Raw genomic sequence first — 121,896 nt, 5'->3', positions numbered from 1 at the left:
GCTGCAGGGTGGAGAGATTGCCCCTTAGGTCACTTTTATATCTTTCCCCACTCACTCTAAACCTATGCCTTCTAGTTCTGAACGCCCCCACCTCAGGGAAAAGACCTTGTCTATTTATCCTATCCATGCCCCTCATGATTTTATAAATCTCTATGAGGTCACCCCTCAGCCTCTGACACTCCAGGGATAACAGCCCCAGCCTATTCAGCCTCTCCCTATGGCTCAAACCCTTCAACCCTGGCAACATCCTTGTGAATCTTTTCTGAACCCTTTCAAGTTTCACAACATCCTTCCGATAGGAAGGAGACCAGAATTGCACACAATAATCCAAAAGTGTACAGCCGCAACATGTCCTCCCAATTCCTTTGTTGTGTTTTTAGGATTTTGTTGTGTTTTAACGTTGTGTTTTTAGGATTTTAACTTGTGTTTAGTAAATAATAATAACTTCTTCTTTCAAGAAATCCTATGTCTCATTTTCAAGTGCACTAGATTTTAGTGTAACAGATACAATTATTTGTTGTCATGAATTGAGAGAGGGAAGCCAACGCCACAGCCTCACCTGTCCAAATAATTCTCAAAGTTCTTATGCTCGAGTTGTAGAGTTCCTGGACATTTTCTAATCAATGTGTTCAGAGATATCATTATACACCTTTGGAGCAGAGTCCAGGTCTCCTGATCCAGAGGTAGGGATATTATCACCACATCACAAGGGCCTTTGCCTTTGTCACAGCACACCTTTAGTTTTGAGATACGTAGTTTAATCTCTGTGGTTTATGGCTCCTGTTTTTTCAGCCATGGTATTGAATCTGATACTAGCACATGCACCCTGGGATCAAGCTTAAAATTAATTAGTTCCTCATTGACAGTAACAGATTTTGCCAAACTTAAATCGTTTGGATTATCAATTTCCTCAAATAACTCATTGGTTATCTTTGATCATGTTGAGGGCTCTATCAGATTCATATTTATGTAGAGTGAGCATTTGATTTTTTGCTGCTTTAAAACTGTGCCCCCTTTCTGCATGTCCTCTGGAAGTGACCTATCATTTTAAGGATATAACATGGGGTGGCATGATGACTCAGCAGTTAAAACTGCTGCTTCACTGTGCAAACTCCACACTGACGATCACCCAAGGGTGGAATCTAACCTGCGTCCCTGGTACTTTCTCTCCTTGTCTGCGTGGGTTTCCTCTGGGTGCTCCAGTTTCTTCCCATAGCCCAAAGTCCACAGTCCAAAGGATTGGCCATGCTAAATTGCTCAGTGTCCAGCGATGTGTAGGTTCGATGGGTTAGCCGTGGATGGGTTTGAGTGGGATGCTGTTCAGATGATTGGTCTGGATGCAATGGGCGAATGGTCTGCTTCCACACTGTAGGGATTCTATGATTCTTTTGTCATATCTGGACACAGCTTGTGCTTTTGAGACATTTTGTTTCCGCAGTGCTGACACCAAGTGTTAGTATCTTCGATTTGACCTGCTCTTTGTCTTGGTTTTTCACAAGTGGCTTGTGTTAACACCTTATTAAAGTGAATGGATTCCATTACTCTCTTGAGTTAATGTTGTCTTTCAACCCTCAATATTTGTCGATGATTCTTCGGGTTTCGGCTTCCAGCACAATCGGAACATGTTTCTGTTGTTGAACTGAAATAAGTCCAATCTTAAACATAAGTAACTCCAACAATAATTCCATATCTAATGAGTTCTGATTTTAGAATTCCACCATCACAGTTTCCCATTAATCTGTAAAAGATCATGAATAGAATTATTGATAATTACTCTAAATGCAAAGGTCTTCTGTTAAAGTATGGGCACCAGAATAAAGTAATTTTCAAAGACTTTGTAGAACTTCAAAATTATCTGTGCTTTCTTTTATGCTTTGACAGTTAATAATGTCCTCAGCTATAGGCTCTATTGAATACAATAGTATATTAATTTGTTGTGCTTGTAATTTAATATTTAAGTCTGAACTGATTCTGTAACTTAAGGGCTGTTTCTCCAAGATGTCCAAAACCCGTGTTTTATTTACCCCATCTCTGAAATTAAATCTTTGAGCAATATTCTTTCTCCTGTAATTTCTCCCTAATGGGAATATTTATTTGTCTGACTTGAACACTTTGAAATTCTGCAGTATTTCAATCCTGCTGTAATTTCTTTCTCTTTAAGAATTTCACTTCTGTAAATTTTAATTCTGTAATTATAATTCTGCAAATTTTCCATGTTGTTTAAAAAAAAATCACACTAGAGATGGTAATGTCTCTGGCTAGGACACCACTTATTCCCTTTCCCTAATTGCCCTTCAGTAGGTGGTGGCGAGTTGACTGCCAGAAGGTGAGGGGGAGGAGAGGTTAGTGGATGTGGTGTATTTGAATTTCAGAAGGCTCCTTATAAACGTCCAATATTAGTGATTAATAGGCAAGGTTAAAGCCTAGGGATTTGGGGTAATATACTGGCATGGATTGAGATTTGGTTGACAGACAGGAAACAAAGAGTGAGAATAAGTGGGTCTTTTTCCAGGAGGTAAGCAGTGACTAGTGGGGTACCGCAAGGAGCTGTGCTTGGGCCCCAGCTATTCACAATAGATGCACATATAACATGGATAGGGAAACTAAATGCAATATTTCCAAGTTTGCTGACAACACCAAACTGGGTGAGATTGAGAGTTGTGAAGAGGATGCAATGAGGCTTCAAGGTGATTTAGAAAAGTTGAATGAGTGGACAAATATATGGCAGATGCAATACAAAGTGGCCAAATGTGAAAAAACTGAAAAGAAGGGTATTATTTAGAAAAGTATTATATAGTGGAAAATGTGGATATACAAAGTAATCTGGATGTCATTATATACCAGTTAATAAAACATGGAATGTTCCAGCGCAGTACAGGCCCTTCAGCCCTCAATGTTACGCCGACCTGTGAAACCAATCTGAAGCCCATCTAACCTCCCATTATCATCCAAATGTCTAGCCAATGACCATTTCAGTGGCCTTAAATTTGGTGAGTCTACTACTGTTGCAGGCTGGGCATTCCATGCCCTTAATACTCTGAGTAAAGAAACTACAGAGTTCAATAGATTCGGGGTCGGTTCCTGAGGATTGGAGGGTGGCAAATGTTATACCACTTTTTAAGAAAGGTGGGCGAGAGAAAGCAGGTAATTATAGACCAGTTAGTCTGACCTCAGTGGTGGGAAAGATGCTGGAGTCTATTATAAAGGATGAAATTACTGCACATCTGGATAGTAGTAACAGGATAGGACAGAGTCAGCATGGATTTATGAAGGGGAAGTCATGCTTGACTAATCTTCTTGAATTTTTTGAGGATGTAACTATGAAGTTGGACGAGGGAAATCCAGTAGATGTAGTGTACCTGGACTTTCAGAAAGCTTTTGATAAAGTCCCACACAGGAGGTTAGTGAGTAAAATTAGGGTGCATGGTATTGGGGGCAAAGTACTAGATTGGATTGAAAATTGGTTGGCTAATAGGAAACAAAGGGTAGTGATAAACGGCTCCATTTCGGAATGGCAGGCAGTGACCAGTGGGGTACCGCAGGGATCCGTGCTGGGACCACAGCTTTTTACAATATATGTAAATGATATAGAAGATGGTATCAGTAATAACATTAGCAAATTTGCTGATGATACAAAGCTGGGTGGCAGGGTGAAAAGTGATGAGGATGTTAAGAGATTACAGGGTGACCTGGACAAGTTAGGTGAGTGGGCAGATGCATGGCAGATGCAGTTTAATGTGGATAAATGTATGGTTATCCACTTTGGTAGCAAGAACAGGAAGGCAGACTACTACCTCAATGGAATCAATTTATGTAAAGGGGCAGTACAGAGAGATCTGGGTGTTCTTGTACACCAGTCAATGAAGGCAAGCATGTAGGTACAGCAGGTAGTGAAGAAGGCTAACAGTATGCTGGCCTTCATAACAAGAGGAATTGAGTATAGAGGGAGTGCAGCGTAGGTTCACGAGGTCAATTCCTGGAATGGCAGGATTACCTTACACTGAAAGACTGAAGCGACTGGGCTTGTATACCCTTGAGTTTCGAAGATTGAGAGGGGATCTGATTGAGACGTAAAAGATTATGAAAGGATTTGACACTCTGGCAGTAGGAAACATATTTCCACTGATGGGTGAGTGCCAAACCAGAGGACACAGCTTAAAAATACGGGGTAGACCATTTAGGACAGAGCTCAGGAGAAACTTCTTCACCCAGAGAGTGGTGGCTGTGTGGAATGCTCTGCCACAGGGGGCAGTGGAGGCCCACTCTCTGGATTCATTTAAGAAGGAGTTGGATAGAGCTCTCAAAGATAGTGGAATTAAGGGTTATGGAGATAAGGCAGGAACAGGATACTGATTAGGAATGATCAGCCATGATTATATTGAATGGCGGTGCAGGCTCGAAGGGCTGAATGGCCTACTCCTGCACCTATTGTCTATTGTCTATTGTCTACCTCTGACATCTGTCCTAAATCTATTACCCCTCAATTTAAAGTTATGTCCCCTTGTGCTAGCCATCACTATCTGAGGAAATAGGGTGAATAGTGAGAGCCTATCTAACCCTCTGATTATCTTATATGTCTCAATTAAGTCACCTCTCAACCTTCTTCTCTCTATTGAAAACAGCTGCAAGTCCCCAATCTTTCTTCATAAGATCTTCCCTCCATAACCAGGTAACATCCTAGTAAATCTCTTCTGAACCCTTTCCAAAGCTTCCACATCCTTCCCTTAATGTGGTGACAGACAGGCAGCTGCAGCAAATAATCAGTATTTTGGCCTCCATTGCCAGAAGATGTGACATCAGAAATAAGGATGCAGGTATACAGTGCCTTGGTGAGGTCATAGCTGGAGCATTGCATGCAGGTTTGGTCTCCCTAACTAAGAAATAGGGATAGCAAGCCAAACCAAATCAGACTCACTGGATATCACATCACAGTAAAATTAAAATATTCAATCATGCTCAAGATTGCCCAGTTGTTCCTAACCAGACTTCATGAATAACAAATACCAGGCAAGTTATAGCTTAAGCAGAAATGAATCATTTATTATTAATACTGTAACTTTAGCAAAGTTAAACAAGGAAGTGATCTAATTAATGATTTAAACCCAACCTTAATTGAAACCCCTGCTCATGCACATGGACAGGCAGGACAGACAGAGTTTAAGGTTAAATTAAAAAGAAAATAAAAGAGTCATAAATGGCCAGTTCACTTTAGCAGTTCTGAACAATGTTTACTAACCCTTCATGCCATCCTTGGATAAAGTGTTGTTCACTGATACATAGGGCTGTATATCATGCTTGAATTCCAAAGTCACTGGTCAATGCACAAAGCTTCTGTAAATCACTGAAGTTTTCTACTTATCCCTACTAAATTGGATTACTTTCTCAGAACTATCAACACTTCAATAACTGGTGGATAACAACAGACCAATCGAACCTCCATTGAGCAACTTTCACGTCTACACTGCCTTCTGCCCAAAACCCAGTTCAACCTTCTTTTTCTGTTTCTTCAAAAATCTCTTTTTGACTGGCCAGCATTGGTGTTGCTTTGATGGACCCTTTTAACATTCAAGCAGCTCCTAGTCCTTCAGCATATTACATCATAGATGCTGAAACATCTGTAGTGCTCTTAGAATAATTAACCTGCAATTAACTTTCCAGGCCAGTTCCCATAAATGTTTGTTCTTTCCATTTTTTCAAAAAAAAAAGCTGCTGATCAAAGTCCAAAGTTATCTCTAAACTTCAGCTCACAGTTCCAAACCAAAAAAGTGAATAAAAAAACAGCGATGGTCCCAAAAAAAAAAAAAACAGGGTCTGCTGAGGTGATTCACTAGGCATATAGGACTGTCCTGTGAGGTGGAATGGTTCAACTGGACATGTATTCACTAGAGTTTAGAAGCATGAGAGATGATTTCCTTGAAATATATAAAATTTCAACAGGGCAAGACAGGCTGGATACTGAGAAGATGCTTTCCCTTTGAGAGTCGAGAGCCAGGGACACAATCTCAGAACATGGGCAGGTCACTTAAGACTAAGACAAGGAAAGATTTCTTCATTTAAACGATAGTTAACCCATAGTATTCCCTACCATTGAAGGCTGTGGAGGCCACATCTGAATATATTCAATGAGTTATTTTTACATATTAAAGGCATCAAAGGGTCTGGGGCAGAAAATGGAATTTGGCATTGATATCAATTGATATCATAAATTGATATTTCTGATCATATTGAAGGTTTGTAGGGCTGCATGGTTTACTCCTGCTCCTAATTTTTATGTTTCCATGTTTACGTACATCTATAATGCTGTTAGGCAGATCTAGGATTTTAACCCAGTGACAGTGAATGATCAGTAATATGGCTGAGTATTACTAAAAAAAGACATATTTGGTTAAAGATTTCATCTTGCTCTCATCAGGACAATTTACTGATTACAAGTTCAAGGAGAAAACAAATATTTATACTGTATGACAAGAGAGTGTTATTTGGTTGGCAATGTGCAATGAGGAATGATCAGATCCGGGTAGCCACTGTCCTGCTGATGGCTTTGGTACATTCCATTTCAGCATCAAGCTTGTATGGTGCACAAATGGCTCACACTCCATTTATGAAAAAGGCCAATCTTAGAGCAAGTGAAATGAAAACTTAGGAAGAGCCCATAGGTGGTCCCTCACAGGCTTGAAACATGCCCAGTCTACCTCAGATTACCCTGCATGTGTAAGAGCTCTCATGCATTTGAGCAAGATAATGGATTCACACAGCTACAATACCAGAGTGACATGACTGGTGTTCACCACTAATTGGATGCTACCATTAGGCCAAATAGACATTCTGAGCATTGCATAAATGAGAAATGTGGTATATAAATCTCAGTGCTGCTTAGGTTAGGCACATAAGCATGTGACCCCCAAGCCTGGCAGATCATACTAAATTGCATATCCTTCAACAAAGAGAACACTGGAGAAACTCAGCCAGTCTGGTGGCATCTATGAACAGAGAAACAGTGTTAATGTTCCAAGTCCAGTATATTTCTTTTCTTGTTCTGGTTCTAGTTCAAGTTCCCATTCTGAAGAAAAGTCATACTAGACGATAAGGTTAACACTGATTCTCCAGCACTTTGGGTTTCTTTCAGATTTCCATCATTTGTTGAATTTTGCCTTGATTCAAGCATATCCCTTCAGCTGTTTGTACTCAGTTGATCATTCAAATGTTTCTTCTCTTGGTTCCAATGGACTTTTTTGACCAATGTGCCTTGAGTTTTGAATAACATTAATTTTTGATGAGGATAGAATGAGGAAGATCAGGAATGCATTGGAAAAGTCAAGTCCAGAAGTAATAAAATTATGAATTAGAGTTTCAGCAGCAGATGATTGAAGTTGGAAATAAGTGATTTTAGTGGTGGCACGAATATGTGATCATAAATACTTCTCATTATCAAATGTAACATCAAGGTCATGGATAAACTGACCTAACTCAGACTTTTGCCTGGGAGGGGGATAGAGACAGTGTCTAAAGAATGGAGTGGGGACTAAAGGTATTTTTCACAATACTTAGAGGACAAAGTTAAAAATTACACAAACCAGGTTATAGTCCAAATTATTTATTTGGAAGCACTGGCTTTCAGAGCGCTTCTCCTTCATCACGTAGCTTTGGAGAGGAAGGAGCAGTGCTCTGAAAGCTAGAGCTTCCAAATAAATCTGTTGGACTATAACCTGGTGTTGTGTGATTTTTAACTTTGTCCACCCCAGTCCTACACCGGCTCCTCCACATCATCATTGGAGGAAGCATTCTGATACATTAGTAATAGTGGAGAAGTTGCGAGGTGGTGGTGAGGTTGAGTTGAATGTAATATATGAAAGCTGTTGCTGTGCTTTTGATGTCGCTGAGTGGGAGATGAGATATTTGGGAGGTATCAGTGATTGTGGTTCAGGAGTGAAAAGAGAAGGCATTGTAAGTAATTCGGTACCTTTGAGTAGATAGGTAAGTAAACGAGATGAATGCAATCTTACCCAGCTTGTCAGCAGTGGAGAGATGATACAGGTTGTTCTGGTTTCGACAATACAAATTGGCGATAACACGATTGATGAATTGTGGACGCCGTTTGGATAACACAACCTTTCTGCTGAATGAGCATAGCAATTTTCAATAGCGATCTTCAATAGCAGTTTTCCATAGCACCATTTTCAATGGTGAGAGGTTGCAGAGGAACGCAATTGTTACATTATACCAGAATGCACTGTGTAGTAAACCATTTCAAAGGCAGCAGAAAGGTTAAGGAGGGCAAGGAGAGGAATTTAAAATTGTTACAGTTACATTAACTGTCATCAGTTACTTTAAGAAAAAGTCAGAAGTCACACAGCACCATGTTATAGTCCAACAGATATACTTAAAATCACAAGCCGTCAGGGTGCTGCTCCTTTGTTATGACACTCTGCTAATTTAAACCCAATACAGAGAAGCTCACCTCACATTGTAATCTGTCAAATTTCAAGAGGAAAAAATTTATCCCAGATTTCACTATTTAAAGTAAGAATTAACAATTTTATTCTTTAAGTCCAACAGAGAACATCCAAACAATGGCTATTTACAACTCCTTTGTCTTAAACCTAACTTTTACCTCTCACTCTACAATATTGGTTCTATAAAAGAAACCTGAATTAAGATTTACAAAAAAAAAAATCATGTTTCAAAACCAGTCAGCTTTGTTGAGTTTCCTCTGTAAGTTTTCCTGGGTTGTCTCTTCTTCAGTCTTCTGCTGCATAACTTTTTTTATGGAAAGGTATCTTTCAGAGAGCTATTTGACTAGCAGTCTATACCTATTACTGCTTAGCAGTTCTCCCCATAACTGTTCAAAATGTCCAGTTTTATACCCCAAATCATCAGGTCATTTAATTGGTTTGATGTCATCAAAACACTAAATTCAAGTTCAATTGGATTTTGGTATCTGGTGCATAATTTAAACTGATTGGCCAAGTTTGAATTTGTTTTTGCTCCATGACAACTCAGCCATTGGTTTCACAGTTAAATGTTACATTTTAAATTCTTCAGCACTCTCTGTGCCTGCAGTCAGCCCTTACCAGCTTTTCAACTCTCTTAAAGGTACAGTACACACTTATACTTCATAACACCTTCATCAGGTGATGGGAGCATGAAGGAGCAGTGCTCTGAAAGTTTGTGATTTCAAATAAACCTGTTGGACTATAACCTGGTGTAATTGAACGTCCACCCCAGTCCAACCCGGCACCTCCAATAATGACTACTTTTAAAAACAGGCTGTTTTAGCACTGTGGTTGAGGGATTCAAATAGTTCTGAAAAAAGATACAAATAGATTTGGTAGATGGCATTATATCATTTGGAGAGGAAAGAGAGATTGAGATAAGGGACAGTAGTTTGCAAGGACAGTGGGGGTTAAGGGAAAATTAAGTTCAGGGAAAAAAAAAGTCAGCTTCTGGGCCAAATATGCCTCCAAAGCCAAACAGAAATTGTTGACTATTTCACAAGGTACCAATTTTATGACAACAAAAGAAAAAGAAATTACAGTTGTTCAAGAACACGTCTCACCTTCTCAGGTTAACTAAATACTGATCTTCACATAAAACAAAGAAAACTTAAGTGTTAGGAGCCAATAATGTCAATATAAAATCTAAAAGCAGTGATCCAAAACAAGATACTTGGTACCTGTCCTTCTGAGTTAATAGTGCTGACAACACTGGCTGTCATATAATTGACCTGTTTTCTTTAAATAGCAAGAGAAAGAACTGAGCTTGCTTCTTGTTTTGCTTGAATGTACCCTGCAAGTACACACGTGTGTAATTGTTGATGACATGATTGAAATGACATCTCTGCTGTCATGATTATTGCAAGGCCAGCATGTGAATGATGGCTTCTTCCCGACATCGTCAACGTTAGTAGAGGGCAGGGTGGGATGAAAAGAGCATGCATGAGTTAAAACAAAAAGAAATTATGAAGCTAACTATGGTGCTTTAATATACTAGTCTATGCTGATGCGGACTTGTAGCGTGTATCTGTACACTCTTGTAATAACTGGCACCATTTTAAGTATTTATTTGTATCTCATGGTTTATCATCTAATTTACTTCACTGTAGTTTTACTTAACACAGCATTGTAAAACAAAAATGTTTTACTCTGTTTAAACAAGCACAAGCAATCAACTATCAACCTTCGAATAACGAGAAAATTGTTTTGATAAATAATTGACGAGTCAAATAATCGTTACAGTTCCATAAAATGCAAGGAACATTTTAATAAGTCAATAAAAAATGTAAATACTCTCTTAAACCTCATTAAGAAACAAGACATCCTTCATGAGCAATTCATTTTCCTCTGGGGAGATGAGTTACATTGGCTTGAATACATACTGTTTATGCAATTATGTCTCCAAAATGCTTCAGGCTGTAACATTGTGATTTACTTGAGTGTATACTTATTATTCGATGCTTGTCTACACAGAGAAGCTGCAGTGGGCTGAATTGTCCAGAATGACTTCTGAATATATAATACATTTCTGTTATGAAGCTTCATTATTAATACTTTTTTTAAGAATTTCTGTTCAAGTGCTTGCCAATAATGGGCTCAATTGAAAAGACTGAATACAAAATCCAGGACTATATTTTCTAACAAAATATGGCTACTAAAGTGACATTTATTTTATTGAAATCACATGGCTTAAGCTAATTGCTTGGAAATATTTATTGGAAATCACATGCCTGGGATTATGGTTTTGGTTTGGATATTGTTTGGCATTTACCTGCACCCTGAGGAAGAGAAACTGTCTAGCTTATCCTCTTTCATTCCAAGAACTGAATAGAATAGATTGCAAAATATTTGATTTCAAGCAATATTCTTTTAGATTAAAATGCATCATAGGTAAAATTCATAAGGGCATACCTAGTATACTGCTTACTCACAATGCACCTCCCCATTTCTTTCTTTCCAGTCAGTTCAATGGAATTAGATAGGCTGTGTAACAGGTAGTTGATCTGCTTCTGCTTTTTTTTAAAAACGCCACAAAGGTTAAGCTTTGCTGTCATATTCTGGTTGCAAACAGAGGACTTGATTTTCATTCTTGATTCAGGAGTCTGACATTAGAATAAATTTTGGGTCCTGCTTTTAACCACCATGCACTGATTTTTCAATGAAAGACTAATCAACAGGCAGAGGATATGCTCGCATTCTCACAAGGATGATGAGTGAGCTTCAAAAAAAAGAGAGGCGAATTAGCGCTGAAGGAGCTGCAGTGAGCTCTGACAAACTCTTTTAAAAAAAGGCAACAGTCATAGTTGTTAGACCACCATTGAGAGCGGGGAATTCCTTCATAGAGCAGCTATGGCTGAAACTGTGGCTATGTAGGTCTGGCAGCTGCAGGCTGAAGAGGTCCTCAAGTTAATTCTGGACTGTTGGAAGGTTACTGGAGGCAGGCCCCCTCAGAGTAACTATTAACATTTATGTTAATAGTTTCCACCGACCAATCATTTGTTTCCATAAAACAGGCCCAAGATAGGAAGATGCTAGCAATAGGGCAAGCTGGTGGACACTGCTTAACTCTGAGGGGGCCTGCCTCCAGTAACCTTCCAAAATCCAACCCATGGAATCACAACAAATATGTCAACAAGGAAGGTCATTAGATCAACTTAGCTCATTTACCTGCAAATAATTTAAGTTCCCCTTAGCACAGCATCCAAGTCATTGAGTCATGGAAACAGACCCTTTGGTCTAACCAGTCCATGCCAACTATAATTCTGGATCAGTGGTGCTGGAAGAGCACAGCAATTCAGGCAGCATCCGAGGACAGGCAAAATCGACGTTTCGGGCAAAAGCCCTTCATCAGGAATGAAGGGCTTTTGCCCGAAACGTCGATTTTGCCTGTCCTCGGATGCTGCCTGAATTGCTGTGCTCTTCCAGCACCACTGATCCAGAATCTGGTTTCCAGCATCTGCAGTCATTGTTTTTACCATGCCAACTATAATCCCAAACTAAACTAGTCTTACCTGCCTGCACTTGGCCCACATCCCTCAAACATTTCTTATTCATGTATTTATCCGAATGTCCTTTAAACATGGTAACTGTACCAGCAATCACCACTTCCTCTGCAAATTCATTCCACACATGAACCACATTCTATATAAAAAAAAGCCCCCATGTCTTTCTTAAATCTTTCTCCTCTCTTTTAAAAATATCCCCCCCCACCCCCGAGTCTTGAAATTCACCACTATAAAGAAAAGACACCTACCATTCACCTTTTCTATACCCCTCGTGATTTTACAAACCTCTATAAGCTCACCTCTCAATTTCTTCAAACTCCAGCGAAAAACTCCCAACCCCTCCAGCCTCTCCTTATAATTCAAGCTCTTCATTCCTGGCAACATCCTTGTAAATCTTTTCTGAACCCTCTTCAGCTTGATAATATCCTTCCTATAATAGAGTGACCAGAACTGGACACAATACTCCAGATGCTGTAAGTGAGGAAGGATTTTCTCATATCTATCGTATAATCACCTTCAGTTAAGAGTCTCAGGAGGTATTGTGGAGTAATGTTCTGGATCTACCTGTTCTGTCCTGTTAACTATCCAGCAAACCTCCATTAGGTCATCCGTCCTGTACCTTCTTTGAAATTCTATGAAATTGTCTCTAACTCAAATGTTAAGCACTGAATTTTCAACTTGTGTCTTCTTTGCACTTGCATTTTATTAAAAAGAAAAAGGACATACAGTAGTATAATAGTGAAAGTGTGCTGTGCCCAGAGCAGTATGTGGCAAGAATGTGATGAATTTTAAATTTACGTTCCATTCTGATTCTTTTGATTGTTGCACCCTATTCAACATTGAACATTAAAACCACTAAAATTTCATTAAACTTTATTCTAAGTGAATTTGATATTATTTGTGAGATGTTTGTCACTCACTCTTTCTTCTTTTCATGCTTTGTATCAAATTTAACTTGGCACTTTTCATACATTGCAGATACCAGGCTGTCTCCTCCAAGATAACTGCTGAATGCAGTTCACCATCAAATACTGTCTGCCAGAGCATTCCAATCAACTGTAAACCTCCTTTATTAAGCTTTGCTTATCTCTAATTACTGGGCTTGCTGGACCTTTTCAGAGGGCATTTAAAAGTCAACCACATGGCTTTGTACCTAAGACACAGCTTCAACCCCAATGTTCATTAACCACCTTTAGTTGGCTTTTTCTTAAAGCATTGTAATAAAGATGGTAAAGTGCTCGCATGGTGTTGTTAGATGGGAGTTTCTATATGTTCAAGTCTAGGTAACAATATTGTTCCCTTGTGCTCAGTGCTGGAAATTGTGGGTTTGGAAGTTATTGCCAAAGGACCCTTAGCAATCCTTGGCATGTGTCCTGCACATTGTTTACACATAGCAGCCATGGTGCTGTGATGACAGAAGGAGTGGATGTTTAAGGTGATGGATGGACTGTCCATCAACTGGGCTGCTTTGGTCATAGCCAAGTTTTTTTTTGAGTATGACTTCTACATTGTAATTGGTGAGAAAACTTTGAGAAACGGGAGGAGAGCCATTCGCCACACAATAGCCAGCATTTGACCCATTCTATAAACCACAATATTTGAGGATTAGCTCAGTTGAGTTTTGATCAATGGTGATCCTCAGGATGAGAATATTAATGCTAATGTCAAAATAAAGTGGTTAAACCCTCTTGATTAAGATGACCTAACAATTACATGGCATGAACTATACTTGTTACTTGCTATAGTGTGGCTGTATGGCTATTATGTTTTTGAGAAATTGTAAATGCAGCTGAACACTGCAATCCTTAGCAAAAAACGACATTTAAACTTAGCTTAAGCGAAAATCTTTAATCAAATCTATTTCACAAGGGATAGAAGTCATTGCAACTGACCTCAACTGGGATTGTATTTTAAGTTTTTATGCAAGAGGACAAGAAATTTGATTGTGTTGAACCCATTTTACAGAAAAAGCAGTATTTTAAGATCATAAAATGGATGCTGCATGTTCATATCATAGCAGAAAAGTCAATGCCCACCATATTGGATTTGGCTGTTCAAGAAATGACCAGAACATACAACTGATAAGATCAATGGTCTTGTGAGATAGGTCATGAGTCTGGTTGGAGAGGGTGTAAACTAAGTAGCCAAGTGAGGAAGCAGAGTATTATATATGGAAGTAGAAAAGAAGAACTTTATTGCATTATGTATTGGAGTATTGAGAGAATGAAGAATTCAGAGAAAAACAAGGAATAATATCAAGTGAACTTTGAAATAGAAAGAGGGATAACTTCAGTGGGGTGAAAAGGATTAAAAAAGCCAGGATTAATAAAAACAAAGGTTGTTGGAAAAGGGTGATCTTGAAGTCAGAGCTATAACTGGTACATGTCAAATAAATTCCAAAGAGATGAAGAGACAGCATGGTGGCACAGTGGTTAGCACTGCTGCCTCACAGCGCCAGAGACCCAGGTTCAATTTCCGTCTCAGGCAACTGTCTGTGTGGTGTTTGCACATTCCCCCAATGTCTGCGTGGGTTTCCTCTGGATGCTCCGGCTTCCTCCCACAGTTCAATGTGCAGGTTAGGTGGATTGGGCATGCTAAATTGCCTGTAGTTTTAGGTGAAGGGGGTAAATGTAGGGGAATGGGTCAGGGGAATGGGTCTGGGTGGGTTGCACTTCGGTGGGTTGGTGTGGACTAGTTGGGCCAAAGGGTCTGTTTCCACACTGTAAGTAATCTAATATAGTAATCTAAAATCATACGGTTGAGGAACATGGGATGATAGAGCATATGATGAATAAAAAAAATGTGTTTGAAGCACTAAAATTAATAGCAAAATATTGTGGATGCTGGTAATCTGAAATAAGAAGAGAAAGTGCAAGGAATATTTCCAAATTTCCAACAACAACATTATCATATTTCAATGTTAGCACTTAATTCATTGCTACCTTTCTCCTACAGGTGCTTACCCTGATGGTATCCTGTCTTCCATCCAACGAGATTTCTGCTTTTCTCTTTTCCTTGTTCACTTACAATGCTTTCTTGTTTCCTTCTGATATTTAATATGGCGGCTTACAAAATTCAATTCCAGAGCCATACGTCCTTCCTTAGCAACTACCTCCAGTTCCCAAGCTGAAGTTCTATCCTTCACACTTCAAATCCACCAGGATTACAGTTCTCTTGTAGGTTTTTATTCTTGCTTTTCCTGGTCCCATCAGGTTTGCTCTGGATATTGATAAGCCAAGATAGTTCCACCAATGGGATATGCCCAATTTTTCTTTATTGAAGTAAAGTGCACCGCAAAAATACCACAATAATAGTAATCCATCAAAAGCTCACCCGTACAATGCTTCCAATTGCAAGTGACCTGGTTCATGTGGCCTTGTCCAAAGGTTAGATCAATAAAGGTGATCAGCCTGCTTGGTCCCAAACTGCAGTCATTGATCAGATGACTCCCAATCCAGAGTTAATTAGCGATTGTTCTGATGCACATTCTGTTCTATGTCTTTCTATTCAAGTAACTTGTGTTCAAACCTTGACACTGTCCAGTCTTCTTGATTGGTTTGACCACTGGAAAACATCACCAGTATGTCACATCTTCCCACAGCCAGTTAATCTTTTTCTCATTAAGACAATTGCTTGTTTTCTCTAGAAAGAGGCTTATCTTTTGGTTTAATGAGCCCTGACCTCAGGCCAGCCTGCTCCGGTTGCTCAGATAAGCTAATTCCTTGCAGCTTTTGTGTCATCTGATCACTGGTATGATATTTATGCAGCATAACTCGGTGATTCACTGCATTTAATTCTGCTGACAAATGGTGTATCACATCTAGTGCCCTCCCTTTGTTTTAAATCAGAAGTTCAGCCAGATACAGTGTCACCAGTTCAATTCATCACTTGCTGAGCTATAAACACATATATCCCTTTGGAAAACACACATAAGGCACTGCCCCACTGATTAACCTTTCCATAGGCCAAGCTTCATATGTTCATAGGCTAGCAAATTTAGGGTTAATACCTACACACGGAAACATACATATTCCATGGACTACTGTTTTCCCTACTTTTCAAAGCTGTGATCATTGGCACGTGATGCTCACTCATACAAGCTCTCTTTCCACTAGTTCTGACTCACACTATCTCAATGTTGTCCTGGTCTCCAGTATGATTCCATTCTTTGTTTCATCTGATGCTCTGACAGATACTTTCTCTCTTCAGAAGTTAAAGTTGTTGACAATCACTTGATAATGAATGTGATTGTCCACCTAGAAAGATATGTAGACTAATGCATCTCTAGAATATTCTTCCCCTTCACTTCCCTCTGATCCCATCCTTTCTCTAATACCACTTCTTGCTCTGTTTTCAATCTCTGATGCTGAAAAGCTTTACTTAGCAAAGGACCCAATTTTATCCTTTTACAAACCCATTTAAACAAATTCCCAGTTCACACGACAATGAGTTCTTGTTCCACTTCCTTTACCTTGTTGGATAATTCTTTGATCAGGAGTTCTACCTCTAACCAGCCAACCAATGACCTCACTCCAATATTTTCACTCCACCTGGGACTCCTTCCTCTGGCCTCTTGATCGTCTCAGTAAGAACCATCAGCATTCATCAACAGTCTTCATTTTTTTCTCCTTACTCAGTCTAACCTGCCTTGCTCTGAACATGCAGCATATTTGAAGAAGAGTTATATTTGACTCAAACCTTTATAGCTTTGCTTTTCTCTCCTCTGGTGCTGCCAGAATTGCTGAGTGTTTCCAAAATTTATCCTTTTACAAACCCATTTAAACAAATTCCCAGTTCACACGACAATGAGTTCTTGTTCCACTTCCTTTACCTTGTTGGATAATTCTTTGATCAGGAGTTCTACCTCTAACCAGCCAACCAATGACCTCACTCCAATATTTTCACTCCACCTGGGACTCCTTCCTCTGGCCTCTTGATCGTCTCAGTAAGAACCATCAGCATTCATCAACAGTCTTCATTTTTTTCTCCTTACTCAGTCTAACCTGCCTTGCTCTGAACATGCAGCATATTTGAAGAAGAGTTATATTTGACTCAAACCTTTCTCGCTTTGCTTTTCTCTCCTCTGGTGCTGCCAGAATTGCTGAGTGTTTCCAAAATTTTGCAATTTCTATTATTCAAGTCAAGTAAATTCTACAAGTAAAATCCGAAACAGTCACAATAAGTTGAGTGGAGAGGTGAAGAAGAGAATAAGATTTCAAAAGAGAGAAGATGAGAACGACAATTAGCTTAAAAGATAAAAAGCTACTGGTGTGCAAATAGTAGGCAGCTTGTAAAATGCAGAGTCCTGATTAGAGTGGTGCTGGAAAAGCACAGCAGGTCAGGTAAAATCCAAGGAGCAGAAAAATCGACGTTTTGGGCAAAAGCCCTTCAACAGGAATAGAGCTCTCCAGCACCACTCTAATCTAGACTCTGGTTTCCAGCAAAGGCAGTCCTTGTTTTTAACCGAGCTAGTAAAATGCAGCTGGGTCCTATTAGAAATAGTGAAGTGGCAATGATATGATGACCTCATTGGCTTTTTTTTAAAGAAAGTGTTTCCTTTGTTTCTGGATCTGTTGCCTTCATTTATTCTCCTTCTATGGACATCTGCATATTACGGCAAAGTTTTAAACAATAGGTATTTCCAGACTATCTGGAGGACTTCAAGCAGTCCAAATGTTTTCATTCAGTCTTCTCACTCTGATGTCTTTTGTAGATAATGAGAACAAACTTGTATGGCTTCAACGAGTTCAGAGCTCACATCACTGTGACAGAACCTGTCAGCATTTTCTGCTTCACTTTCCATATGTTAAGAATCGAGTATTGTCGATGGTGTCTCACCCTCTGTTCCATCTCACTTCTGTAGGAATGCCAGAGTTAATTGAGTCACAGAACTGTTGCTTTTTATCTTAGAAGACAAGATAGCGGTTGTTGATATGAGAGTGGCATTTCTGTTTTGAATGGAACAAACATCAAACATTACATTCTAACCCTGATACAGTATACACCAACAAGTGATCTGCATCACAGCCAGAACTATGTTAGCTGTGTTGAAGATGCCGTTCAGAGAGTTATGTTTGGTGATAATCACATCCAGCTGGTTCCAAATCCCTGATCTTGGATAGTGCTCGGTCCCCTTGAGGCAAGGCTTGTTTTGAAAGAAGATGGTACTAGTTCATAAAGTTTGTGGTAGCAGAAAATCTCTTCTATCTATCACATTTATCTTTATAAGATCATGATGTCTAGGATAGGAGGCCCACGTTGCATTATCAGTACCTGTTCTTGCATTGAAATTCCCCAGCGGGTAAAGATGTTTTGGCATAGAATCTGTTGGCAATATTATCAAACTCCACAACTCATAGAACCCTACAATGTGGAAGCATTTGGCACATTGAGTCCATACCAACCCTCTGAAGAGCATCTCATCCAGCTCCCTCCCCACTCTATTCCTGTAACCCTGTATTCAACACATCATAAACCTAAATTACACTGCTATTTCAGGAATATCTAATTACAAATTGAAAAAAAAATGCTGAACAAGTTTAAAAGTTGAAAAAGAATGGTGTAATTTATTCTGATTTGTTGCTGAGTCAACCTATCTCTTGCTGGAGTTCTGAGCAGATATTGGGAGACTGTGGCTCTATTGATAGTGTCCTTGTCTCTAAGTCGGAAGATTGATAGGTTCAGGTTTAAATCTTTGAATATGAACAGACAAATCTGGCTGTTGTTCAGTGCTGTGCTGAGGGAATAGTACTGATATTCAGATGTGTTGCCATCTGAAATCCAATCTGCTCCCTCAGATTGATGTAAAAGTTCCCAGGGCAATATTTCAGAGAAGAACAGAGCAGTTATCCCTGGTACCCTGGCCAGTATTTATCCATCGATCAACATTACTTTATTAAATTATCTGGTCAATTTCTGTAATGCGTTTTGGAACATTTTGAGGTTATGAAAAGTATAACATAAATGCTAGTCTTGTCTTCCCTCCCTTATGGAAGTTCAGAGCCATCCCAGAATAACAGGATTAAAGCAAGATTTAAATTCACTCTCCAAGTGAAGCAATCTCTATCAATACCCTAGTGTATCAGTACACTAATATTTAGTGAACTCTGAAGAGAAATTCAGGTGTTTTGCTAACATCAAGTACTGGGCTGAGCCAGTATTTCTAATAACATTACTTTTTCTGTTTGTCCTTCGTAAACAGAATCACTTCTGTCTTTTACATTCCAATGTTCACCCATTGGAAATACATCTTGATGGTATTGGTTTGTCATGTGGTTCATTCAGTGTATAGCATTTTCGGGAGAAATGACAGACACTCATACGATGGCACCAGTTTAACCATGAGATCTGTTTTTATATGGCTCTTTCTATAGAAAACAAACGGTCTCCTTCAATGATACTTACCCTCCACTGTCTCTTTTTCTACTGTGAAGAACATCTACTCTTTCACTTCTGTTGTCCCGATAAGTGAGTTAGCATCATTATCATTCCTTTTACCTCTCCAACTTCTGTGTGTGTGCAAACAAAGGTCTCTTACCACCTTGGTGTCCATGGGTTAATTTGTAAGTAGTGGCTTCTCTTACTTTAGAAACAATGCAATCTTCTTGGTTAGACCTTCTTCCTTAAGAAACACTGCTTTTAAGTCCTTCCATTAAGATTAACTTCCTAATATTATCAAAACTTTGCTCAATTTTCAAGGCCTAACACCATCCGTCATTTCTTTATCTTTAATAAATACTCCTCTAGATATCTGCTTCTTGGAGGCTACTTACTTGCCTGAACGTTTTTGATTTTTATTTCCATTTCTTTTATGCTCAGCAGGTCTAACTATATTATAATCTCCAAACTATTCATTTGGATAGAGTTAACTAAACCATTAATTATTTTCTTACCAAAACATTTTGTTGTTAAAATTTACTAAATTTTGTAGGCCATTGTTACATTGTAAACATTTTCTCCAAAGATACAAAATCTTTATGTGGAGAATGGGGAAATTGCACATTCTCCCTGTGTCTGCGTGGGTTTCCTCTGGGTGTTTCGGTTTCCTCCCATAGTCCAACGATGTGCAGGCTAGGTGGATTGGCCATGCTAAATTGCCCTTAGTGTCCAGGGGTGGGTTAGCCATGGTAATATGTGGGGTTATGGGGATAGAGTAGGATGCTCTTCAGAGGGTTGGTGTGGACTCAATGGGCTGAATGGCCTCAAACCACACTCTCGGATTCTATGATTCTATGAAAATACATTTCAATTCAAGCTGTATTTTATCTAGATTACTTTTCTCTTCCTCAAGATTCAGATGCTGAACCAATACATCAACAATATCTGCCTTTTTGGCACTTACTATTAAATCTATTCCGATTTCTCTGCTACTGTCTTCAAATTAACCTTTGTTAATAGCTGGAAGGCATTCTTCAGACAGGATCTATCACTTGACGAATGCTACCACAATAGACATAGCCGTATTCACTTTCCTATAACATAACAAATGTCACTGTGAAATATTATCTGCTTAACCCCTGGCTATTCCCACTGTTCTTTTCACAGTTTCTTGATTTGAATCCCATAAAGTATCTTCAATTTTTTTCGATCCCCATAGAGACGGGTAACTTTAAAAATGACATTTGAATTTCCAATGACTAAGACCACATGTTATTTTCAAGTTTTGAGACTTTGACTGTAACAAGCAAACTAAAAATCATTTTAAACGAGCAGACGTTATCTTACACAACCTGTACTCTGAACTGCAGAAAGGTTTCCCCCCATTTAACTTTTAAAATGACCAAAAATTTCCCAGTACTGGTATTCTTTCTATTTACTTTAAGTAAATCTCTCATTCTCCAGGATCCAGCTAAAAACTACTCTCAGGCTGAATCTGACAATGTTTTGGCCCAGGGTAATTTTTGTCAACTTTCAGGATGGGTGTGGCTCCATGACGCTGAGTGAATTGTCTCGTGCTATCGTCTGAAATTTACCTCATGAACTACCTATCATGGCCTTGTGCCACCTCTCTTATCTGATGCTAGTCAGATTCTTCCACTCACCATAGCCAGCACTATTTGTCCCTACTAGAGTACCCCGGACTACCCTGGGATCTCTGGAACCTGTGCCTCCTTTAAAAGCTTTCTAAGCCCTGACAGTGCAGAGTGACTGTGCACAGTTATTGACGTTTGTCCCAGACATAGCAGGCAAGGGGAAATTTGTGTCTTGCTTTATAGATAAGAGCTTAGAGCAGGGGTGGGGAACCTGCGGCCTTAAGGCAGCATGCGGCCTACTAGGCCATTGTGTGTAGCCTTTTGAATGAATCCAAATTTGGCAGAACAAATCTTTTACTTTTTATTAATTTTTTTTTTCATCCTTTATTATCTTTATTTTAATCTTAAAATGAATGTATTTAAAATACCAGAGAGTAAAAGAAAATTCAACGAAATTATCCTCACAGACTGACTGCCACAATTAAAAAAATGTGAATTTTGAAGAATATATAATTGAAGTTTCTTGGATGCGGCCTTATTAGATTACAAGTAACATAATGCGGCCTTCCAACATGAAAAGGTTCCCCACCTCTGGCTTAGAGGTCCTGGTGGATGGGGAAATGCCAAGGAGGAAGTGCCAAAGGATGCCACAGCACAGGACCTTGTCAGTTTGGTCCAAATTTGCCATCTGGATCCATATGGTCTCTGTCTTCTGGATGAATACACAGCAGTGAAGGATGATGGTCAGTGATGTCCTCCACTCAACCAGAATAAACATCATTTTCACTCTGTTACCTCACACTCACTCTGTCTCTGGTACTGTATCCACTTCCCACCAAGGATCATGCTTTGCCACTCTCACTATTGTCTACAACATCTGTCTCACTCACCTTCACCCACCCAGTGCCCTAATACTACAAAGCCTGTATGGCCTCTGCACTGAGAACTCACTAATGTGCCAGCTCCAGCACTAACAGCCGTGCCAGATATTTTCATCTCACTCAATACCTTCCTGTCTCTCAGTCCCAGAGAAAGCAGCCTGCAGAAGGACAGAAAGAGCCAAGATAAGTTTTCAGCTCCTCACCAACCTCCTCTTGTCCCTCCACCATGAGGAGAGGAACTTGATCCTGACTGCCTCGAGATGTGCCACTTCTAATGCTTTCAAAACATTTGTGCTGAATTAATGTTTCTCTTTTCTGAAGGTTGGTGTGTACCATACAAGCAAACTTCAAACTTTGGATTTATCTGTCCCACAAGGGATCATGAAATTGTTTCACTATATTCAAAAAGATCTGAGGGAAGCAGAGTTAAGAGAGTTCTTTTAATGTGTATGTTTCTATTTTGCTGTCTGGGCTGCCACTTGCTCGGTTAGTTCACGGAATTGGTAAACGTGTGATGATTTTACTGAATACAGATGTATCCCCAGATTTCAGAATTACAGCATTGAAAGGTTGCTGTACTAAGACACATAATGCATGCTTGATGAAATCTAACATCGCATGAATCTTGTCCAGCTGGTTGCAATTGCAGACTATCATCTTGTTGTCTCATGGCTGCACTGAGAACGCAGAACTGTTTAATCTCTTGTGTTACCAAGAGATAATAACTGCAAATGTCCAAGGAGTTTTTTCTCAATGTGTTACTGCTATACATGGGGGCAAAAGCTGCCTTATACAATTATACAGATATTGGCTCTCCTCCATTGACCTTGGGCAAGGTCTCAGACATGCGTAAAGAATAATGTACACTTAAACAAGTCTCTACTTTCTTTTTGTAAGGTACAAGTCCCATTGCTTTGCCGCTATAAAAGGACATGAATTGGCCATTTGGTTGCCAAGTTGCTGTTACATCACTACATCTATATTATCACTTTTGCTATGTTATTTACCCAGTGATCATCAATAAGTTAACTGGATAGTGAAGAAGATTAGAATGATGCTGGAAAATCACAGCAGGTCAGGCAGCATCCGAGGAGCAGGAAAATTGATGTTTTGGGCAAAAGCCCTCCATCAGGAATGAATGATGAAGGGCTTTTGCCCCAAACTTCAATTCTCCTGCTCCTCGGATGCTGTCTGACCTGCCGTGATTTTCCAGCACCGCTCTAATCTTAACTCTGATCTCCAGCATCTGCAGTGCCCACTTTCACCTGGATAGTGAAGAAGACATTTGGAATGCTTGCCATTATTGGTCAGTACATCAAGTATAGGAATTGGGAAGGCATGTTGTGGCTGTATAGGACATTGGTTAGACCACAATTGGAATATTGTGTGCAATTCTGCTGTAGGAAGGATGTTGTCAAACTTGAAAGGGTTCAGAAGAGATTTACAAGGATGTTGTCAGGGTTCATGGTTTTGAGCTATCGGGAGAGGCTGAATTGACTGGGGCTATTTTTCCTGGATTGTTGGAGACAGAAGGGTGACCTGATAGAGGAGTATGGGTAGGGTAAATAGACAAGATCTTTTCTCTGGGGTGAGGGAGTCCAGAACTAGAGGGCATAGGTTTTGGACGGGAGGGGAAAGATATAAAAGCAACCTAAGGGGAAATGTTTTCACGCAGAGGGTGGTACGTGTATGGAATAAGCTGCCAGAGGCAGTGGTAGAGATTGGTATAATTACATCATTTAAAAGGCATCTGGTTAGTTATATGATTCAGTAGGGCTCAGTGGGATATGGGCTAAATGCTGGCAAATGGAACTAGATTAATTTAGGGTATCTGGTTTGCATGGACTAGCTGGACTGAAGGGTCTGTTTCTATGCTGTAAATGTCTATGACTATGACTCTATGTCTAAAACCCAGAAGTGGAAGTGCTTGTTACAGGAGATGTGAACTGAGTTGTTGGCTGTGGTCTTTCAATTCATTGAACCTTCGTCTGTGAGCATCCACTAGAATTCAGGCTGTAAGATAACGTGCTCATAAAATATATTGTGCATTTTTGTATTATACACAAATGTACATCAATAAGCATACGTGGAATAAGTGATTGGAGCAAACCTAAGTTCTGGAAAGATACCCAGCTCCACACTGCTTATGTTTCTGTTCTCATATTGTATACTATTCATAAATGTGATCAATTTTAGAACGCTTATATTGGAGAGCTGGGATATAGTGTAATCCAGCCTACATGATCAGTCTCACACATCACCTTAAACAATCACTCCCTCACTGCACAGTGGTTTTGTGTACCATGTACAAAATGCAGGAATTGATCGAAATTCTTTCAATAGTGCCTTCCAAGCCCATTGGCATCTATGTGGCACTGCAAAACACAGGACAAATCCAACCAAACCAATTACTGTCCTATCGGGCTACTCTCTATCATGAGCAAAGCAATGGAAGGTGTCATCAGCAGCACTATCAAACAGAACTAACTCAGCAATAGCCAGGTTGCTGAAATTGGTTCCATCAGGCCCACCCAGCTCCTACACTCAATACAGTTTTCATCCAAACATAGACAAAGGAGCTGAACTCCAGAGGGGGGAGGAGAGTGACTGTCCTTCACATGAAGTCTGCCTTTGACTGAGTATGGGATTTTATTAGCAGAACACCAATTTCTGCTTGTCTGCTATATATAAGGAAAATGACCCAGGAGGGTGGCTCAGACTGACAGCATTTGACTAAGGCAATGATCTTTTAAAGATGGTGCTGGCACCAGGGATCCTTGGCTGTCATGGCATACCCTGGCAGTGGCAGAGAGTTCTAACTATGAGAGAAGCAAGTTATTACTGGACAAAGGGTGCCATAGGGTTGGAAATTAATGAGGCTAGTTAGGGATCATAGCACAGAAAACCCACTAGATCTCTCAGAGAGAAACTCATGAAAATGACACTAGGCTAAAATAACATAAGGTTCAGCCCATTATCATCAATATTAACCATATCATTTTAATATGGACCTTAATTCATTAATAAATTAAACTCTCCAGCAGCTGTGGGATTGAATATATGGCTCGAGATCATTAGTTAATAGGATAATGGATTGATAGTCCAGTGTCCTCAACACTAAGCTAAACTCTTGAAGTAAGCAATAGCTAATTCCAAACCTACTGTATTACTCTTGAAGATTCAAACAACTTTAGAAAGCATTAAAATATCTTTCTTCTTTGGCAGTCCCACAGGGTTGAGGATAACTTGCTTTCACTCCTGGGGTGTGGGCTGTGCAGTGGGCTGAACAATCCACTTCAACACAACACTGTTTTCCCTGGCCAAAATCTCTGTCTCAGTCTTAGTGCAGTACTCCAGCAAAGCTCAGTGCAAGCTGGAAGTGCAGCACCTCATTTTCCGCTTGGGAATTCTACAACCTTCTGGACTCAATATTGGTTTCAACAACTTTAAAGCTTCATGCACCATCTCCCTTGTCCTTACTCCAACTCCAACACACCAGGCCTTCTTATCACATAGTCTGCTAATACATACAACCCATTGTTAGTCAATAATAGTCCCCATTAGCAGCTATTCATTCTCCTAGGCTGACTATTATCTCAGATAATAACTTCAGAATAAAGAGGTGCCAATTTAAGACTGAGGTGAGGAATAATAACTTCTCACAGAGGATTGAGCATGTTTGGAACTCCTTGCCAAATTATCCATTCCTTCGTCTGTCCAACTGTTCTTCTCTCTGTTTATGCTCTATCTCCACCTATTGCTTACTCCCTACCCTTTCTTCCCCATCTTATCTTCGGCATAAAATGCATCTTTTTTCTTAGCTACTATCAGTTCTGAAGAAGGGTAACTGGACTGGAAATGTTAACTCTGATTTCTCTCCACAGATGCTTCCAGTCCTGCTGGTTTTTTCCAGCAATTTCTGTTTTTTTGTTGCTGAATAGCCCGATTCTGGAGCCACAGACTCAGCCACAGGGGGCGCTGTTTGATGAGGTAGGTGAGTAGGAGCTCTGGATTCTGAACACTTTTTCTATTGCTTGGCTAGGCCTTTGTGTGCTCCATGCAGTGACGTTTGAAATATTCTCCCTTTGCAGATGCTTCTTTTCCACCTCTAGGGCAAGCAATTCCCTTGGTCAATGGGGTCATTGCATTTGTTTAGAGAGACTTTAAGGGTGTCCTTGCAACATCTCCTCTGTCCTCCTCATGATTGCTTACCACTGTGGAGGACAGTGGTTGTTTAGGGAGTTTGTGGACAATGTGGTCTGCCTATTGAAGCTGTTTGGGCCTGGCCATTGCCTTGTTAGTGACTTGGGAGAGGACACTCACACTGGTAAGCCCATTCTACCATGGATTTCCAAGGTTTTACGAGATAGCATTGGTGATAAACCTTGAAATTTAATCCGAGGCCTATTAAAATATGGAGGAATGTAGCAATAGCCTGAAGAAATCAACTTGCACTAAAAAAGTAAATAGATGTTGATTTGTTTAAATTAACACTGGGTGGAAGTTCATTCCTGCTGTTTTAATGCATATTCAGATAGTGAACCTAGAAAGTGTGAAATAGAAATAATAGGTATAAAGAGTCAATTTGATTATCCAGCATTTGATTATCTGAATTTTGGATTACCCGGCAAGATCGTGAGGTCTCGCATTTGATTATCCAGCATTCGATTAACTGAATGAAATACTCCCCTTTTGTGTCCTTCGGATAATCAAGGTTCCTCTGTACTTGTTGATGAGTAAATGTATGGGATGTATTTGAGGATGCTGAGAGAAGTAAGTGTGAAAATTGTCAATATGCTGGACATAATCTTCTCATTTCCTTCGACATTGCTGGGTGGGCTTGAAGGGATTGTGCCAGGTGATTGGTGAATTACAAATGTTGTATGTTTATTCAAATGAAGTGGAAGGATATGTCATCTTAAAGTTTGTGGTCTAATACTCAATCACTCATTGTGGATTAATTTATTTAAAACAGTAAAACACAAAACAAATTGTAAAGTCGACATTGAAGCAAACCAATTGATTTCTGTGTTTGTGCAGCGTGCAGACTGCCAGGCAGAGTTACAACATGCTCAACATAAGGAGTCCAAAGGTAAAATCTCTTCAAGCCAATGTATATATACATCAAACCCCTCCTTTCCAAAAGAATGTTGAACTATTTAGAATAATCAGTGAGCCTATGAGTGTCTGTAACATATAGGTAATTCACTGATTTGGGAAGATTTCGCAATGGGGGATTGTCTGGAGGAGCAGCTGATTGTTCAGTTTTCAGTGAAATTGTCTGTCAGTCTTGTTTGTGTTGACAAACCTTTCTTTCATGGACTGCAATCACTGTGCCAGAACTTGCTTACCCTGACACACCACAGCCAAAATTTGTTTCAGATTAACCGCTGAATAATCTTATTCTCTTTGGTTTGGTTCAAATCCACTTGCAATTTATTGCTTCGTTCCTTCTCATTCTGAAGTTTCTGATTTTACTAATTATTCTAATTCAATTAAAGTTATAATCCTCTGGTATATTTTCTCCTTTATAACTTGCTCTAATAATTGTGCAGCCTCACTGGACCCTCTTCATGTTTGATTTCTTTAAAAGCCAAGCGTTCCACACACATTTTGCTACTTTTGGGTGTTGGGATGTTTTGTTTACTCTGTTCGCTGCATCCCAATTTAAATTGTTGAGTTTTGTGAGCATTCTGCCAATATGCCTTTGACCCTCCCCTACTTGTTATTGATCCAAGAGACATCCCAAACATTTGTTTTTCTCACGTAAATTAAACTCTGCTCTTGATAAGAATCTGTCTGCTGCATTTTCAACATTTTCAAATTCTGTAGAGAACAAAAATTGTCTCAGGCACTTTAGCATGATTTGAAATATCGACCATGTGTTCCACCTGTAAGGTTAACTTGCTCGCTGACAATTCAATATGCCTTTTCAGCATAACATTTTCCACAACTGTTCACGATGTCATGTTAATGATAATCCCCTCACGTTAGAGAATGATTAATCCCATTGGTTAATTTATTTAAAAAACGGCAAAACATGTTAGAAGTTAAGTGACAGACATTATAGCATCCAGCTAATTTCTGCATGCACAGTTTACAGACCTGCAGCAGATTAACTGTCAGGCAGAGCTGTAACATTGTGTGTACACAACATATGGATCCTGTAGGGCAAGCCCTCTTGAAGGCAAGGTAGGCATAAAACAGAATAAAGTCAGCATCTGCAGTGGTGGGAAAACTTGCAGAAAAAATAATCTGAGACAATGTTAACAGTCATTTACACAAGTGTGGATTAATTAAGGAAAACAAGTATGGGTTTGTTAACTTAATTGCGTTTTTGAATCATGTAATAGAGTGAGATTTGATGATGATAATGTATTTAACATGATGTATCTATAGACGTTAACATCCCTCATAATAAGCTTCCCAACAGAGCTGAAGCTTGTAGAATGAAAGGGACAATGGCAGCATTGGTATGAACCTCAGTGACGAACAGGAAGAGAGTAGTGGTCAATACTGTATTTTGTTTGATTGAAGAATGATGTACAGTGGGTATTCCAGAGGTAGACATGAGAGCTGAGACAAACAAAAGCAGAAATTGCTGCAGAAACCCAATAGCAGACCTGCCAACAGACTCAGATGTCAGACCTTCCGAATCTCTCCAGCAATTTTATGTTTGTTTCAGATCTCTAGTATCTGCAGTTCTTTGTTTTATTTTAGTTTAATTTATCGTAGACATGAGGCCCACTGTATTCTTGACATAAAGTAATTAGTTAACACGGCTATACAAGACACAATTTCAATGTTTATTGATGAAACAAGCATTGTGAGTTGTCAAGAGGATATGGAGAAGTGTGAGGTCATGGATTTTGGCAAGTGGGATAGAAAGAAGAAATATAGACTCAATGGCACCATTCGGAAGAGTGGTGAAAGAGCAGAAAAATATAGTGGATACTGATTTTTTATTGAAAATGACAGAACAGTTTGAGGGAAAGGTGATCAAAAATTAGAGGGTCTTGGATTTCAATAATAGAGGTATTGAATAAGTAGTGACACTATGCAGAGCCTTTATGCAGCTCTGGTTATGACACAACTACAATACAGTGTTTGCTTCTGATCATCAGGCTTGTGGGAGGACTCTAGAAAGCGTGCAGAGGAGATCTATCAGAATAATCCAGATTTATTTTTTGACTACATAGTTAAGTTTGAGAAGTTGGTGTGTTATTCTCCTTAGGGCAGAGAAGGGGACATCTGATAAAGGTTGACAAGATTATGACAGGTTTAGATGAGGTATAGAATGTAAAGTTGTTTCCACTAGCTGCTGATACAAAGAATAGAGACCAAACATTAAGGTAAAAGATGTAAGGGGAATGTAAGGAAGTTTTTGTTAATTTTAGTGGTTTATATTGCACAGATGGCTAACAACCTGGAACTTATGGGGATGGAGATGGTGGAAATGGTAACAATTAATGATTTCAAAAGGAAATTGGGTGGCACTTGAAGAAAATAACTTTGGAAGTTTTGGTGTTAGAGGCTGATTGGTTTGCTCCATGTAGAATCAGTGTGCACTTGATGGGCTGAATAACCAACTTCTTTGCAATCAAATGGCTTTATGATACTATCACCCTTAAGAAAAAGTCAGGTGATGGAACAGGTGGATGTGCAGCAGATGAATTTCATCGTAGAGAACTTTGAACTTTCAGTATGAAGAACAAGGAGGGGCAATCCGAAGAAAAGTATAATCTTAAATTGAATGTGAGAACTCAGAGAGACTGGGGCATGGCACAGTGGCTCAGTGGTTAGCACTGCTGTCTCACAGCACTAGAGACGCAGGTTCGATTCCACCCTCGGGTAACTGTCTGTGCAGAGTTTGCACTTCTCCTTTGGATGCTCTGGTTTCCTCGCAAAGTCCAAAGATGCGCAAATTGGTGGATTAGCCATGCTAAATTGCCCCATAATGTCCAGGGATGTGCTGGCTAGGTGGATTAGCCATAGGGATAAGCAGGATTACTGTGATAGGGCGGGGGAATGGGTCTGGGTGGGATGCTCTTCAGAGGATAAGGATAGGCTGAATGGCTTACTTCCACATTGTAGGGTATTTGTCAAAAATGAAAAAACCTGGGCACGTGTGTATAAAATATTGAAGATGGCAGGGTACATATGCAAGATTCTAGGCTTCATTAATAAAGATATTGAGCATAAAAGCAAGAAATTTATATTGAACTGTTATGGAACACCAGCTTAGACCAAACAGGAGTATTGTGTCCAATTTTGGCACCAGAGAATAATGTACAAGAAACTCAATTATTCTCCACAGGAAAATGTTGAGAAGTGATTTTATGCAGGTGTTCAAACTAAAGGGCTGAGAGAAAGTAGATGGAAATAAGTTCTTCTTTTTGGTGGAAGTGTTGAGGAAAGCAGACAATGATTTAAAGTAGTTGACAACGGAATCAGCGACATACAGGGACAAAAACTATAAAGATTTGTATTTACGAAGTGTTTTTCATGAACATTGGATCTTTCAACTTTACAGTGAACAAAGCACTTCTTGAAATGTTGCAATCAAATGACAAAACCTCAAACTGTACCATGGTTGCTCAACACTGCGCTGGAATTTCAACCTTGATATTTGTACTTTAGCATTGGAGTAAGTCTCAAAACAAAAAGTTTGGAATTCTACCAATTGAACCATCACAGAAACCTGAAGTAAAAATCAATTTTTTAATGTGGTGAGTGCTCCAGATTTGGAATGTACTGGCCAAAAGTGTGGTGTAGGCATGTTCAACCCAGAGTTTCAACAGCCATAAACACTTAAAGGCGTAAAACCTTTAGTCTGATGGGGAAATGACAGGGATGTGGGAGTAACAGAATTGCTTTTGCAGTATCCTGGCTTAATGACCTGAATGGCCTCCTAGACAGTTGTATCATTTGATGGATCTTCTATGATCCCTAAGAGAAGGTTTCAGATGGAGTGTGGAAAAGTAGCAGGCCTAACATTAAGTTAATGTTGCACCGTGATTGGAGGTATAATTTACATGTTCTGCACGCACCCTGGCATGCCCAAAGGAAAAGGTGCGGTTGATACAAATCATTCATCTCGATGGAACCTCTAGAAGATTTCCCATCCATCTTTCAGGATCCAGGTGAGAAATTACTGAAGCACATGGAGATGTGTAAAGCCTACCACTTCAAGGAAGCCAAAGGGATTTCAACCCTGTGAGGAACTTGGTAGTGCCCTATTCTTTTGAGGAGAAATCCATTAATGTTATTTACCTGGAGGAACCCTACCATGGTTAGAGATATTGAAGGACTCCCACACATACATTAACACATGCTGAAGTGCTCTTAACTGCATCTAATGTGAAATGACTGCACCAGCTTGAGCTAGTAGATCTGCTCTCAGTGCAACAAAGGATATAAAACAACAATTAGAAAACAATTAAGCTATTAATCTCTTGTTACTTTGACCATCTCAGATTGGTTATAAGGAGAGAAAAGATTTTTATTATTGGTAGATGTAAAGGAGCAATAAACTTTTAGAGTGTCAGGTGGAACTTATTTTGATGGTGTTTTACCGAGTGTACACAGACCAGCTCTTGAATGACTGCTCTGTTATGAGAATCCCAGATGTACCATCCCCCCTTCAGTTTATCTGATCTGAATGCGGCCTTTATCAGTGTTACAGGAATTGCAGCAGCTTCTAATCATGTGATTTCATATCACTCTGAATCTTCTTTCTGTCAGCTATTTATTGAAGTTCTGTTGAAGAGCAGCATCCCTGATGACCCTTTTAACAGTGATTAGGCAATATTATTTGTCTACTTTTAGTCCTACCGTTTATTATTTGGAATGATAAAGCTTATTTTAATTTCTACTTCATTACGTTGATTTTTTTCTCATTTACCAGTCTTCCTCCAATACTTATCCTAGTTTTGCAAGCCTGTTCATTTTAATATTTATTTCATTTTATTAAGATGTATCCTAAAAATAATCATACATTGTTGTTTACATTAATTGGTTTTGTAATTAAAATACATCAGAGTTATAAAAATCAATAATTAATATTCAGGCCCAGAAACATTAACTCTGTTTTCTCTCCTCAGAATGCTGCCAGACCTGCTGAGTTTTTTCGAGCATATTCTGCTTTTGGTTCTGATTCCCAGCATCTGCAGTTCTTTTTTTTATATAAAAATTCATAGTAGTGTTCTTGTGTTGATTGCATGCTCCTTCTGGCCAATTACATTCATATACGAATGTATTTTGTTTATTTTTGAGACAACTTCATCCCGGCCCAATTGGTATCATTTTTGTTTCAGAATCAGAAGTGAATGTGCTCACATCACAGCTCAACATGGAACAAAGCATATGAGTGCAAAGCATGTGACTGAACTGTTCACAATACCTTCTGCCAGAAATGCTGAGTAGATGACCATTTTCAGGCTTCTGATAGCCCCACCATCACAGCAGCCAATCTTCAGCTAATTCAGTTCATGCCACATGATGTTAAGAAATGGTTACGTGAGCACACCAATGGTTATAGATTCTGACAACATCCTGACTGCAGGGCTGGAAACGTATTCTCCAGGACTGTCAGAAAAATGGATACAGAGAAAAGGAAGGAGAGAATGACTGAGCTTGTTCTGAGTTAGAATATAACCTAAGGTAATGCTGAAGAGCTCAACTAAAGCATGTCAATGTGGATTGAAGCAGATCACTTTTATAAAGTTTCTTCACAATTCTTTAGGTAATGATGAAATCCCTTTCACCATGAAATGAGTCCTGGGCAGCATACCCAATATGTGGCTAAAAAGTATCAAGGTGATCCAAGTACCAGGCAATGATCACATTCAACAAAAAAATGGAACCATTACATTCAATGGTAAGCTTTGCCATTCCTGAATCCCCATACTAAGAGGTCTCACCATTTGCCAGGAGCTCAGCTCATTGAGCCATGTCTATGTTATGGTGACGAGAACAGGTCAGAGGTTGGTTTTACCTCATGAAGTGACTCACCCCAATTCCCAAAAGCTTCTCCACCACCTGCAAGGCACAAGTCCAGAGTGATAGAATCTTCTCCACTTCCCTGACTGCAACTGCAACAATGCTCAAGAAATTAGTGCATCTGGAAAAATGACAGTCCTTCTGACCACCTCAAACATTCACTCTCTCATCCCCACTGTACCATGATTGCATTGTGTACTGTGTACCAGTGTATGGCCAGGCTGCTTCAGGTCATCAAGCATCTTTGATGAAACATCCCAAACCAGAGACGTCTTCTACCTAGTGTGATAAACCTGTTCTTTTGACAAGGTTAGATTGTCCCTGGTGTTTTTCAGAGAGTTTCTGAATGACCCAAAGCACCAAGTATGCTGGGTTTGAAAGGTTTATTGGGGCTCTTTTTGTTTACACGGAACAGATAATGTCTCCGGCCTAAGCCTTTCATGTCTTAAAAACCCTGTATAATCAAGGGGGAGTAGCCAGCTAGCAGTGTAGCTGGCCTTGGTTTAGTTTAGAGTTAGTTGCAGTGAGGGTATGTGGGAGAAATGCTACTGAACTCTCTTCTCTGACTTGAAACCTTAAGCTTTTTGTGTCATTTTTAATCTTTATGCTAAGAGGTCTGCTTATGGGTTCAAGTCTGACCCATCATGATTTGGAGGTAAATTGCCATTACTTCATTGTTGTAAATGTTTGAATTCCCTGTCTAGTCGCACTATGGGAGTACTATAATTACACGGGTTTCAGCAGTTTAAGAAAACTGCCACTTTTTCATGGACATGTAAGAGTGGGCAACAAATAATGGGCTTACTGGTGGTATAGAGGAAGCCTATATCTCAAGGATGAATAAAAAGTACCATCGGATTCATTCAACCAAGACAGATTGCAATGTATGTTACACATAGACCTTCTGAGATGATCAGAACAAATTTTAGTAATGATGCTCTGATCATGGACTCAGTATTCAACCCATACCACACCCTGACCAGGAAAGGATGTAAAAATGCAAAGGTTAGGCAATTCGCACCCAAATTGTTCTTGATGTTAGCCTGTCTTTACTACTTTCACATTGGCTGTCAATGAGATCAGCTCATGTCTGAATCAAGGGAGATGGGAGGTTCAAAAACATCTTTAAATATGGGGTCCACAATTCGTGCAAAATTGAGTTATGGAGAGCAAGTTTCTTATGGTGGCAAGGATAGCAAGAATATTGAGATGGGGTTTGTACAGAAGTTATTCTGTTATTTAAGTATGAGTTTCCATCTGAAAGTTTTGCTTCCTTTCTTGCAGAAAAATTATTCAAAATTCCAGGGTGATCCATCCAATAGAAAGAAGACCTAAAGGAGGACCTACTTGGCTCCATTACCTGAGGGAAAGTGCTCCAGATCATGAGTTCAATGTGAAATAGACCCAATGCATCTGCCAGCATAGAAGCTGTACAGAGTGATGGCCAATGGCTACCTAATGTCCATTCTCTAGTCCTCCCTTTATCTTCATCCTGAGATATGGTATTGAGTGGAAGCCACAGAAGGTGTGATCATGGAAACTCTGCTTCCAAATCACTAACCCTTCCCTCAGCCTTACACATTGCTTCTCTTTGTATGCTTTTAAACATCCAAGACCACCTGCTTGGACAGCTGAGTACAGGTAAGAATAGCAACAGCAATGATGAGGAGTCACCATTGCTTAATCTATGAATCCACCAGCAGCAATATTGGCATTTTGGGAACTTTAGAGACTACAATAAAGTTGGGAATTTGGTGCAAGTAGGACTTGAGTGCAGAAGGAAAGGAGTTGCTTTATTTTTAGCCCCAAACATGTGTATTGAGGGAATGAACATTTAATATTTAAGTTGGAATTGGCACAATCACTCTGAATCACTGGGCACAAGTGCATTACAGTCAGACCAAGGGGAAAGAATACTGTGTGCCAGCTACCTGGGGAGCGATACTGTACATGAGTTCTGCTGCTGGGAACTCAGACAGAGACTTAAATGGGATGTTATACAGAAGAGTACTGATATTGATGTACAAAGAGTTGTTTAGGGCAATGGTATTACTGCTAGACAGCATCTTCACTTTGTCGGGATGTCAACATGGCCTCAGACACTCCCTCATGGGCTATTCGTCAGTGTTGTGCTGTAAAGGGGATCCATACTCTGTGTTGCCCTGCATCATGTTGACCTGGTGATGGCATTGGTGAAGCAGCTGAAGACTTTTGAGTTGAGCCAACTATCCTGAGGAACCTCTGCAGCAGTGACTGGGACAGCCACAATCTTTATGCTAGGTATGATTTCAACTGAATTCAATTTACTAGAACTCTGTAATGTTAAACTCAGTTATATGCAGTGTTGTTGTGGGGAGGCTGTATTGGGGGTTGCACGGTGGCTCAGTGGTTAGCACTGCTGCCTCACAGCACCAGGGACCTGGGTTTGATTTCCACCTCTGGCAACTGTCTGCGTGGAGTTTGCACGTTTTCCCTGTGTCTCCGTGGGTTTCCTCCCGGTGCTCTGGTTTCTTCCCAAAGTCCAAAGATGTGCAGGTTAGGTGAATTGGCTATGCTAAATTGTCCATAGTGTTATGTGCATTAGTCAGGGGCAAATATAAGGTAGGGGAATGGGAGGGTTACTCTTCAGAGGGTCAGTGTGGACTTGTTGGGCCGAAGGGCCTGTTTCCATACTATAGGGACAGTAACCCTTGCCTCATTTCTGGAATTCATTTATTGTGTTCACATTTAAATCGAGGCTGTAACACAGTCTGAAGTGGAGTGATTACAGTGGAATCCAAATTTAGCAGGTTATTATTTGAATAAATGCCTCTTGATAGCATTGCTGATGTCATTGTCTATTGTTTCAATGATGATTGATAGGGCAGTAATTTGAATTTGTCTTCCTTTTTGTGGACAGAATACTCCTGGGCTATTTTCACTTTAATGGGTAAATGGTGGTGTTGCAATGTACTGGAACAGCTTGGTAGGGTAGAGCTAGTCCAGGAGCACAAGTCTTTAGCATTACAGCCAGGATTTTGTTGAGGCTGTGTTCATTTCTTGGAATCATGGTTAATGAATCGATTTGGCCAAAAATTAACTTCTTTATGAATACACTCACAATCTTTAGCCATGCAAGTTCCAAACCTTGTATTTTTCACTGACTCCAGAATTATTGAGGTCAGTGTTGTTCATGGAGCTTCCTCCATCCATTTCTTGTTTAATTGTTCATCACCATTCATGACTCTCTATCCGAAGACCTCAAGACCTTGATTTGATCCTTTACTGTGGGGTCACTTTTTTTCTGTCTGCTTCTGCTATTTAGTATGTCTATATTGTACCTACAACAGGTATTATTCAACATATTTTTGGGCATGCTTGCAGTTTGTTCTATACTTTTTAACTTCATCAATGTTGATCTCATAGCTTAGTGCTAATGATTGACTGAGGGGTATGCCGGACCATGGGGTAACACATTGTGTTGTAATACTCATGCTGCTGTTGAAGGCTCATGACTCTCCAGTTTTGAGTTGCTAGGTTTGTGCATTTTACACATTAGTAGTGCCACACAATGGAGTATTGTGTTGTTCCAAAGACATGGGAACACAAACCTTTCTACTACACCGAAAATAACCTGACTTGTTGGAGTAGAAGGGGTGAGAAGCAATAGATAATAAAAGCTTAGAATTATACAATCAGCACAACAAAGAGCTCAGTTACCTTACAGGGCAGGGAGAGATGACAACACCACTTTTTCAAACAGATCCTACAATGAATCCTCTCTCAATTTGTTTTATCAGTCTTATTCCATTCACCACTCCTCATCACCATATCACTTTCATTGCAAATTGGAATGAGTGACTGGATTTGCTTACACTCTGCAGTGGAATCCATGGGAACCATTTTGGGACCATTTGCTGGCTGTTGTTTTGAACATATAACTTGTGGAGTGTTCTGTTGTGTGTGCATTGATTCCATTTTTGTTTTGGGTCAGACTGTAACCAAAAGAGAAACTGAATCTTCTGTTTTCTAGAGTAACTAAAACAAACAAAGGCATAGAGCCATCTGAGTTTAATTACCCATTGGTGCAGTTGGTGCAGAAAACAATGAACAGCAAGGTTGAATCTGGGAGCAACAATAAAGGGTAGGTAAGGAACTGATTGACCAACACTGGTTATGTAGGGCACTGTGTTGTTACTGAGTATTTGAATAAAGGTGCTTTCTGGTAGATCCATCATAATCTGAGTTGACAATATTTTTCAGAAGTGCAATATTTTGGCGAAGAATATGCCTGTGGAACTTGATTTGGTTTGGAGATGCCGTTGGATAAGAATTAGTGGCTAAATCCTCAAAGTCAAGATTAGAGTGGAGCTAGAAATGTACAGCAGGTCATGCAGCATCCAAGGAGCAGGAAAATTGATGTTTGGGTCAGACCCCTCCATCAGCAATGAGGAATGGCTCCGGCCTGAAATGTTGATTTTCCTGCTCCTCGGATGCTGCCTGACCTGCTGTGCTTTTCCAGAACCACACTAATCTTGACCCTGATCTCCAGCATCTGCAGTCCTCACTTTCACAAAGCTAAATCCTGAAAGAAAAGTCTATAGGATTCTACCTGATCTTTGAAGATTCTCTGGCTGAATTTGGTGCTTAATATTCTGGCTACAGTCTAATAAATTCACGAGAGGCTTTGTTTGCTATATCGACTACTTAATTTGTAATTTGTAGTTTACATTGACAACAATATGCCTGTTAATTCATGCTTGATTTGTGATGATTATTGTTTGATTGTTCAAGTAAAAATTAGAAAAAGTGAAATTTTGACGATTAGTTTTCTCATGAGGATCATCTCGTAGACATGCTTATTTTGATATGTTGATTCTCAAGGGAATAAAAACTCTTACTCCACGAGATACTCACCTCCAGTTTTCACAGGCCACCATCACTGTAATCATAATCCTTACTTCACTCTTTGTATGACCTCCTGAAGCCTCACATCCTGAAGTGATAATATTAGCATAACCCTCATAGCCATCTACTCACATTCCTCGTGCTGATTGTCACTTTCATTCTTTGCACTCCATTCATCAGATGAATGCAATTTTCAGAGGCACATATAGGTAGGCCATGTCATCCTTGGAGGAGAGAGATAGAATTAATGTCTCTCATCACTGCAGTGTCTACTTAACTTGATTGAACTGTTGTTAACTGAAGCAGGTAGTCATTGCTTCACTTCATCTTTGAATGGCATATTATAAATAGATTCTATCTGTTCTCTCAGATGGATATAAAAGATGCCAATATTCAAGAACAAAAATGCAAGAGAGCTCAGATTTCCTGGTGAATATTAAACCCTTGATTAACGCACCTGAAGAAGAAGATCAGATCTTTTATCTCCTTGCTTGTGGGAACTTGCTGTGCATAAACTCCTTGTATTACAACTTCAAAAGTTTATTCAATTGGTTGTAGAGTGATTTGTAAAGTTTTGGCGTCACACTAAGTGTACGCAACTGTAACTGATTGTCTCATTAAATGCCTACTCATTCTTATGCTCCTGATACTTATGCAGCATGTTATCGAAAAAGAAAATTGCAAGTTGTTTCCCAGTTGGAGTTGGAAGGAGAAAAAAAATGTCAAGCTATTATGTGGGAAATGTAGATTCAATTTATATTACTGCTATGCGCAGGGATTGCAGGTGGTTTGGGTGGGATTAAATTACCCAGGTGACCTTTCTGTTGTCCTTCCACCTTTTCCTGACCTATCCTCAAATTTATATCTCAGGCTAGCTCAGCCCCCAAGACCTGGCAGAAACGATGAACTGCTTGTAGTTCCAGTAGTAGCCACCACTTCCAGATGGCTCTGTTGGGTCAAAAAGAAAACCTCCAGGTCAATCAGATTGTCTGGCAGCACAGAGAAGAAACTTCCTTTTGACTAAGGGTTGGCTCCTGGGAGTAACCTCATGACCTGTTAAATTTGACACATACTATTTTTTCAATAAGAGTAAGCACAGGTTTGAGCAGAGAATGCCAGAGTAGGACAACTACCTGATGAAGAAGCGGTGCTCCAAAAGCTAGTGTTTCCAAATAAACCTGTTGGACTATAACCTGGTTTGTGTGATTTTTAACTTTGTCCACCCCAGTCGAGATATACACTGGCATCTCCAAATCAAGAGTAGCACTTAAGTGGTTGAAGGGGGGGCGGGGGTCAAGTTCCCAAAAGACAGAACAGTGGAGTCCAATACAATGGCTTTGGTATTATCAATGTTGAACATGAGGGAGGGTTTTCCCTGTGTAAAGTGGAACATCTATTTGAGTAACATTCTCATCTCTCAGCACGTACTTGGATCAGGCTTTAGAAGGAGGTAGTGGATGTGCTATACTAAGCAATTTTAATTTTATTTACTGCTGGGTGACCCTCCTCTCTTTGCTGAGTCAACTTAATTTTGAGGTTAATAATGACCCTGTTATAGACTTTTTGCTTTCGCTAAGCATAAGAAACAAAGACAGGCAGATGTCATATGGCATCTTAGACAGACACAGATCATGTTCCCATAAATGTTACCCAGACACTCCAGGAATGCCAGTAAATACATAACTGAGTTAGTTTCCCATCGTGAAGCAAGACCAGCTGAGTTTTGAAGAGAGATGGTTAATACCTGATAGCCCTGGTGGATCACATGATCAATCAATTTTCACATGCATTATACACTCAACGTCTACAGCTTCTGTGACAACAGGCTCAGACATCCTTCACTGACACATGAATATCAGTTCCTGTTCTCTGCACATCTACTTCAGTAGCTACAGCTGCTTTTATCTCTGCAAGAGCTGCTAATGTATTTAAGTGGTGCCATGCAGCCTGTGTACTGTGTACCTTCTTTGTTACTAATCTGAGCTCCACAGGGATTTAGTCTGTCATCTAGCAGAGGGCATGGCTCTCACCAGCAGAGTAATGACATCTTTTACCTTTTGTGTCTAGTTGGTCCCATTGATTTAAACATTGAAACAGTGAGTGGAAATAAACATATTGAGAAGGTTTCCTTGTGCTTTTTCCAGAACTGGGCTCCCAGCTCCACCTGAATTAGCCAATTAATATAGAAACATAAAAAATAAGAACAGGAGTAGGCCATTCGGCCCTTCGAGCCTGCTTCATCATTCATTATAATCATAAGAGAAAATGCTGGAAAATCTCAGCATGTCTGGCAGCATCTGTAAGGAGAGAAAAGAGCTGACGTTTCGAGTCTAACTGACACTTTGTCAAAGGGTCAGTTAGACTCGAGACGTCAGCTCTTATCTCTACTTACAGATGCTGCCAGACCTGCTGAGACTTTCCAGCATTTTCTCTTTTGGTTTCAGATTCCAGCATCTGCAGTAATTTGCTTTTATTCATTATAATCATGGCTGATCATCAACAGTCTGTTTCTGATTTTCCTCCATATCCTATGATAGCTTTAGCCTTAAATGCTAACTCCTCCTTGAAGTTGTACAATGTCTTGGTCTCAACTGCTTTCAGTGTGAGTGAATTCCACAGGCTCACCACTCTGCCTGAAGAAATTTGACCTCACCTCAGTCCTAAGTGGTCCACCTCATATCCATAGACTTGGTATTGAAATCCCTTACCATTGAAATATACTTCCTGCATCTACCCAGTCTAGTCTTGTTAGAGTTTTAAAGCTTTCTACGAGATTGTCCCTCATTCTTCTGAACTCCAGCAAATACATTTCCAAACGATTCAATTCCCCTTATGTATCCGTCCTGCCATCCCAGGAAGCAGTCTGGTTAAGTTTCACTACAATTCCTCCAGAGCAAGAACATCTTTCTTCAAATAAAGAGAGAAAAGCTGCACACAACAATCTTGGTATGGTGTCTCCAAGACCCTCTATAATTCCAGCAAGACATCCTTGTTCCTGTACTCAAATCCTCTCGCTAAAAAGGCCAACATACCATTTGCCTTCTTGACCACCTGCTGCTCCTGCATGCTTGTCTTCAGTGACTGGTGTACAACAACACCTGGTCTCACGGCATAGATTTATAACCACTCTGATAACAATCCACCTTAATTTCTATGCTCCCAAAGTGAGCCACCTCATATTTATCCACATTATACTGTATCTGCAATGCAATTTCCCACTTACTCAGCTTATCCAAATTACACTGTAGTATTTGCTGGTCCTCCTCACAGCTCACCTTCCCACCCAGTCTTGTGTCATCTGCAAATTGGAGCTTTACATAGAATTCCTTCATCTAAATTGTGAATATAAATTGTGAATATTTGGACTCCTTGTACTGATCCCTACTAGTCACTGGCTGCCATTCTGAAAACGTCCTGGAAAACCGCCATATTAGTATAGAATTACACACTTCCTTGAACTGTTCCATGTTGATTTGTTGTAAATTACTAAATTCATGATTATCAAAGCTGTCTGCTCCCAGGTTATGCAAGTTTCTTTCTTGGTCTGATTAGCTTTGTTTCTGTCTACCCAAACCTTGTGGTCTCTGAGCAATGCCTGCAACAGGTGAATTGGCCATGCTAACTTGCCCGTAGTGTTAGGTAAGGGGTAAATGTAGGGATATGGGTGGGTTGCGCTTCGGCAGGTCGGTGTGGACTTGTTGGGCCGAAGGGCCTGTTTCCACACTGTAAGTAATCTAATCTAATCTAAAAACCAGATCTGAACTGCAAATTGGTTTTTAAAATTATTGCCTTTTCAGTCTGCATTACTGCCCCTTTCAAAGACTGCCTTTTGTAAGCGTGGATTTTAATCTTGACTCATGCCATCTCTACTGTCAAGTAAAAGCAAGGACTGCAGATGCTGGAAACCAGAGTCTAGATTAGAGTGGTGCTGGAAAAGCACAGCAGGTCAGGCAGCATCCGAGGAGCAGGAAAATCGACGTTTCGGGCAAAAACCCTTCATCAGGAATAGAGGCAGGGTGCCTACAGAGTGGAGAGATAAATGAGAGGGGGGTGGGGAGAAAGTAGCATAGAGTACACAACTACCTGGACACCGACTCCCACAGCTACCTGGATTATACCTCTTCCCACTATACCTCCTGCAAAAATGCCATCCCGTATTCCCAATTCCTCCGCCTCTGCCGTACCCCAGCTCCAGCCTTCCAGCTCAGCACCTGTCCTACCTGCCAATCTCCCTTCCCATCTATCCAGGGGGACCAGTCCAACATTTCTGCCTCCTCCAAATGGACCCCACCACCAGGGATATATTTCCCTCCCCACCCATTTCTGCCTTCCGCAAAGACCGTTCCCTCCGTGACTACCTGGTCAGGTCCACGCCCCCCCTACAACCCACCCTCCCGTCCTGGCACCCTCCCCTGCCATCACAGAAATTGCAAAACTTGCGCCCACACCTCTTCCCTCACCTCCATCCAAGGCCCTAAATGAGCCTTCCACATCCATCAAGGTGTCACCTGCACATCCATCAATATCATTTATTGTATCCGTTGCTCCCGATGCAGTCTCCTCTACATTGGGAAGACTGGATGCCTCCTAGCAGAGTGCTTTAGGGAACATCTCCGGGACATCTGCACAAATCAACCACACCGCCCTGTGGCCCAACATTTCAACTCCCCCTCCCACTCTGCCGAGGACATGGAGGTCCTGGGCCTCCTCCACCACCGCTCCCTCACCATCCGACGCCTGGAGGAAGAACGCCTCATCTTCTGCCTCGGAACCCTTCAACCCCATGGCATCAATGTGGACTTCATCAGTTTCCTCATTTCCCCTTCCCCACCTCACCCCAGCTCCAGCCTTCCAGCTCAGCACCACCCTCATGACCTGTCCTACCAACCTATCTTCCTTTCCACCTATCTACTCCACTCTCCTCTCTGACCTATCGCCTCCAACCCCACCTCCATTCACCTATTATACTCTATGGTACTTTCCCCCACCCCCAACCTCCTCTCATTTATGTCTCCACTCTGCAGGCACCCTGCCTCTATTCCTGATTAAGGGCTTTTGCCCGAAACGTCGATTTTCCTGCTCCTTGGATGCTGCCTGACCTGCTGTGCTTTTCCAGTACCACTCTAATCTAGACTCCCAACTCTATTGTCAGTTCACTCAATGGCTGAGCTTAGATTCAGACCCATTCCCACTGACTATTGCTTCACGTTGCAGCATTATCTCTGCCTGGGAGCTGCTGATGTCTTCTGATCCAGCAAGTCTCTTCTCAGGCCCAACATGCTCTCTGTCATTCTTTTGAAATATTCTTCTGTGTTTTCCCAAGGTGTTTTTGGAGTTTATTATCCTCAGCAGTGAGCAGTATCTATTCTAGGATAACAGCATGTAGCCTCTTCAGGAGTGACGTTACTAAATCGTTAGCTCACCTGCTGATCACCATGTTATGTGTGCTTCCATCCACAATGTCTAAGGTTCTTTCAGGAATTACCTAGTTCAAGATATGTGAGGTCAGCCAACTTCTGGTCAAATGAGACGAGTCTGGTAGAATAAAGAAGAAGTACTTTATTGCTGGAGATTAGCAACCACACTTCTTTGTTTTATCTTTGTTTCATTTTATTGCAATTTATTGCTTTTCTGCAACAATGCAGAGGTAATAAGAATATGCTCTACATTGTTACAAAGGCTGTTAGAAGGATCTAGTCTTGGGTCTCATATGAGATCAAATATTAGTGCCCCATCTCAAATATTAACGATAACATCACAGTTTATGATGTTCAATCAATTATTCAGCTCAGTCAATTGGCTGGTCAGCCGGTGTGTGATGCATCGTGATACCAATAGTGTGGGTTCAATTCCTGCAGCAACTGATGTTACCATGAAGGACTCACCTTCTCATCCTTTACCGTGACACATGGTGATCCTTAGGTTAAACCACTGCCAGTCATCGCTCTCTAATGAAAGTGTAGCCCTATGATCCGGTCAAACCATGGTGTCTTTACCTCTACATATTCCAAATCATTATTTGTGCACAATCTGCATTACACTGTTGTGCATCATGACGATTTCTCAAGTGATTTATGTTGCAAAAATATCCATCTTACACATTATAATTATTGTTTTCTCTCGAATTAAATTGGAAACGTCATCATTTCCATGTTACTTTAAATTAGGAATTCTTTCAGATTGCTCAAGTAATAACACCAACATTGCCATTTAGTTATCCCTGGTTTGTCTTCAAATCACCTCAGGCAATTTCCTCTCCTCTATGTCATCTTGAGTATCATTTGTTTTTCAAAAATGATTACTAACATTCAAGTAGGAGAGATAACATACTATCAGCATTGTGCACAAAGCACATACCGCTTTCTGTGTTAAATGAGAATCTCTGCTTCTTGTTGCATCTCCGTTCCCCTGTGTCATGTTTCAGTAGAGCAGTTGGAATGTCCCTCTCCAAGTTTCAGCTTTCAATGGAATTGGGTTTCTGTGGCATTGTTGTGCTGAGGAATGCGACGTGATTTAGCATTATCTGGGTTGCTTGTGACCAAAACTGTTAACTTGGGAAGAAATTTGTTGCTCATACCTCCCTTAGAGCTTAGTTACATTTGAAGAATTATGGCCAACACCAGTCCAACTCATTCACTGCTGACAGTGTTGCATGTTTTCACAAATAGAACAGTGAATCATCGCAAGAAGGCTGTGTTCAATTAGATACAATTGTTCTGTCATTTGTTTAGGTTTCAGTATCACAGACTTTTAGAATCCGACCACACAAGGATCGACTTGGCTCATTGTGCTTGTGCCAGATTTCTGTGAAGGAGTTGTTTAGTCAGTCTCCCACCCACTTTGCTCTGGCTCCATGGTACTGCAATTTTCATCCATTCAAATATTTTCTAAATATACTATTAATCTGCTTCTACCCCCCACCTTCCCCACCACCACCACAGTCTGTTCATTCTGGGCCATAATTAGTCTCTGCATTAAAAAATAATTATTTTCGTTTTTGCCTCTGGTTCTTTTTGCCAATTACCTTACAAATGTGTCATACATGTGGTGCTGGAAAAGCACAGCAGTTCAGGCAGCATCCAAGCAGCAGGAAAATTGATGTTTCGGGCATAAGCCCTTCATCAGGAATGCAATTCCTATTGAAAGGCTTATGCCCAAAATGTCAATTCTCCTGCTCCTCGGATGCTGCCTGACCTGCTGTGCTTTTCCAGCACCATACTCAGTGGTTAGCACTGCTGCCTCACAGCACTAGGGTCCAGGTTCAATTCCCAGTCTTGGGTGACTGTCTGTGTGGAGTTTGCACATTTCTCCGTGTCTGCATGGGTTTCCTCCGGGTGCTCCAATTTCCTCCCACAGTCCAAAGTTGTGCAGGTCAGGTGAATTGGCCAAGTGTTAGGTGCATTAGTCAGAGGGAAATGGGTGGGTTACTCTTCGGAGGGTCAGTGTGGACTTGTTGGGCGAAGGGCCTGTTTCCACACTGTAGGGAATCTAATCTAATCTCCAGCATCTGCAGTCCTCACTTTCTCCTAGTTGGTACCTTGTAATTGTGTCCTAACACTTGCAAGTCAATGGAAATGGGGGGCTGAATCTTATGTTCTTTTGGTTAAGTGTTAGTTTTGTTGATTTTTGTGGAGGGTTTCTCTCTGCAAGGTTTAGTGAGTTTTCTCACTTTCCAAACCAGTTCTGAGGAAGGGTCACTCGACCCAAAATGTTAACTCTGCTTACTCTCCACAGATGCTGCCAGAGTTTTCCCAGTCATTTCTGTTTTGGTACAAACCCTCCATCATTAATTACCTACCCCGCACCATGTTGCTCCTCTCATCTGATTCTAGCTCCATTCTACCACTCACTGTAACCAGAACAACTCACCACCCCCAGGATATCCCGAAATGTATTGGCATCCTTGGCATTGGCACCAAATTTAAAAGAGGGTGGTACGCTTTAATCTGGAGCTGCACTGCATATTTCCTGGCATCTGTTATGAACATCTCAGTTAGCCGAAAATTGCATCTCCACTTTGTGGGCAGGGAGGGCCTGCTGAATGGGGTGATACAGAGGTAGGATAACCTGTTCCCTCAGGACAAGCAGTGGAGGTCATGATCTCGTCAAAGGTTGCCATCAGGTCAGTGGAGACTACGAATGCTCAGCACTGTAGGAAGATGCTCAATGACCCTCACCACTCCAGTGGCATAAGTTCCACCATCTTCTCTTCAATACCTCACACTCGCTCTGTCCCTTGTATTGAATTATCCTGGCATTGGAGGCAGTTTAAAAGAGATTCACTTGGCTTATTCCTGGGATGAAGGGATTGATGTATCTAAAATGTCTGAATGGGTTAGGCTTTTATTCGTTTGAGTTTAGAAGAATGAGGGGTGATGTTGTTAAAACGTACAAAATTCTGAAGAGGCTTCACAGGGTAAATGTTGAGAAGAAATAAGGGAATCTCAAACAAGGGGACATGGTTACAGAATAAAGGGGCACTCATTTAGAACTAAAGCGCAAAGGAATTTCTTTCCCATAGGATAGTGAATGTCTGGAATTCTCTACCCAAGAGAGTTAGAGTCATAAAGTCATAGAGATGTACAGCATGGAAACAAACCCTTTGGTCCAACCCGTCCATGCTGACCAGATATCCCAACCCAATCTAGTCCCACCTGCCAGTCCCCGGCCCATATCCCTCCAAACCCTTCCTATTCATATACCCATCCAAATGCCTTTTAAATGTTGCAATTGTACCAGCCTCCACCACTTCCTCTGGCAGTTCATTCCATACACGTACCACTCTCTGCGTGAAAAAGTTGCCCCATAGGTCTCTTTTATATCTTTCCCCTCTCACCCTAAACCTATGCCCTCTACTTCTGGACTCCCCGACCCCAGGGAAAAGACTTTGTCTATTTATCCACTCCATGTCCCTCATAATTTTGTAAACCTCTATAAGGTCACCCCTCAGCCTCCGACACTCCAGGGAAAATAGCCCCAGCCTGTTCAGCCTCTCCCTGTAGCTCAAATCCTCCAACCTAGGCAACATCCCTATAAATCTTTTCTGAACTCTTTCACAATGTCTTTCTGATAGAAAGGAGACCAGAATTATATGCAATATTCCAACAGTGGTCTAACCAATGTCCTTTACAGCTGCAACATGACCTCCCAACTCCTGTACTCAATACTCTGACCAATCAAGGAAAGCATACCAAAAGTCTTCTTCACTATATACCTACCTGCGACTCCACTTTCAAGGAGCTATGAACCTGCACTCCAAGGTCTCTTTGTTCAGCAACACTTCCTAGGAACTTACCATTAAGTGTATATGTCCTGCTAAGATTTGCTTTCCAAAAATGCAGCATCTCGCATTTATCTGAATTAAACTCCATCTGCCACTTCTCAGCCCATTGGCCCATCTGGTCAAGATCCTGTTGTAATCTGAGGTAACCCTCTTCGCTGTCCACTACACCTCCAATTTTGGTGTCATCTGCAAACTTACTAACTGTACCGGTTATGGTTGCATCCAAATCATTTATGTAAATGACAAAAAGTAGAGGGCCCAGCACCGATCCTTGTGGCACTCCACTGTCACAGGCCTCCAGTCTGAAAAACAACCCTCCACCACCACCCTCTGTCTTCTACCTTTGAGTCAGTTCTGTTTCCAAATGGCTAGTTCTCCCTGTATTCCATGAGATCTAACCTTGCTAATCAGTCTCCCATGGGGAACCTTGTCGAACACCTTACTGAAGTCCATATAGATCACATCTACTGCTCTGCCCTCATCAATCTTCTTTTGTGGAGGCTAGATCGCTGAAAGTACTTAAAGAGAAGGTAGATAGATTATTGACGTGTTAGGGAGCTGAGGACTCCGATGAGCTCCTTAATACATTAAAAAGGGGATTTGATGCTTGGGGCAGGTCAGCCATGATCCTTTTGCATGATGAATAAGCTTGAAAGGCTACACCTACTTCTAGATCTTAAGTTCTTGTGTTTAACTACCAACATTCTATCCAATACGTCTTCTTAACATTTCAAACTTTTTTAGTTGACAGTATTTCCTCATCTGTCACCATGGCAGCATCCAAGCAGCAGGAGAATTGACATTTCAGGCATAAGCCCTTCATCAGGAATGCATGGGTATCATCTAACTCCTTGATTTTGACAGAAGTAATGTAGTCATTTAATATTTCAGCTATGCCACCAGCCTCCAGGTGGGATCTTTGGTTCTTGATCAGACCAATCTTTAAGTAATTATATGTGCATAGAAGTCCTTGAGATTCCCTTTACGTTGACTGCCAGTCTTTCCTCATAATTTCTGTTTGCTTCTTTAATATGCTTTCTCACTTCACCCTGAACCTTCTCTATTCCTTTTGATTCTCAGTTGTATTTTGTTCATGACATCTGTCATTAACACACCTTTTTCTTCTCAGTCAAGAGGTCCAGGTTGGCCTGAAGACTCCAGGAATTGAAGATCATTCTCAAGGGTACTTATGTGCAAACCTTGGGGGAAACCCACAGAAATACTTTGCAATTTTCTCTGAAAATTCCTAATTACCAGATATAAAAGCATTGAAAATGGAAAGTATGATGGGAAAGATTGCTTGGCTGAGAGTCAAGCATCCTCTAGCTGGATAATGAGTGTTTTGGCTTTCTAATTGGTGTTCATCCCAAGGATGGATGTGTCAGCCAACAACTGACAGGAGCACAGGGGCAAGTCATCATATGGGCAACTCTAGCTCTAACCTTGAAGACAACTGACCAAGAGCTGGATAAAAGAATTAACCTGGATTGTTCTTTTACATCCAGCATTAATATGGAGGACTGAATGATCTGCTTTTGTGCTGCATTTGTTTTCAAAGATTTATGTATATAAATCATTGCATCTTGATCATCCTGCCCCAACCCCTTCTTTACAATTGTACCATTCAATTTATATTGCGTCACCTCATTCTTCCTCCCAAAATCTATCACTTCACTGTTCTCTGCTCAACAGTAAAAATGTGTTAAGAGTCTGAGTCCTTCTGAAATGTGTTCATATCCTCTTTACTGTCTCCTCCATTCTTAACTACCATTTCATCCATAAATGTTGTCCTGCATACTTGCATTCACAGCATTAATAGTATGTCAACTAAAATAGCTGTCCTTATGCCCATCTCTGGGAAACAAAACTTGGCTCAAGTCTCCTCTTTATGCACTTTATCCCTTAGCCAAGTGTTTGACTACTACTCCTTTAATCTTGTGGTATTCACTTTTGCTAATAAGTGTTACTTTTTCAAAACCCTTTCAACATTCTCATCAAATCTTTTCATTGCTTCATCAATGAATTCAATTAAGTTAGTGAAGCACCAGTTGCTTTTAACAAATCTAGCTGCGTTTTTATTGCTTAATCCATGTTTTTTCAAGCGTCAAATAATTTTGTTTTGGATTATTGCCTCAAACGGTTTCCCATCACTGATATTAAGATGACCATTGTCACCAGCTTTAATATTTTCCCTTTCTTGAATGGTGGGTGTGTAATTTACAAACCTTCAGTCATCTGGTGTCTCTCCCGTATTGTAGGAAGAACAGAAGATTGAGACTAGAATCTCTATTATTTGCATTCTTTCTTCTCTCGGTCATCTAGAATAGATCCCAGCTAGTCTACATTGAGAGCTGTCACTCGTTCCGATACTTGCTTTTAATTCCTGGTATCCTTATCAATTTAGCTACCACCTTTTCTTGTAATATGGCAATGATAGCATCCTGTTTGTTAGTGAAGACAGATGTAAAAACTTGAGTCATAGATAGAGTCATAGAGTCATAGAGATGTGCAGCATGGAAATAGACCCTTCAGTCCAATCTGTCCATGCCGGTCAGATATCCCAACTCAATCTAGTCCCACCTGCCAGCACCCGGCCCATATCCCATATAATCCTTCCTATTCATAAACCCATCCAAATGCCTCTTAAGTGTTTCAATTGTACCAGCCTCCACCACTTCCTCTGGCAGCTCATTCCATACACGTATCAACATCTGTGTGAAAATATTGCCCCATAGGTCTCTTTTATATCTTTCCTCTCTCACCCTAAACCTATGCTCTCTAGTTCTGGACTCCCTGACCCCAGGGAAAAGACTTTGTCTATTTATCCTATCCATGCCCCTCATAATTTTGTAATCCTCTACAAGGTCACCCCTCATCCTCCGATGCTCCAGGGAAAACAGCCCCAGCCTGTTCAGCCTCTCCCTGTAGCTCAAATCCTCCAACCCAGGCAACATCCCTATAAATCTTTTCTGAACCCTTTCAAGTTTCACAACATCTTTCCGATAGGAAGGAGATCAGAATTGCATGCAATATTCCAACAGTGGCCTAACCAATGTCCTGTACAGCTGCAACATGACCTCCCACCTATTGTACTCAATACTCTGACCAATCAAGGAAAGCATACCAAACGCCTTCTTCACTATCCTATCTACCTGCACCTCCACTTTCAAGGAACAATGAACCTGCACTCCAAGGTCTCTTTGTTCAGCAACACTCCCTAGGACCTTACCATTAAGTGTATAAGTCCTGCTAAGATTTGCTTTCCCAAAATGCAGCACCTCGCATTTATCTGAATTAAACTCCATCTGTCTCTTCTCAGCCCATTGGCCCATCTGGCCCAGATCCTGTTGTAATCTGAGATAACCCTCTTCGCTGTCCACTACACCTCCAATTTTGATGTCATCTGCACACTTACTAACTATACCTCTTATGGTTGCATCCAAATCATTTATGTAAATGACAAAAAGTAGAGGGCCCAGCACCGAATCTTGTGGCACTCCACTGTCACAGGCCTCGTCTGAAACACAACCCTCCACCACCACCCTCTGTCTTCTACCTTTGAGCCAGTCCCATTTGGTGCCAGTACTCTTCATTGTTATTTTGTATGAATATGTTCATAAAATGTTTTATTTTTATTTTTTAAATTATCAACAAATCTATGCATATGGACTTTTGTTATACTCTGCACTTTGAATTCAGTGTGTAGCCCTACATTTCTAAGTTAACACTTTCTCTTTTGTTTTAATCTCTGTGCTGTTATTTACTGGGGAATCATAGATATGGATATTCTTTCTTTTCCCCCTAAGTCTAACCTGTAATTGAACGGCCTCCCCTGAAGGCCTCCTAATGTCCCCTTGCTGTTCCATGTGTCAAATTTTGATTCTCATCCCCTTGCACTCCTTTTCAACTCACCGAAATGAACCTCTCCTCTACTGCAGCCTTTTCACATTGCCCTTTTCTGTGACTCCGCTAAATCTCATGGTGAGGGTATTCAATTTTATTTCCCCAAATGCTGTCCCATTCAAATGTACGATACTCCGCCCACCTCATTCCACACAGCTTGATCCAGAACACCTTCCTTTGTTGTATTGTTAAAATTTCTCCAGTATGCGTTTCAAGAATTCTCAATTTCTGCATTTATTTTTCTGAGTTCATTTTATGGGAATTATAATCTATAATTATTGCTGCTTTATTGTTGTTGCATTTTCTGCAAATTGGTTCCTTTGTGGTTTACCACTATTTGCTGGTCTATAGTAGACATCCAGCAGCATAACAGTTCCCCTTTTGTTCCTTAATTCGAGTCATCCCTCCCCAGTGCTCTAAGAGCATCGTTTAAAACTACTTACATTACCTTTCCCATTTCTGCTGAATATGTTAAAGGCAGTAGATTAATCAGTCTCTTGGCATGTTTAGCCCTCTGATCCTCTTGTTTTTAAGTTTCTTTTTTCCTCAGTAGAAATACAAAGTTCTCCTCAATGGCACAGTGGAGATCAGAAACTCAAAATTAAGAGCGTGACCCATGTCCTTCTCTCGAGGAGAAAGTGAGGTCTGCAGATGCTGGAGATCAAAGTTGAAACTTTATTGCTGGAACAGCACAGCAGGTCAGGCAGCATCCAGGGAACAGGAGATTCGACGTTTCGGGCACAGGCCCTTCTTCAGGAATGAGCAGAGAGTGTTCAGCAGGAGAAGATAAAAGGTAGGGAGGAGGGACTTGGAGGAGGGGAGTTGGAAATGTGATAGGTGGAAAGAGGTCAAGGTGAGGGTGATAGGTCGGAGTAGGGTGGAGGCGGAGAGGTCAAGAAGAAGACTGCAGGTCAGGAAGGCGGTGCCGGGCTGGAAGGATCCGGCTGAGACAAGGTGGGGGGAGGGGGGATGAAGAAACTGGTGAAGTCCAAGTTCATCCCCTGCGGTTGGAGGGTTCCCAGTCGGAAGATAAGACGCTCCTCCTCCGACCGTCGGGTTGTTGTGGTTTGGCGGTGGATGAGTCCAATGACCTGCATATCCTCGGTGGAGTGGGAGGGGGAGTTGAAATGCTGTGCCACAGGTTGGTTGGGTTGGTTCGTCCGGGTGGCCCAGAGGTGCTCCCTGAATCGCTCCGCAAGTAGGCGGCCTGTCTCCCCAATATAGAGGAGGCCACACCGGCTGCAGCGGATGCAGTAGATGATGTGGGTGGAGGTGCAGGTGAATCTGTGGCGGATATGGAAGTTTCCCTTGGGGCCTTGGAGAGAAGTGAGGGGGGAGGTGTGGGCGCAAGTGTTGCACCTCCTGCGGTTGCAAGGGAAGGTGCCGGGAGTGGTGGTTGGGTCGGTGGGGGGTGTGGATCTGACAAGGGAGTCGCGGAGGGAGTGGTCTCTACGGAAAGCTGATAGGGGAGGGGAGGGAAATATATCCTTGGTGCTGGGGTCTGTTTGGAGGTGGCGGAAGTGACGGCGGATGATGCGCTGTACATGGAGATTGGTGGGGTGGTAGGTGAGGACCAGTGGGGTTCTGTCCTGGTGGCGGTTGGAGGGGCGGGGCTCAAGGGCGGAGGAGCGGGAAGTGGAGGAGATGCGGTGGAGGGCACCGTCGACCACGTCGGGGGGGAAATTGCGGTCCTTGAAGAAGGAGGCCATCTGTGTTGTACGTATTTTGAACTGGTCCTCCTGGGAGCAGATGCGGCGGAGACGAAGGAATTGGGAGAATGGGATGGCGTTTTTACAGGGGGCAGGATGGGAGGAGGTGTAGTCCAGGTAGCTGTGGGAGTCGGTAGGTTTGTAGTAGATGTCCGTGTTGATTCGGTCGCCTGAGATAGAAACAGAAAGGTCTAGGAAGGGGAGGGAGGAGTCCGAGACTGTCCAGGTGAATTTGAGGTCGGGGTGGAAGGTGTTGGTGTAGTGGATGAACTGTTCAACCTCCTCGTGGGAGCACGAGGTAGCGCCGATACAGTCATCAATGTAGCGAAGAAAAAGATGGGGGGTGGGGCCAGTGTAGTTGCGGAAGATGGATTGTTCCACATACCCTACGAAGAGGCAGGCATAGCTGGGGCCCATGCGGGTGCCCATGGCTACTCCTTTTGTTTGGAGAAAGTGGGAGGATTGGAAAGAAAAGTTGTTCAGGGTGAGGACCAGTTCGGTCAGTCGAAGGAGGGTGTCGGTGGAAGGGTATTGGGTGGTACGGCGGGATTTAGATGAGGCGTTGGGGACCGGGGAAGCGGAAATCCTGGAGGAGGTGGAGGGCGTGGGTGGTGTCACGAACGTAGGTGGGGAGTTCTTGGACTAATGGGGACAGGACCGTGTCGAGGTATGCCGAGATGAGTTCGGTTGGGCAGGAGCAGGCTGAGACGATGGGTCGTCCGGGGCAGTCAGGTTTGTGGATTTTTTTAGATGAGGCGTTGGGGACCGGGGAAGCGGGGATGAGGCATTGGGGACCGGGGACCGTACCACCCAGTACCCTTCCACCGACACCCTCCTTCGACTGACCGAACTGGTCCTCACCCTGAACAACTTTTCTTTCCAATCCTCCCACTTTCTCCAAACAAAAGGAGTAGCCATGGGCACCCGCATGGGCCCCAGCTATGCCTGCCTCTTCGTAGGGTATGTGGAACAATCCATCTTCCGCAACTACACTGGCCCCACCCCCCATCTTTTTCTTCGCTACATTGATGACTGTATCGGCGCTACCTCGTGCTCCCACGAGGAGGTTGAACAGTTCATCCACTACACCAACACCTTCCACCCCGACCTCAAATTCACCTGGACAGTCTCGGACTCCTCCCTCCCCTTCCTAGACCTTTCTGTTTCTATCTCAGGCGACCGAATCAACACGGACATCTACTACAAACCTACCGACTCCCACAGCTACCTGGACTACACCTCCTCCCATCCTGCCCCCTGTAAAAACGCCATCCCATTCTCCCAATTCCTTCGTCTCCGCCGCATCTGCTCCCAGGAGGACCAGTTCAAAATACGTACAACACAGATGGCCTCCTTCTTCAAGGACCGCAATTTCCCCCCCGACGTGGTCGACGGTGCCCTCCACCGCATCTCCTCCACTTCCCGCTCCTCCGCCCTTGAGCCCCGCCCCTCCAACCGCCACCAGGACAGAACCCCACTGGTCCTCACCTACCACCCCACCAATCTCCATGTACAGCGCATCATCCGCCGTCACTTCCGCCACCTCCAAACAGACCCCAGCACCAAGGATATATTTCCCTCCCCTCCCCTATCAGCTTTCCGTAGAGACCACTCCCTCCGCGACTCCCTTGTCAGATCCACACCCCCCACCGACTCAACCACCACTCCCGGCACCTTCCCTTGCAACCGCAGGAGGTGCAACACTTGCGCCCACACCTCCCCCCTCACTTCTCTCCAAGGCCCCAAGGGAAACTTCCATATCCGCCACAGATTCACCTGCACCTCCACCCACATCATCTACTGCATCCGCTGCAGCCGGTGTGGCCTCCTCTATATTGGGGAGACAGGCCGCCTACTTGCGGAGCGATTCAGGGAGCACCTCTGGGCCACCCGGACGAACCAACCCAACCAACCTGTGGCACAGCATTTCAACTCCCCCTCCCACTCCACCGAGGATATGCAGGTCATTGGACTCATCCACCGCCAAACCACAACAACCCGACGGTCGGAGGAGGAGCGTCTTATCTTCCGACTGGGAACCCTCCAACCGCAGGGGATGAACTTGGACTTCACCAGTTTCTTCATCCCCCCTCCCCCCACCTTGTCTCAGCCGGATCCTTCCAGCCTGGCACCGCCTTCCTGACCTGCAGTCTTCTTCTTGACCTCTCCGCCTCCACCCTACTCCGACCTATCACCCTCACCTTGACCTCTTTCCACCTATCACATTTCCAACTCCCCTCCTCCAAGTCCCTCCTCCCTACCTTTTATCTTCTCCTGCTGAACACTCTCTGCTCATTCCTGAAGAAGGGCCTGTGCCCGAAACGTCGAATCTCCTGTTCCCTGGATGCTGCCTGACCTGCTGTGCTGTTCCAGCAATAAAGTTTCAACCATGTCCTTCTCTCCCCTAGGTTGAATTTGTTGCATAGTTTACACTGTTCCTGAAGTCAGACTTTTTCAATATGCTTTCCCACCTTTGCTTGGAAAAGAAAGAGAGTAGAACACAAGAAATAGGAGCAACAGTAGACTATTTGGTCCTTTAAGACTCCTCTGCTTTCAATAAAATCGTGACTGATCTGATTGTGGCTTTAAGTGTGCCTTCCCGTCTGTCACCTACCTGTAACCCCATCCCCTTCCCCACATCTAATTTCTTGAGCATACATTTGCTTGCTGCATTGCAGTGGAAGCATACATCTTTTTGTAATTTCTCACCCTCCTTTCATGCCAGAACGCATTGACATTTTTTCAACTTTAGTATTGCTGGGATTCATGATATCCTATTTGTGTGCATTCACCTGGAACACAATTACATATTATATACGAGCTGTCAAACTATCACAATGCTTTAGTGCTTTCACAAACAGAATTCTATTAGTTTGACTGAATTGAAACCAATCATTAGATAAACCTGATTGTTTCCATGTGTTGGGCTAGGGCAGGTTCAGGTATACTGCAGGCTTAATCACATTGTTCCCTGAGTCTATAACCATCTATGGAAGTATATGTCAGGAGAATGTGGATTAACAAAATACTTTGATTGTCCCTCTTTTGTCATGAAATACGTCCTCTGAACACTGTTCCAGCTACAATTGGTCAAAATGAACACTTTGGCATAAAGACAACTCTGGATTTTGTCATTATGTCTGAGATCTAACCCTATTGTTGATAATCCATTCATTCAGTTCCTTCCTACTAATAATTTCACTAAGTTGTTTTTTTTCTCCCTCAGCAGCTACCCACCTCACCCAGGTGAAAAATACAGCCTTTCCTCATAAGGGAATCCTTTCATTCCCAGCACCATTCTAATGAACTTTGTTTGAATGGCCTTCAATTCAAATGTATTGCTCCATTGATCAGAAGACCAAAACTGTTTGAACTGTTCTTGGTGTAATGTCACCCACGCCCTGCACAGTGTACCAAGATTTCCCTCCGTGTACATTCCATTCCCCTTGTAACAAAGACTAATGTTCTATTTATCTTCCTAATTACTTGCTGTGGTTGCAATGTGTATTTTTTTTTGTGTGACTCATGCTCAATGACACAAAGATCCCTCAGTGCTGCATTTCACATCCTCACTCTATTTAAATAATATTCAGCTTTTCCTGTCAAAATGAACAACCCATATTGTTCCACATTAATTTTCTCAATTTGAAAAATGTTTGGCCCTTTGTGGACTCTGCGACATTTTCACAATTTCTTATCTATCCTTATGTTGTCAGTAAATGTGGTTACAATACACTTGGTTCCTTCATATAAATCATTGAGTATGGTGTAAGGTACAAAAGTTGGCAACTTTGAAGAAGGGATGACATTCTCAACGACTGACAAAAATATCAGAGGGACAAGATTTCACCTTTAAAGAATTTTGCTGCAACTACCAAATTAAAACCAACATTGATCAAACATTAATTAATAGACAATTCATCCACAAAACTCAAGGAAAGTTATTTGCTCATTAACTAAATAATGCAACTAAATACACATCAGAAAACCCTCTTAATGTGTGTCACATTACTGACTGTCATGCAGTCCCATGGGAATTCCCAACTTTCCAGCTGGACACGATGGCATACCTGAGATGACTCCTGCTTCCTGAAATCTGTTCCCTTTTATTTTCAAAACTGGACTCTCTGAAAGCATCCTGCTTGTTCATTACTGTGAAACAGTTCTCTTTACCTTTCCACAGCTATAGTTTCTTTGCTCTCTTGTCTTAAAAAAAAGCAGCTGTCCATTTTTTTAGGGATCACGTTGCAAAATGTAAAAGCTGCCACCCCATTCTCAACGGGTTTTGATCTGGGTTCCTTTCCCAATGGCAAATGGATCACATTGGCATTTCTCTGACTGAGGAAAAGATGAGGACTGCAGATGCTGGACAGTCAGAGTCAAACTGTGTGGTGCTGAAAAAGCACAGTTGGTCAGGCAGCATCCGATTAGTGGGAAAGTCGACGTTTCCTGATGAAGGGCTTATGCCTGAAACGTCAACTCTCCTGCTGTCCGGATGCTGCCTGACTGCTGTGCTTTTCCAGCGCCACACATTTCTACTCATTTCCCTGACTAAAGTGCACTTCTGACCGCTACTCTGAATATTTAGTTTCACCTTAAGTTGACATTTTAAATCATAGCCACCCTTGTTGTGTTCAGCATTCATAGTTAGAGGTTTTAAATAGTTGAGACCCCAGCATTGATCCACTCTGCAGTTTGACACTTGAAAATGACCTATTTATCCTGTCTCTCTGTTTCCTGTTTGTTGACCAATTGCCTTTCCATTCGAATGATCATCCCAAAATCCGATAGGTAGTTGTGACATGACCTTTTTAGAGCCACCTAAACAAATCCAAATATATTATAAATTCTGTCCCACTTTTAAAAACCTGCTTGTTACACACTCAAAGAACTCTCAATGTGATGATTGATCTTTTTTATGATTAAGTTTAAAATCACACAACACCAGATTATGGTCCAACAGGTTTATTTGGAAACACTAGCTTTTGGAGTTGCTACCTGATAGAGGAGCAGTGCTCCGAAAGCTAGTGCTTCCAAATCAACCCGATGGACTATAACCTGTGATTTTTAACTTTGTCCACCCCAGTCCAACACCGGCACCTCCACATCATTTTTTTAGATTTGAATTATATTTATTTTTATGCACAGAAATGAATTTTCAGTGAAAATGTTTCGGAGCCTCTGTTGAAGAGTTTAGATTTCTGATGCAGCCCCTGTGCTAAGGCTATTTGGTTCCACTTACACAGAATATTAAAGGTTCTGTGAGTATTACAGAGTTGTTCTGGTGCAGAATGAGGGTATTCAGCCCATCAAACCTGCAGCTTTTCTATAACCTAGCATCAATCTCCTGCCTTTTCCTCTTACCCATGCATGCCATTCTACACAAATAATCATCCAATGGCCTCTAGAATGACTCAATTGAACCTGCCTCCACCACATTTCCTTGCAGTGCATTCTATACTCTAACTACTTGCTGTGTGAAGCATTTCTCCACCCATCACACTTGTGTTGTTTGGACATCACCTAAAATCTGTGCCTTCCTGTTATTTTTGTCTTTTACAAGCAGGAACAGCTTCATCTCATCTCCCCTATCCAGCTGTTCATGGTTTTAGAAACTTCTACCAAATCTCCAATCAGCCTTCTTTTCTCTAAGGAGAACAATCCCAGCTTTGTCCATCTATCCTCATAACTGATGGTTCTCGTTCCTGGAACCATTCTTATAAATTGTTTCTGTACTCTATCTGTACACTCATATTTTTCCTATAATGTGGTGCCCACAACTGCATTCAAAACATCAGCTTCGGTTTAACAATTAGGCTTGTACAAATTTAACATTATTACGTCCCTGCTTTTGTACTCTGAAGAGCTTATGCTTGAAACGTCGACTCTCCCGCTCCTCAGATGCTGCCTGACCAGCTGTGCTTTTCCAGCGCTGTACTTTTTGACTCTCGTACTCTGTGCCTTCATTAATACAATGACAACACTCTATGCTTTATTGATTGTTCTCTCTGCTTATCCTGTGACTTTTAATGGTCCATGCATATACAGTATTCCCAGGTCCCTCTGCTTCTGGATCTTCTGTTGAATTGTACCTTTCATTTTACATCATCTCCCAATGTTCTTCTGACCATTGTGTGTCACTTCACATGTCTCTGCATTGAACCTCATCTGTTACTATTCATTAGCTCCACCCTAACCTGTCAATGTCCTTTTGGAGTTCTGCACTGTCCTCTTCACAGTTTACAATTTTTCCAAGCTTAATACAGAGATAAACATTTCTTTTCATGGTGATAATCAAGGCGTCAAGGAGGATGTGGACACACTGAGAAAACAGACAGGGATCTGACAGGTTAAATTTAAAGTCAAGAAGATTTGTAATCCAGAAGCCCAGGCTAATGTTTTAGGATCACGGGTTCAAATACCATCATGGCAGATTTGGATTCAATAAAAAACTAGCCTAATGGCAACAATGTCACCAAATGTCAACTGTCATAAATAGTGAACCTGTCTGGTTCACTATTGTTCTTTACGAGGTTGTAACTGTACCTGCATCCATCACTTTCTCTGGCAGTTCATTCCACACACAAATGAATCAATGGTTTAAAAGGAAATCTGCCATCTTCATCTGGTCTGGCCTATGTGTGACTCCAGACCCGCAGCAATGTGGTTAACTCATAACTACCCTCTGGACAATCAGGGATAGGCAATAAATGTTGGCCTAACCAGCCGTACCCACATGAACAAAGAAAAGGTATGGAATGATCCATTTTAGCAGGAAGAATGGTGCAAAACAATATTATTTTCTTTCAAAGTATAAGGTCAATATGTATTAACCATGAGTCATTGCATTTGAGAAGATGGTGTTGACCTACCTTTTTGAACCACTGTGGTCCATCTGATGTCAGTGCTGCTATTATGAAGAGATTTTTTAGATTTTTGTCCTAGCAATAGTGAAGGAACAACAATATAATTCCAGATGTCTGGCTTAGAGGAGAAAGGCATTGGTGGTGGTTGTATTTCCATGTGTTTGCTGCTGTTATCCCTCGAGGTGGTTGAGTCAATTATTTGGAGGGTGTTTTAAAAGGGAGCTTAGTGAGTTCCAGTACAACTTATAGATGGTACACTCTGCTGCCCCTGTGTGTCAGTAGTGAAAGGAATAGATGGTGCAGTGATCAAGTGGAGCTGCTTTGTGTCAATCCTCTTGAACATTGTTGAATCACTCATCCAGGTGAATGGATGTCAGGCACCTTGCTGACATTCTCTGGGGTGTCAGGAGATAATCACTGCAGAAGTCCCAGCCTGTGACCTGCTCTTAGAGCCACTATCTTTAAATGGATAGTCCAATTCAGTTTAAAGTGAAGCAGAACCACCAAGATGATCATGTTGGGGGACTTTAATTATCAAGATGTAAACATCAAGAGGAGATGGTTGGATTGTCTCTTGTTGGAGATGGTCATTTGTGTTGTACAAATACTACTTGCCACTTATCAACCCAAACCAGATCTTGTTGGAACTAGCTAACATGAATGAACTATAATTTTCTAAAATACTATAAGCTATAATTTTAAAGGAGTGTAGCAGAATAGAGATCTGTGTATGTCCATGGACAAACCTTTAAGGATAGCAAGGCTTATTGAGAAAGCTGTTACAATGCATAGAAGATCCTTCCTCTTATGTTCCAGATTTCCCAGTCAGGGAGACAATCTCTCTACCACTTCAGAATCTTACATGTTTTAATGAAACCACTCCTCATTCTTCTAAACCCAGAGAAAACAAGCAATTTTTGTCAGTATCTCATCCTGGAACCTATCTAGTGAACCTATCTAGTGTGCTGCCTCTAATACAAATATATTGTTCCTTAAATATGAAAAACAAAATTGCACTCTTTTTGTGGTCCCATCAAAGTGAAATATTATTCTGGCAAGATTTCCTTATTCTCAAACTTCAATTGTGATGCAATGAAGTCGCCTTCTGAGTTGCTTATTGGACCCACATGCTAACTTTCTTTGTTCCTTATATGATTACATTCAGTTCCCTCTGAACCTTAAATTTCAGCTTTAAAAGAAAATTCTAATTTAATATTCTTACTCCCATGAAAAGCAATCTCACACTCCCTGATATTATACTCCAGCTGCCTTCTTGTTATCCTCTCACTTAAACTGGTTAATGTGTATGCAACCTCTCTACATCTACTCATCACTTAAAATTTGGTTTATTGTGGGTTTTAAATCAATACAGCTATTTGCAATTAGAGGTAACAGTTTGGAGTAATTTAGGCTGTCAGACTCTGCATATACACTGTCTATGAGGCTGTTTACGGCTTATCACTAAGTAAGGCACTTTAACCCCTTATGTACTGTATGCTATTTTATTTACAGTTCTCTAAAAATACCTAAATCTTCTATCTTCACATGTGTATTCTAAACTAGCATCATCACTCTTATGGATGTCAGATTCATGTGATCTATTACATCATCATGGTTTATATGAACGTCATTATACCGCAACATTCTCATTGTAGTTTATATTGTCAGCAACTTTGAAATATTACTCTCAGTCTCTTTGCATGAATCATTAATGGAGATTGTAAATCCAGAGGCTGCAGCGAGCATTCTGGTGACTCTCATTAATCATTGTTTGCCAACTTGAAAATGTCTTATTTATACCTAAATATTGTCTAATCAATTAGTATTTTCTAATCAGAGATGCCGTGACAAACCTTTGGCACAGGCCAGATTTGAACCTGGGCCACCAGGCTCAGAGGTATGGCCACTACCACTGCATCACAAGAGCCACTTCCTATTTTTAGTAACCCAGTTAGTGAACTCTGTATTCTTACTAAAATAACGAATTCAACTCCACGAGTCCCTATCTTGGTTATTAACCATCGGTACGGCACCTTATCGGACATATTTTGGAAATCCAAGTTACCAGATCTACTGGTTCCTTATTATCTATTCTTTTAGGTAACTCCTTAAGTAGACTTGAATAGATTTTACACGCAAAGTTTTCTTTTTCTTAAATTATGTTGACTGATTGTGTAATGATTTTCCAAAGTGCATTGTTAAAATTTCCATCATAATAGATTCTAGAATTTATTCAATGACTGTGGTAGGTCAACTGGCATTTGATTCCACGTTTCTCTCTCCATTTTCTTTTGGAATAGTGGTCTTGCATTTCCTAACCTTCAATTCACTGGGAACATTCTAGAACGTAGGGAATTTTGTAAAATCAGTGCATTTACTATCTCTGCATCTGCATCTCTAAGAACCCGAGTGTGTAGTGAATTGGGTCTCAGATTAGATTTGTTGATTTAGATAGTTAGATTTTGGTCCTTTAACACTCTCCCAGCCTACCTTTCCCCTGCTTACATTAATTGCCTTGAGTTCCTCAATCTCATTGGTCCCTTGTTTATCGTCTAATTTCTGTGAGCAACTGTGTCCTCTATTGTGAAGGCAGATACAAAACATTTGCCTAATGTCTCTGCCATTCCATTTCCTTATTCCTCATGATACAGTTATGCCTGTCTCTTTGGTGGCTACGTAGAGCAGTTGATCTTCCGTAATTACACCGGCACCACTCCCCACCTCTTCCTCCGCTACATTGATGACTGCATTGGTGCCACCTCGTGAGGAGGTTGAGCAATTCATCAACTTCACCAACACATTCCACCCTGACCTTAAATTTACCTGGACCATCTCTGACACCTCCCTCCCCTTCCTGGACCTCTCCATCTCCATTAATGATGACCGACTTGACACTGACATTTTTTACAAACCCACTGACTCCCACAGCTACCTGGATTACACCTCTTCCCACCCTATCTCTTGCAAAAATGCCATCCCGTATTCCCAATTCCTCCTCCTCTGCCAGATCTGCTCCCAGAGGACCAGTTCCACCACAGAACACACCAGATGGCCTCCTTCTTTAGAGACCGCAATTTCCCTTCCCACGTGGTTAAAAATGCCCTCCAACGCATCTCGTCTACATCTCGCACTTCTGCCCTCAGACCCCACCCCTCCAATTGTAACAAGGACAGAACGCCCCTGGTGCTCACCTTACCAACCTTCGCATAAACCAAATCATCTGCCGATATTTCCGCCACCTCCAAACAGACCCCACCACCAGGGATATATTTCCCTCCCCACCCCTTTCCGCCTTCCGCAAAGACCGTTCCCTCCGTGACTACCTGGTCAGGTCCACGCCCCCCTACAAACCACCCTCCCATCCTGGCACTTTCCGCTGCCATTGCAGGAACTGTAAAACCTGTGCCCACACCTCCTCCCTCACCTCTATCCAAGGCCCTAAAGGAGCCTTCCACATCCATCAAAGTTTTACTTGCACATCCACTAATATCATTTATTGTATCCGTTGCTCCCGATGCGGTCTCCTCTACATTGGGAAGACTGGGCGCCTCATGGCAGAGCGCTTTAGGGAACATCTCCGGGACACCCGCACCAATCAACCACACCGCCCCGTGGCCCAACATTTCAACTCCCCCTCCCACTCTGCTGAGGACATGGAGGTCCTGGGCCTCCTTCACCGCCGCTCCCTCACCACCAGACGCCTGGAGGAAGAACGCCTCATCTTCCGCCTCGGAACACTTCAACCCCAGGGCATCAATGTGGACTTTAACAGTTTCCTCATTTCCCCTTCCCCCACCTCACCCTAGTTCTAAACTTCCAGCTCAGCACTGTCCCCATGACTTGTCCGGACTTGTCCTACCTGCCTATCTCCTTTTCCACCTATCCACTCCACCCTCTCCTCCCTGACCTATCACCTTCATCCCCTCCCCCACTCACCCATTGTACTCTATGCTACTTTCTCCCCACCCCCACCCTCCTCTAGCTTATCTCTCCATGCTCCAGGCTCACTGCCTTTATTCCTGATGAAGGGCTTTTGCCCAAAACGTCGATTTTGAAGCTCCTTGGATGCTGCCTGAACTGCTGTGCTCTTCCAGCACCACTGATCCAGAATCTGGTTTCCAGCATCTGCAGTCATTGTTTTTACCAACTTTAGTTACACTCCTTTTTATAAATTTGCAAGGTGTTTACAATATGTTTTTAAATTCCTGGCGAATTAACTCTCATGTTTGTTTTCTTATTTTTCATCAACTTTATGGTGACCTTAAGATGATTTCTAAAACCGGCCAAAATTCAAGCTTATTATTATTCTCTGCCACACAACAAGACACTTCTTCTTAAATTAATATTACTCTTAATTTCCTTAGCAAGCCACAGATGGCTCATTTTTCAAAATGTTTGATTTTTTCAGGTAATGTATTTCTGTGAAACGTTGAAATGCTTTTTTCTTTTATCTCACTGCATTTGTACCTTTTAAGATTTAAGATTTATATTTGAAAGGAGAGTATATTACGTTAACATAGTATGGAATTCAATTGTATTATGATCACTTTTCTCCAAAGAACCTTTTGCCCTGAGAACATGAAATAACTGTGTTTCATTGCACAATACTAGATCTAAAATAGCATTAATCTCCTTTGGTTCCTCAACCTGTACATTCAGGAAATTGTAACAAAGACATTTTACCATTTCACCATCCAGATCATCTCCAACAATATGTTTACTTCAGCCTGTATGAAGCTTCAATTCCCTCACAAGAATCATATTGGCCTGTTAAAGCAGGAATTATTTCTTGTCAGATTTTTGGTCCACCAGTATAACAGCTACTAAAAGGCCTATAACCAACTCCTACGATAATCTTCTGACCCATGTTGTTCCTACTGTTCACTCATCTTGATTCTATATCTTGATCTTTGGACAGTCTGGATGTCCTCCTTTACCACCAGAGCTCTAGGTAGCTGTAAATTTGAAGTACAGGGTAGTCTTGAGGAGTGTCACTTGTCCTGTATGCCAAGGTCATTAATCTCTTGTAACAGTGAGCTGCCATGAGGGTCATCAGAGTGGTGGAACTTCTTGCTTTTCTCACGTATCTCCAGAATTCCTTTCTCACACAGAGGTCGGTGTGTGTATGGAATGAACTGCCAGAGGAAGTGGTAGACAACATTAAAAAGACATTTGGTCGCCATTCTCCGGCACCATCTCAGTTTCGAAAATCCTGGGTTAACAGAAGCAACCATTTTAGATACAAAGCCAAACCAACCGTTTTAGATTCAAACCACAGAATTTAAAAAAAAACAGAAGCAGGAATACAAGCAACAAAGTCAAGTAGAAAGGGGAACATCCATATCTTAAAGTCTAATCTCTAAGTGGGCCTCCATCCCTAAAGTCACAATTCACTACATACATTTCACATTACTCCTGTATCCCTAAACTTGTGCATGTGTGACAATAAAACCTAATTCCATTTCTAAAATCTAAAAGACAGTTGGACAGGGACTTGGATAGGAAAGGTTTAGAGGGGTATGAACCAACTGTAGGCAAATGGGACTAGTCTGGATTGGGAAAGCTGGATGGCATGGATGAGTTGAGCCAAAGGATCTGTTTTGATGCTGTCTGACCCTATGACTCCACTTTATCTGAAGCAGAGTTTTCCACATCATTTGATTTTGCTTCAGTCATACTTCTGAATCTTAAGGAAATTCAGACATTGTGTCCTGCACCTGAACTTCCACATAAAATTACAAAGGGTATTGATAAAGCAAAGGTATTTTCACCGGGTAAATAGGGCATAAGTTTACGGTGGAAGGGAGAGATTTAAAAGGGACCTGAGGGGCAACCTTTTCACACAATAGGTAGTGCATGTATGGAACGAGGAAGTGGTAGAGGTGGTTACAATTGCAACATTTAAAAAACATTCGGACAGGTGCATGGATAAGAAAGGCTTGGAAAGATATAGAGGCAGTGAGGTTGCAGATGCTGGAGATCAGAGTTGAGAGTGTGTTGCTGGAAAAGCACAGCGGGTCAGGCAGCATCTGAGGAGCAGGAATATCGATGTTTCGGGCTGGCATTGATTTTCCTGCTCCTCAGATGCTGCCTGACCCGCTGTGCTTTTCCAGCAACACACACTCAACTTGGAAGGATATAGGCCAAATGCAGGCAAATAAGACCAGTTCAGTTTGGGAAATCTGGTCAGTATGAATGAGTTGGACCAAAGGGTTTGTTTCCATTCTCTATATCTCAATGACTCTATATTTCAAAGATAGCCATGCTGTGGAGGTGCTGGTGTTGGACTGAGGTAGACAAAATCCAAAATCATACTGCACCAGGTTATAGTCTTTATTTAAAATTAAAGCTTTCAGAGCGCTGTTCCTTCCTCACCTGACAAAGGAGCAGCACTCCAAAAGATGGTGATTTTATATAAACCTATTGGACTATAACCTGGTGTTGTGTGACTTCTGACTGTATTCCCAAAGCAGTTGTGGTGGTGGGAGTTAGGAAGAAAAGCTTATTTTGCTAACTCCTCGCTCTTAAAGCTGCTGCAAGCATTTAAAATCCTGCAGCAACAAGTAACTCCCAATCACTCCTGATTGAGATGCTAATTGCAGTGGAAGCCTGTCTGGAATGTTTAACCTGAAACTAGAAAGTTTGAGCAAGAAAAAAATAGGTTCCAGATTAAATTTTGATACCTACAATGATAATTTTACATGATTACATGAAGTTAAACCTCATCGGAATTGTTGGTGTCATGTACTGGCAGTCAAACCCTGGGCAACTTGAGTTATTCAATTTGAATGTAATCTGAGCCAGGTTGATTAATCCACTACTTGGCTTCCGTCCCAGAGGGAATAATGAAACTAGAAACCTCTTGTCTAAATTACAGAAAGTGCGAAGCTACTTTTCACCCTTGGGTTAAAGTTTGACGTCAGCAGTTAGGGGACGGTTTCTATGAAACTTGCAGGGATACAACTTTACTGAGTTGTTTCAATTTGTTTGACTCTTCCTCTTACATGGAATTTCAATTCTGGCATTAAGCAGAAGGCAAGGTAGAAGGAAGGACCACATACAAAGTCATTAGCAAGCTCAGAAAGAACAGTAAACTTCAGCAGCAGCCGCACATCTTCCAGACCGAGAAACAACAAGGGAGTACAAGGAGAATGACTAGACCCCTTAATCCACCCAGCTCATTGTCATTACCTACAGCTCTCAAAAACCCAATGTAGGCACATACTAAGGATGTCACAGGCCGTCACTGCCGCGCTGTCATTTGTTGTAGTAGGTAATTCTGTTCAGAACAAATGGGTGGCCATTCAGATGTAGTGCTGCATTCCATTACCTCAGGTCCAGCTCTGACCTTCTTATCAGTGAAGGTGGTACAGTCGTCGTGTGGTGTAAACACACCTACCTGCAAGAGGGTGATGTCCAACTCCCTGTGGATGGTACGGTGGCACAGTGGTTAGGACTGCTGCTTCACAGCGCCTGGGATCTGAATTCGATTCAAGCTTTGGGCAACTGTCTGTGTGAAGTTTGCATATTCTCCAGGTGCTGGATCAGTGGTGCTGGAAGAGCACAGCAATTCAGGCAGCATCCGAGGACAGGCAAAATCGACGTTTCGGGCAAAAGTCCTGATGAAGGGCTTTTGCCTGAAACGTCGATTTTGCCTGTCCTCGGATGCTGCCTGAATTGCTGTGCTCTTCCAGCACCATTGATCCAGAATCTGGTTTCCAGCATCTGCAGTCATTGTTTTTACCTCATATTCTCCAGGTGCTCCAGTTTTCTCCTACAGTCCAAAGATGTGCAGGTTAGGTGAATTGGCCATGCTAAATTGCCCATAGTGTTCACGGATGTGTAGTTAAGGTGCATTAGTCAGGGGTAAATGTAGAATAATAGGGGAATGGTCAGGGTGGGTTAATCTTTGGGAATTTGGTGTTGACTTGTTGGGCTGAATAGCCTGTTTCCACACTGTAGGGATTCTATGAACTTCCTTGATCTCCTCCTTGGCTATGACCCTACCATTGGTCATTAGGCTGTACTTTCCAGGACTGTCATTCATCTCATCTCTGCTGAAGCTTCCTACTTCATGGTCCTTCTTCAGGAATGAGGAAAGTGTGCCCAGCAGGCTAAGATAAAAGGTAGGGAGGAGGGATTTGGGGGAGGGGCGTTGGAAATGCGATAGGTGGAAGGAGGTCAAGGTGAGGGTGATAGGCCGGAGTGGGATGGGGGCGGAGAGGTCAGGAAGAAGATTGCAGGTAGGAAGGCGGTGCTGAGTTTGAGGGATTTGACTGAGACAAGGTGGGAGGAGGGGAAATGAGGAAACTGGAGAAATCTGCATTCATCCCTTGTGGTTGCAGGGTTCCTAGGCGGAAGATGAGGCGCTCTTCCTCCAACCGTCGTGCTGCTATGGTCTGGCGATGGAGGAGTCCAAGGACCTGCATGTCCTTGATAGAGTGGGATGGGGAGTTGAAGTGTTGAGCCACGGGGTGGTTGGGTTGGTTGGTCCGGGAGTCCCAGAGGTGTTCTCTGAACCGTTCCGCAAGTAGGCGGCCTGTCTCCCCAATATAGAGGAGGCCACATCGGGTGCAGCGGATGCAATAGATGATGTGTGTGGAGGTGCAGGTGAATTTGTGGCGGATATGGAAGTATCCCTTGGGGCCCTGGACCAACCAACCCAACCACCCCGTGGCTCAACACTTCAACTCCCCCTCCCACTCCACCAAGGACATGCAGGTCCTTGGACTCCTCCATCGCCAGACCATAGCAACACGACGGTTGGAGGAAGAGCGCCTCATCTTCCGCCTAGGAACTCTCCAACCACAAGGGATGAACTCAGATTTCTCCAGTTTCCTCATTTCCCCTCCCCCCACCTTGTCTCAGTCAAATCCCTCGAACTCAGCACCACCTTCCTCACCTGCAATCTTCTTCCTGACCTCTCTGCCCCCACCCCACTCTGGCCTATCACCCTCACCTTGACCTCCTTCCACCTGTCGCATTTCCAACGCCCCTCCCCCAAGTCCCTCCTCCCTACCTTTTATCTTAGCCTGCTGGACACATTTTCCTCATTCCTGAAGAAGGGCTTATGCCCGAAATGTTGATTATTCTGCTCCTTGGATGCTGCATGATCTGCTGCGCTTTTCCAGCAACACATTTTCAGCTCTGATCTCCAGCATCTGCAGTCCTCACTTTCTCCTCCTACTTCATGGTCCCTCAAGCACAAATATTGTCCATCTACCTCCTTCCCAAAATCTTCAAACAGGCCTGCCCTGGCAGACCCATCGTTCAAGCCTCACTGAATTTATTTCTTCCTATCTTAGCTCTAGGTTTTCCTCCTTTTTTCAGCCTTTTCCCACTTACATTCAAGATTCTTCTGACGCTTTATGTCAGTTCCATCATTTCCAGTTTTCTGCTGCTAGCCGCCTCCACTTTATCAATCCAGCTACACATCCGTTCCCCATGAGGAAGGTGTTAAGGCTCTCTGCTTCATCCTTGAAAGGATGCCTACACAGTCAGTGTCCACCACCACCATCCTCCTTCACCTGATTGAGCTTGTGCTCACTTTGAACAACTTCTCTTTTAGCTCATCCCATTTTCTCCTAGTCAAAGTCAGGGCCTTGGGTACCTTCAGGCCTGTCTCTTTGTGGGGTATGTGGAACCAGTCCAATCCAGGCCTACACCCACAGCTCTTTCTCTGAGACGTCGAAGATGTCTTAAACTCTGGTCCATAATTGTAAAAATTTGTCTGTTTTGTTTCTAATTTCCATCCTTCTCTCATCTCCACTTCATCCATCTCTGAGTCTTCCCTTCTTTGACCTCAATGGTTCCATTTCTGAGGATAGACTGTCAACCCAACATCCCACAAACACATTGACATTTACAGCTAATTCGACTGCACCTCCTCACACCGTGCTTCCTGCAAAGATTCCACTCCTTTCTCCCAGTTTCTATGTCTCCATTACATCTGGTCTGATGATGTCCCCTTCCATTGGGCTGCCTCCAACATGCCCTCTTTGTCAGCTTGTTCCCCTTCATTGCTTTCTGAGCCCAAGTTTCTGATCTCTCTAGCATCGATTTTCATGTGTTACTCTAACCATTATCACTACAACAAAAACCATTCCTTCTACAGAAAACAAAGCAAAGTGGTCTGAACTATAGCTTTCTCCCCCCCAACTGTGTGAATGCAGGCCATTTGGTCCATCAAGTTCACAATGACATTCTGAAGAGCATACCACCCAGATCCATCCCCCAACTTCCCATGGTTAATCCATCCAATTTACACATCCCTGGACACTGTAGACAATTTAGCATGGCAAATCCACCTAACGTGTACATCTTTGCATTGTGGGAGGAAACCATCATCAACACAGGGAGAATGTGCAAACTCCACACAAACTGTCACCTAAGGGTCGAATCAAACCAGGGTCTGTGGTGCTGTGAGGTAACAGTGTTAACCACTGAGCCACCGTGCCACTCTATTTGCAGATAGAGATTTCAAACTCTCATAACTTATTTGGCTTAGCAGGGATTACTGAAAAGGGAAAGATAGTGACTGAAAGGTCTAACCATGAGCCAACAAATATTGCAACTCACAATCCCAGGTAACTGATCGAGAAAGGAAATAATTGATTCTGATAGTTACCAAATGATAGAGCATTGTAAATTGAAGAGCTATAGAAAACCTTTTATAAAGAATCTCAGATATAACTGCCCTCCCTCCCCTCTTGATTGTTTACAACCTCATGTCTAAAATTACTTGCCTGTAATAAGACCACTGAGATTAATTGTCTTCGATTCATGTTCTGGAAGCAAAATTAAGTAATAAAATACTTATAATGAGCATGACTGTTCATACCCATTTCATAATGTACAAGCCTGTGGCATTGCCTTAGTAAATGGGTTAGTTACACAAATAATGAATTATTAAGAAGAAAGATCTCTTCAAGTACATTTACAATCTCGCTGTTTTTAATATACAATTTTTTCATACCAATCATGAAATTAATATTTTGTAATAAACATATCCTCTTAATTGTTATAATTTGCTTTTATTCATTCATGAATGAGGATGTTGCTGGCTGGGCCAGCATTTATGACCTCTCCTTAATTACCCTTGAGAAGGTCATATGGAGCTGCCTTTTCGAACCACTGCAGTCCATGTGATGGAGATACACTCCCATGTTGTTAGGGAGGGAGTTGACACTTGTGCGCTAAGTGTCGTAAACAGCAGCAGCCTGAGCTTCGGGATTGCAGAGCTTGAGTCAGTGCCATTGTGCAGCACCTGTGAGGCTGAGAGCTTCATGGATACCTTGTGTATTAATACAGTCCCCCTGCAGCTAAACAATTTGCAAGGAAAGAAGGAATAGTTAACCACATGGAAGGAGCAGGCAGGGAGAGCAGAAGTCCCCCGCTTGCACTTCAGTCTCCAACCAGGAGTTAGTTCTGTGTACTGATGCAAGTGATGGATCATCAGGTAATGGAAACATCTCGGATGGCTCAGCTGTACAAGGAGAAGTACAAAGAAGACCAGCAGTCCATAATAACAGGAGATTCAACAGGCAGGCATTTCTTTGGCAGTGGATATGGATCCAGACTGATCTGGTTGTTTCCTGGTGCAAGGGTCAAGGGACGTTATGCTTTGGTTGTAGGCAACTCTGAGGCAGCAGGACGGGGTGCTGGACAGTGAGCAGGCCATGTTCACATGACACGAAAGACATAAGCAGGAAGAGATCGCTCCTGCAGTCAGAATTTTAGCTAACTGAACCTCTAAAGTAGTAATCTCTGGATTATTCCTGGTACCGTGTGCAAGTAAAAATAGAAATAAGAGGACAAATCTGATGCACGTGTGGCTGAAAAGATGGCACAGGAGGGACAGCTTTAGATTCTCGGGATATGGGAGATGGGATCTGTACAAGCAAGCACAGTGTACACCTAAACAGAGGTGGGACTGAATACCTTGCAGGGTGATGTGCTTGTGCTATTGACAAGGGTTTAAACTAATTTGGCAGGGGGTGTTGGAACCAGAAGATAATATCAGTAAGGAAGACCAAAGCATGAAGAATATTGGGGAAGCCCTAGATTAGGAAATAATATGGTTAGTGTAAGGGAGGAACTAATAAAGGCAGATTCACTGCATACATCAAAATGCACAAAGTAGGAAATAAAATTAATGAATTATGTGTTTAAGTAAAAATACCATGTCGTCTTGAGATGATAGCCATGGTTGAGAGTGTGGTGCTGGAATAGCACAGAAGGTCAGGCAGCATCCAAGGATGCTACCTGAGCTGCTGTGCTTTTCCAGCACTACACTCTCAACTCTGATCTCCAGCACCTACAGTCCTCACTTTCTCCTAGAGGGTAGTCATGGCTCAGACAGAGTATTCCATATTGCTGGATACAAGGAACTCAGGAAAATTTGAAAGAGACAAAGGATGAGGAGTAGCTGTATTGATTAAAGATAACAGCGTAGTGTTGGAGAAAGAGATGCCCGAGAGGGCTCAAGGGCAGAATCTGTTTTGCTGAACTAAAGAGCAAAGGGTGGAATTATATTGCTTGTTATTATCTATAGAATACCAAATAGTGTGAACGAGTGAACAAGGAAATTAAAGAGGCATGCAAGAGCTATTAATGGGGGCATCTTTAATTTTCTAAATGTTGACAAGGAGAGTGGTAGTTTAAAGGGTAGAAGAGGGGGAGCAAGAAATCTTGGAGCACATTTAAGAAAGTTATCTGCAGCCATATGTTTTCAGTCTGTTTATAGATAGCAAAAAGCGCAGCATGCCTAACACTGACCCTTGGGGAACAGCAATGTCTATCATCCTCCAGGCTGAAGAATCAATAATTCACCATGACTCACTGTTTTCTGTCCTTAAGGCAATTTTTCATCCAAGTTGACACTGAACATCCCATTTTATAAGTCTCAATTTTGTTACCTTTCCACTGTGCAGCCATTCTGTGCAAGAGACCTTGGTTCTTCACCTTCATTTGTCAACTGGGGGGAAAAAAAAGACTTGCCTGAGGGTTTCAGTTGATGAAAGTTTTTATAATCAATTTCTTGCACTTCTGTAAATATAGCTTTTCATTCTGCACTCTATATCAGTTGTTTATCTCCACATTTGAGATTACTGTTTTCAGTTGTGCTGTGTGTAGATAACATCAGCTAAAATAAACTGGAGAATTATATGTTCTGCAGTTTATTCTGGAACCATTTTTCTGTTATGTCCTTAAAGTTTTGTCAGTAGCTTTTATTCGATCTAGTCCAAGCTACTTTAGTTGCAACTGCTTTGTTTCTTGAGAGGTCACGTTTTATAAAGTATTCATCTGTTGTAAATGAATATGGCTGGTTTTTGAGCTTGGGTGCCTTTCAATAGATTCAAACATAGTGTCATTGTAGGCTCAAATTCTTCTCCTGAGGGGTTTTTTTTGCACAAAGAGAGAATTAATTTATCAGAATCGCATTGCATTCCAGTGGTGAAATTAAATGATTCTCTCCCGTATTTCAATGTAGTTGTTGCAAAATCTGTTAAAAAAGAGGCAGGCAACTCTTTAGGCCACACAATGGCTCAGTGGTTAGCACTGCTGCCTCACAGAACCAGGGACCTGGGTTCGATTCCAGTCTCGGGTGACTGTGTGCAATTTGCATGTTCTCCCTGTGTCTCATGGGTTTCCTGCCACAGTCCAAAGCTGTGCAGGTTAGGTGGATTAGCTATGGAAATGCAGGGTTACAAGGATAGGGTGGGGGTTGTTCTTCGGAAGGTCGATATGGGCTGAATGGTCTGCTTCCACACTGTAGTGATTCTACGTTTCTGACTTTGGCTATTATAACTTGTGAGAAATTGCTTCTTTTGCTCATCAAGTAAATCATTCTCACCTCTGGTTCTTGCTATTCTGGCCAAGTGAGAGCTTCTCTTCATTCACAGGTAAATGGGGGCTTCCCAAGTTCATGGCGATGGGCAGAAAGGCTGACAATCTGAGAGGGCGAGGATGGGGCCTGAGGTTTTCCTGCTGCCATCCTGTTGGTGTCAGGAAACCTGACAGCATAGTTGCTTGTCTGGCAGCCTATTAACTCACTAAAATTGTAATTTGCACCTGTTCACTGCTCCTCCTGTTGTTTTTCTTCTATCTCCTCAGGAATTGGCACAGAATCAATAACCCAAATTGCCTCCTTTTGCACCATAAGTGACCCCACTGGGCGTTTTCCTGTATTGCATCGGATATTGAGAACTGGGAAGGGCTTTTGCCTGAAACGTCGATTTTCCTGCTCCTCGGATGCTGCCTGACCGGCTGTGCTTTTCCAGCACCACTCTAATCTCAACTCTGATCTCCAGCATTTGCAGGTCCTTGTTTTTACCTTATAAGAGGTGAATCCACAATTCTGAAAGTGTAGAGAAATTGGAAATTCAGAGGCTGAGAAATCACACTGCAGCCTTAGTATAAAGGTCTGCTCCAACTAGTGCCATGCCAGCGGAGCTGAGACTGGTGAGAAGAGAGCTAACCCAGTATTGAGGAGGCATCCCTGACCTTTGTCACGAGTACTGAAGTGTTTTCTGGCTGTACGCTATGGCCAACAGGTGTTAAATTGGTCCAGCATAACTCTGCCTCTGGAAAGCTACAAATCCTTTTCTGCTCACCTCAATTCCTCATGGCTTTGCCAGATGAAGGAGCAGTGCTCCAAAAGCTTGTATTTTCAAATAAAGCTGTTGTGTGATTTTTAACTTTGTCCACACCAGTCCAACACCAGCTCCTCCACATCACAGTCATCATTGACTCACTGCTGGTGTATATACCTGTTGTCTTATCAAGTGTCTACACTGTGTAGTAAATGTAATCGGAAGTGTAGTCTGAAGATCTGCTTTCAACATCCAGTCTTCAGTTATAAGACCTTTAATTCTAACTAAAACAGAAATTGCTGGGAAAACTCAGCAGGTCTGGCAGCATCTGTGGAGATACAGCAGAGTTAATGTTTTGGGTTTAGTGACCTTTCTTCAGAACTTTAATTGTAACAGGTTGCTGAAGACTTGAACAATTGTGCCAAATCCTGGCACACCAGACTTCCTTATTTCTCACACCATAATCTACAATTACAATGTTTAAAAGACATTTGGATAAGTATATGAATAGGAACATGGAGGGATAAGGGCCATGATCAGGACTATTTTAGGTTGGGAATGTGTTCAGCATGGACTGGTTGAACCAAAGGCTCTATTTCTGTGCTGTACGACGCGATGACTCAAAGACTCTATGATCCAGTGGGACCCATGCTCATGGCTGTTCAGCAATTGTTTCAGTTATGGAGGCATTCACATTGATGAAATGCACCCAGCACACAGATTACCCAGCACCAGTTGTCAACATAAGTTTCACCTCCATATCTAAGTGGAGTCTTAGATTATAACTTTTCACACAAAGCATGCACCCCTGTATTTTGCATCCAGACTTTTGTTCTCAGCCTGCTTACATTCAATCATTTCACAATTCAACATTTTCAAAATTATCTTGTACTTCAAAGCCAATTACTTTAAGCTTGTGAACTGTGTTCGGCAGTGAGAGCTTTCTTAGTAAAAGAGATATACACTTGTCATACACTCGTCATGTAATGTTGCGTAGTAAAAGCTTGCCACTTTTCTAATTGCCTTTCATTGTATTCCTACTAGTTCGTCAATACCCAATAACCCTTTATTATGCTGTACTCTTATTTTTGTTCCAATGTATTTTCTGCACTGGTGTTGTGCCTTTAACTGTGCAGTGTTAAGGAGAATGAGAATGTATTGTGAATTCCCATGGTGATAGATGTCACACTCATGACTATACTGACAACGAGCTTGAAAGTATTTGATTTTTTTTGTACTTTGTTACAGCTGTGTAGTGTAATCACGCTTTGTTTGTGGTATAGATGCCACAGAAAGCGCTGCAGCACTTATAAGGTGGGTGTTGCTATGGTTACTGTCACCACTCAATGATGGTGAGCATGAACTCTAAACTGTTTTCTTTGCTGCTGCCAGTGACTCACTGGAAAGTACTTCCATTTGCACAGTCTCCCTTAGTTAGCCGATAGGTTCAGTTAATAAACCAGGAATAATTTATCAAATTATGTTGTTGACTTAATATGTAAGATTAAAAAAATACAGTTATTAAACAGTGTCTTTTATGCTCCTGATCAGAGGTGTCTGCAATAGTTGTGTAAATCCATGACATTCAGCATGCATAAAAGCAGTGTGATATGTATGAATAAATGCTCAACATACAAAAGAAATCCTTGTGCCCTTATGATAAATATAAAATATGTGAAAATAATTGGAATTTGGATTTTAAATTAGAGATAAAATTGATGGATGGCTTCAATTCTCTAAGATTAACATTTTTACTAAGAGGTCAGAAAGCACTTTGGAACAGTGAACTATGGCCATCATTTCCAAGAAGGCATGTGACTTAAGTGTCTTGGAGGAGACTTATGGTGTTAATTGATTAGGTGCTCCATAAATAGCACTTTTGTTTTTTGGACTGTGGATTAAAAATGGGAAAAGAAATTGCTTTAAATCAATGAACTGTGAAAGAAGACGTTACAAGTTCTTTTTAAATTGCCAGAATTCAGTTGCATGTTATAGCCACAGGTGGGTTTATTCAGGCAGAAAGGGGGCAATATTAGGAACCTTGTGTGTTTGTTCGGGGAGCTATTTTCCAGTTGATAGATGTTTGACTGGTTTCTAAACCAGAACCAGTGGTATGTGTTCAGGAGTACTCAATATAGCGATAACTTCTGGACTGAATCCTGGCTGAGTGGCCATCGTTTTTCTATTGGATAGTACAGTAGAAACATTTAACCTGTGAAGTAGAAAACATGTATGTCACTATCCCCTGTATATGAGTGGAGAAATAGAATTACAATCTAAGCAACTATGTATTCTTCCTTTCTCTGAGAGTCATAGAGTCATACAGCATGGAAACAGACCCTTCAGTCCAATCAGTCCATGCTGAACAGAATGCCAAACTAAACTAGTGACACCTGCCTGCTCCTGACTCATATCCCTCCAAACCTTTCCTATTTGTGTACTTATCCAGTGTCCTTTAAACCTCATAACTATGCCCACATCCATCACTTCCTGAGGAAGTTCATTCCTCATGTGAACCACCCTCTGTGTAAAAGGTTTGCCCCTTGTGACTTTTTTGGGAGTTTCTCCTCTCGCCTTAAACATGTGCCCCTTAGTCTTGAAATCACCATCCTGGGAAAAAGACAACTAGCATTAACTCTAGAATACCCCGCATTGTTTTATAAACCTCTATAATGTCGCCTCTCCACCTCCTGTGCTCCAGTGGAATAAGTTCCAGACTATACAGCCTTTTTTTGTAAGTCAAACATTCCATACCCAGCAACATCCCGGCAAATCTCTTCTGAACCCTCTCCAGCTGATAAAGTCACCTACGGAGACAATGAAAGGATGAATCCTGAACTGGTGAATGAAAGGTTGTCTCTTCAATCTCATATCCTCATCAATGAGTCAGAAGGGATTGGAAGGGAACTGATGGTAAACGTCACATTGATGCCTGCAATCCAGACTGGTGTCAGAACTGTGTTTCATTAGCTATATTTTGCTCTGTTTCCACTGTAATATTTGTGGCTTCCCTGGTCTCTTAGTCTGCCTGTAAATGTATGAGAATGTTTTAAAGGGGTTGAATTCAAGTTATAATGAGTAATAAATTAGTCATTCGAGTTTCTTTTCTGCCATTGGATAAAAACAATCTGTTTATAGTAAAGAACTATTTTCGTGTTAAGTACAGCAATTTGATGAGTGTTTTATTTTAACCTGGCTTCATCAGTCAGGTAAACTGAGGACTTTGGATAATTTGATTAAATATTTCGCATTTGTGATGACGACAGGAATGGGGAATAGTGGAGTCTGATTTCCTGTGTGCGGCCCCAGTGAGTCATGGTAATTGGCAATGATGAACTCCTGTGCCACAAGCAAACTAGGAGCCACTAATAGTTTGAATTCAGGTCAGAATCAGATCTCAGTTCAGAAAAGTTAGATTTCTCAGTGAACAAAAACAAACAGTCTCATAGAAGAGCAGGCTGTCAGAGAAATCTCCAGACAGTGAGAGTTTAAATTGTAGAATATTTTGCTTGTGATAATTTTGTAAAGTCTCCAAGCCATGTGTAGAAGTTTTCAAACTGTCAGAACGGGAAAGAGATTTAAGCCCTCGTAACTGGAAATAAGTGTTGCTTGGGAGAAAAATAGAAATTTTATTTTGCCGTTTATATTAAGAAACTGTTTTATGTATACCTTGCTTTATTTTCTATAATAAATTTGTGTTCTTTAAGAGTTAGAGAGTCACACAGCATGGAAATAAACCCTTCAGTTCAACTCATCCAGGCTGAACATGTTCCAAAACCAAACTAGTCCCATTTTCCTGTATTTGGTCCATATCCCTCCAAACATTTCTTATTCATGTACTAATCCAACTGTCTTTTAAATGTACCTGCATCCTCTGACACCACTTCCTCTGGCAGTTCATTCTCCACCTGAATCACTCTCTGTGTGAAAAACATGGCCTCTCACATCCTTTTTAAAACTTTCTCCTCTCACCTTAAAAATATGCCTCCTTGTTTTGAACTTCCCCATCTGGGGAAAAGACTTTTGCTATTCACCTTATGTGTGCACCTCATGGTTTTATAAACCTCCATAAGGTCACTCCTCAACCTCCTACACTCCAGTGAAAAATGTTCCAGCCTATTCTGATAACTGAAACCTCCCATTCCTGGCAACATCCTGGTAAATCTTTTCTGAACTCTTTCCAATTTAATAATATCCTTCCTATAACAGAGCTACAAGAACTGCACAGAGTACTCCATGAGAGGCCCCACTAATATCCTGGACAACCTCTACATGATGGCTCTACTCCTATACACAAAGGGCTGTATAGTGAAGGAAAGCATGCTAAATGCCTTCTTAACCACCTTGTCTACCTGTGTCACAAATTTCAAAGAATTATGTATCCGTATCTCTATGTCACTCTGGTCCTCCATACAATCCAGGGCAATACCATTAACTTATTTCAACATGGTGGAGGTGGAGTAGGCAGCTTGTCCATCTGTCTGCATTTTTTTTTCTTTCCTTCCTCTTTCTCTCTCTTTTTTTCTAACATTTTAACATGTCTGCTTAAAAGAAAACTTAACTTGTAGCTGAGAACCGGAGTGGAGAACGCTAGAGGCCTGGAGCAGAGCAGGGTTGGTTGTTGGACTGGGGACCAGCTCAGGGGGTTAGCACCTTAAGAAGCTGGTCAGACCGCATGTGAAAGCACCTACACTGATCGACGGCATTATAATGTTAATCTGTAATCGGTTTATCTGACTGTAATGTTTATCCTTTTAACTGTAAGTCTTAGTTTCCAACTTATACCATGAATCACTGTAAGGTAATGAAACTCTTTTCTTCTTTATTTCTCCTTTTTGTATCTAAGATTTGAACGTAGGTACTTTGTACTTAAGATGGCACCATGAGGGGTGACATTGCAAACTTTTCACTGTACTCCTGTACATGAGTACATGATATAATAAAACCTATTCTAATAAGTCCTGCTCTTGTTTGTTTTCACAAACTGCAATACCTTGCATTTATCTAAATTAAACACCATCTGCCACTCCTCTGCCCATTGGCACAATTGACTAAGATCTCTTTGTTATCTTAGATAGCCTTCACTGTCTACTATACCACCACTTTTGGTGTCATTCGTAAACTTACTAACCATGCCTTCAAATCATTTATATAAATGACAAACCATAATGTGTTCAGTATTGATCCTTGCAGAACTCTACTGGTCATCGGTTTCCAATCTAAAAAACAACATCTCCATCTTCACCCTCTGTGTCCTACTGTCAAACCAATTTTATTAAAGATATTATGTGAATATGTTCAGTGATTAATCATCATGGCAGTTCCAAAACAATTAAATCTATGATATATTAAGCTTAGTTTCATTCTGGGATCTCAATCATTTACTTTTATCATCAGCTATGATCTTAACAGTCTGAAACCAGACATTTCAAGACTCAAGCAAAAATGTATTTGCATCAATCTCACTCTCAGCATTTTTGCCATCTAATGCTCATTCCCATTCTCCTATCATTCAAAAAGAAGAAAGTTTCAGCCTCAGCTCTTGAGCTCCATAAGTTGCTGATTTGCGTCATGCAGGGTGCTCTCTGGTCTATTACGACCGATCAGGGAGGTCCAGAAAATGTAAAAAGTGGCAGGGGCCAAAGTTATTTACAATTCTTGATTCACCAAAACTTACTTCCAGCTTCCAAAGAATCTAACCAGAGTTGAAACTGACTTTCTGTATTTATTATAACAAGCATTTTGCTATTGAATGAATTTTACACACTAGATTAGGTCATAGGCTGACCTGGACAAATTCCTGAATAAATGTTACTTCAATGGCTGGAAATTCATAGTAACTCCCAACAATGATATTTTTCTTGTACAGTGTCATTTCTTCAGTGAATTTGTCCTGATCTGCCCTTTTCAGAGTTCACATTTCATATACCTTTCATATTCTGCGATCACATATCCATAGCAACCGAACCACAACCTTCATAACATCATTTAAAACTGAGTCACTGTCCAGCTGCGTGAGCAGTTTAAAACTTAATTTATTTCCTTAAACAATGCTGATATATGAGAGCTGTTGAGAAATGTAAGATTGATTTTGAATTTTTTTCCCAATGCAGTAAAAATCAATACCTTTTTTCCATGCATGTTTGTCCTCTACACATTGAATCATAAGGTTATAACCATTTAGCTCACTTATATCCACAGTGCTGTGGTTCTCCATGTTTAGAAATTTTCTGAACCTTGTAGCTTGTCCGCAGAGATATTGGAATGATCTGGTCCATGAACTCCACCATGTGCAACAGTGACATTCCACTTTGACTGACAGCAAATAATACCTTGCTGGGATTTTCACTAATAGCTAAAAAAAAATTTATCCTCTGAGATTTACCCTCCTTGATTTGCTCTACCTTGCCAACTAGCTGCCTACCCACAATGCAGCTGCATCTCTGGTAGTTGAGTTCACAATTCTTTTGAGGTCAAGATTTGACCTCTCCAGAAGGACGCTAAGTGTTATATCACTGCAACTATCAAGACCACAACATAGATTTTTCAGCAAAAGACTCACAAATTTGGCAAAACAAAGACGCAAATTGTGACCACTCTCACAAGTTATGTGGCTGACACTCATGTAGGATTTACATGCGGGTAAAAGTTCTGAGCAGGAAAAAGCTGCAATAACATCCAAGCCAGCCAGATGTTTGTGGTGTTAATAAAATCTGTAAATGTTTGATTCCCTTGGCTTTAACCTTGACTATCCTTTAGTCTTTGATTAGATTGACTTCCTTATTATTTGGCTGATCCAAAAAAGTGGCCTTTTAAAATCTTTACTGCAGACACGATATGTTCATTTTACATTGTTACAGTCCTGTAAGTTCATACATTGAATCAGACTTATTTGTTTAATTAGATTTGTGTGCAATGTAAGTTTTGATTTCTCTTAAGGGTTTGTTATATTAAAATGTTGGAAGTACAGTACTGATTGACAAAAATACAGCTCAAGAAATCCCCTTGATCATTTTCTCCAATCTGGGACTCTCAGTACAATGTGGATGATTCATTCTGGGCTTTAAATAACCAAATAAAATAAAGAATATCAAAAATATAAGAGATAAGCTATTCAGTTAAAACACTCAAATTAGTTCTGAGACTGAAACAAAGGATTATCATGCAGTTAAGCACTTGAAATGTTCCATCATTGAGGAACTAGTCAGTAATAAGAAAAAAAGATTGTTTGGATTGGCTCCTTGTCAGCATTGTGTCCATGCTCTTTCCTCACATTGAAAGAGTATTTCAATGAAAGAGATATACAGGGACTACTTCACTAAAGATGGAGTGGAATTCTTCAGCACCAGCCGCATACCATGGACATCACGTCAGTTTGATTGAATACTCTGTAGCTGAGTTCATACACAGAACGCACACTTCAATTTATGTTTCCTTGCTATGTAAATTGAACTTTGAAATAGTCTGCTGTGCTACTCAAATGTCAACAGAACACCTTGCTTGCCACTCTTGCAGGCCCTACATTATAGGTCTAAGGAAAAGAAGCTGCAGGCCAGGACCTGTAGCCCTGGAGAGTGAACTGGGAGGTGCAGATTGGTGGCTTTAGGAATTATGGAGGGCTAGCCAGCTATAGAGGATGGTAGAGCCAAAGTAAATCAAGGAGAAGGTTGGAATCTGTGTCTTTATCATGTTCTTGCTGCCCAAGAGATTTTGTCACTAGTAGGGAAGGTGGCAATCCTCCTTGCCAAAGGTTGATACAAATCCTCAAGCAGTAAATTAAGAATCTCTTTCCAACTCTGCTGGACTCTCTTACCTTTGGAAAAAGTGAGGACTGCAGATACTGGAGATCAGAGTCAAGAGTGGGGTGCTTAAAAAGCACAGCAGGTCAACTGGCATTTGAGGAGCAGGAGAATCGATGTTTCAGGCGTAAGTCCTTCATCAGGAATCCTGATGACAGGCTTATGCCTGAAACGTCGATTCCCCTGCTCCTCGGATGCTGCCTGACCTGCTGTGCTTTTCCAGCACCACACTCTTGACTCTAATCTCCAGCATCGGCAGTCCTCACTTTCTCCATTCCTGAAAATGAGGTGACTTGGAAATGTATCGCTATTCATTCAATGTCATGGGGTTAAAATCCTGGAATTCCTCCCTAATGGCATTCTGGGCCAATGTAGAACAATGGATTTCAGTGGTTCAGGAAAACACCACTGGTTTCTCAGGGAAACTAGAGACTGAGCAATAAAAGTTGGTCTAGTCAGTGATAAAATAAAACAAAACTTATACATACTTTTAATTTCATTTCGTTTGAGTTTGAGTTTTGAATTTTGAATTAATGACACATGGGTTTGTCTGGTATTTCTGTGGACAAGGTGTTTCCTTTTAAAACATCATGAGGACATAGCTTTCAGAACTAATGTTTTTAAAATTTAATTAAGGAGCGTTTACAACCAAGCAACGTAAACAATTGTGAGTCAAAGTGTCTGTTAGAAAATCCTAGATTTTTTTTAAGATCAAGGAAAGTATCAGCAATTGAGAAAAAAAGTTTTTTTCCCAAACTTTTCAGTTTTGAGGCAGTTCTGCAGAAGTCAACATAAGGTGGATATATAAAGCAGCCATCCTGAGAACAGGAAAAGATAATAAAACTAGATTATCTCAGAGGAAGAATTTAGTGAGAGACACAGACCAGAACTGTTTAGATGAAACCCTGAAAATGTTATTCGAGCACTCAGATATCTGAAAGCTCCAGGAAAAGCCTATCATATTTTCCCAGATTTGAGGTGAAGTCACAATTAACCAAAGCCAAACGAGGTGTTTTTTTAAAAAAGTATTTTTCTTCTGGTGTGCGCACTGCGTGCATGATCCTTTGGATACAGTAAAGTGATATTTTTGCAATCTTAAGGAGTGTCTTGGAATTATTTGGATTATGTTTCAAAATGTTTAAAGGCATGTTAGATATTGACATGTTGGTCCATTCAGATTCAACTCCATTTCATTTGTTTAATTAACTACAATGGCTTGCTGGCCAGGATCCTGAAGCAAATTCTAACAATTTGGACAAGTCTTGGCTTTGTTTGGGACTTTGCTATGGGCCAACTTATGGTCCCTCTGATTAGGGAGGCTATGCAACTGCCTTCACTCAAATGGTGTTCCCAAGCTCAGTTGGACTGGTGAGAGAGTCCACTTCCATAAGAATACCCCATAACTCAGGGTCTTTGCCCTCATGGCCCAGTTGTGAGACTTCTTTTTCCTGCAATGAGGTGGACGTAGGGTTGAGTATACTTGCAATGGACAGGAAAGTCACTAATGGGGAAGCAGAGGCAGGAGAGGTTCTGAGGGGTCCCTGATGAATGAATAGGAAGTGCTGAAGATTCAGAGAGTGAGTAGTTTGGGAGGATGAGGTGATTGAAAGCCATTGAGTGGACATGTTATGTGCAATAGCGAGAGTGGCAGTCCATTGAATTTTGGGAAGTGGTTGTCCAATGACAGAATGAGAGTGAGTGGCACCCCTGTAAGAGTGAAGTAACAGAGAGAAATTGGTGCCATTTACCCTTGGGTAATGCTGAATATCATAATTTTTCACCCTATACTCCAGTGTGTACATTTCAACCAGGACACTGCACTGGGTGACTATATTTGTCCATGCTGGTTGTGTCTTTTGGCCTGGCCTGCTTTGCTGGTAATCAGAAAAAACATTGCCTTCATTTCCACACCCCCAACTTGTCTTACTGCATCTCCAGGTTGCCACAAGGATCGACTACTTTTCGTCATTTATGTAAATGATTTGGATGTGAGCATAAGAAATATAGTTAGCAAATTTGCAGGTGACACCAAAATTGGAGGTGTAGTGGACAGCGAAGAAGGTTACCTCAGAGTACATTGGGATCTTGAGCAGATGGGCCAATGGGCGACAGAAGAAGTTTAATTTAGATAAATGTGAGGTGCTGCATTTTGGAATGACACATCAGGGCAGAACTTATACACTCAATGGTCAGGTCTTGGGGGGGGGGGGGGGGTTGGTGAATAAAGAGACCTTGGAGTGCAGGTTCATAGCTCCTTGAAAAGTGGAGTCACAGGCCGATAGGATAGTGAAGAAGGCATTTAGTATGCTTGCCTTTATTGGTCGGTTATTGAGTATAGGAGTTGGGAGGTCATGGTGCAGCTGTACAGGACATTGGTTGGGTCACTTTTGGAATACTGCATTCAATTCTGGTCTCTCTACTATAGGAAGGATGTTGTGAAACTTGAAAGCGTTCAGAAAAGATTGACAAGGATGTTGCCAGGGCCAGAGGGTTTGAGTATAAGGAGAGGCTGGATCAACTGGGGCTGTTTTCCCTGGAGCATCGGAGGCTGAGGGGTGATCATATAGAGGGTTATAAAATCATGAGAGGCATGGATAAGGTGAATAGACAAGGTCTTTTCCTTGGGCCAGTGGGTGGGTTGAAAGCGGGGGGGGGATGGTGGTGTGGAGGTGGCTGTCCAAAACTAGAGGTTATAGATAAGAGGGGAAAGAGTTAAAAGGGACCTAAGGAGCAACGTTTTCCACATAGAGGATGATGTGTGTATGGAACGAGCTTCCAGAGAAGTAATGGAAGCAAGTAACAATTACAACATTTAAAAGGCATCTGGATGGGTACATGAATAGGAAAGATTTAGAGGGATATGGGCTAAGTTCTAGCAAAATAGGATATCTAGTTGGTATGGATGTGTTGGACTGGATAGGCTTTTTCTGTGCTGTATATCTTTATGACTCTATTGATGAAACTAATTTACCTTTCTGGACCATTTCCTTTGGGATAAAGGGGTGTGCCAACAGTGTGAAGGGCAGGTCTTGCTTTGCAGCAAACACGATGGCAGCTCATAAGTGCTGTGGAGCAGGGGTTTAAAAATGGCACTAGTGACATGAACACTATAACACTCTTCCTGCTACACAATTTTACAAGATGGACTCCAAAGAGGCCAATTGCATGAGAAAAGTTGTTCTGGGCCATGGCAGACTGGCCATCAAACTTGAAGAAAACAATGGGAAACTTCAACCCAAAATCTGATCAGAGTTCCTAGAAGCAGCTGATCCAGAAACATCTCAACATTTTATCTCATGGGCAAGGTCACAGACTCGCTCTAACCCAAATCAAAATCATAGCTACTGGATATCTTTTCAAATAAACAGATTAAAACATCAAATAAATCGTAATCATTCTGGTTTGATTAACAGCGCATGAAGAGGAGATTTGAAGAATTAAGTAGTTGTGTCAAACTATATTCCCTGATGATATCTTGCATTTCCTAATTACAAATTTCATTGGCACATTTTCTGTGCACAGTGACTGACCATTTTTGGCAAATCTGTATTGCTGAACTCTCTAATGAGGTGAACTCACTTGTTGTTCAATGGTTCAAATTAATATTCAAAAAACATTAGTTTGAATTTGTGTGTTTGTGCATTGAGTCCCATTATCCATTTTTGGCAGTCATGGGAAAAGACTGTTAACTGATCATAACAAATCACAAATAGCACAAAGTGAAAAATGCTGCTGTTTTCCAGTTCCTTTGTTGGGTGTCCCTTTACGGTAACGACTCTCTTTAAATGCAAGTTGGAGTTGCACTGGAGATGTAATACCAGAATATATTGTGGCTGTTGAATACAGGGCAAATGTTGTTTGTAAGTCTTGCCCATGCTGATTTAATTGGCACCAGTCTTTGTTGCAAGTGGTTGATCAAAATACCATGCTGTCCTCTGCAGGCCATCTGGGACTTTATTGACAACTATGTGTTACCTTTACAAATCAAATTGAAGTAATGTCACTGGACAGTGCAGAATGCGAATCAGGAAGCACAAGGCAGAATAGTGCAAATCAGGTTTAAAGATCAAAATAATAGAAGGAAAGAACGAGAGAGAGTGGGAAAAAAAGTTGAAAGTTATGAAAGGTAATATGTCTTACTTTCTTTTTAAGAGATAACATTTGCAGGACTATGGGAAGGGAATGTCACTTGGTCAGTTTCTCTTTCAGAAAACCAGCACAAATATAATGGGGTAAATGACCTTCTTCTATACTATAATTCTGAGATCTTCAACATTTAAAGCCTAAAGGAATAATACTCCATGCTTATGAAAGTAGATTATTAAGTGCTAGAGTGATGATTTGACCATAACTACGATCTGTTATGCAATTAAAAATGTTACTTAGATGGCAATAAACAAGGCTTGTCTTTTTGTGAGGAGTTTACTCCATTGCTAGCATGAGTAAAGACATTTCATGCTTCATATTTGTTAAACTGAAGGGTCAGATAATGGGATCCTCATTTTGAGAAGACACTGGCAGAATACCCTAGTGTGAAGAGCATTATGGATTTTTTTTCTTTTCAACCATACATTTCTCCTTTCCTGAAGTTTCTGTGTAATTTAGCCATTAATAATGATGAACAACATTATACTCATGGTTACCCAGCTTCCCTTCATTATGTTTTTGCTACGTAGATTGTATTGAGAGGGAAACTTAAAATCAAGGAGTTAATGCAGGTGGTTGAGATAGCTGATCATATCCTATGAATTATTTTATACTCAGCATTTGTCAGCGCAAAAGTCTTGGCTTGCAAGGAAGGATTTGTTCAAATTGCAAGCTATAATCATCAAAAACATATTCCATATGAACAATAGCCACAGAAATGTCATAAATTTTCCAGTCTTACAATAGAGATTAGGAAAAAAATAGAATAAAGCAATGGAATTTTCTGTCAGCTTCAGTCTTGACAGAATATGATTGCCATTTGGATTTTGTACAAGACATAAGATGTGAGCACCTAATGTCCAAGAGCGACTTGTTTGAATAAGTAGTCAGAATTGGATAAGAAGCACCCCTTAATACCATTAAATGTTCATATTTGGCAACAAATATGTTTTGCATGCAACTGTTTTTCCCATGAGTTTTGTTGATCTGAAATACAGCATACAATAGGCTCGATTTAATGCTCCCTTCACTTCCACAGGCAGTTTGGACGGAATGTGGCATCTCAATTCCATTAGGTGTATTGCCTACCACTAATGCAGTCTTTCCATATTATTTCAGCCAAATGCATCACCTCTTGTTTCTCTGCATCAAACTTCATCTACCACCAAATTACTCACAGCTTGTCCTTTTGAAATTCTGTATTACCCTCATATTTTGCAAAGTTTCCAGATTTTGTTAAAACAAAGACCAAGAGGTTTGACTCAACAAAAGGATGTGAGAGTGCATTTATAATCATCAAATCATTACAGTGCAGGGACAGGCCATTTGGCCCATCAAATCTACACCTCTGAAGAGAGGTGTTTTGTTTGAGTTTTATGCTGAAACCACATAATTTGAAAAGCATTCATTTAGTAGGACAAGAATATTATAGCAAACACTTTGTCAGAGCAAATATTGCGAAAAGTAAATGTTGTGGGCAAAGTGGGAAATCATGTCTCACAAACTTGATTGAGTTTTTTGAAGAACGAAGATGATTAATGAGGGCAGAGCAGTGGACGTAATCTCTATGGACTTCAGTAAGGTGTTCAACAAGGTTCCTCATGGTCAACTGGTTAGCAAGGTTAGATTCTCATGGAATACAGGGAGAACTAGCCATTTGGATTCATTGCTGGCTTGAAGGTAGAAGACAGAGGGTGATGGTGCAATGTTGCCTTTCAGACTGGAGGCCTGTCTGAAGGCCTTTCGGACTGGAGGCCTTTCAGACTGAGCAGTGGTGTGCCACAAGGATCAGTGCTGGGTCCACTGTTTTTGTCATTGAAATAAATGATTTGTATTTGTACATAGGAGGTATAGTTAGTAAGTTTGCAGAAGATAGCAAAATTGGAGGTGTAGTAGTCTGCAAAAAAGGTTACCTCAGTGTACAATAGGATCTTGATCAGATGGACCAATGGGCTGACGAGTGGTAGATTTTGGAAAGGCAAATCTTAGAGGACTTATACAATTAATGCTAAGGTCCTAGGGTGTGTTGATGAACAAATAGACCCCGGAGTGCAGATTCATAACTCGTTGAAAGTAGAGTCACAGGGAGATAGAATAATGAAGAAGGCATTTGGTATGCTTTCCTTTATTGGACAGAGCATTGAGTACAACAGGAGTTGGGAGGTCATGTTGCGGCTGTACAGGACATTGGTTAGGTCACGTTTGGAATACTGTATGCAATTCTGGTCCCCCTCCTATTGGAAGGATGCTTTGAAACTTGAAAGGGTTCAGAAAAGATTTACAAGGAAGTTGCCAGGGTTGGAGGATTTGAATTATTGGGAGAGGCTGAATAGGCTTGGACTATTTTGCCTAGAGCATCGGAGGCTGAGGGGGTCACCATATAGAGGTTTATAAAATCAAGGGGGTGCAGAGATAGGGTAAATAGAAAAGGTCTTTTCCACAGAGTAGGGGAATCCAGAACTAGAGGGCATAGGTTTAGGGTAAGAGGGGAAACTTTAAGAGGGACCTAAAGTGTGTGTATGGAATGAGCTGCCAGGAGAAGTGGTGGAGGCTGGTACAATTGCAACATTAAAGAGACATCTGGATGGGTATATGAATAGGAAGGGCTTAGTGGGATATGGACAAACTGCTGGCAAATGGGACTAGATTAGGTTAGGATACCTAGTTGGCATGAACAAGTTGGACCGAAGTGTCTGTGCTGTACAGTGCTATAACCCTATGATATTCCTGTGTGTTTTTTGTAAATTTATCATTCTTGTCAACATAAATAGAAATAATAATTAGCAAATGTTCATTAAAAAAAGATGTTTCATTTATTTTTCACTGGTGACTGGAGTGATGAAGATTTATCATATTTTTTATTATTATTCTGCAACTTGGGTTCTAAAGTCATGATAAATGGGTTTTGACTTTCTGTTCTGTGAAGATGACTTTTTAAGAGTTAGAAACTTGTTTATCACTGGATCGAAACAACATTTTCCAAGAATTAAGCTCAATGATTAGACAAACTACCAGGTGAGCTAAGTATTTACTAAGTTAAGGTTTAATGACCCAGCGAAATAAAGGTTAGAGGCCAGTTCAGTTCAGAAGTAAAGACCAACACTAACAGATGTGATGTTTCACGGCCTAAAAGCAGTGAAAGTAATAGGGAAAAACATTTTTTGAAACCAGTAAGAAATATCAATGAGCCAGCCCATGTCTGTAATTTTTTTTGAAGAGAAGTTGTAAGGCAGAGGTACTGAATTGGCTACTGAAGACAACTTCAGTAAACAACTTGTGAGGCCTTGGGATTTTTTATTTAAAGATGGAACAATAGAAGCAGCCTAAAGGGGTGTGACCAGCTCTCACAGAATCACCTCTCTGAGTTTTGTTTTATCAGTAGCTCCAGAAGTCATTGGGGTCTCAAAAGAGTTGGAAGCTTCAGTGAATGATTCCTAGCTGCTAATTTCCCTGAAATTTCTCTTGGGTTTTTTTGCCCTCCTGGGTTAGAGAACTGCATATAAGAATCTGTGTCTGAATTTGCCTTTTGGCCAAGGGGAAAGTGGTGTTTATGGGATGTTACTGTATTAAAACAGTTAGTTAATAATAGGTGCTGTACATATTATATGGTTAAGTTTTCCAATAGTTAAGTTATTCTAGGTTCCTTTTTATTTTGCTTGTATTTTAACTATAATGTTTAAATAAATTGTGTTTTGCTTAATTCGAGTAGTTTGACCATCTGGAACATAACACTTCACGTTTACCTTTAAAATAAGAAAAACGTTAGGGTCTAGGCTACCTTCTGAAAATACTTTAAGGGGATCTGGTCTGGTCCATAACATTGCGTACCTCAGTGAGAGATTAAACAAATCACATCTGAATATATTGAAAGTTGCCAAAAAAGTCTGCTTGTGACCTTGGCATCTGAGTAAGAAAGTTACAATAAGAGTGAAATTTCACTAGATTTAAGTATCTGTAAAGGATGCTGTTGGGAAAAAGCATTAATTTGTTTTGCTGTTTATGTTTAGATCATTCCAAATTGTATTCTCTGCATATACTATTTTTTTTCTTTTCTATTATAAACTTTGATGCTAATGTGTTCAATGTACATTGACATCCTCTTATGAATATGTATAGTGGCAGACCACCATGGTAACCAAATTTCAAAACTAAAATGTATTGTCTATTAAGCCAGGTTTCACTCTCGAGTTCGATCTACCCAGCACTATTATCAGCTGAAATCAAAACATCAGGCTATACTGAAAATTGTCATTTCCAATCTGCTATTGTAACTTCAAGTGTGACAGAGAGATAGTTTACATACATAGTTATAGCAGTACAGCAGTTCATGGTTTGTTTTCCCAACACACAGAGCTCTGCATCAGAAACTAGCTATCAGCTAATATATAAATCTATTACTATAAGATTTATAGAAGCATTTAGTGAGTTAAAGTTTGCATCCAAGCTTAGTTTACTTCTATGTGTATGAGCTCAATCTGAAATGCTGTTCTATTTTTCCCTCAATGAGATTCATGAGCTGTCGGGTCGCTGATCCTGATCCAACTACAATGACAATGTTTGAAATTATAGGCAATCTTTTCCTCAGCATATATTCTCACATTTTCAAACCATTTCCTGCATTCATTACCACCTCAGTTGGTATTCATCAGTTTTGTGATTGAGTGGTAATTTTTGCAAGTATAAATCCAACATTTTCAAGTATAGATGCACATTGGCTAGATGCATCTGTGTCTTCACACTCTTTTCAAACTTCCTCTGCAGCAGATTTAATTCTGTCTCTCCGAAATTCAGTTTCCTTGCTTGTTTTTTTTTCCCTCTCTCTCTCTCTCTTGATGGTTTAGACTTCAGTGCCAAAGGTAGAAAGAAAATCCACTTATATTATCTCACAGCTAAAGGATGCCTGCGTGAACAGAGTTTTGGTCGCCTCAATTTAGTTTCCTGAAGGTGTGGATTCACAGCACAAAACTTGTTGCTATTTCAGTAAATTGAGCAACTTATGTGAAAAAGCCTAAGCATGACTAATGGAGGAAATGGAATATAATTCTCACATATCACGCTTGCAGCAGGAATACACTGCTGAGATATTTTGTAATGTACTTAAGATGAGGAAAACTCATTGTTCGAATTTGGATTTTATTCAGAACTCAACCCTTTCAGCTTTCTATATCAGGGGCATATGCAACATGAGTAGACCATTCAGCCCCATTTCGTCTGATTCTACCCTATCTCTACTCCAGTGAAATATCAGAAAAAAAGGGTAATTGTAGCTAGTATAACAGTAATAAAACTTGTATAACAATAATCGTGCCTAACACCCACTTTATACAACACATTGGCTATATTACAGCTATTTTAGGTTGAGGATGGAGATGGGTCAATACTTAAAATTATCCTTTTTATTGACAGGTCATAAAACTGAGATGCCAGAATTTTAAAAGGTTATGAGGAAATTGGAAAACACAACCTGTCCAAAATGTATGAATTCCAGTTGAAAATTTTTAATGAGCTTGTTGCCAGTTTTTTTAAGGGCATTTTGAACATTTCTTATGAAGGTACGTCATTGACATAGTTTCTCAGTGCTGACAGGGAGGGGATGTCAGGATGACTGAACTGCATCAAGGAGACACCATTAAAGCTGTAAGGCCCTTACTCACAGGTAACTGGCTTCATAGCATTTGGAGAATCATCACCAGGCCTCGTCACCCCGGACAAAGGCATTCTGGGTTGGCAGCAGATCTGAGGGCTAGGCATGTCCTTCTGCATGCAGACTTCCTGGTTTCATGACAGGGATTGGATCAGGAAGATTCCACAATCCACAGGAAAGAATGGAAGAACTGAACAGGAACTCAGATTGAACCAGTCCAGGACACATCAATTAATGATAAAGAGCAACAACTGCAGTAGGTCAGGCAGGTCCCTGTTCAATAGCAATGCAATAGCAACACAAGGTCCAGGGCCAGCAAGGCAATAAAAATAATAGCCCAGAGCATAGGGACCACCAAAGGGACAACTCACCTGGATATGCTGGAATGTCAGTGCTACAGAGGGCTGCCCCTATCTCGGTAGGTGTTTGCTGACATGTGCCAGCTCTGGGAATCTTCCAAGACCTCTCAGCAAGGGCTACAGCTGTAAACATCAGTGCTATCTTATAGTTTGTTTTGCAACTGATTCCTGAGGAGAGGCAAGGAACATTGATCGCAGTAGGCACTCTCATGTCATTGCACCATGAAAATAACCGATTCTCTGTTTCAGAGGGCAAAATCAGAGGGTGGGCGGCACGATGGCACAGTGGTTAGCACTGCTGCCTCACAGCAGTGTTCAATTCCCGCCTCAGGCGACTGACTGTGTGGAGTTTGCACGTTCTCCCCGTGTCTGCGTGGGTTTCCTCCGGGTGCTCCGGTTTCCTCCCACAGTCCAAAGATGTGCAGGTCAGGTGAATTGGCCATGCTAAATTGATCGTAGTGTTAGGTAAGGAGTAAATGGAGGAGCATGGGTGGGTTGCGCTTCGGCGGGTCGGTGTGGACTTGTTGGGCCGAAGGGCCTGTTTCCACACTGTAATGTAATCTAATTTGTCTAATGACATTCAAGTTCAAAGGGCAGTGGTATTTGTTACTGTTCTTGGATTCTTTCTAGTACAGAGCATTAGGATTGCTCCAGTATTTACAACATTTTGAAGATGAGATCTACACAATCTTGTATGTTTCTTCCATGAGACTTCATATGAGCACAGATCATGGAGGACACAGGATGGTGAGATCAGGAGTGCAGGATTTGTTTCCTTTTGCTTCCTTCACATTTGCCAGTCTGGCTCATCGTTAAGATGTTGCGACTCAAAACATGATGCAGCGTGGTAGGCGAGTTGTTGCTTTGCTGAATGATTGGCAGCTTCCCCTCATAATGTCATGCTGCTCCTCAAGGAGAGCTTCAGTGTTATTTGGAAGCATTTTCTTTGTCCCTCCCTGAACACTGGCCATCTGAGAATGGGGAAAGCAGCACCTAGCAGGAGAATCACTTTTTGATTTTTCCGAACGCTATGTTCAGTCCATCCTACCTGATTTTTCCAAAGTTTTGCCTGAATGCTTGTGCAGCTGGTTTCACATAGGGTAGTATTTGATGGACAGTACTTTTGTTTAATCCAGGGCATACAATGGAGGAATTGATGATTGGTAAATCTAAAAACCTAGTGACACCTGGGCGGCATGGTGGCTCAGTGGTTAGCACTGCTGCCTCACAGCGCCAGGGACCCAGGTTCGATTCCAGCCTTGGGTGGCTGTCTGTATGGAGTTTGCACATTCTCCCCATGTCTGTGTCGGTTTCCTCTGGGTGCTCCGGTTTTCTCCCACAGGTCAGGTGAATTGGCCATGCTAAATTGTAGTGTTCGGTGCATTAGTCAGAGGGAAATGGGTCTGGGTGGGCTACGCTTTGGAGGGTCGGTGTGGACTTGTTGGGCCGAAGGACCTGTTTCCACTCTGTAGGGAATCAAATCTAATCTTACTATGATCTCCTCATGAATATCCTGACCACTTACCTTAATACAATGAGCCAGTCCCTCAGGACCTTCTGCCACCTAAAGCTTCACTCCTACCTGCCAGCTACTAAGTTCTGGCAAGGCATGCCTCATAATGCATGTCGGGAAGGGAGCAAATATAGCCTTTAGACACTGTCCACATAAAACCCCAGCTCAGGCTAAACCCAAGATAAAGCACTTGAAAACATTGGAACACTTAATTCTGATTATTAATGCTAAATGCAGAAATGGTTTAGTTCCGTGTTATTAACATTTCACACCCAATAAACACAATCAAATCAAGAGAATAGCAAGGGAAAACAGTCTGTTTGAACTTTTACAACATGGTTTAATGATGTTAAGATATTTTCTGAAATTTTTGACATGTTAATTCAAATGTTTGCTGCTGCATTTGAAAAGCTTAAAACAGAGGAATAGAAGTAATTTTGAGCATAATCTTTTGGAAATAACCTCACCAAGCTTGGAATCATTGATGGCATTTTATCAAGGCTGACTTGATCTAAATGCTGAAAGGTGTGCATAATGTACCTGTGAAAAGATTATGCGATCTGAGAATTTAGCCTACAGCCGACAAGCTTGACTTAGGACAAGCTGTTTAATGAATCATAACAGATGTGCACTGCAGACCTTCATACAAACAGTTGAAATTAGACTGAAAACCTTATTTATAAAGTTGTTGGGGTAATGGGCTAGATACAACATTCCCCAGCCAGCCGGGTTTTTGCTGTGGGATGTGTTACAATTGGTCGGTTGGCTTTCCCACCGTTTTCTCATCCCCCTCCCCACACCTCACCAAGATCACTAGGATCACTGGGTGCGGGGGCAAAATCAGTGGCACACCCACATTATGTCAGTTAACAATTAATGGATAATTCAACTTATGGGAGTGGCCAGCTCATTATTCTGGAGTTGTGTGTTTGATGGGATGGAATGGAAGAGTATGGGTGGTTAACTTCATTGTGTACACCGGAGGCATCCCCTAGTAGACAATACTGTACCCTCATATCCTTTCTCCCTGCCTGCACTGCAAAATCTACCAGGCCAGCCTCCTGCTTCCCCCTTCCGAACATGCCCAATCCAATATGGCTGACTTACCTTGGTCCAAGACTCATAGTTGCCCTCCGCACAGATCTGCCTGTATTCCTGTCACTGCCACCAACAAGTACTGACCTGCAACTGCTGCTGGCGAATCACAGTAAGGTTGAATTCTTATTTTATTCATTCATGGGATGAGGGTATCACTGGCTGGGCCAGCATTTATTGCTCGTCCCTAGTTGGCCAGTGGACAGTTACGTGTCAACCACATTGCTGTGGGCCTGGACTCACACATAGGCCAGATCAAGTAAGGATAGCAGATTGCTTCCCTAAAGAACAGATGGGTTTATCTAACAATCGGCAGTGGGTTCATGGTCATCATTAGATCTGAATTACAGACATTTATTACCAGACATGGTTTACAAGCCAAACTTATAGCCAAGTGGAGTTTTTTGGGGGGAGGGGTCACCGTCCCCACCCTGTGCCCTGCTAAAAGCAGCTATTTCATTGAAAAAGATCCTCTCAAAGTAAAATTAAAGCAGCTGATCATGAACCCCTTTGGATACAACAATTCATATGCAATTTAGTTATTGGGAATAACTGTCAATCAAGAATTCAGCTGATGAGAGTTGAATAACATAGTTTTGATTTGTGAATAAAATTCTGAAGCTATAAAACCATACCTAGATGAAAGATTGTTTGCCAGGACATGTCCAATCTAACAGACAAGACTATATCACAGGCAGGAATTAGGGTATGTGTAAAGAACTCCCACTTGGGTGAGAGAAAAGATCAGTAACAATTAGAATGTTATATAAACAGCACAGCCACCAGCTTCAGCTTGGTGAGACACTGTTAGGAGCTCGTGCAGTCTAAGATACTAAACACAAGAATAGAATCTGCTACATCTTAAAGTGCTCCCAGGACAGTGCACGTCTATCTCTCTCAAATGCAAAACAAGTCAAATCAGTTTGAATAGGACTGCCCAGAATGATCTCCATCTGATGTTTTACTGTTGAACAATTCTATAAAATTAATAATGTTATTTATAGAAACATACTAAAGCTTTTTTAAAGCAACTCGAACCTGAATCATAAGGAAGTTATTTGTCGGAGTAACAATCCTTTGGTGTGACTGGGAAATTGCTCACTGTTGTCTCTCAGGCAACAGATGTCACTACTTCAATCGACTGTGTTTGAAATTGCCCTGGTGGGAGACACCTACTCCAGAGATGTCCTTGAAAACCAATTGTTTCAGAAAGCTGTTGACAGCAGTGCAGAATAGTAAATGCAGCATCCCAAACCAAGAATAAACCCACAGCAGCAGTGTGGTCCAACAAGCTCAAGGATTATCCTCATTGAAGTTAGTCCTAAATCCGCGAATGCACTGTTCATGCTTTAGCATTTACGAGTAAGTCCTTGTGGCCATGATGGATCTTATAGAGCTCTATGTGAAATAAAGCATCTGACTTTCTTGAACTAGAAAGTGGAAAGACGTGCTGACTCAGCAGGATATCCGGCTGATTCCTGGATAAGGCACGGAGATCAAGGCCGGTTACATCATGTGGAAGCAAAGCACTCTGGATGCTGGAAATCTGGGGTGACCATGGAAAATACCAGAGACACAAAGAAGATCTGGCAACATCTGAGAGAGAAAAATTATTTGAAAATTACAATTCTGTTTCCAGGTGAGACCTTGAAATGGCACTGATATAGTTATTGGTGTACTGGAAAGTCAGAGTTAGGATAGATTGAGAGTTTTGGGTCGGTGTGTCAAGTTGCAATGAAACAAGGAGCATTTTATATTCTCCACAAAAGGATAGCCATAGTGAAGACACATGTGGGTATCTGTAGCAAAGGGTGTTGGTGGATAGGGATTGTTTGGGTCAGTGGAAAATAGAATTATAGAGACATTTGTGATGGTTCAGGCCAGCGAACTGGAATTGTTGAAATGACACAGAGCATGACGAAAAGCAGAAATTAAAGTGGGAAGAGACTGCATAGGTGGAGAAGTCAATGCAGGAAGAAATTAGTTCTGTCAGACAGGTGCAGGCTGGAACAATGAGTACAGCAGGTCAGTGTGGACTTTGGGAAGGACAGGGCTGTTATGGATGTTGGGAAGGTGTTGGTGGGGGCAGTAGTGATTTCTCGAGGACATGAAGTCAGTGACATTCCTAGAAACAATGGCTTGGTATTCCATAAGGGTCATGGTCTAGGAGGAGATAAGAGGAAATGTTTGAGTGTTTTTGCTCAGACTTTGCAAGGTGGACATTAATATATTAGACAGCAGAACCCTTGTCAATGGACTTGATATTTATCAAACTTGATAATTATCATTAGACCTATCTCATCCTAATTTCCTCTGTGATCACTCACTGCAGTTTGTAATCCCTGCTCAAGCCCATCATTTCCATTCGGAACCTCTCTTTTCCCTATTATTTCTGCCTCCAGTACTCTTTGCCCCTTTCCGTTTCCCTACCTTTTACCATTTCCTCCCTCCTTGGTGATTTTCACCTTCTTGCCCCATTCCTTCACTATTCTGCTACCTCCTGCTCTCCTGTTGCCAACCCAATGCTGACTCCATGCTGGTTAAGCCTAAAACTTGACTTTGTGTCTCAGCTGGTTCTGAAACATGACACACTCATTGCTTCCCTCTCAGGATCAACATGAACCTCAATGACCATCAATTAAACATCTGCATTTATTTGCATGATAAATAGGTTAATACTGGTTTCGACCTGATCCCTTTGGATCCTGACTGTTGTGGACTTTGTGAGATTACAGGCATGCCATTCAACCTATCAGTCCATGCTGATATTTATCTTCCATTCAAACTTCCTGCCATCTTCCCTGTATTAGGCCTGAGTATATTTAAGAATGCATTTGTTTCCACGATAAATGGATAGTGAGGACAGCTGAGAAGATCATTGGGGTCTCTCTTCCCTCCATTACAGACATTTTCATCACACGGTGCATTGGAAAGGCTAAGAACATTGTGGAAGATCCCACATAGCCTTCACTCAAACTCTTCTCCCTCCTGCCATCTGGCAGAAGATATCAGAGCATTCTGTCTCTCACCGCCAGACTGTGCAACTGTTTCTTCCATCAGGCTCCTTAATGCAGTATGATTGTTCTCTTTCCCATCTGAAATTTTTTTCAGTACTAATCTGGCTCATTTGCACATAGCGAATGATGCTTGCAGGTTTCCTTCACTCTTTGTGTTGAACTACTAAAGGTACGTGGCTCCTTCTGAACCCGAGAATTCCTGAGCTCTGACTCCAGCACAAAGCCAGGATAAAGTGAAGACTGCAGATGCTGGAGATCAGGGTCGAAAAGTGTGGCGTTGGAAAAGCACAGCAGGTCAGGCAGCATCCGAGGAGCAGGAGAATTGACGTTTCCGGCATAAGTCCTTCATCCAACACATAGCTGCTAACTAACTCTCAGATCATCCTCCTTAGTACCAACACTTCAGAGATATCCAACTGCTCTTGACCTTGAATGCAATCTCTAACACAATGCAGTTGAGCTCTCTTTCAGCACTGTAGCTGCACAGTTTTTTTTTGCTTCTGTCTTTATTTGTCTTCTTCTCCAATTATCTGTGAGCTCAGAAAAGATTTTCTCTAAACTGTTTTGAGTGACTTACTGAAAATGTTGCAGCAACCTGTCCCAGTTCCTAGGCAGTGTTTAATGTAACTAATATTTTAGAATATTCAAATATAGTAATGCTTTGGAACTACCTGCTCCCTGAATACTACAATATTGACAGCGTGTTGCTCCTGCATCACAAATCAAGGACAAGGACAACAAAGGAATTTGCCACATGACATCACAGCCATCTTTTCCCTTCTTCCACATATGCTTGTTCAGCTACTCCTTAACTGTCTGTATACCATACACATCAACTACTGCCGGACATTCTCATGACTCTTTATTTCCAGATGTTTTTCCTCATTTTCCTATTGGTGACTGGCTTTATTCAATATTCTATGCATTGAGTAATTTGATTCATCATTGCTATACAGACCTTAAAACCTCAAAGCGCTAGCACCATTACTTTCACCAAACACATATGACTGTGCTCCCTGGTTAACTGCACTCATAACGTTCATTCTACCATATTCATGGCATGCTTTCTATCAAACCCAAGAATACAGTCTGGAAAACAAACAATGCTCTGACTACTGATTTCACAATACACTGCACCTTCAGACTATTGATTTCAAAGATGGCACAGTGCTCAAAATCCAAGTCCAGAAAAGGCCTGGTGCTCTAACTAATGATCTTTAAAGAACCTATAATGTTCCACGATAGCATTAAGAACATTCACAATGCTCTGCCTGCTGAGTTCCGCTAAGAAGGACTAAGGTTCGGAGGGATTTCAAAATGAGGAGGATAGTTTTAAGATTGAGTGTTGCTGGACCAGGAGTAACTGGAGGTCATTGAAAATAGGGGTGACAGATTAATCGGACTCCCTATGTGTTATCATAAATACTACAGGCATTGAAATTATGTCTGATTAATTGAGGGTGAAGGATGGTAGGTCAAGCAAGGGAACATTGGAATTGTGCAGTTTAGCAAGTGTCATGACAGACTAGAACCTGGAATTCTTTGAGAAAGTAAAGAGGACCTGGCTGTAGGTTTGCTCACTGAGCTGGAACATTTTTTTTCAGACATTTCATCACCCTGCTAGGTAACATCAGTAGGCCTGCAGATAAAGCATAGACACATAAATAGAAAGCGAGCCATGCCACCGGTGCTTCATCAGAGGGCCCACTGATGATGTTCACTGACATAGTGATGAAATATCTGAAAATCAACCTTCCAGCTCAGTGAGCAAACTTACATCCAGAAACTCGCCCTGAGCTACAAATCTTCTCAAAACATGCTAAGATTAAGAGCAAGTCAGACAATGGAGAGCTGGTGGATGTGATGTATTTGGAAAAAGAGCGAGATGATGTGTTTTGGTTGAAGAAACATGGAAAGTCAATACAAGCTCAATGGTACAAATTTGCGAGGAATATGGGAAAAGAGAGACTTCGGGATTTAAGTGTATGATTGTCTGAAGATGGAGAGGCAGGTTGAAAGGTTATAGGATCCTTGGGTTTATAAATAGAGACATGCAATATAAAAGCAAGGAAGTATTGCTGCACCTCTACAAATCATTGGTCAGACCACATTTGGAGTATTGGGTTAGACCAGTTCCCAAAGAACATCACCTTTCTCTTGTCTTGATTTATCTTGGCTCCCGAAACCAGTTCAAACTGGTCACAGGTGCTTGAGAGTCTGTGCACTGACAGCGGATCTGAGCAGAAAACAGTGACAGTATCCATGTAGAGGGAGGTCTTGGTGGATGTGTACTCTGAAGCATTGAGGTTCCGGAAACTACAGTAAGTGGATCAGAGATGTGCCATGATTCAACTTACACCAGACAGCACATTTCCGTGGCAAATCACAAGTGCCCTTACAAATACACTTATCCAAGCAATGTACATCACAACTCCACTGTGCCTTTGTGTTATTGACTTTGCTCTGTCAGTGCAAATTCCAACATACATTAAGTCCAAGGTTCCATTTTCAATGATGAAGTTGTCAAGCGAGTAGAAAAATCTCCTCAGCTGTGGTGGAATGAGGGAGTAGCTTGGAAAACAAAATGTCCTCTTACATTAAGCCTTTATAAGTATACCACGTGTCAACCAACAGACAAGCCACGTTTGCCACATCTGCAGATTTACCAGGTTGCAGAGCAACATGACTGCATCAAATTATCATGCTCACTCTATCAGGATGTCACTGGCCTGATGATGTAAAAGTGATGGTGTTGTTCGACAATAGTACAATTTGAGTGATCTTTCTAACTTTTTCCAACCTATAGCCCCCATCATGTCTGCAGCTGCAGACTGAATCTTGGCTTGTTAGATCTTAATTTTGTTTCTTCTAAACTGTGGAGGTCGGACACTGAATATACAAAACACTGACAGTGTACTTTTGATGCAAAATCTCAAACAGTTACTGAATAAAAGGAAAAGCATGAACTGTATCACACCAGATAGCAAGGTTGTAAAAACTTTAAAATCAAACACCAGAAAAACATTTGCCTTCACACTCTTCCTTTTATCCCAGCTTATTCTCAGAATTGCACAAATGTCATTGATGAGTCACCACTATTTTTCCTCTCAGACTTTGCATTCAGACTGGCACAGCTAGAACTAACACCTTTCTTGCAAATTTCTGCATATTCACTTGATCCGATTCCTCGAGCTGTATCCCTCCCCAAGACATCTAAAAAACTTCAAACTAAATTCACTATCAACTTCAGAGCAAACTTATCATTCCAAGAACCAATTTCAGGAGTTTTCTGCTCATTAGAGAGCTGAGGACTTTAGCTTCCTCTCTCTTGCTTAGACTTGCATGTAGACTATTTTCTGAATTGTTTTGACTCTCTCTATGACTAGACCCCTGTCTCTAGGCAATACCCCATTTCTTTTCCCCTTTTTTTAATATAATGCACTGAACTGTTAACCTTCAGCAATTCAAGTCAAGCTTATCAAGCTATTAAATAACAGGATTCCAGACTCTTCAGCACCTATGCCTACACAAACATTTTCAGTTGAAACTAAACTATATCTCTTCCTTCTCACGTTGTCTTTAATAAAGTAGAAATATTATAAATGAGAAAGCTCTCATTGGGGGAAACAGTTTGACTCCATGTTGTATGGCTTGCTGGGCGCAAACAGTGCAGCTAATATTTTTCTGCATTCACTGTGCTCGCAGTTGGCACATTTAAAATTAGTTTAAATCCATTGGTTGCATTTTTTTAGACATATATGAAGATAACAGTTACAAAATCTTGAGCAGTGTGCTGTAAAACATTTGCTGGTTAATAGATAACCAAATAAATAAGAGTAAAGTGCAGCTATGGCTCATTTAACGCTCCTGACATCCCCTTAAAAAACTGTGTGTTAGATGAAAATGTGCCAAATTAAGATCACTTTTCAATAACAAGGCACAGCAGAGTGTATTACATTCCTGACCCCTGAATTGTGCATTGAAAATGCATTTGTTGCCTACAATATGTTTACCTAATGGGCCCAAAAACATTTTTATGAACTCTTATTAAGTTACTGACACTTCCTACTTATTGCTAGTTTGCCATTTCTTATCTCCCACTAACTGTTTCTTGCCTTCAGCATCCCATTCTTAATGGTTGCATTTGCTGCTTCCTTCCTTTGACCCATCTCCTCACCGCTGCTCTCATGGTCTGGCTATCCATGTTAATTCAGTGTTGTATCCATTTTCAGACCTTGCTGAAGAATACAATGGTCACTTTCTTGATGGAGTGATTGGAGACTGGTTGGGAGATGTGAAGCCTTCAGTGGGCCAATGGACTGAGCTAGAAATGTTAAACTTCAGGGCCACATGACATTCAGAACACTGCAATTGGGTGACCACCAGTGCAACAAAGGTCATATGGCTTCATAGCAGACACAGCCTTGGTTTCACAGTTCATTCAAAAGTCTTCTGTTGCATTGGAATGTGAGTTCTGGTCAGGAAGTGAATCTTGAATGCTGATTCAGAGGAAACACTGCTGCCAACTAAAGCAAACAGCCACTATCTTCAAGAAAAGCACCTTTCAGAGCGACACAGTTTGAGAGATACATTAGTCCTCACTTTGACTTCATTTAATCCCCTCAAGCACTTCCTTATAAATAACCTTACATGATATTGATTCAATTATAATGCAACCAAGATATTAGGTCTTGAATCAAGCACCGAAGGAAACTAATGTTCTTTACTGCTTCAGGTAAAATGTAAAGTTTAAATAATGCAACATTTGGGATTCTCTGGAGCTTTAAATCATGAAACAGGTATTTAAAAAACATCAAAAGAAAAGCCCTATAGATGTTATATTGACTCAAGGCAAGTAAATAATATTCTTTTCAACATGAATATTTATCAACTATTGTGAAAAACCAAATATATCTCAGATGAACTCTGGCTCCTGTCATTGAAGAAGTTTTTTTCTATGATGGAAAATAGAAGCAAGAGAAGGCCATTCAGCCCATCAAACCCCCCCCTGCTCCTCCACCATTCAACATTCCTGATAAAGGGCTTTTGCCCAAAACATCGACGGATTCTTGATGAAGGGCTTTTGCCTGAAACGTTGATTCTCCTGCTCCTCGGATGCTGCCTGACCTGCTGTGCTTTTCCAGCACCACACTCTTGACTCTAATCTCCAGCATCTGTAGTTCTCACTTTCACCCATTCAACATGATCACATTTATCCTCAATTGCAGCGCTATGTGGCTGCTATCCCCATACTATCCTTGACAGCTTCAGAAATGTATTTCTTTCTGGGTATCTGCAGTGAGCTGGCCTCCACAACCATTTGTGGTAAAGAATTCCACCAGCTCACCATCCTCAGAGAAAAGAAATATTTCCTCATCTTGATCAAAATATGCATTCTGAACCCAAAACCCTTTGCCTCTGGACACGGTATGCTCCCTGCCCTCAGTTTGCCCAGCCCTGTCAGAAATATCAATGCTTCAATGAGACCCTCTCTCAATTCTGTTAAATCCCAGTGAGTCCTAATCCAGTCAACATACAATCTCTCATCATACAACAACAGCAAACCCAGGAACTGGGCCAGTGAACATTTGCTGCTCCCCCCAGTATGGCAAGGATTTCTTTTGTTAGGGAGGGAATGGAATTGAATTAGCTTTATTGTCACATGTACTGAAATGCATACATTGTGAAGTTTATAAATCACCACTTACAATGCCACCTGAGGTCCAGAGTACCGAGACACAATCCTTTGTAACAAAATAGAAAAATGAAGAAAATGTTACACTACCACGATACACTGTATGGCCATAGGTCAGAAAACAAAAGAAGCAGAGTTAAAAGACAAATGTCACAAGATCCTCCCAAAGCTCTCTGCAGCAGACCAGCACAGGGGGCCTCCATGTGGTCTGACTGCTGGCTCCCACAATTCTCTGTGCTGGGCTGGAACGCACACACCCCGCACTGGGACACTGCTATCGCACACCCTGCACTGAGACACTGCGATCGCACACCCCACACTGGGACACTGCGATCGCACACCCCACACTGGGACACTGCTATCATACACTCCGCACTGGGACATTGCTATCGCACACTCCGCACTGGGACATTGCTATCGCACACTCCGCACTGGGACACTGCTATCGCACACCCTGCACTGAGACACTGCTATCGCACACCCCACACTGGGACACTGCTATCGCACACTCCGCACTGGGACATTGCTATCGCACACTCCGTACTGGGACACTGCTATTGCACACCCCACACCGGGACACTGCTATCGCACACCCCGCACTGGGACACTGCTATCGCACACCCCACACTGGGACACTGCTTTCGCACACCCCGTACTGGGACACTGCTATCGCACACCCCGCACTGGAACACTGCTATCGCACACCCCGCACTGGGACACTGCTATCGCACACCCCGCACTGAGACACTGCTATCATACACTCCGCACTGGGAAACTGCTGCCACGCCCCGCACTGAACCACTGCTGCCACGCCCCGCACCGGGACACTGCTATCGCACACTCCGCACTGGGACACTGCTGCCACGCCCCGCACTGAACCACTGCTGCCACGCCCCGCACTGGGACACTGCTATCGCACACCCCACACTGGGACACTGCTGCCACGCCCCACACTGGGACACTGCTATCGCACACCCCACACTGGGACACTGCGATCGCACACCCCGCACCGGAACACTGCGGCCACACCGCGCACTGGGACACTGCTATCGCACACCCCGCACTGGGACACTGCTATCGCACACCCCGCACTGGGACACTGCTGCCACACCCCGCACTGGGACACTGCTGCCACACCCCGCACTGGGACACTGCTGCCACACACCGCACTGGGACACTGCTATCGCACACCCCACACTGGGACACTGCTGTTGCACACTCCGCACTGGGACACTGCTATCGCACACTCCGCACTGGGACACTGCTATCGCACACTCCGCACTGGGACACTGCTATCGCACACCCCGCACTGGGACACTGCTATCGCACACTCCGCACTGGGACACTGCTATCGCACACCCCGCACTGGGACACTGCTGCCACACCCCACACTGGGACACTGCTATCGCACACCCCACATTGGGACACTGCTGTTGCACACTCCGCACTGGGACACTGCTATCGCACACCCCGCACTGGGACACTGCTATCGCACACCCCGCACTGGGACACTGCTATCGCACACCCCGCACCGGGACACTGCTATCGCACACCCCGCACTGGGACACTGCTGTTGCACACTCCGCACTGGGACACTGCTATCGCACACTCCGCACTGGGACACTGCTATCGCACACCCCGCACTGGGACACTGCTATCGCACACTCCGCACTGGGACACTGCTATCGCACACCCCGCACTGGGACACTGCTATCGCACATCCCGCACTGGAACATTGCTATCGCACACCCCGCACTGGGACACTGCTATCGCACACCCCGCACTGGGACACTGCTATCGCACACCCCGCACTGGGACACTGCTATCGCACACCCCGCACTGGGACACTGCTATCGCACACTCCGCACTGGGACACTGCTATCGCACACCCCGCACTGGGACACTGCTGCCACGCCCCACACTGGGACACTGCTATCGCACACCACGCACCGGAACAATGCGGTCATGCCCCGCACTGGGACACTGCTATCGCACACTCCGCACTGGGACACTGCTATCGCACACCCCGCACTGGGACGCTGCTGCCACGCCCCGCACCGGGATGCTGCTGCCATGCCCCGCACCGGGACACTGCTATTGCACACCCCGTACCGGGACACTGCTGCCACGCCCCGCACTGGGACACTGCTATCGCTCACCCCGCACTGGAACATTGCTATCGCACACCCCGCACTGGGACACTGCTGTTGCACACTCCGCACTGGGACACTGCTATCGCACACTCTGCACTGGGACACTGCTATCGCACACCCCGCACTGGGACACTGCTATCGCACACTCTCTTTTTGGGACACTGCTATCGCACACCCCGCACTGGGACACTGCTATCGCACACTCCGCACTGGGACACTGCTATCGCACACCCCGCACTGGGACACTGCTATCGCACACTCTGCACTGGGACACTGCTATCGCACACCCCACACTGGGACACTGCTATCGCACACCCCGCACTGGGACACTGCTACCGCACACTCCGCACTGGGACACTGCTATCGCACACCCCGCACTGGGACACTGCTGCCACGCCCCGCACTGGAACACTGCTGCCACGCCCCGCACTGAACCACTGCTATCGCACACCCCGCACTGGAACACTGCTGCCACGCCCCGCACTGAACCACTGCTATCGCACACCCCGCACTGGGACACTGCTGCCACGCCCCGCACTGGGACACTGCTATCGCACACCCCGCACCGGGACACTGCTGTCGCACACTCCGCACTGGGACACTGCTATCGCACACCCCGCACTGGGACACTGCTATCGCACACTCCGCACTGGGACACTGTTATCGCACACCCCGCACTGGGACACTGCTGTTGCACACTCCGCACTGGGACACTGCTATCGCACACTCCGCACTGGGACACTGCTATCGCACACCCCGCACTGGGACACTGCTATCGCACACCCCGCACTGGGACACTGCTATCGCACACCCCGCACTGGGACACTGCTATCGCACACCCCGCACTGGAACATTGCTATCGCACACCCCGCACTGGGACACTGCTATCCCACACCCCGCACTGGGACACTGCTATCGCACACCCCGCACTGGGACACTGCTATCGCACACCCCGCACTGGGACACTGCTATCGCACACCCCGCACTGGGACACTGCTATCGCACACTCCGCACTGGGACACTGCTATCACACACCCCGCACTGGGACACTGCTGCCACGCCCCACACTGGGACACTGCTATCGCACACCACGCACCGGAACAATGCGGTCATGCCCCGCACTGGGACACTGCTATCGCACACTCCGCACTGGGACACTGCTATCGCACACCCCGCACTGGGACGCTGCTGCCACGCCCCGCACCGGGATGCTGCTGCCATGCCCCGCACCGGGACACTGCTATTGCACACCCCGTACCGGGACACTGCTGCCACGCCCCGCACTGGGACACTGCTATCGCTCACCCCGCACTGGAACATTGCTATCGCACACCCCGCACTGGGACACTGCTGTTGCACACTCCGCACTGGGACACTGCTATCGCACACCCCGCACTGGAACACTGCTATCGCACACCCCGCACCGGGACACTGCTATCGCACACTCCGCACTGGGACACTGCTATCGCACACCCCGCACTGGAACACTGCTGCCACGTCCCGCACTGAACCACTGCTATCGCACACTCCGCACTGGGACACTGCTATCGCACACTCCGCACTGGGACACTGCTGTCGCACACTCCGCACTGGGACACTGCTATCGCACACCCCGCACTGGGACACTGCTATCGCACACCCCGCACTGGGACACTGCTATCGCACACCCCGCACTGGGACACTGCTATCGCACACTCCGCACTGGGACACTGCTATCGCACACCCCACACTGGGACACTGCTATCGCACACTCCGCACTGGGACACTGCTATCGCACACCCCGCACTGGGACACTGCTATCGCACACCCCACACTGGGACACTGCTATCGCACACCCCACACTGGGACACTGCTATCGCACACTCCGCACTGGGACACTGCTGTCGCACACTCCGCACTGGGACACTGCTATCGCACACCCCGCACTGGGACACTGCTATCGCACACCCCGCACTGGGACACTGCTATCGCACACCCCGCACTGGGACACTGCTATCGCACACTCCGCACTGGGACACTGCTATCGCACACCCCGCACTGGGACACTGCTATCGCACACTCCGCACCGGGACACTGCTATCGCACACCCCGCACTGGGACACTGCTATCGCACACCCCGCACTGGGACACTGCTGCCACGCCCCGCACTGAACCACTGCTATCGCACACACCGCACTGGGACACTGCTGCCACGCCCCGCACTGTGACACTGCTATCGCACACCCCGTACCGGGACACTGCTGCCACGCCCCGCACCGGGACACTGTTATCGCACACCCCGCACTGGGACACTGCTATCGCACACCCCGCACTGGGACACTGCTGTCGCACACTCCGCACTGGGACACTGCTATCGCACACCCCGCACTGGGACACTGCTATCGCACACCCCGCACTGGGACACTGCTATCGCACACCCCGCACTGGGACACTGCTGTCGCACACTCCGCACTGGGACACTGCTGGCGCACACCCCGCACTGGGACACTGCTATCGCACACCCCGCACTGGGACACTGCTATCCCACACCCCGCACTGGGACACTGCTATCCCACACTCCGCACTGGGACACTGCTATTGCACACCCCGCACCGGGACACTGCTATCGCACACCCCGCACTGAGACACTGCTATCGCACACCCCGCACTGAGACACTGCTACCGCACACCCCGCACTGGGACACTGCTATCGCACACCCCGCACTGGGACACTGCTATCCCACATTCCGCACTGGGACACTGCTATTGCACACTCCTCACTGGGACACTGCTATCGCACACCCCGCAGTGGGACACTGCTGCCACGCCCCGCACTGGGACACTGCTATCGCACACCCCGCACTGGGACACTGCTATCGCACACCCCGCACTGGGACACTGCTATTGCACACTCCGCACCGGGACACTGCTATCGCACACCCCGCACTGGGACACTGCTATCGCACACCCCGCACTGGGACACTGTTATCGCACACTCCGCACTGGGACACTGCTATCGCACACCCCGCACTGGGACACTGCTATCGCACACCCCGCACTGGGACACTGCTATCGCACGCCCCGCACCGGGACACTGTTATCGCACACCAAGCACTGGGACACTGCTATTGCACACCCCGTACCGGGACACTGCTGCCACGCCCCGCACTGGGACACTGCTATCGCACACCCCGCACTGAGACACTGCTATCGCACACTCCGCACTGGGACACTGCTATCGCACACTCCGCACTGGGACACTGCTATCGCACACCCCGCACTGGGACACTGCTATCGCACACCCCGCACTGGGACACTGCTATCGCACACTCCGCACTGGGACACTGTTATCGCACACCCCGCACTGGGACACTGCTATCGCACACTCCGCACTGGGACACTGCTATCGCACACCCCGCACTGGGACACTGCTATCGCACACTCCGCACTGGGACACTGCTATCGCACACCCCGCACTGGGACACTGCTTTCGCACACCCCGCACTGGGACACTGCTTTCGCACACCCCACACTGGGACACTGCTATCGCACAGTCCGCACTGGGACACTGCTATCGCACACCCCGCACTGGGACACTGCTATCGCACACCTCGCACTGGGACACTGCTATTGCACACCCCACACTGGGACACTGCTGCCACGCCCCGCACTGGGACACTGCTATCGCACACCCCGCACTGGGACACTGCTATCGCACACCTCGCACTGGGACACTGCTATTGCACACCCCGCACCGGGACACTGCTATCGCACACCCCGCACTGGGACACTGCTGCCACGCCCCGCACTGGGACACTGCTATCGCACACCCCGCACTGGGACACTGCTATCGCACACCCTGCACTGGGACACTGCGATCGCACACCCCACACTGGGACACTGCTATCGCACACCCCGCACTGGGACACTGCGATCGCACACCCCTTACCGGGACACTGCTATCGCACACCCCGCACTGGGACACTGCTATCGCACACTCCACATTGGGACACTGCTATCGCACACCCCGCACTGGGACACTGTTATCGCACACCCCACACTGGGACACTGCTATCGCACACCCCGCACTGGGACACTGCGATCGCACACCCCGTACCGGGACACTGCGATCGCACACCCCGCACTGGGACACTGCTATCACACATCCCGCACTGAGACACTGCTATCGCACACCCCACACTGGGACACTGTTATCGCACACCCCGTACCGGGACACTGCTATCGCACACCCCGCACTGGGACACTGCTATCGCACACCCCACACTGGGACACTGCTATCGCACACCCCACACTGGGACACTGCTATCCCACACCCCGCATCGGGACACTGCTGCCACGCCCCGCACTGGGACACTGCTATCGCACACTCCGCACCGGGACATTGCTATCGCACACCCCGCACCGGGACACTGCTGCCACGCCCCGCACTGTGACACTGCTATCGCACACCCCGCACTGGAACACTGCTATTGCACACTCCGCACCGGGACACTGCTATTGCACACCCCGCACTGGGACACTGCTGCCACGCCCCGCACTGGGATACTGCTATTGCACACCCCGCACTGGGACACTGCTATTGCACACCCCGCACTGGGACACTGCTATCGCACACCCCGCACCAGGACACTGCTATCGCACACCCTGCACTGAGACACTGCTATCACACATCCCGCACTGAGACACTGTTATCGCACACCCCGCACTGGGTCACTGCTATCACACATCCCGCACTGAGACACTGCTATCGCACACCCCGCACTGAGACACTGCTATCGCACACCCCGCACTGAGACACTGCTATCACACATCCCGCACTGAGACACTGCTATCGCACACCCCGCACTGAGACACTGCTATCACACATCCCGCACTGAGACACTGCTATCGCACACCCCGCACTGAGACACTGCTATCGCACACCCCGCACTGGGACACTGCGATCGCACACCCCTTACCGGGACACTGCTATCGCACACCCCGCACTGGGACACTGCTATCGCACACTCCACATTGGGACACTGCTATCGCACACCCCGCACTGGGACACTGTTATCGCACACCCCACACTGGGACACTGCTATCGCACACCCCGCACTGGGACACTGCGATCGCACACCCCGTACCGGGACACTGCGATCGCACACCCCGCACTGGGACACTGCTATCACACATCCCGCACTGAGACACTGCTATCGCACACCCCGCACTGAGACACTGCTATCGCACACCCCACACTGAGACACTGCTATCACACATCCCGCACTGAGACACTGTTATCGCACATCCCGCACTGAGACACTGCTATCGCACACCCCGCACTGAGACACTGCTATCACACATCCCGCACTGAGACACTGTTATCGCACATCCCGCACTGAGACACTGCTATCACACACCCCGCACCGGGACACTGCTATCGCACACCCCGCACTGAGACACTGCTATCGCACACCCCGCACTGAGACACTGCTATCACACACCCCACACTGAGACACTGCTATCACACACCCCGCACTGGGACACTGTTATCGCACACCCCGCACTGGGACACTGCTATCGCACACCCCGCACTGAGACACTGCTATCGCACACCCCGCACTGGGACACTGCTATCCCACACTCTGCACTGGGACACTGCTATCGCACACCCCGCACTGAGACACTGTTATCGCACACCCCGCACTGAGACACTGCTATCGCACACCCCGCACTGGGACACTGCTATCGCACACCCTGCACTGGGACACTGCTATCGCACACCCCACACTGGGACACTGCTATTGCACACCCCGCACTGAGACACTGCTATCGCACACCCTGCACTGGGACACTGCTATCGCACACCCCGTACTGGGACACTGCTATCGCACACCCCGCACTGAGACACTGCTATCGCACACCCCGCACCGGGACACTGCTGCCACGCCCTGCACCGGGACACTGCTGCCATGTCCTGCACCGGGACGCTGCTGCCACGCCCTGCACTGGGATGCTGCTGCCACGCCCTGCACCGGGACACTTCTGTCACGCCCCGCACTGGGACGCTGCTGCCGCGCCCTGCACCAGGACGCAGCTTCCACGCCCCGCACCGGGACACTGCTGCCACGCCCTGCACCAGGACGCAGCTTCCACGTCCTGCACCGGGACACTGCTGCCACGCCCTGCACCGGGACGCAGCTTCCACGTCCTACACCGGGACGCTGCTGCCACGCCCTGCACCAGGACGCAGCTTCCACGCCCCGCACCGGGACGCTGCTGCCACGCCCTGCACCGGGACGCTGCTGCCACGCCCTGCACCGGGACGCTGCTGCCACGCCCTGCACCGGGACGCTGCTGCCACGCCCCACACTGGGACACTGCTCCCCCACGCCCCACACTGGGACACTGCTCCCCCACGCCCCACACTGGGACACTGCTCCCCCACGCCCTGCACTGGGACACTGCTCCCGCACGCCCTGCACCGGGACACTGCTGCCACGCCCTGCACCGGGACACTGGTGCCACGCCCAGCACCGGGACACTTCTGCCACGCCCTGCACCGGGACGCTGCTGCCACGCCCTGCACCGGGACGCTGCTGCCACGCCCCACACCGGGACACTTCTGTCACGCCCCGCACTGGAACGCTGCTGCCACGCCCTGCACCGGGACACTTCTGTCACGCTCTGTACTGGGACGCTGCTACCACGCCCTGCACTGGGACACTTCTGTCACGCCCCGCACCGGGACACTTCTGTCACGCCCCGCACTGGAACGCTGCTGCCACGCCCTGCACCGGGACACTTCTGTCACGCTCTGTACTGGGACGCTGCTACCACGCCCTGCACTGGGACACTTCTGTCACGCCCCGCACCGGGACGCTGCTGCCATGCTCCTCACCGGGACACTGCTACCACGCATTACCCTGGGACACTGGATGCTGGTGTCCCCGCTCTGGCCGCTGGAATCTCCGCTGACCAATGATCCCGCTTCAGAGGCCAGGGCTGTGTGTCTGAGGATGAGAGGAGGGTGGAGATAGGGAGAAAAGAAACAAAAAAGAATGGGAGGATCCAACAATCTTCTCTGTCACAATCTTACCAGCTCCAGAAGACCAAAACTGGCCGGGATATACCAGATGTGGTCTCAGCAAGGCACTGTGCAGCTGAAGCAAGAGTTCCTTGCTGATGTTCTCTAACCTTCTTGCAATAAGACCAACAAACCATTTGCCTTCTAACTGCTTGCTTCGCCTTCATGCTTACTTATGGTGACCAATGCATAAGAACATCCAGGTCCCTCTGTGCATCACACTTTCCCAATCTGTCATCATTTAAATAATACCATTAAATGCCATTCTGCATTTCCTATTGAAGTGGCTTCAATTTTAAAGCTTGCTCTTAATCCAAAAGATATACTTCAACAGTCATTGCCCATTTCAAAAAGAAGACTGCTCTAATCTTCATATTATGAAGCAGTTACACTTAATAAAGGACTAATTATTAAAGGAAATCAGGAAATAGGTTATATATTAATTGCAACATTTGTCGTCACGTAACCTTTTTGATAACATTTCTTGGTGAAAATGGGGTCAACGGACATTGATACTCGACGAACAAACAACTCTACCATTCTGCCACCAGCATTGGCCCCAGGGTAAATAGCTGGACTTGCCAGTGTCAAATTTGGACTGAGCTAATGTTTCCAACAACTCAATAATGATACAGTATTTCTCAGCATAAATGTGCCTCTGTCTCTGGCTCGTAAATTTCCTCGATTATCTGCTGGGCAATATTGCGCTGGATGATAATATGCTTCTCAATGCTGTGTTTAATTTTTAATTCCCTTTTTAAACTTCCTCACCAAGAACATCTCTTGTTTACACCTCTACATCAATGTCATTGGTGCTGAAACGCAAATTAATAGCTAAGTCATCATCGGGTGATTGATTTGCTAAATATTTGCCTTACTGTGTGTTACCTGCGGCTTATTAGTGTGAAACCTGAATGTTGTCCAGGGGCCTGCTGCAGATGGCAACAGACTGCTCTGTTATCTGAGGAGGCACAAAGGAGACTGAATAATGAACATTGCACATGCAGCGGCCAGCTTCCCCATGTCAGCCTCAATGATGAGGGTCAGAGATGAAGCAGGCGCAGATGTGGTGGTAGTGTCCTACCTCCCAGCCAGGAGACTTGGGCTCAAGGCCTAGCTGTTCCAGAGTCATTTAATAGCACCTCTGAACAGATTCATTTAAAAAATGTCTACCCTGAGGAAATGAGCGTTCTTGTATTACTGTGATAGTGTCCCTACCTCTAAACCAGATGTCCACATTTGAGTCTCACCTGCTGTGACATAACATCTCTGAACAGGTTAATTGAAAATATCTGCTGGAGGAATTTGCTCTTGTGGTGCAGTGGTAGTATTCTTACCTTTGAGAGAAAAGGCCCGGGTTCATGCCCAACTACTCTAGAGGCGTGTAATAACATCTCTGACCAGGTTACTTAGATCTTGAGGAATTTAAACCACAATGCTCTGGATCTAGGATAATTGGTCTCTACAATTACAGCCTTTGTGGTGTGTACAACTCCAACTGGTGACCAGATTTCCGTGGACTCCAGCTTTGCTAAGGCTTCTTAATTCTGCCTCAACTCCTGGAGCAGTCACTTGGTGATGTATGATGCTGACTGACCCTGGCTTTTACCCAATTGAACAAACAAATTATTCCAGAAAGCTCTGTCAAGTTGGGGCAACAATGACTGGACTTGATTTGCTCTGCCTTTTGTGGACACAACATACCTAGGGAAATATTCCACTGATACCATTACTGTCATTGTACTGGTACAGAGTCAAGATTAGAGAGGTGCTGGAAAAGCACAGCAGGTCAGGCAGCATCTGAGGCAGTATCAGGAATGACTGATGAAGGGCGCTTGCCTGAAACATCGATTTTCCTGCTCCTTGGATGCTGCGCGACCTGCTGTGCTTTTCCAGCACCTCTCTAATCTCGACGTTGTATTGGAACAGCTTGACTCGAGGTTTGGTCAGTTTACTCAAGTCTTAGAGTCATATAGCATAAAAACAAACCCACCATGTAATTCTGAGGCATAAGTATTCAGTCCTACAACAATAATATTGTTGTGTTTCAGTCTTTGCTGTGCTCAGCTGGTTCAGCCATTTTGCTTTTAATGTTGCGTTCAGTGCATGAGCTGTCATGTTCTGTCCTCAGGAGGAATATAGGATGATTAGTTGACTTGGCATTTCTGACTGAGGATATTGTAAACACTTGTATTATCTCTTGCAATGCTTTCTGGACTCCTCTTTCATTCAGGATGTGGATATTCTCAGAGCTGCCTCTTCCTGTTAGGGACCGAATAGCCCAATACAGTTCACTGCTGGGTTCACCAGAGTATCAATGCTTTGATACTATTTGTTGTGGAATCTTTAATCCCTGCTTCTTCATTCCAACATGTTAGTAATCCAGTGTTTTAGCTTCACGTAACTGTTAGGCCTGCCTGGCATGGAATTCCAGATTCTGGGGCTGTTCATGATAACTTGAGGGATATGCTGAGTGATGAGGCGAGACTGTGATTGATCAAGCTACTGCTGATGGCCCATAACATCACAGGAAGTTGAGCTGTTGGATCTAATCTGAATCTGAATCTGAATCGATGGTGAAAATATGATGAGAAATCTGTCTATATTGCTGCTCTCACCACTTGCCACAGCCCAGTCTGCCAAGGGGGGGTGGGTAATTGGAACCATTACTCACTTTCCTAGCCCATGTTTTATGTAATTTCAAGAGAGTTTACCATTCAGAGTCAATGTTGAAGACGCCCAGCAGCATTGCATTCCATCTTTACCCCAGCAAGACAGGATACATTTAGGGGTTCTGAGGAACGCTGTGTACCTGTGTCACATTGCTTTTTGACCAGCATATAGGTGCAAGTCTGCAAACGGTAATGTGTGAAATACACACAGTCGATGAGGCAGGTGGCGTGACGACCACATCTAATGCCAAAGTCAGTATCCTGCTGTATTTTATTTTTGTTTGAATTTTGCACAGCTGTTGAACTGATTGAAGTGCGGATGGGCAAGACAGGTATGATAGGGTCAAGATGATTGGCTAATACCATTCTCTAATATCGTGCAAGCATCCAAATGTGATAGTTTTTAAAAGGATAATAAAACTAGATTGCAAGATATTGGAAGCTCTGGATAAACAGGGGCTCTTCCAGGTGTGGACCATATTTTCTTGAAGGTGTAAGTGCAGTTAGATCTAGGCATTGCAAAAGAGCAGCAGCATTTTGGTTTTGTACATAGGGTGTAGAGTGCAAGAACAAAGAAGCTGACAAACAGGAAATGTAATCATGATGAAGGTAAATCAATGCTGTAATAGATCACCAATTACACATTCCAGGTGCCACTAGAGATGGGATGCATATACCATTGACTCCATAGGATGACGATGCCAGGAAATGAAACTATTATGAGGAGATCAGGGAGATACTGAAGGAGTGAGAAACCATTAAAAAGAGAATGCAAATTCAATGCAAGTTTTAAAAATTATGGGGTGCTTTGCAAACAGACTGTCTCTTTGAAAGGAGTTGACATAAAGAATCAATTCAAACTTGTTGGAAAGAGCTGAGGATGTTTTTATATATGGAGAATAACTTCATTGAATGCTTTTACAATAAATAGCAGTTTGATATGGCAGAAGCCAACAAACCTTACAGGAAAGACCAAGAAATATCTTGAAGGACATTTTCCATTTTGCACCAGTCTTATATGGTGAGCTTGAAGACAGCAAAGCTCTGTAGAACCAATCAGCGTTCAGTCCACCATTAAGTCACATGGCCTTATGCACACAGCAATTATATCAGCCTCGGTGATGTTAGGTGGTCTGTCTGCCAGTAGGCAATAACTTCCAAGTAAGGACCTTATCCCATGGCAGTCACTGTTGAACTGTGGCAGGAAGGAGTCATGCTCATCAAAGCTGGAAGCTTCCTTGCTCAGACTGGTGGTGGTCAATGTGAGTCTCTCCTTAACAGGTCCTTTAGGTTCAATGGAGGCACCGCCCCCCCCCCCCACCATCCATCCCAAAGTTACCCTCACCACATAACCCATCAGCATCAAACCAGCTGCTACTCGCCATCCCACACCTCCCAATGTTACCAGTGCCTACCAGTTTAGCATAGAACATACAGCAGTACAGCACAGGAACAGGCCCTTCGGCCCACCGTTACTGTGCCGACCATGATGCTATTCAAAACTAATCCTATTTGCTTATGAATCCCTCTATTCTCTGACTGTTCATGTGTCTCTTGAACCTTTCTATCTTAAAGCTTCCATCACATCCTCTGACAGCATGTTCCAGGCACTTACCATGCTCTCTGTAAAAGAACTTGCCTTGCACAACTCCTTTACACTTTGTACCTCTCTCTCTCTAAACCTACACACCCTCATATTTGACATTTCCACCCAGGAAAGACTCCAACAATCTACCCTATGCATAACTCTCATAACTTTATATACTTCTGTCAGGTCTCTCCCAATCACCCCTCAGCCTCCGATCCTCTAGTGATTAGTTAGTACTTTGTCCAACCTCTCCTTATACCCAATGGGAACCAGCAAGACTCCTAGACATTTAACAAATCCCTAATTCAGCAGTGTAGATTTCAATTGTAACATTCTGGAGAACTATTAGTTTCTGATTGGCCAGGACCTCTGAGACGAGACTTCTAATTTCTGAAAAGCAACTCGTCACTGTCAGAATTTTCCAGAATTGGCCAGCACCATAGACATTTTGCATCCGGACAAGATCGGTCAGTCCTGAGCTACCCTGTGTAGTTCCTGATATTTCCACCGGTCATGGTTGACAAGGGAACATTGGTATCCTGCTTTGCCAGGGGACTTGGAGATCCTACTGGACAGAGTGATGCCTAGGCAGTACATCCTCTTCCCTCAAGACTAGTGGAGGAAGACTATGCTAGCCTTGTCCAAGGTTACCACTCAACTGAGGTGACACTGACCTATCTGGAGGAGTGGTCAGCAATGTACAAAGAAGATTAATGATCTTCACCATTCCACCAGCATTCAGCCCCATAACTGTGAATACAACTCAGTTTTTAAACTGCTTTTAAACTTGTCCAAAATAATGAAATGAATGGATTTTGAAGGTGTTAAAATTTAATCCTAGTTCAGCTTCATGAAGTTGTTCACTGTCTATAAGATATAAGTCAGCAGTGTGATGGAATCCTTCCCAATTGCCTGGATGAGTGCAACTTCAAAAACACTTAAAAAACTTGACACCATCCAGGACAAAGCAGCCCACTTGATTGGCATCACATCCACAAGCATTCACTCCCTCCTCCACCAACACTCAGTCACAGCATTGTCTGATATGTACAAGATGTTCTGCAGAAATTTACCTGAGATCCTTGGACAACACCTTCCAAACCCATGATCACATCCCTCTAGAAGGACAAGGTACATAGGAAAATCACCACAATTAAGTTCCCTTCTAAGTCACTCACCTTCCTGACTTGGAAATATATCACTGGTCCTTCAGTGTCAAAAGCCTGGAATTTCCTCCCTAACAGCATTGTGGAGTTTCCCTACAGCACAACATGCACTGCAGCTCACTATCACCTTCTCAAGGGTAACTAGAGACTGTCAGCAAAAAATGCCCAAATCCCAGGAGAAAATTTTTAAAAATTGTCAGATAAGTTAACGCAGACTGATCCAAAATTAAGATTTTCAAAATGTATTAAAACACCATCCTGTTTTTTTTTTGCACCTTTATTGATAAACTTCACATATCTCAATGAAAGAGTTAGTTGCAAATTGTGCAGCTTAGAAAACAGTGAGCCCAAATATGGGAACACATGAATGGACTATATTTCAAGCAGTTGCATTGTCAGAGGAGCAGAGGGAAAGATGAATTTGCAACTGGAACTGGAGAAGACCTACTCTCTCCTTCCCTTCCCTTCTCTTCGCCTGTCTCATAGGTGACAATGATAGCTGGACAATAAAGCAAACTGGAAAAACTCAAAAGGTATCTATAATGATTTCTACTGCTGAGGTTATAAGACACCAATTAAGCAACCATGATCTCATGTTTGAAGCTAAGACATCAACAACACTTTAGGGACATTTAAACCACACATTCTTTCATCTTTTATTTTGTACCCTTTCCAAACTTTAGTGTGTGTGTCTCTCTCTCTCTCCAAGGAATTAGTAAACCACATTTGTATCGGAGTGAGGTATACAAAGAAATTTAAGATTAACATCTCATCTTCACACTAGGTATTTTACAACCTTCTGGACTTAATATTGAATTCAAGATCTTCAGATTGTGAACTCACTCCCATTTCTTCCCTTTCTTTTAGTTTCACTTGTTGCATTCTGTGTCATCATGTCCTCCTCCTCCCCACCCATCCCCACACACATTTTGTCTGTTCTTTCCAGTCTGGCAGTTAGACACACCATTGTTCTGCACATTGTTCACACACATTCTGATCACTTCTGCAGTGTGATATGGTGGCTCAGTGGTTAGCACAGCTGCCTCACAGTGCCAGGGTCCCTGGTTTGATTCCAGCCTTGAGTGACTGTCAATGTGGAGTTTGCACATTCTCCTCATTTCTTCTGAGCGCTCTGGTTTCCTCCCACAGTCTAAAGATGTACAGGCTAGGTGGGTTAGACATGGGAAATGTAGGTTTACAAGGGTGGGGTATGGGATGCTGTTTGGAGAATTGGTGTTGAGTCAAATGGCCTGCAAGGATTCTACTTAATCTGCACTATCAGATACCTTCCACCCCCCCACCCACCAAACTAATGCATAAATGTTGTTCCCTCTACACTTCACATTAGCTCTGATGAAAAGTCAGCATTCTGAAAAATCCAAGATGGAGAATAGAAAAAAATTATGGCTGCAAGATATGCTCCTTTCTTGAGGTATTTCAGATGTTGGAGGTGATTTCCTCAAATTCCAGATGCAGTAATTACTGTTTTATAAGCTGCTGCATTGTTTTGGAACTTTGTGGCAAAAAAGATCGAAACAACAGCACTTTAAAAAGGAGGAAGACAGACAAAGGCAGAGACCACATAGTCAGTGACACCTACACTGCTGTCTGACTCAGCAGTGAATCTGCACAGTGACTGCCTTTGCTGTTTGAGTTCCAATAATTCTGGACATCGGAGTGCATCTTAGAAAAAATAACCAACAGCGAAATTCACAGCTGACCATGGAGGAACCTATGTGGGAGAGCTCATAGCACAGGAACAGATAGGTGCATAGCTTTTAAGTGTAACCTTGCTGTATATCTACAATAGTGAGTAGAGTGGGTTCTTTTTTGATTATATGTTTAATTGAGATCTGTCCCTTGATTAAATTTTTAAAATATAAAATATAGACACAAAATTAGTATTGTTTATAGCAGTAAGACCGTGCTAGTTTCTGGATTGTTAAGGAGGAAAGATGGCCTTAAGCAGAATGATGTGCTCTTCCTGTCAGATATGGGAGCTTAGGATGATTATGTCTGCAGGAAGTGTCTTTGATTGTGAATCCTATCCGACCGCATGGATCGGTTGGAGCAGCAGTTAAAGGCAATCAGGAATTTACCAGAGCTTGGGGATGTGATGGATGGCAGTTATAGGAAGGGAGTAAAGTCGCACATACAGTCAGATAGAGGAGTTAACTCCAGGATAGGTAGGAGGGGTAGGCCGGTATTATAGGAGTCTCCTGTGGCTATCCACATCTCAAACAATTATGCTGCTTTGGAAAATGTAGGGGATGGTGGACTTTCAGAGGAATGTAGCACCAACAGCCAAGTTTCTGGTACCGAGAATGATTCTAATGTAATGAGGGGTACATCAAATTCCAAGCGATTGATTGTGAAAGGGACTCTCTAGTCCAAGGCACAGACAGACCTTTCTCTGGCCGGTGGCAAAAAATAAGAATGGTGTGTTAACTCCCTGGTGCCAGGACCAAGGATCTCTCAGAGAGAGTGCAGACTATTCTGAAGGGGAAGGGGACCAGCAGGAGAATGTTGCGTACATTGGAACTAACAACATAGGAAGGAAACAGATAAGATTCTGAAGTGAGAATGTACAAAGTTAGGCAGGAATTTAAAAAGAGGTCCTCGAGGGGAGTAATATCTGAATTACTCCCGGTGCTACGCGCTAGTGAGGATAGGAATAGGAGGATAAAACAGATGTTTGTATGGCTGAGCAGCTGGTGCAAGGGAGAAGGGTTCACATTTTTGGATCATTGGAATCTCTTCTTGGGGGGCAAGAGAGGAGGGAGAGTAACATTTTTGGTATTACAGCTATAGTTAGGGAGGATATTCTGGGGAATATGTCCAGGGAAATTATTTGGGTGGAACTGAGAAATAAGAAAGGGATGATCAACTTATTGGGATTGTACTATAGAGCTACACCCCCCGTTCCCCCCCCCACCCCCCACCATAATCAGAGGGAAATAGAGAAACAAACTTGTAATGATATCTCAGTTATCCGTAAGAATAATAGGGTGGTTATGGTATAGGATTTTAACTTTCCAAACATAGGCTGAGATTGTCATAGTGCTTAAGGTTTAGATGTAGAGCAATTTGTTAGGTGTGTACAAGAACATTTTCTGATTCAGTATGTGGATCCACAAACTAGAGAAGGTGCAAAATTTGACCTGCTCTTGGGAAATAAGGCAGAGCAGGTGACTGAGGCGTAAGTGGGGGAGCAATTTGGTGCCAGTGATCATAATTCTATTAGTTTTAAAATAATGATGGAAAAGGATAGACAAGATCTAAAATTTGCAATTCTAAATTGGAGGAAGGCTAGTTTTGATGGTATAAGGCAAGAACTTTCAAAGGTTGATTGGGGGCACATGTTTGTAGGTAAAGGGACGGCTAGAAAATGGGAAGCCTTCAGAAATGAGATAATGAGAGTCCAGAGACAATATGTTCCTCTTAGGGTGAAAGGCAAGGCTACTAGGTACAGGGAATGGTACAAATTGAGGTTTTGGTCAAGAAAAAGAAGGAAGCATATGTCAGGTACAGACAGTAGAGATCAAGTGAATCCTTTGAAGAGTATAAAGGCAGTAAGAGTATACTTAAGAGGGAAATCAGGAGGGCAAAAAGGGGAAATGAGAATCCCAAGGGATTTTATAAATAGATTAAGGACAAAGGGTAACTAGGGAGTGAATAGGGCCCCTCAAAGACCAGCAAGGCGGCCTTTGTGTGGAACCGCAGGAGTAGGGGGAGATATTAAACAAGCATTTTTCACCAGTGTTTAATGTGGAGACGGATATGGAAGGTATAGAATGTGGGGAAAATAGATGGTCACTTCTTTAAAAATGTCCATTTTCCACAGGAGGAAGTGCTGGATATCTTAAAACACATAAAGGTGGATAAATCC

General features: G+C 43.0%; 1 long non-coding RNA gene across 3 annotated transcripts; it reads right to left on the bottom strand.

Annotated features, from left to right (window-relative positions):
- Positions 1-936: 936 nt before the first annotated feature.
- On the bottom strand, positions 937-112,951 carry LOC122550452 (uncharacterized). 3 transcript variants are annotated; one of them, XR_015757384.1, is made up of 6 exons: positions 112,594-112,951; positions 72,418-72,476; positions 43,163-43,274; positions 37,749-37,963; positions 32,254-36,826; positions 937-1,738 (listed from the first exon to the last, which is right to left on the bottom strand). It is a non-coding gene; the product is annotated as an uncharacterized LOC122550452 (long non-coding RNA). The 3 variants fall into 3 exon arrangements; XR_015757385.1 differs by lacking the exon at positions 937-1,738 and having other exon boundaries at positions 30,505-32,438; positions 32,865-36,826; XR_015757383.1 differs by lacking the exon at positions 937-1,738 and having other exon boundaries at positions 30,505-36,826.
- Between the last annotated feature and the right edge of the window lie 8,945 nt (positions 112,952-121,896).

This window comes from Chiloscyllium plagiosum, unplaced genomic scaffold, assembly GCF_037043375.1.
Source record: "Chiloscyllium plagiosum isolate Xiang-an unplaced genomic scaffold, Cpla_swu_hap1 HiC_scaffold_6, whole genome shotgun sequence".
Lineage (NCBI taxonomy): Eukaryota > Metazoa > Chordata > Chondrichthyes > Orectolobiformes > Hemiscylliidae > Chiloscyllium > Chiloscyllium plagiosum.
This window is presented reverse-complemented; position numbering and strand designations above follow the sequence as displayed.